Source organism: Mytilus galloprovincialis, chromosome 13 (assembly GCF_965363235.1).
Source record: "Mytilus galloprovincialis chromosome 13, xbMytGall1.hap1.1, whole genome shotgun sequence".
NCBI lineage: Eukaryota > Metazoa > Mollusca > Bivalvia > Mytilida > Mytilidae > Mytilus > Mytilus galloprovincialis.
This window is the reverse complement of record NC_134850.1, coordinates 9,031,624-9,175,802: the sequence shown is the minus strand read 5'-3', so window position 1 is coordinate 9,175,802 and position 144,179 is coordinate 9,031,624. Positions and strand designations below refer to the sequence as shown.

Here is a 144,179-nt window from a genome sequence, read left to right as displayed (position 1 = left end):
GTTGTAAGTCTATACCATAGACCTTCTGAAAATAATCGAATTTTGGGTGTAGCTCGTTTATTCTGTTGCCTAGCAACCACTAAAATGGCGGAGTTAAACTCATCAATTATGATTATTATACAGCTTAAATATATCTATATTTGAAATTGAACCTGTTTAGCATGTAGAGAACACTTGTACACTATTTAAATATTACATAATTAATTGCACATTTTTGCCAATTCACTGTTGTTTCTCCCTAGCAACATATCTGTGTCCATGGCAACCGCGATTTGTTTTCTATTTACAAGATTTAATTTTAAATATATTAAAACAGAAAGGCAATTTAAGATGTAAATTGTAAAAAGAAACAAACTTCAAGGTAAATATTAAGGGGGAAAGCAATATTGAAACACCAACAAACAAAACAAAACACCGGGTATTGCTGATATATACAGATTGTGCATCTGATGCTGGGTGGGGTCTCACTTATCAGCGACAAGAAGAATAAAATAAAGACAAGACACATTTAGCGCTTAGAAATCTTAATATTGATTATCTTAAATAAATAGATACAGACACATGCATTAAAGGGTGTTTTCAAAAGTCAGTGTATTTCCATGACAGTAGTTATGTTTCCGGAAGGAGTTGGGGTTGAAGGGAAACACTTCTATTTACACCTTTTTAAGCTTGAATAAGTGAAAAGTTAAGAAAACTGTCAGATATATATGATATAACTTTTTTTCCTACGCAATTTATGAAAAGGTATATATTTTTAAAATGTAAAACTGGGTAAGGTGACAAAACAGCGACACCCCCTATCAATTAAGTATTGAAGTACACCCCCTCCCAACCCCACCCCCTCTAGACTTAATTAAAGGATTGTCAGGGTTGACTTTTCCAAATTCATCTTATTTTTATTATCTATTTCAGTCGTCCAGACTTATAACTGTATCATTCTATAGAATTACAAAACTGGAACATGCTACTATATCAAATAAATCTGTATTCCTAGATTTTTTCTATATTCTTTATATTCATTATATATATATATTATTTGTTTTATTGTAGTTTTTGTCAATGTGACTGATTTACTCAGTTTCGCCTTCACTAATCTTAGCGTCGTATGACTTGGTCTTTGATCATCATGACAATATTCATTATATATTCGTCAAAATTATTGAAAACAAGAATGTGTCTTTAGTACATGGATGCCCAAATCGCAAGACTAACAATGGCCAGGAAATCCTAGGTTAGGACAGGCCCAAAAAATCGGCAGATTTAAACATGTTATTTTTGCGATCTCAAACCCCCTCTCCCTTTACCTCTAGGCAAAGTAGAAAAAAAAATCAAACACACAATACAAACAGTAACATTTACTTAAAAAAAGTCTTAGTCTGATGTCAGATTCAACTACCTTGACCAACCTTGATCACTGCTGGTGATCCAATGAATAAATCTGTTGTAGAGTTGTCACAGGCTCAGGCGTACTTATATAATAATAGATACACGTTTATACGGATATATGGATAGTCTACCTTATGCCGTTTCCGTTTTTTTACCATCAAATTTTATAGAACTTGTTCTCTATTACCCACAAAGACACATCCAATTGGAATATAGGTAGTTTCATTTTCGAAATAAATCTCGTGTTTCTCGCCAATTATGGAAATTTAAGTAAATTACATCCCCCCTCCCCCACTTTTTCGTTATATAAATCATGGATCTGACCCTAATACCAGAGAGAGAGAAGATTGCCCCATTCAAACAACAAATTTTGAATTTATAATTAGCAAAAACATCAGAAATGTACAGATTTTGTTATATTGAAGGTTGATCTAAAATTTCATACTTAAAAAAATTGTCCTCAAAGTTGTTATTGACTCCCTTACACATGAAGTCTATTGCTGTCGGATTTTTTTACAGAAATTTAACTAGATAAACTTACAGAAATATAATTAGGAATACACTTTACATTCATAAACAAAAAAAATAAGTTTCTATAGGTATAAGAATGTATAAACTAAACTTTGTCAGATGAAAAGGTCCAATTTGGACGGCAAATTTCAGCTTTTTATTGCTCCGCTTGGCTATGAAAAATATAAAAGAAACTATCGCACCAACCTTGCACCAAAAAGATTTTTTATCCAAAGTTTGATATGTATGTATTTGTCAAAATGTTAAAATTTCTAATTGGTGCAAGCATGGTGCGGTGGTAAAAATTTAGAAAAACCATCAAATTTGCGATATTTTTGCTTATTTTCCCAATTATGACGTCATTTGCACCTACCATTGTGACGTCATTGAACCTTTTTTAGTTAAATAAAAACATTTTTTTTAAATCATTTACTCATATTCTAATAATTTATGGAGAAAAATCTGCTCTGTTAGAATTTTTATTATCTTGTAAATCTGGGGCCATTTTAGGCCATTAAAGCCCCTACTCCTTTGTTTGTAAAATTTATCATGTGGCATTGAGCAAGAATGACTGTAAGCGCAGAAGTTTGTGTGTACAGTAATTATTACATCTATATTACTATTACTATATTACTATAATGTATGAATGATAATGCGGGTTAATCAGATATATTAGTGTGTAGGTGTGTGTGTGTGTGTGTGTGTCTTTGTCAATATATAGGTACTTCGACACGTGTACACTAAATATGTGGGTTTTGTTTACAAACTTAGACAGGTAAACTAAAGGTCATGACACGATACTTATCTAGGTCAAATCAATAACAAATTTAATAAAGATTGAAAGTGCAACTGTGAAAAATATATTTACACTCCAACTTACCTTTACGCAATATTATTCCAAGCTTTTAAAACCACATCGAAATTAATAATCCAAATTCACGAAACACTTCAAAAAATATTGTCCAAACACGAGGATAAGAAAAGTCGTGTGAGGTCACTTGACCGCAATTTATTTTTGATTAAATAATAAAAGAACCTAAAAAGTCATTCCGGATGAATGATCAAATTCCGTAAAACAATTATTGTGTAGATATTTTTTATATGAATATATCTGAAAATACTTTAAGTGATGTAGAAAAGACTATTTGTAACAAATATAATAATAGTTTAATGTGTGAATTAAAACAATGTAATTTATTAGTTAATTCTACTGAATATTACCCCTGGGTATTCAGTTGTAATCTAACAGGGAAACTTGATGAAATGCTGTACACCAAGTTTAATTGTTAAACAGCAATATGTGCAATAAAGAATCAATTAGAGTGTTAAAAAAAAAAAAAAAGAACTGAAAAAATAAAACAAAAATGCTCCTGGATTCCGCTTTCTATACCCAAATCCACACGACAAAATTATTTTGTGAAGAACCCGTGCAATTTGTAAAAATTTTGAATTTTCTCAGTTTATTCATGTCAAGATACTGTGCTTGTGGGTCCTGTAATTGTGCTGGTGGGTTCTGATACGGTGCTGGTGATTTTGGATAAAAAGTTGGTCATATTTGAAACAAATGTTACAAAATCAATAAAATTGGACAGATAATTGTATTCAATCGGATCTGTGACTCATATTTCACTGTTTGTGCATCCATTTGGCTGTTTAATTAGCATTTTCAAAAAATCGTTACTTATATTACATAAAGGCCAACAGTTTTCGTCCAATATCAGATGCAAATATATCTAATTCCAATGTAGAATAGTTTTATTTAAGATATTAAATGCCCTTGAATTGATGATTCTCTACATCACATGTTCACTTAAACGATTTTAAAAGGTGCTTGAAGTAAAGCGACATTTATAACGACAATAAAGGTTTGACTGGTTTATACCAGTAACATATACGAGGTAAGACGATTTAACTACTGTTCTTGTTATCTTAACAGTTTAACAATCTTTATTGATTGACTATGCTTAATCATATCAGTGTGACCTCACCTTTTGGTTCATAATATGGGACCACATCGTTACTCTGTCTAAAACAAAACTGTGCCGAATAAATACCAGACACAGTTTATGAACATTATAATTGAAATATCAATTATACAAAAACAATTATTTTAAAACTCTTTACTGATACTGTAAAACGATGATAATAGGTACAAGCTTAAAAAACTTCTTCCCGCTTAAATAAACTTAGAAAATTTAAATTCGTTTTAAACAAAAACACTTTACAAAAACAATATTTTTCTTATATAAGGCCGGTTCTTAAATAAACTGATGTAGTTTTGGATACATCTACATTGATTTTAGTTCACAAAATAGAAAGCGTTAAAATAGAGTCCACATTGATTGTGACTGGAAGAACACGGTTAACATCTATCAAATTACCTTATCACAGAATATTGAACTACAAAATAATACGCTCCTTCTCGCCTTCAAAAATAATTTAAAAAGTAACCATGAAGTTAAGCCTGTATTTTATCATTGTGGTTCCATGTCTGGTCAATATAGCATGCGAGAATAAGAATTAACTCTAGTAGACTCACCAATCACCTATATGGCAGAAACTTGATACAATCCCCGAGGTGTTTTTGTGGAGAACAGAACATCCTTTATTAAATGCTAAATATTCAATGTACCTCACCAAAGACACATTCATAGCCTACAGATTGCAATCAGAATTTCTACTTATGACTTACTTTTTTGCTCCGATACACTCAAAGTAGAACACAATATACTGATATTTTTAAAAGCTGTGCAAAACGTTCTATACGTAGCAATCGATTCACATCTACAATCAAATAATTTAAATTATTCACTCCTCCCCTATATAAAGAAATATTATTTCATTCTTTAATAACATTCTCATTTCTTTAAAAATACATTTCACTCCCTTCCTTTGCTAAATATGTTAACGTTTTTCCTATGAACCTTCTTTAGGTTATTGTAATCATTAATTGTATTTTGTTAAATATATATTCGTTTGCTATTCGGCATGTTTTCAAAGCTTGTAATTTTATTTTGCATTTAGGAAGACGGATTTATATAAGAACACTGCTCGTTTTTCCTAATAGACATTTGCACTAACTAGATCTATACCTAGGGTTACACTTTAGATCTACGATTATAGGTGACAAAAACAAGAGGTCATCTCAAAATACAAAAACAAACCAACAAAACAGATACAAAATAGCAAATGGTGTCTTCTAAAAAAAAAATGCAAGCAACACGTTAAAATTTCATGTGTCCGAAGCGCTCTTCTGGATTTACCATCAGGACAGCATAAAACCGAATATTTGAAGACATATACAATATTAGGTCAATGTCATAAAAATTTATACTTTTTTCTATGGGGCTGAGATACTGGGGAAGGGCTGTTCTAGGGGTTGCAGAAAAATGCTTTTGAATAGGGACATATGGTCGGACCCCTTCCCCTTTATCTTGGGTTGAAATCCCCCCTCTCATAATTCCATGAAAATAGTACCAGTTTCGAAACAGGGTTTAAAGCTCATGGGGATAATTATCGACACCGCGAAAAAAAAATTCGTCCATACTACATGATTCACAAGATCTGTATTATAATAATTGCATAAAAGGAAAACAACTTGGCACTCGTTTGTCTTTTTTTATTAATTTTTGTTGAAAACATGGATGGCAGTTTGAACTATTTGAGTACATCTATTTTTATATTTCAACTGAGTCTGGCGAACAGTCTAAAATATATTTATATATAAGTGTTTTTTCTCGAATAGCTGTATTTTTTTTTTTTTTAATTGAAACCAAAAACGTAGACAAAAGTGTTTGTCATATTCAGGTAAAATAAAAGATTTCAAAATTATACCGAATGGCAAGTGAAATTTCACGAAGAATAGAGAGCTCAAAAACACCCGTCCGCTGTATTTCCTCATCATTCTCTTTAAAACAACATGTTCCATGGTTGATTGCACCTGTCCTAACACACAGTATTGCTGATTTATTTCAGCAATTGTCCAAATCTAGCTACTGCAACGACAAATGCGATATCTTGTGTGTCTCATGTTAAATTTATTTTTAAAATAATGTTAGTTTATTCTGTCTTACTTTGTACAATGACAGCCTTTTCAACCTGAATAACACAGTATACAATAATTAATGTAAAACACATTGCTGCAAAAATAAAAAAAAATCGTTGTTCAACTACAGAAATAAACTCATCATAGATACCAGGACTAACAGTAGTCCGCACTGATGGTCACAATTGAAGCTATTGTCATAAAGACTTAGTAGAGAAAACAACACAAGCGACATAAGTATCTACTTTATACATTAAATGTAACTTAACAATGGTATTTGTACGTATGAAGCGTCAACTTCATGTTATTTATACCTTTCAAGCGTCATTGTAACATACATTGTACGTATGAAAGTGAAAATTATTAATTTGGATTGTCTTTCTTCTCCCAAAATCATTTTTAGACCGTTAAAAAGTTGAAAACTTATGTATTACGAACTTAATCACTGACTGCATACGTAAGAAGTTTAAGATGGCAAGTCGGTGATTGTTTTTACAGATATATATTATTTTTTGACAGTAAGCTAAAAAAAAATACGATTTTTATAGATAAAATGAAATTAACAGTATCTTTTAATTTAAGTTGACATATGTTATATATACATTTTTTACCAAATAAATTATTTAAGTTTTCGGTGAAGACGACATTTGTATTTTTACAGTTGCTACGTTAATGTGCAATGTTATTTGTCAACTGATGAACATTTATTTAGATTACTAAAGGATCTTTGTAGAGTCCCCTGTCAGTAATTCCAATCTTTTTAAATGCGTTGCAGCACATACTACATGAAATTGAACAAGCTTAGAAGTTTTTGCAAGGAAATAAATCAAGATTTTATAATTATAAGGAGTCAAAACAGATAAAAGAAAATGTAGCTGATGGTTGCAAAATTATTATTTTTTTTTGGCTTTCTGAAAGTTTATTCCCTTTCATGCAGAAAGAGCTAGAGCCATTACAACATATGCATTTGTAAATTTGCAGAAATTTCAGTCAAACACTGGTACACGATTTCATATTACATTCATTTGTTTATAGTCTAAGAGTAAAGCCATTTTCAATTAATATTTTATAGTGCGTCTTTTCAATTGTAATGTTATACTGCTGTATCAGTTTTAGGGTGCAGGTTGGCGCCTGTTAAAACGTTCAAACCCGCAGCATATATTATATGCACCTGTCCTAAGTCAGGAACAGTGCTTGTCGTTTGTTGGTATGTTTGATAAATGTTTCTCGTTTAAAATAATAATAAAAAAAAAAAGATGAGGTGTGATTGCCAATGAGACAAATCTTCACAGGAGACCAAATGACACAGAAATTAATAAAAATGGTCACAGTAGAGCCTTCATCAATGAGCAAAGCCCATGCCGTATAGTCAGCTATAGAAGGCCCCGAAATGACAAATGTAAAACGTTTTACAATTCAAACGAAAAAACTAACGTCCTAATTAATGTACACAAAAAAGTGAACGAGAAACAAATATGTAACACGGCACCAAACGACAACCACTGAATTACAGGCTCGAGACTTGGGACAGGCACATATGTACGTAATGTGGCGGAGTCCAAACCCTCCCCTAACCTGGAACAGTGGTTTTATAGTACATAAAAAAAAACGAACTGTAAAAATCATTTGAAAAAGGCTTATCTGTAGATATTCGGTCTCAACAATATTTCATGTACATTGTAGAAACCCGCAAATATATTTGCTCTTCTCTTTATTTCATAGCAACGTTATGTTACATATTTATATATGACTTTTAAAGCCAAGACGCAAATATATGCTGATTTAGTTTAAGTTTGGTTAAGTTAAATCGGTAATTAAACTAAATTTATTTGTGTGGGACTAGTGCCTAATTAGCTATAAAACATTTTGTTGATTGATATAGATCGTTAATCATCTAGTGTTAACTAGATATACAAGTCCCTGACCTGTGAAGTGGAGCTGTAGGAGACTTTATTATATTTGTTTGTCTGTCTGTCTTGGAGTCTTTTTTGTCTGTCTGTCTGGCGGTCTTGTTTGTCTTGTGTGTCTGGTGGTCTTCTCTGTATATTTGTCTGGTGGTCTTGTGTGTCTGTCTGTTTGGTGGTCTAGGCTAGTTGTCTTTTTATGTCTGTCTGTCTGTTTATCTGGTGTTCTTGTCTGTCTGTCTGTTTATCTTGTATGTCTGTCTGTCTGGTGGTCTTGTCTGTCTGTCTGTCTGTCTGTCTGGTGGTCTTTTCTGTCTGTCTGGTGGTCTTCTCTGTCTATCTGGTGTTCTGGTCTGGCTGTCTGTCTGTCTGGTTGTCTTGTCTGGCTTGCTGTCTGTCTGATTGTCTTGTCTGTCTGTGCCTGTTTGGTAGTCTTGATTGTGTGTCTGTCTAGTGGTCTTTTTTGCGTGTCTGTCTTGTGGTCTTGTTTGTGTGACTGTCTGGGGGTCATGTCTGTCGGTCCGTCTGTCTGATGGTCTTGTCGGTGTGGTGGTCCTATTTGTCTGTATATCTGTCTTTCTGGTGGTCTGATCTGTCTGTTTATCTGTCTTTCTGGTGGTCTATCTGGTGGTATCGTTTGGCTGGCAAATGTCCATGATAAAATCCAGATCAAGTTTGAATTTATTTGGGTCTTTGAGTTTGACCGAGTAATTCTCTTATATGCTGGATACTGTCCACGCTAGTCTGTGTCCACACTTGTTTCATTCAATATTTCGTATAAAGAAATTCTTTTCAAGATATATCTTCGTTATTTATATGTTCAACCTTACTGTGGATACTCGTTTAAAGAGATGTTTGGTAGAATATGGCAAGGAGATAGCAACTCAGATGTTCCATTATTTTTCTTTCTAATGTTAACATCATAGAAGGAACGAACCCTCTTTTTATGTGTTTAAATATTTGGTGCGGAGGGGCATTTTATTTCGTACAGACAATTTGATGAAGTATATATATGAAGCCAAAAAAAAATAAACTTTAAAAAAAATCCTTTGTTCAACCACGAAAGATGAATCGTCGATATCTTACAGTATTAACAATCAGATGGCTAACTATGAGGGGAAATAATGTTGATTTTAAGCAACTATTGGTTACCGTATGGCCTTCATTTTTAGCTTTAGTCCAGACCAAGGGCTCAATTTCAGATTGCCTTAATTATGTACTGACGACAATAAACAAACAAGAACTATCTTGATACAAGATATACGACACATTTATATGTTGGCGTGAAGTTTTGTATCTGAACCATAAACATTTATCTTTTGATTTTTTATAATTTCACACATATCTTGATTCTGACTTGACTATAAGGTATATCTGGAGGTTTTTTCCGGAGAAAAAAAACCCTTCAAAATACTAGTTATGATAACTATACGTCAAACACAACTTTAAACAAGTAATCCTGTGTTAGGATGCTAACACAAAAGTCACCAAAACGGACCCCAAATCATTGTTCTACTCCGTTTTGGTGACTTAATTAGAGATACAACCTATTTTGGTTTGAAACTCGTGGATTGACGGTCAACAAAGTGAGAGGATATTTGTATTTTGAGATTCTTTATTTCAATTATAATAGTTTAATGATAATATGCTTTGACTTAATAATTAACCCTTGGCATTTTAAACAAAGTACAACAGATGTATAGCAGTGTCTTCAGTTATTGAATCCTAAACTGGATATCAGCTCTTTATACATTCCTTTGCTTCCATTAATTACGATTATTTTTCGTAAGGTTTAATGGTCACTAATTTTAAGTTACCAGACTCACTATAAATACTAAAAAATCGAAACTGCTTTTTCAAGTTGAAGACGTGCATGTACGCTTAAAGATCGATTAATTCTGCACTGACAAAATCGCTATTTTGGAAAGGGAAAGGCAAGGGAATTAAAACGAGAAAGCAAACATGTGCGAACCAAACACACATATTATAAACAGCAACAAAGTCAAGCACTGAGTAGCATATGACCGAGCATAACTTATGGTTGTGGACAAACATTTTTACCGACTCAAAATGCTCTCCTAAGTTTAGAAAGTGATGCAACAGCAGTCGGTAAAAATCAATTTAAAAAGACAGTTGCAACAATTCACACTAAATAACTCGTAAGAAATAGTCTAAGCTGGGACAGAGATTAACGATCTGAGATATTAAAGCCCGGGATGACGAAGTATGAAAAACAAATGAAAGACAAAAACATTCCAAAAAAACCACGCCAGACCATAAAGCATAAAACAGTCCATTAATGGCATTGGGCTGTATCTGGTTTTTGATCGGTTTGTTTCTTATAAACAAAAAGACTTACACGTACAGTATCAAGATTGTTTTAATTGTACAATGTATTCATGATTCCCTAACTGAAAATAAACGTTTTCCCTATGTACAACAATGTTGTCTTAATTCAAATATCCTAATTAGATTAAGAAAAATATGAAGATAATGGCGAAATTATAGCTGAATGAATTTTGATATGGTTTTTTTTTTTGAAAAAGGGAGACAATTCAATCTCAAATACAGTCTTAATTGTGATTTCTTACGTATACTTTATGTATGACGTTAGTAAAGTCAGATATCGAGAATTCTCTAGTATGACATAAATACATCCCTAGTGTTACATTGTTTTGGATCGACGGTTTATTTTTACATTTTGAGAAAGCACAAGATTTAAATGATACCTGCAAGTGTAATTGTAATCCTAATCGTAGGTGTATGACAGTTTCCGCAAATGTCTTATAGTACCAGGGTTATAAGTTAATACGCTAGACGCGCGTTTCGTCTACATAATACTCATCAGTGACGCTCAAATCAAAACAGTAATTAAGCCAAACTAGTACAAAATTGAAGAGCATTCCAAAAAAAAGTTGTGCCAAGTTCGGCTTAGCTAATCTTTTCCCGGGATAAGAAAATCCTTAGTTTTTCGAAAAAAATAAAGTTTGTCAACAGGAAATTTATTAAATTTACCATATAATTGATTTTAATGTCAACACTAAATTGCGGACTACTGGGCTGGTGATACCCTCGGGGACGAAACGTCCAACAGCAGTGACATCGATCCAGTTATTATTTTTTTTTTATATTTCGTATCTATGTCTTTATTTTTGTAGCTATGATTACAGTAATTCAATTACTTCATTATTGAACAGTATCTATATGAATATATTACTAGTATACAAAAGTTATATTCTAAATGTGTACATTTTGTACATCCCTTTTGAGAAGAACACAAAATGAACTATTTAATATCATTTTTGATATGACTGTTAATGCTAGGTCTGCGCTAATGGAAAAATATTTGTATATCTCATTATTCAATAGAACAATAAAGAAAAAAAAACTAAATATGGATATTCATTTATAAGCTGGTTCCATTAAAAGACCAGCGGTAGAATGAAAAATTTTTTTTTTTAATGCACCCACCGAACAGAATGCTAAATTATATATCATTGAAAATTATTATTATATTGTTATTTTGGGAGGCGACTTTCCCGAAAAGATAAAATTATTAACTTTTATATTAATAATTCCGTAAGCATTAGAAGTCGGAATTTCTCATAGTTGAGTCAAAGGTCAACAATTTGAATATTACAAAATTTTGTCTTTACTGTCAATTTTGGGCTAAACTTAGGAACATAAAACATATTAAACAATCAGGGGACAATATTTCATTCAGCATATATGTTCGGAATACCATTTTTTTCTAAATACGTCATGTTTAACGTTAAAATTGACGTTTTTCGTTATATGATACATTTTGTTTATTTATGACATTTAGTTCCCATACAAGGATGACCTTGAACTTTGGTAATATTATTTTCTCCATAAAAATGTAGTCTAAACACGACTTGCTTCCATACAAAAGTTTATAAAGTCAGGTAAAGGTTAATTTCATTGATTTCAGTTTCAATGGTCATGAAGGTTATTTTAGTAAATTTTTGACCTTTTTTGGTAGACAAAAGCTGTCATTTATATTTTTGTTGTACAATCAAAATGAATTCATTTAAGGTTTATAAAATATGTTAGCATCATATCAACGTTTTTTGACGTTTTTTAACATTCGGAATGTCCCGATCGTCCTATCATAATAAACGGAAATAGCTTCAGTGTCAAAATAAACTAAATGTATATTAAATCAACAGAAAATGTGGACAAAAACTAACAGCAAAACAAGTTTATATATGAATTTGAATTAGTAAGACGTAAATAGGTCAGGTAATCAAGCATCATCATTATCATCATCATCTATATCTGTCAGATGTGTATTGATGTTTTTACAAAGGTCTGATACTTGACATTGACAAAGTTCAGTACAGGACAAATTATGTTCAAAACACACACAACTTTTACTGCAAACTGATTTTCCTTTGCATGTGCACACCAAATCTTGAAGAAAGTCAGATGACATTTGACCTTCAATCAAGACAGGTTCAAGACCACACTTTCCTTCTTTCCAACCAAACTGTAGAGGTGACCCAATGGCATACTTGGCGATATGTGCAGTCATCCAGATTTTGGTTTGGAAAGAAAACCTAATGACGTACTGTTTAAAAGATGCTTCACAAGGAGGGAGTCGGACCAAGCTAGAATCTTATCCTAACAATTGCAAGGCTTGATAAGCTTGTTATGTATCGCCTGACGCATTTAATGTTTCAACTAATTGTTTTGATCCAAATTTGTGATACAATTGTAATGCAAGACCAATTTGAAATGGAGTGATTACATTAGTACTCATTGAAACTATGCTTTCTGTAAGCGACATAAATTATCGCAATTTTTCTACGGTAGTATGATTTTGGTTTGTAACGGCCAGAAAAGACTTCTCATCTATTAACCAACAAATAAATCTGTTCAGGTTGGGGGGCATTGGTTGGGGGCATAACCATTGTTTAGATCAAGGCTATGTATATCACGCCTTTAAATATTGGCAGCGCTGTGTAAATAGTTATCAAAGGTACCAGGATTATAATTTAATACGCCAGACGCGCGTTTCGTCTACATAAGATTCATAAGTGACGCTCATATCAAAATATTTATAAAGCCAAACAAGTTCAAAGTTGAAGAGCATTGAGGGTCCAAAATTTCCAAAAAGTTGTGCCAAATACGGCTAAGGTTATCTATGCCAGGGATAAGAAAATCCTTAGTTTTTCGAAAAATTCAAAGTTTGGTAAACAGGAAATTTGTAAAAAAAAATGATCACATTATTGATATTCATGTTAACACCGAAATGTTGACAACTGGGCTGGTGATACCCTCGGGGACGAAACGTCCACCAGCAGTGGCATCGACCCAGTGGTGTAAATAGTCATCAAAGGTACCAGGATTATAATTTAGTACGCCAGACGCGCGTTTCATCTACATAAGACTCATCAGTGACGCTCATATCAAAAAATTTATAAAGCCAAACAAGTTCAAAGTTGAAGAGCATTGAGGGTCCAAAATTTCCAAAAAGTTGTGCCAAATATGGCTAAGGTTATCTATGCCTGGGATAAGAAAAGTCTTAGTTTTTCGAAAAATTCAAAGTTTGGTAAACAGGAAATGTGTAAAGATCTGTTCTTCACTTGTTGTATTTTTGGAATTTCCAATTTCCAAATCTAGCGGTGCTATTTTGAGTTCCGATTTTAGCTGACTTGCAGCTTTGATGGCGTCACCGATAGATATAGAGCTACTAAACATGATATTTGATTTACCATGGCCTTGTTGTGGTTGTATGACAATTGAATAATCGCTGTAATAATTTATTTACTTATTTTGCAATGTATATGTTGTGTATTTGTCGGCAATGTCCTGTGGAAGCAAGAAACGAAATTTCTCAAGCAACAGCCTTATGCTTTACCATCAGGTCTGAATTAATTTCTGATACCAACTTCACAAATGCAGTATCATGGTCAGAAGATTTTGCTTTTACTTTTTAGGGGGTTTTCAGTAGATATTTAGTTATACAGGCCGAATGATAGAGGGCATTTTTGGTAAAACTTTCATGTAAAACCGTTGACTAAATTTCATGATCCGACTTATTTCAAGCTGCCTCAAGTATATTCTTAATTCTATCTTCTGATTCCACTTTGTGCAATTTAGCATCTTTTTTGTTTGTTTTGTTCTTACAAAAAATACAGCAATACCACTCTGATCGAGTTGTGATTCTAGATGTGCTTGCAGCAGGTGAAAAAGTGCAAGCACCACCTATATTCTCTTCCGTTTCCATAAATTCTTGTTTATAACAAGATAGATTTTGCTTACTGGTGTAAGATTTACAACAAGATCTATGGTATTTAACATCAAAATTTTCCGAAAAAAAATTATTGATAGAAGACAACTCTTGTACAATCTTCAAATAGATCTCATCTTTCCGTAGTTTATTAGCTTCAATAAAACTAACTTTGCCCTTGTCAGTGAAAATATATAACTTTTCCGGGCTTTCAATCTGACAAATTATGCATTCTTGCCAATCTAAGGAAGTCTTTCCTCTCTTGGCACTTGTTGGGGTAAGTTTTAAAGGACTATCTAACTGTGACATTATCCGGAAAATTTTCACAACAGATCTGGAATAATTTTAAGCGATTACTTAACACAATATAAACAATGGTAAAAAACAATATATATTACCACTCTGGGTATTCACAATAACAAAAAACAATGAAATCAACAACAAAGCAAATATAAAACTGGTGTAAAGACAAATTTAAACCCTAAAACTAATTAAACAATTTCAATGTGAAATGCCCATTCGACATTTGGCTTGTACAGTGATAGAACTGAACGGAGTCAGGATTAAACAAAAATAAACGTCCCGGATCATAATTCCGGAATTATATAAATTATGTAACAGATTGTTGTGTCCTATTCAAATAAAAAATTTCTTGTAAATCGAATAAGAAATGTTACAAACGAAAGTTGTTTTGTAGAAAGTAAATTTCGAAATGTATATGTATGCCAAATAAACACAAATGAAGCGTTTTATAATTATCCTGTTATTAACGGAAACCGGTGAATATTGTGTTAACCACAACTACTGAAGTAAAACGGTTTTTAAAATACTGATGGTAAATATATTTAAAACAATAATTGACTATTTTTATTGTCAGTGATATATTCTTACATTATCATATTAAAAAAGAACCGTAATATTGTGATTCGTAATGATAATTAACATTTAGCATAACGCTCTAAAAAGCCATTTATATGGAAATTCGACCATACGATTTTCTTACAGCATGTTTAAAATATAAGTTTAATATGTTTTCTTTCATTTAAAAAAAATCCAGATGTGTGTTCTTTGGGTGCATTAAACTTCTTAACTAAGCGTCTTTTCAGATTTCGCACTATATGATATTAATAAAATACCATTTGCAAAATATTTATTTATCTCTTCTTTCAGAAAGTGAAAATGACCTCAGAAACAAATGTACCCTGTGGTCTGTGTAGGTTTGATAATCTCACAAAGGAAGCGAAAAGATGGTGTACGAATTGTAAGAAAGGGTTATGCGAAGATTGCGAAAAAGCTCACAAAAAAAAACGAAAAATCAAGAATTCATCAATTAATTTCAATAAAAGATTATAGCAAAATTGAAAGTATTTCAATCTCACAGGTCTGTGAACACCATGAGGAAAACCTGGAGTGGTTCTGTGAAACTCACGACGAAGTCCTTTGTATGGTGTGTGTCCCGTCAGAACATAAGGTTTGTTGTGGCGTTATATCAATTAGCGTTGCCACAGCAAAATCAAGACAATCAACTGCATTATTTGACCTAGAACAGGCGATTGAGGGAACTCTGCACGATGCGAAACAATGCATAATGAACAGCGAATCAGCTGCTGAGAACATTGACAAACAGGAATTGGCAATGAAAACTACTATACTTGAAACGAGAATAAAAATAAACAGTCAACTAGACAAAATGCAAGAAAAAATGCTACACGACCTCAAATCAACATCTCATACTTTTAAATTATAATACGCGAAATTCTGTCAGAAACTAGAATCAAAGAAAAAAATAATGACCAAACTGAGAGAACAAACACAACATACGAAACAATTTTATTTAGAAATACACGTGTTTCTAGGAACGCGTCAGGTTAATCAGCAGATTGTAAGCGAGATAGGATCTATCAAGAGTGAAGTTGGTGCTACCAAGGAGTTTGAATTAAAAGTAGCTTTTCATAGCCTTATAGAAAAATTAGCAGTCAAAGTTGAGGAATATGGGCAAATAAAGGTCACAGAATTCCCCCTCAAGTTTGTCCTCAGCGATCCCAAAAGTGATCAAGCTCAAATCACAACATCCGATATTGAAGTTCACCTAATCAATACGTTTCAAATTCAGAGGCAAAACAAATACGTATAACAGGTTGTGTCACGTTGCCTAATGGTCATTTATTGATTGCAATTTGCACAAATGAAATACTAGAGTACAGTCATAAAGGCGAACACATTCATGACATTCCAGTTTCAGGAAGACCGTTTGGTATCGCAGTGATAGATTCGAATCGTATTGCTATGACATACGCGGATATAAAATTCTTAGAAATATTGAATAGTAATAATTTCAACTCTGAAAATAAAATCAGTCTACAGAATTGTTGTTTTGGAATATCAGCCGAGGATGGGAAACTTTATGTAATAAGAGAAGAAGCTACAATAAAAGTTCAGGAACACAACTGGAAATACTGAAATCAGAATCGAATAAACCATATTACATCACAGCTAGTTCAAACAGGATAATTTACACAAATTGGGAGAAGAAAAGTGTACATTGTTGTAGTTTGAAAGGTAAAGAGCTATGGCAGTTCAAACATGAGACCATTGCACATCCTGGTGGTGTAGCAGTAGACAATTACAATAATGTCTACGTTGTAGGTTATTACTACGATAATTTAATAACAATAATACAACACGATGGTAAAGACAGAAAGACATTACTTACCAAATCGGATGGACTTGATTTGCCAATTACGCTGTACTTTTACAAAAAGAAAAGTTTCCTACTGATATGTAATTTAAGAGGAAAAGTAGCTTATACAAAATCTATAAAAAAAACCTGTTAAAACAATATTGAATATTGTATTAATTTAATACAAGAGATCTGTTGAACATTTTGTTCATAGAATGTTAAATAAAATTGAGAATGGAAATGGGGAATGTGCCAAAGAGACAACAACCCGACCATAGAAAAAAACAACAGCAGAAGGTCACCAACAGGTCTTCAATGTAGCGAGAAATTCCAGCACCCGGAGGCGTCCTTCAAGCTGGCACCTAAACAAATATATACTAGTTCAGTGATAATGAACGCCATACTAAATTCCAAATTGTACACAAGAAACTAAAATTAAAATAATACAAGACTAACAAAGGCCAGAGGCTCCTGACTTGGGACAGGCGCAAAAATGCGGCGGGGTTATGCAATTTTGTGAGATCTCAACCCTCCCCCTATACCTCTATCCAATGTAGAAAAGTAAACGCATGACAATACGCACATTAAAATTCAGTTCAAGAGAAGTCCGATTCTTATGTAAGAAGATGTAACCAAAGAAAATAAACAAAATGACAATAATACATAAATAACAACAGACTACTAGCAGTTAACTGACATGCCAGCTCCAGACTTCAATTAAATTGACTGAAAGATTATGATTTCATCATATGAACATCAGGCACAATCCTTCTCGTTAGGGGTTTAGTATCATACCATCATAACATATATGAGAATAACATAACCCGTGCGATGCCAACAACTGGTTTTTGAATAAATGTGTTTAGTTCCGATGCAAAGACCCTATATGTGAATCAATATTACCGCCAAAATATCCAATCTTTAACGACCTCACAACAGTATCGTAACTATCCTTCTTAATAAGCCTATTCAAAGTCTTGTTAGTTTTTGAGGTGAATACTGACACCTTTGTGCTTGATAAGGAATATTTCCATAAAAAATTGGATGTGAAATACCTGAACGAAAAAAAGTCTGCATGTTGAGCTATATTTACGAATGATGTCCTTATACCGATGATAAAATTTAGTAAATGTTTTGACTAGTTTGTGATATCGAAAACCCTGGTGTAATAATTGTTGAAATGTCTTACGGAAAACGCCTTACCAACCAAAATATAACTAATAGATTTATACTGACATATCGAATATGAACAAATGATAAGGGAAACAAAAGTTGTATATTTAAAGCTAGTAATTCAAGTTAGTTCAAAGCATCTCATTTTTTTCGATCAGTACCTGCAGATATTGGTCTATTTTGGATAACTGAAATTTTGAGCAGACATTAATATAAACATCAATCCACATATGACTAGTTACTGGTAGTCGTAAAATATGAAAGAGTTCGACACAAAAAATATGTCAGATGCTCTTTTTTCTGATAAATTATTGATACACACATAAATACAGTTATAGAACAAGTGAATACATGTAATGATTATTGGCGATTCAGAGCAATATACTGGAACATTGACCCCAATCTATTGTTGATGAATACAATACAATGTTAAACAGTATATGTCTGATGGTTATTTATTCTGTTGTTTTGCTTCCGTCTTCAACAGAGTGACGATTATAATGCGGCATGAAGCAACCAACAATCAATCAATTAACAGAGGGACAAATAATAGTACAGAAGACACAACATAGAAAACTAAAGACTAAGCAACACGAACCCCACCAAAAACCAGGAGTGATCTCGGGTATTCCGGAAGGATAAGCAAATCATGCTCCACATGTGGCACCCGTCGGGTTGCTTATGTTATTGCAAATCTGGTAAATAGTCTAATTATGTAGGTCACATTCGTGACATAGATGATTCATCCGTCTCCAATAGTCTTCCTACATCTGCATCTAAGAAAACTTTTACCAGTTTATATTCTGCATCTCGTACATAGTATACTAAAGCTCCGTCTCCTGTTCGTTCTCCAGTACAGACGAACGTCTACAATACACCATCAAATCCATCCTCTCAGAATTCATCTGATACGAGGTCGAGGGGTATGGGGTTGAAACGAAGTAGCACCAGCTGCGTTTAGTCCAAGATATCAACAACTCTCCTCAAACAACCGATTTGCAACACTTAACGACAAATCAGAAATTGAAATTAAAAGTGTTGTGCCACTTGAAGATCACACTCTCAGGGTGAACGAAAAGCTTTAGTTCTTCTATTTAGAAAAGACAAACACCATTCAAATGGAGTTGCCAACGTCTTAGAGTATGTACATTTACTAGTATTGCAGAGCTTTACATGCACTGTTTTTAAATTGAGGGACATAAACATAAATTCTTCAAATGTTTTAATAGAGACAACTGTACAAACGATGCACAAATTTGTTTTTGCATCTAAAGACATAATGAACCAGACATCACCAAGTTCTGTTAGTATATATCTTCATCATTTAAAACGAATAGAAGATCGGATGCGACAAAGGAAGGTGGAAGGCCAGAGGAGTGTTGGCAATACAAATACCTAACCTACCATCTCCCGTCACAGGAGTTAACAATCTGAATATATCTCAGCTTAGGACAGTATACTGAAGATGATATTATCAAAATGCTGGACTTTTTGATCGACAATACATTTGATGAGTTTGAAAGATTGATATTTTATTTTAAAGACAGACGGTATTCCAATCGGTACTTATTGTGCCCCTTGTTACCCCGATTTTGTTTTTTGTCCATGGATTTATGAGTTTTGAACAGCGGTATACTACTGTTGCCTTTATTTTACTAGCCGGTTTGTTTTGGTACTCGTATAAACCAAAAATTATTCAGAACCTTCTAAAAGACTAAAACAATCAGCACCTTGCAAAATTATTTAATTTAACTTTCAGATATATTGATGATGTCCTATCATTTCATAACCGATATGTCAGCCAATACTTACATCTCAACTATACCAGTGAACTTGAAATTAAGGATTATACTGATACTAGATGAATGACTTTAAACCTTGATATTTTCTTCTATATTTACACGATTTCACGCTAAAATCTATGACAAACGAGACGATATTGCAACAGGCCAAGTATGACAAATTTTAGGAGCCAGTGGATATTAAAGGTCATGGATCATGATTCAAGGCTACAGTAGAAGTTTTAAAGTGATCTTCTTCGTAGTCTTCTTTTATGTAGTTTTCAGTGAAGGAATAGGAGCTATTTTAAAGAAATCTTTTGTCTCTTATGCACACACATTCCTGATCTTTTTTTAATTACGTAATCTGTCTAGTAATAACAACTTTGATGAATATTTTCATATTATAGTCATGATGCTTAGTCAGTTGAAAGATCATAAAAACTATTGCCACTTGACCAAACCGGAACCATTACATTAACATTTACCCTATGTCTAACATTAACAAAAAACACAATCTTAACCCTTCAACACTAACACTACACTCAACGGTTAATGTGATATCCGTAACTGCAGTTACATATACTCAAAAATGGCAGACGATGTTTCTGGTCGATATTTCTGTTGTCAATTCTGTATTAATTATGCATTATTCGTTGTTTTTTCGTGTCTTTTGTTTACGTATTACTTAGTTTGAAATTGAAACCCATAGTTTTTTCTTCGTAGATCAACCGCTACATAGACAAATAATCAGTCCAAATAATCAGCGATGATATGGGTAAGTGTGTAAACTGATATCCGTAACTGTAGGTTGCATTTCTGTAAATATTGACAATGCAATTTCCCACAGGAACTTCTTTTACGGCTAAAACTGTACCACTTTTACTATGAAGTTTTAAAAAAAATCTTATCCTAGAATTGAAAGTTCATATGCACTACAATTTTTTTTGAAAGGTCAAAATATAGGGCTGTGCGGCATGACAATTGTAAGTTTTGTTGAGATATTTATGTATTTCTAGCTTGTATTTTGTATGCAGTGGTGACAAAAAAGCAGATTTAGGTGTTACGGCTTACTTTTGAGTCATCGACAGGACACAAACACCCCATAAATAATATTCAGGAAGGATCGATGAGTTTTAATGACTGCGAAGAGTAAATATAAGCTCTTCTTAACAATTAAACTTACATATATGCAAATTTTATGAATTAATGTTGTATTCAGGACTTAAAGTAAACTATGCATACTGTAAACTGTGAAATTATGCTGAGTCATTATATCTAAGGCCCAGGATTCTATCAATCTTCATGAAATATTTATAAAACTTCATATTTGAGTTCAGTTCTTTAAAATCTGTGAGATAAAGCAATTTTGGTTAAATTCTGAATGTTCTCTTTTTTTTCACCCTACATTTCGTCCATTTTGCAAATATACTTAAAGACTTTAGAAACGCAACACTAGGTTATTCTTTTTAATTCCCATGTTCAAATATTCAATTTTTAGTAAACAAACTTATGAACAGAAACAGAAAAAAAAAGGCCAGTTCGAAAGTTGAATTGATTACGTCATTTTCAATGTTTAAATATTGTGGTATATATTGAAACCCTGGTTTTCTCCTTACCAATAAACTTGTCACCGTCAAAAGCAATGACTGGCTGTAACAGAGGCCAAGATGATTGTCAGAAAGGTCAACCCATTCTGTTCGGCACGTTTTGGGTTCTGATTTGCACCATCTAATTTTGCTGTTGTTCCACCAATTTCAATGGGTTTTGGAAATTATGCAGTTAAAACTTTTAGACTTTAAATGTTTTTCTGCAGTCGTTTCTTTGGCAGTTAAGTTAATGGGAAATATTTATGGCATATATCTGTCTCAACAATTTGATTGGCAGTTTACGTTTCGACCGTAGACCTGTCTCGCAAATGACGTTGCGTAATCAAATTCTATAGACGTTGCATTGTAACTACATGTTGATCTGGTCATTGATGGTCTTAAACAAATCCCGTTTAACGGTATCATTGTTGGAAGGACAGTAAAACTAGTTTCAGATGTCAAATTGTCTGGTTGAAGCACGTTCATGTTTTCCTGTTTGCAGTATTCTAATGATCGAGTTTTTTATTCCTCAGTCTTGGCGATATGGAGATGCAATATTTTTTAACTGATTAAAGTGGGGCCAAGGATTGAAAGAACTGTGTCGCAAAGAAAACAAATGTAAAAATCTTTTATTGGTTCGAAATTTTGCTTTCTGAAATTTGTGCGATCTCCATAGTCCAGTAAGTTCAATAACCACAGGTACGTCAGATGTTGATTTATTCGAAAGAAAAAGAAGTATGATGAGCATGAATATTAGTTGTATTCGGATCAACCATGATTTGGTAAAAAAAACCTACAAAATGAGGATTGCGTTTTTAAAGTCAGTCAGTATACATTTATCATGCATATTCAGGATGAGAACAAATAAGCAATACATACGTCAACATTATTTGTATATTAAATTGTACATTAAAACGTACATGCATTTATACTGGAATGAAGGAAGAGAATGAATTCGCACATACCAAATATTGTTATCCTATTACTTATAATAAGAGGAAATTTAACATTACAAAAGTCTTTACTTTTTTTTCAAGTAGTCACTGAACCATGGAAATGAGGTCAAGGGCATTGGACATGTGACTGACGGAAACATTGTAACACGAGGCATCTATATACAAATTATGAAGCATCCAGGTCTTCAACCTTCTAAAATATAAAGCTTTTAAGAAGTTAGCTAACGCCGCCGCCGCAGAACAAAAGTTGCAGGCTCGACAAAAACCAATGAGACGCAATACAATTGTGTGTGTGTTCCGATTTTTATTTATGACTTATAAATCCATATAGAAGAGTTATTTCGAATAAAGAAACAAAATATGGAGGACATAGATGCATTTAAATCAAAATTTCCTGTAAACAAATTATATATAGTTTTAAAAAAATTGATGAAATACATTTTTAATTTTCTTTTTTCTTCTCTAACTAGCAGACAGTAAGTATCAAATACCGCAGCTGAGGAAGTTCAAAATAAATCATGATCTTTCCGTTATTTTGTTTTCAACGAAATTTGTTTCAGCAGTTAATACACAAAGTTATTTTTTAACAGGCATATCAGTCTGTATGGTGCTATACCATGTGTTATTTGTACTTGATTACCATCACCATTTTAATGTATTTCATCAAATAAAGAAATACACAATTAAGTTAGGCTGATAGTAAAGCAACCAAAAATAAATAGAAATTAACTTGAATGACTTACATGAGGGTACCCTCATTGCACCTACTTTGACACTTTTCGTTCACCTACGTTTATTTATGATCCAGACAAGTTTTTTTTATTAATTTTTTAGATGTATCCTTATATATAATATAATGATTTATTTGCAAAATATACACATACATGTCAAGCAAACACAAATATAAACATGCATAATACAAAACTACAAACATAATCATAAAAAAACATAGTTATAATGGTAATGTACCCTTTGATGGACATCGGCCTCAATTTCGCAATTCTAAAGATTGCTTTATAAAGGCACCAACTTCTGTCAAAGCTCAGATTCAGGATTTTAAAGTTATAGTAGCTGTAAAAGGGGTTGATAATTTGTATCAACAGGGTAAAAATTATTAACCTTAAGGTAGCAATACACAGTTTGGAGTTTGGTTTCGCATTTTGGACCCGGTCGATTTTTAAATATGAAAGTTATTGTGTATTAAAATTCATTTTTAGACAGCTGTTTACTAATTTAAAATTCAAAGATGGTTTATAAGAACATCAAGATTATATTTTACATGTTTAATTTACTGTTCGGCTCTCCGTATTTTCATAGCTAGACCGGTCATCGGTCAAGAAATTAACGTTATGTTTACAAACACTTTTTTCTACACGACGTTTTTAACGAAATTTTACCAAAATATGAGATGAAAGACATACAATTTTCATTGAATTTATTGAAAGATATATATGAATAATTTCAGAAAAAGTATTACTTTAAGCGATTGCAATTATACTTTTAGCCAAATTGTGGGAAAATATGTGACTTCCCTCCCTTTTTTGCAATATTTTATAACAAATAAATGCATATTGTTTCCATGGATACACCCAAAATAAATTATATTTTGCCATTTTACTGGATATAAAGTTTATGTAAATTTCTGATTCCATACATATGCATATACATGACACAAACAGTAAGCCTAATATTGAAAGAAAGCAGTAAAAAGGGGGTGGTAAAATTTATGAGGGCAAAGGAGTAGGTCCGGTAAGGACGGATTTTGGCCTCAAATTTCAGGTTCATCTGACAAAATATTTTGACGACTTTTTAAACACTTAAGTGTCTATTTCATTTGAATCAATTAATTTATGTGAACGATTTTAACTGATTTAATCATTAAAAACGATCAGATTCAAGCTCAAGTATGAAAAATCTACCAAGTATGCCGAAAAAATGCGGCCACTTTCGTTTTAAACGAAAACCGTCTAAAATTTAACTAAAATGCTCAAACTGTGAAGATTTCAGTAATTTAGCATGACTTAATGGTGCTAGTACCCGATATATGTGCATTATATTGTAAATAAAAAAGCCCATGTTTATGTAGCAGAAGCATTCTTGTGTCCAATAAATAACTTAAAGTTAACATTTTAACGATTTTGTAAAACTGCTATATTTTGGGGCCAAAAGGGGTCTTACTGAACCTTCTCCTTTTAATATCTTTTCCTAACTGTTTATAACTACCTTAAAAATAAGCAATCTCTTATAAAGTTGAGTTTTATTTACAATTTTAAAAAGATGGTATTCATCGTCAAGTTTATTACAAAGTTTAGTTAACCTTTGACTCTCGGTACATTTTAATATCTACCTATTTCAATTTCTAGGTTATGGTCACTAACCCTTAATTTTGGAATTCATTGTCTGGTTTTAAAATTTAATTCTTTCAATAAATAATTCTCAATTTTTATCTCAGATTTTATTCGACTGTATAAAAATAATTTTGAACTGGCTGTTAGTGACGAAAGTTTATTCAGGACTTTTTTTTAATTTTGTATAAACTTCATGAGGGTCGTAATTAGGATACCTCCATGACGAATAACGGATAAAATTCCTGCCAAATGATGTTAACGGTAATTTTTGGTGTATGACGATAAAAAGTACACTTTCTTTTACATGTTTTAGACGATAAAAAATGACTGGTTTTGACGAATCACGTTAAATATTTTCCAAAAACGACGGTTACGATAATTATTTGAGACATCAGACGATTCACGATAAAGATATTTCACATTACTACTCTCCTTCATGTGATACCTGTTTTAACTTCATCTTAAAGGAATGTACCTGTCCTAAGTCAGGAATCTGATGTACAGTAGTTGTCGTTTGTGTATGTAATTTATACGTGTTTCTCGTTTCTCGTTTTTTATATAGATTATACCGTTGTTTTTCCCGTTTGAATGGTTTACACCTAGTAATTTAGGGGCCCTTTATAGCATGTTGTTGGGTGTGAGCCAAGGCTCCGCGTTGAAGGCCGTACATTGACCTATAATGGTTAACTTTTATAAATTGTTATTTGGATGGAGAGTTGTCTTATTGGCAGTCATACCACATCTTCCTATATCTATACTTAATTTTATTGTATGAGTTATCATAATTTGCAAAATCTTCAGCCATTGGGTCTCTTTAAATCTATTTTGAGGAAATGTTTACCCACTATGAAAACCATTATTATGCAGTGACTTATTTGATTTAAAGGCTACTTTTAACAGAGGATTATATCATTAGTATAAAATCTACAAAAATATAAATTGACTTGTGCTTTAATAAATAAAGCCATCGAAATTTGCTCAGTTTGTTTTCACTGAAATAGAACATGCAGTTTTCCTAAGCCCTAGGACAGATTTAAAATATTTATTACGATTCATTTTATAGCAAGATTTGTCTTCTAAAGACAATGTATCACAAACAGATTATGTTATATACATTAAGTGTCACCAATTTAGTTTTTAATCCATATTCAATCCTAGAAAAATTAGCCTGAACCGACCTCCAGTCGATCAATGACTCTGTAATAAGGAGTCCCAAAAAGTGCATTCATGCTTAAATTCACATTTTTGTTCTTCATATATTTAGAACATATTGAAGATGCTTTTTATTCATATTTCAAGAAATGGATGATCGTAACATATTTTACTTACTCCTTTTTAACGATGACGTTTCCGTAGATATACCTTTTTCCAGTAAATGCGTCATCTGTTGATATAAACTGTGTTCGTTTTGAGAATATTTAAATAAATTTACCTATTTGAAAGATGTACATGTCAAAGAAAAAAAACATACAAACGTTTTAGTCAAGAAGAAAACTTGAAAGAATAACGATGCTCTTTATGTTAAAAAGATACAATTTAGGTTAGGTACTCCGTGCAAATTGGGTTATGTAACATTAATTTCAAAAACATATCAGATTCCAAATTAACTCATTGTCTGAAAGAAATATTTATGTTAATTTATGTTTCACGTCAAAAAGAAACCCTTTTTCGTCTGTATAATTACAAACAAAAAGAATATTTTCTTTTTTGTCAAAATAAATTCCGTAGGGCCTATTCAACCCATCTGATTTAGTTAGAAGTTCTCTATGATGTTTACCATCATCAGATATAACTATTACAGTATGTGTCTCCTCATTAGTCACAAACACATTCCCCTCATTATCTGTTGTCACACGAGTTAAATCTTGAAATTTATCATTTTTAAACTCCCACATTAGTTTACCATCTAAAGAGCAGCAGTATATTGATGTATCGTCTATACAGACCAACCTGTCTCTGTCTACTGTAATGTCGTGAATACGGCGTGAAGGTAACGGTATAGTACGTATTACTTTACCTGTCAGGTCCATCACATGTATTATACCCCCACCAACAACAACGTACAGGTTATTATCATTATATGATATTCCCCGGCAGTAACCACTGGTTTTGATTGTACTGGTGACAGAACGTGTAGATATATTTATTATCAGTATGGTAATGTCATATATACAGCCTACTGCTACAGTGTTACTATCTATCTCTGTTATATAATGTGGTGTATAGGACAGAGGAATGTGATGGATATCAGTACCGTCTGAATTACAAATAATAAGTCGGTTATCACAACAGTCGGTAAACACTAATGTATTGCCTGTTTTGATACAGCTAGTAATGGACTGACTTTCATTCTCAGACTTTTTAATATTTAACTGTTGACGTAAACTGACAGAAACAGGAAGGTTGTATTTGACAGGTGTTTGAGCCTGGGTGAATGATTCTTCTGTGCTTGTGTTTTCTAAAAGAGAAAAAAAAAACATAAAAAAATACCTGAAAACAATGGATTGAATGTTGTAATATAAAGGAGCAGAAATATAAATTCCAATACAAGCACAAATCATACAAACACAAAATTCAATATGGATTGGTAAACTATTGATAAAGTTATTAATACTGATACAAAATATCATAGGGGAGGAAACATCCGAACAGGTGCATATAACAATCAAATATATATATAACAAGTAAAGTGATTCAATTCAAGTATTCAACAATTTGAACTTATTTTTTCTTTGAGTATGACAGTTGTTATCCATTCGTTTGCTGTATTTGAGTTTTTAATTTTGAATTTTCCTCAGAGTTCAGTATTTTTCTAAGTTTACCTTTTTGTAACGTATCTCTTCATTAAGTACAGTATGAAAGTGCTAACTGGAAAGCAGCATTGGTATGATTTTTTGCGGATTGATTTCATTTTCATCGATTACTTATTATTTTTCTGTTTTATTTTTGCTTTTGCACATTATCCTGGACTTTGTGTTACATTCGGTTTAAGGGATAGTTATTTATTTTCAGCTCTTACCAGACTAAGATTTTCATTTTTAAAATCTGTACCGAATTCAAAGAGTGTGTTAATGAAAGAGTTTGAAAACAAAGGAGAATTGTGTTGAGTATATTCATGTCTAGGACAGACTTATGCACACGTTATTTGTTTGGTGCTATCTATCTATGTCATGTTGTCAATGATGTATAGGCTTATTTTATTCTTCTTGTCCTAAAGTGTTTGGTTTTAGGGTTACTTATAAATTTATCGTCTTTTCCGCTTCTTTTTCTCGGAAATCATAGAACTAACTAATAAAAAAAAACATTAGATAATGGAAAAACTTTGTCTCAATGAAAAGAGGAAACAAACAATATATATTGGATAGATTGAGTTATTGATTGTTGGTTGCTTAACGTCCAGTGACAAATATGTCATGCATGTTTAGGACGAAATCATTAGACAATGAACAAAATAAGAAGATCCCGTGAAAGAGGTCAACCGGCCAGATAAAGGTCGGGAAAACTGTAGGGTATATTGGGAAGTGGGCATGTAATTTGCCTTGAAACAGGCAACTTACGGGTTCAAAGGGTTGTTACAAGGATTTTTAACTTACAGACAACGTGGCACCTTTCTACACGTGGCATCGGATTTAGCATCCCCGTCCTGACCAGACTTGCCTGAACATTTCGCACAGTCAAACAGACGCCAACGTTAACACAAGTTGTATTGGAACTGGCAAAAATTACATTACTATACACCTTAGCACAGAAAAAAATCGGTTACGCTCAGTTATGGCACTAAGCACGCTTTTCAAGGGAGCATCCAATCACAGGATAAAGAAAAAAATTGGCACAGATATCAATATCTAGGTCTGAAAAGGGGGGGATTGTTGCAAGTAGTATACGGTAGATATGCGGGATGTATAGGTGTATATTATTGCATTGCATTGTGTACTGTACTTTGATCGTAAGCTTAATGTGCCATAGGCCAATAAATGGACCTATGCAATATCTGAAAAATGCCACAAGGCCAATATTTTGGCCGTCAATATTAATCATATCTTTAAATACGGCTTTATGTCTCTTAAAAATGTTGAAAATAAGTTGGTTTGATAACTACGACAGTTAAATTCAAATAATTTAACGGTTTTATTTCATATACTGTAAACAATATAGTTTGACGTTGACGTTTTTTTCGTCACTTTCACAACAACAACACTTTCACTGCGACCATACCACGAGTTATCCGATTGCAACACGATCTTGCCACGCTTTAACTGTGATTATAATACGTTCTTACCACGATTATACTACGTTCATACCGCGATCTTACTACGTTATAAGTAATAACGTTAACATCCTGTTCTATATCAATACAATTCCATTCATTCTATGTCTGATTTAAAATAAATAGATTTCTCAGAAACAATACAGTCATGCCGCCAAAATCTTCTAAAACACGCGAATGTGGTGGTAGGGGTTGATGTAGAGGCAGAGGGAGCTCTGATAGTAACGAATTCTGATCAAGCAGAGATTTCGGACCGACCAATCCAAACCTAAATTACAACCTTTTGCTGGTCAAATGACGATATGTAAGTGAACGATAGCAGAGATGACACAGATGCGTCAATAGATATTATATATGAAAATGTGGTATGAGTGCCAATGAGACAACTCTCCATCCAAGTAACAATTTATAAATGTTAACCATTATAGGCCAAGGAAACGGCCTTCAACACGGAGCCTTGGCTCACACCGAACAGTATAAGTTATATGGTTCGCTACTGACCCCATACGGATCCATAGAGGGTTAGTAAAATTCATAGGGGTGAGGCCGGAGGCCGAATCCCCTATACATTTTATTCACCCTCTATGGTCCGTAGGGGGTCAGTAGTTAAACGTATAACGAATTTATCGCACTCTGGACTTTTTATGCTGCGTTATGTTGAAAAATAAACAATGGAACACAACAACATCGATAGATGACGTCACCATTAACGCGTCATGAACCCCCTATGAAATCTACTAACCCCACACGGTCTCTTAGGGGGTCACCACGTGACGGCGTTAAACCAACCACAACGTGATATTTTACTCGCGGTGCGATAATAAGATATAAAGGGCCCCAAAAATTACTAGTGTGAAAACATTCAAACGGGAAAACCAACGGTCTAATCTATATATAAACGAGAAGCATGGTTGAACTGTAAGAGAAAATTGGCAAGAACTACATACAGACAAACAAAACCTGGAGATATATAATATATTTTATGTGAAAATGATAATGAGAATGATGGTCGTAGTATGAACGTAGTCAGGTCGTAAATAGGGCGTGATGAGGAAGGCAAGGGCGTGCTACAATCGTACTATGGTCTTGAACAGCGTGGTATAAACGTGGCATAGTCGTAGTGGAAGCGTAGTTCTTGGGTCGCTGTGAGAACGTGATGGTCGTTGTGAGGTCGTAATAACGTCGCTGTGAGATCGTAGTGCAGTCTCTCCGAATAGAATCACGCTTTCGCTACGCTCTCGCTACAATGGTACAGCGATCTTACTACGACCGTAGTGAGCTCTCACTACGCTTCTACTACGACCTGATTTACCCACGACCGCACCACGATTATTTTCAACATGTTCAAAGTTGGCCACGCTCATCACGATCTCAAAGACCTCACTACGACCGTGATACGACCTTACTGCGATCTACATGACACGATCGTACTACGATCATCAAACTTTGCATTTTTTACACAGATCGTAGTGCGATCGTGGCCTAGTGGGACTGCGGTATTAGAATACTGCCAAATCTTGACAATTGTAGTCATATATGAAACTTCAAATTTTAAAGAAAAAATGGTTATTTCTTATATGTGTTGGAAAATCCTTTATACTATCGAAATCCTCATATGTGTTCTATCAAATTATTATCTATATGTTATAAAATTAGGATACGAAAATTAGGGATTATCGGGCTAAAATTGAAAAAAAACGAGAGTAACAAACTACATCTCGTTAGAACTGTGGTCAATGCATATTGCAAACTGTGCATGGGGAAATCCGAGATGAACCAATGTAAACAAACGTACACTGCAATGAAAATAGTGAATACAAAATTTTGAAGGAATGAATTAAATCCATCAAATCATTTAACAATATGTTGAGGAAAAGAGTTTGATTTAACACATGGAAACGCATGGAAAATAAAAAAAAATATAATATCATAGCTCTATCAATTCATTTTTTTTTCATATGCTACACGTGCTATGTTTAATTTTAATCAATGCCACAATCCGGTAAACTTCGAAATGTTCGCTATTCTGGCATTTCTGTCTTCATGAAACTGATCACATATTATTGATAGAGTATATTGATTTTGTCATACTTTAACATAGAGTTAAATCATATCTTTGGCTATCCTATACATATCTGTAGAGTATAGATTTAACAGAAGCACTTTCCGTCAGCACGTGAATTTCTTAAAATCTTATCTAATGATTATTTCACCTCCCCCTATAACCAATCCCCATCTAAAAAATAAGCACAATATCCCGATGTTCAAAAGAACAAATGTAGTCAATGTACAACCGTTAGAAAAAAGAAGTGATAATTCTACAGGAAGTATCATAGTAAATATAACCAAAGGCATTATTAAAAGTTTTTCGGTATGTCAATATAATAAGTTATAATGAAGCGGGGTTTGCTTTTTTATTTTTTATTTTGTGTGTGTGTTTGGGGGAGGGTCGGGTGAGGGTGCGCGTATCGTGAATGTTAACTGTAAATATATGATAATGATCGTGTGTTGCTACTTTTTGTTTCCGACTGAACACAATAAAGGTTCGTTGAAGTCCAATTCTTATTTTGCTGCCGAAAAAAGGTCATACTATAAACATCTCAGAAATTTAATATTTCTTTTTGAATTCACATAAATCATTTATTTAAATGCCAACATATATTCGCATTTCTTTTTCATTTTTCTAATTGGAGAAGTGAGAAACCCCCTTTATATTTCAAAACATATTTATAGATAACCACGAATCTCGCTCAAATTAGGTAGAATAAAAAAAAAATTAAAAAAACATTTTCCAAAAAATCTTCAAAAATATTGACAAATTGTTTTCAATTTCATGAACATAAAATTAACGAACCTGAATGTTAACAGACAATTGAAAAATATATTGCGGTTTGCAAAATTATTTCCTCTGAATAGCTAAGACATTTTTTTTTGCGAACTTATCGATTAACTCGACTATTGATTGATTTCTTATTGTACATTGCATATTGAAGTATCTACAGCTTGATATTTCAAAACGTAAAGTTTCAGGCAGAAGCGACCCCCCCCCCTTATGACCCATCGGCAAAGTTTAAGACGATTATTGATACGTTGAACATGCGATTTAAATATCTGTATACACATTAAGATTGACCAGTCTTTGGTTGGAACACGTGCACGCTCTGTAATGACACAATATATACCGTCAAAAAGCCTCAAATTTGGCATTAAAGTTTGGATGCTGGTTGAATCTATTTCCGGTTATCTTATGTATACATAGAACTGTTTACAGAAGCCGTCGTTTTGGGAACCTCAAAGTAGTATGGTACATGTAGTTAAAAGTCTTCTTGCTAGTTGTTTATTTGATAAAGCTAGGGTATGACGTGTTTTGCGATAGTTTTTTTAGTATCACTAGCATTAAAAACTGCTTGCAAAACTATGGGAGGAGGCCCTCGGAATGATATATTCACAGCCTTCTACAAATATGAAAGGAAACCGTCAAAATGTGAAAGAAATTTATTGTTTAATCTTGTACAAACATTTATGATAGATTCGTACATTCTTTATAAAAAAAAAAACCTCAAACAAGCCTCGTCCTCTATCACAGTTTATTCATGAAGTAGTCAACAGAACACATAAGAGATCGATTCCCGGGTCAGTTAGAAAATCGGAAGTATATATAAGGGTAAAGTGAAAGATTGTGTCGAATGTTGTTATCGAAAAAACGATAGAAGGTACATTATAGATGTCTCCGCGGTGTACACAGTCTGTATTTCAACCGACATTTAGTTCTGTGCGACGAACAGTACCATTTTGACATTTACAAAAAATAAAGTTTGTCACATGTTATTTAGAATTTTATATCATTATTTAAAATAATGATTTCTTAAATATATAATAGTTATTAGTTGTCAACTGAGCCCCCCCCCCCTTAAACAAAGGCAATTTACTTTAATAACACTTTTTTAAAAACGTTAGATTTCCCGTGGAAGATTGTTCTAATTGGGCACTCTGGCTTTCCGCCAACAAAATAAAACTGACTGTATCAATAGAGTACAGAAAGAAGCGTTAAACACCAACAATTAATTAAAATGCAAGACAAAGAATACGTAGAAAGTAACTATGCAATGTCTTATAATCTTATCTTATCTTATAATGATGCAGGGAGCGATTTTATGGGGAATTCAAATCATTATGTTATTGATACATCTATATAAGTGAGTTTTATCAGCTGTTGCATGAGGCCAAAAAAATTATGTGTGTTTACTGTACCTCTACCTACTGTAATTTTTATTCCCTACCCTAAAGTTTTTTATGACATTTTAAATTAAGCACTGTTAAAGTCACAATGTTGCTCCCATAGACCCAATATAAAAAAAAATCCCTACCTACCCTGGGTTTTTTTTCAGCATGTGACAGTAACCACACATACTTTTTTGTTTGGCCTAATGTAATTATATATATCACTTGTGAAAATGAATGCCTCAATTAAAAAAAAGGTACATAACAAGAAATTAAAAATAAAACTACTAAAATAAGACAAGAAAGATCATAGTTCATAATCATCCCATTCTAGTAGAATTTGACATTTTTTTAATTGCAACCTGATTCTTCATAAATTTACTACGTGTATATCTTCTTTGTTTCCTTGTATATGGTTTTTATAAGCCATACAATCATGTGAAAAAAACGTAAGTATTCACATATAAGCACACGAACAAAAATTAAAAGTAGATATGGTAAATACATAAATGATGAAAAAAGAGATGTGGTAAATACGTCAATTATGAATAAAAGGATATGTGGTAAATACGTCAATGATGAATAATAGAAGATGCGGTTAACATGTCAATGATGAATAAAAGATGATATGGTAAATACATCAATGATGAAAAAAGGAGATGTGGTAAATACGTCAATTATGAATAATAGGAAATGTGGTAAATACGTCAATGATGAATAATAGAAGATGTGGTAAACATGTCAATAATGAATAAAAGGAGATGTGGTAAATACGTCAATGATGAAAAAAAGGAGATATGGTAAACATGTCAATGATGAATAAAAGATGATATGGTAAATACATCAATGATGAAAAAAGGAGATGTGGTAAATACGTCAATGATGAATAAAAGGAGATGCGATAAACATGTCAATGATGAATAAAAGGAGATGTGGTAAATACGTCAATGATGAATAAAAGGAGATGTTGTAAATACGTCAATGATGAATAATAGAAGATGATTTAAATGCCAACATATATTCGCATTTCTTTTTCATTTTTCTAATTGGACAAGTGAAAAATCCCCTTTATATTTCAAAACATATTTATAGATAACCAAGAAATTTCGCTCCAATTAGGTAGAATAAAAAAAAAAAAAAAAAAAAAAAACATTTACCAAAAATCTTCAAAAATATTGGCAAAATGTTTTTAATTTCATAAACATAAAATTAACGAACCTGAATGTTAACAGACAATTGAAAAATATATTGCGGTTTGCAAAATTATTTCCTCTGAATAGCTAAGACATTTTTTTCACGAACTTATCTATTAACTCGACTATTGATTGATTTTTTATTGTATATTGAAGTATCTACAGCATGATATTACAAAACGTAAAGTTTCAGGCAGAAACAATCCCACTTATGACCCATCGGCAAAGTTTAAGCCGATTAATGATACGTTGAACATGCGATTTAAATATCTGTATACACATTAAGATTGACCAGTCTTTGGTTGGAACACGTGCACGCTCTGTAATGACACAATGTATACTGTCAAAAAGCCTCAAATTTGGCATTAAAGTTTGGATGCTGGTTGGATCTATTTCCGGTTATCTTATACATAAAACTGTTTACAGAGGCCGTCGTTTTGGTTCTGTGTCAGATGGGGAACCTCAAAGTAGTATGGTACATGTAGTTAAAAGTCTTCTGACTGCTAGTTATTTATTTGATAATTAAAAGCTAAGGTATCACGGGTTTTGCGATAGTTTTTTTTAGTATCAGTAGCATGAAAAACTTCTTGCAAAAATATGGGAGGAGTCCATCGGAATGATATATTCACAGCCTTCTACAAATATGAAAGGAAAACCATCAAAATGTGGAAGTTTAATCTTTTTCAAACATTTATGATAGATTCGTACATTCTTTATAAAAAAAAAACCAAACAAGCCTCGTCCTCTATCACGCCAACAGTTTATTCATGAAGTAGTCAACAGAACACATAAGAGATCGCTTTCCGGGTCAGTTAGAAAATCGGAAGCAAGAACTTCGAAGAATAGCTAACGGCAAAGTGAAAGATTGTGTCGTATGTTCTTATCGGAAAAACGGTAGAAGGTACATTACAGATGTCTCCGTGGTGTACACAGTCTGTATTCCAACCGACATTTAGTTCTGTGCGACGAACAGTACCATTTTGACATTTACAAATAATAAAGATTGTCACATGTTATTTAGAATTTTATATCATTATTCAAAATAATGATTTTTAAAATATATAATAGTTACATGTATTAGTTGTCAACTGAGCCCCCCCCCCCCACCCCCCCCTAAACAAAGACAATTTTTTAAAAACGTTAGATTTCCCGTGGAAGATGGTTCTAATTGGGCACTCTGGCTTTACGCCAACAAAACACAAAACTGACCATCTCAATATAGTACAGAAAGAAGCGTTAAACACCAACAATTAATTAAAATGCAAGACGAAGAATACGTAGAAAGTAACTATGCAATGTCTTATAATCTTATCTTATCTTATAATGATGCAGGGAGCGATTTTACGGGGAATTGAAATCATTATGTTATTGATACATCTATATAAGTGAGTTTTATCAGCTGTTGCATGAGGCCAAAAAAAGTATGTGTGTTTACTGTACCTCTACCTACTGTAATTTTTATTCCCTACCCTAAAGTGTTTTATGACATTTTAAATTAAGCACTGTTAAAGTCACAATGTTGCTCCCATAGACTCAAAATAGAAAAAAAAATCCCTACCTACCCTGGTTTTTTTTTCAGCATGTGACAGTAACCACACATACTTTTTTGTTTGGCCTAATGTAATTATATATATCACTTGTGAAAATGAATGACTCAATTAAAAAAAGGTACATAACAAGAAATTAAAAATAAACTACTAAAATAAGACAAGAAAGATCATAGTTCATAATCATCCCATTCTAGTAGAATTTGACATTTGTTTGAATTGCAACCTGATTCTCCATAAATTTACTACGTGTATATCTTCTTTGTTTCCTTGTATATGGTTTTTATAAGCCATACAATCATGTGAAAAAAAACGTAAGTATTCACATATAAGCACACGAACAAAAATTAAAAGTAGATATGGTAAATACATCAATGATGAAAAAAAGAGATGTGGTAAATACGTCAATTATGAATAAAAGGATATGTGGTAAATACGTCAATATGAATAAAAGGAGATGTGGTAAATACGTCAATGATGAATAAAAGGGGGTGTGGTAAATACGCCAATGATGAATAAAAGGAGATGTGGTAAACACGTCAATGATGAATAAAAGGAGATGCGGTAAATACGTCAATGATGAAAAAAGGAGATATGGTAAACATGTCAATGATGAATAAAAGGAGATGTGGTAAATACGTCAATGATGAATAAAAGAAGATGTGGTAAACATGTCAATAATGAATAAAAGGAGATGTGGTAAATACGTCAATGATAAATAAAAGGAGATGTGGTAAATACGTCAATGATGAGAAAAAGGAGATGTAGTAAATACGTCAATGATGAATAAAAGAAGATGTGGTAAACATGTCAATGATGAATAAAAGGAGATGTGGTAAATACGTCAATGATGAATAAAAGAAGATGTGGTAAATACGTGAATAATGAATCAAAGGAGATGTGGTTAATACGTCTATGATGAATAAAAGGAGATGTGGTAAATACATCAATGATGAATAAAAGAAGATGTGGTAAATACGTCAATGATGAATCAAAGGAGATGTGGTAAATACGTCAATGATGAAAAAAAGGAGATGTGGTAAATACGTCAATGATGAAAAAAGAAGATATGGTAAACATGTCAATGATGAATAAAAGGAGATGTGGTAAATACGTCAATGATGAATAAAAGAAGATGTGGTAAACATGTCAATAATGAATAAAAGGAGATGTGGTAAATACGTCAATGATAAATAAAAGGAGATGTGGTAAATACGTCAATGATGAGAAAAAGGAGATGTGGTAAATACGTCAATTATGAATAAAAGGAGATGTGGTATATACGTCAATGATGACGTCAATGATGAATAAAAGGAGATGCGATAAACATGTCAATGATGAAAAAAGGAGATGTGGTAAATACGTCAATTATGAATAAAAGGAGATGTGGTAAATACGTCAATGATGACGTCAATGATGAATAAAAGGAGATGTGGTAAATACGTCAATGATGAATAAAAGGAGATGTGGTAAATACGTCAATGATGAATAAAAGGAGATGTGGTAAATACGTCAATGATGAATAAAAAAAGATGTGGTAAATACGTCAATGATGAATAAAAGGATATGTGGTAAATACATCAATGATGAATAAAAGAAGATGTGGTAAATACGTCAATGATGAATAAAAGGAGATGTGGTAAATACGTCAATGATGAATACAAGGAGATGTGGTAAATACGTCAATGATGAATAATAATGAATCAAAGGAGATGTGGTAAATACGTCAATGATGAATCAAAGGAGATGTGGTAAATACGTCAATGATGAATAAAAGAAGATGTGGTAAATACGTAAATGATGAATAAAAGGAGATGTGGTTAATACGTCAATGATGAATAAAAGGAGATGTGGTAAATACGTCAATGATGAATAAAAGAAGATGTGGTAAATACGTCAATGATGAATCAAAGAAGATGTGGTATATACGCCAATGATGAATAAAAGAAGATGTGGTAAATACATCAATGATGAATAAATGGAGATGTGGTAAAGAAGATGTGGTAAATACGTCAATGATGAATAAAAGAAAATGTGGTAAATACGTCAATGATGAAAAAAGGAGATATGGTAAATACGTCAATGATGAAAAAAGGAGATGTGGTAAATACGTCAATGATGAATAAAAGGAGATGTGGTAAAGACGTCAATAATGAATAAAAGGAGATGTGGTAAATACGTCAATGATGAAAAAAAAGAGATGTGGTAAATACGTCAATAAAAGGTCAATCAAATGGTTAGACACCTCTTCCATTATTCTGTCAAATATTTTTTGAAACATTCAACTTTTATTACTTACGGTACATTGTTTTGTTAGTTTACTGTTCGTTTTTTGCAATTTTATTTTTTCTTTTTCTTTTTTTGTTGCGAAAATCAACTAATTTTTATACTTCTTATGTTTATTGCTCCTCTCCTAAATATACTCAACCGCCACGGTGTGCAATGAATAAATCGTATGCGTCCTATGCGTGGAGAAAGAGTAGCAAACGCATTAGGAACCTCAACGTTGAATATTTGATATTATAATCTTCAAAATTTATGACGTCATCAACGACAAGATCTTAGTTTTAACCAGTATTTACTTTCAAATATTATATTGCTAAACAATAAAAGGGTTATTGCATGAATATTGGGGAATATTGTCCCTCGTAGAACTTGTATTGCACTCGCATGCTCTTGCAATATACAATTCTACTCGGGACAATATTCCCCAATATTCATGCAATAACCCTATATTATCGGTGACGTCGTAATATTGTTACGTTTATAACGTCTTGGCAATTTTGAAATTTGGTCTTGGCATTGAAAGGGTTAAAGATAGAACTACGTCTGCCATTATACGTTTCTATTCAATACAACATAAAGTATAAAAATAACGCGACGTCACAAAGATAGTGGCCGTACCGAAATTTTTTACAATAGGTACGCACCACCATTAGATTAGAAATGGGTGAATGTATTAGATGACTCTTATACGATTTTGTTTTGTTTTGTTTTGAAGATCCTTATGTTGCCTATTTTGAAGAGTCTAGATGCACAATACCCTCATGTTGTAGCTGTCAATATTTCATAGTGTTTTCCAAGTCGATCATCAGTCATGGCTGACTATTAAATGTTGTCTTATTTGAGTGCTGTCAGAAGGTGAAATAATAATAAATATGGTCTCTACGGAAAAAAGATATATCTTAAAAATCGTATGTTATTTGGTTACTTATCGATTAAGTGCAACCGCAATGATGATTGGGGTTATTACTTTTTGAACTCTTGTCTCGTTTTTGCTTATTTGCTTTGTCTTTATGCTATTTTTTTCCTTGTTGTCATATTTTGTTTTTGTTTATAGTAATCAAGATTATAACAAAATGTTGACTGATATACCCCTATTTTAGCTCACCTGGCACGAAGGGCCAAGTGAGCTATTCTCATCCCTAAACGTCCGTTGTCGTCGTCGTTAGCTTTTTTTTCCATTTGAACTCCGTTTAGAGAACTACTGTAGAGAATGGAACTAAATATGTTAAGAATGTTCCGTATGAAGTACTGACTTAGTTTTGTTACTTTGAAGTCATTCCATCATCCAAGATGGTCGTCATCAGGAGACTTAGTTTAACATAGGACCCTTAGGAAATGCATACAAATGACTTCTTTTAGAAAACTACAGAATGGAATAAAAGCAAACATGGCATAAATGTTCCTTATGTGGTGCCGATGCAGTGCTGCTTCTTTGTTGCCGGTTTACTGTTCAAGGTGGTCACCAGGATTTGTTTATAAAATAACGGGGTCAATATCGAACCAACTTTGGTCTAATTCATTATTTGGGTATCTGTTGTAATTTTTATCTATTAGTATTTTTACATGATTTCGAAAACCAAATTAGAGTCAGGTGAGCAACATAGGCTGAGCGCCTCTTATTGTCATTTATATCCTTTTATGGTTGTATTTTCTGTTCACACATTGTTGTCGATAAAATGGATTTATATGCAACTGTCAAACGAGTGAGATATTTATCTAGCTATAAGAAAAGGGTTAATCCATCATGTTCTATATATAAGAAAATATTGAACCTAGCCTGGTATATGATAGTTGTTTACCATTCGTTGGATGTGTTCGAGTTTTTGATTATTCCATTTGATGAGAGACTAGGATGCATGAGTACGATTTAATAAATATTATGATATAAAGATGTGGCATGATTGCAGAACAAATCAAATTTCAACTGATTCATGTCTGATATAACAACAGTAAATCAAATATAATGAACAGCAGCAAACTACAGACACATATAGATTGTGACTGGATTAAACAGATTCACTGGCGTCAAACTATCTTCCAACCCTGACAACGCTGTGTAACATACAATATACACGAGAAAAAAATGAAAATCAGTTAAAATGGACGAAACAAACACAAACACTAAAGGCACAAAATACATGTCTGAGAGTACTCGTACTTACCTGAAGCTAATTTAAAGCCAATCTAAACAATTTTAAACTCATGTTAAAATTAAGACTAAATATCTCTTTGACTGGACACATGTTAGATGTTACATGATTTTCTGTTGGCTATCGAACTTACCCTTAGATGTTACAGAGTGTTTTGATGGTTCTTTTATTTCTGAAATAGATAAATAAAAAAAGGCTTCGATTATATCATTTGAACAACAATTTAGTTCAATTAAAAGGTTCAGAGTTTTTTATTATTATCTTAAAATCCACCATTTCACAGTACTTGCACATTAAAAGTACTTTTATTTTTTTAATAATCAGCTTGCAAATGAATAGATGTAAAATAACCCTAGGGTCATTGGGGAATAGAAATTAGGTCACTAAATATCTTCCCTGCCAAAGTTGGACGCCCTCTTGGTTGTACAAGATGTACACGTACACAGTCACGTTTGGTCTGAATTGGACCGATAAATCGGAAGCCTCGTACAGAGAGAGTGCCAGACTCTGCACGTAAAGATTTAGAGGGGTTAGAAGGAGGTCTGTTACTTTTTGTCTCTTTCCAATTTACCCTCATTTTCAAGTGGAAGCCACAATTATACCAACCGTCATCCCGGTCGTTCCTTTTGTATTTATTGTTAATTTGCTCTCGTCCTTAATATGCATAAATATGCGTCACTTGCCGTAAAGCAATCAATCAATCGTCTTGAAAATGAATGAAATATTTGACAACGGTTTTAAGCAGACACCAATCAATTAATCTATGACTTATGAAATGCTTGTCATTAAGAACATATTTTCTCTGGTTTGTGAACTAAGAGCAATTGAATTTTGTAATTATGAGGAACTGTAATATTATAAAAACCGACACCATACCACGAGGTCTTTCGTTTTTGCAGTTATCTGGTCGGGAGCAGATTTTACAACTAACCTTTCGTACTAAGCTTGGACAAATTGTTCAAAAATCTTTTTCGCAGAGATTAGGTTTTGTCGCAAGGTTGCTTTGCAGGATGTGTCAATAAGCATCCACATCGAAACAAAATAGGGAGGTTGAATAAAAAGGTTTTTGTATGACCATGTCACGCTTCCTGTGGTTAATCTCTTACAATACCGCTTTACGAAAACCGTAGTTGGTCTATTGGAAAGCTTAACCTTTGACCACAGGTAATCTGTCGTCAAAATCTCAACACTCTCCGTACCAGTCCACACACTTTGATAATGGATTGATTGCTTGATTGTTGGAAACTTAACAAAAAAAGACACACATTTCATTTATGTGCAGGGCGAAAACAAATCAACAATAATTTGTGGGTTGACTTTTAAATCTGTTCTTAGTTTGTGCCACTGATCTATTAGCAAAAACTATAAACCAATCAATCTACGTCAATCCATCTTATTTTATTTGGTGAATCGTAGATCCAATTCATTTTTGTTACAATTGTGGTATCAGAAAAAGTCAATAAATAGTTATCAAAGGTATCGGAATTACAATTTAATACACAAGACGCGCGTTTCGTCTACACTAGACCCATCAGTGACGCTCAGATCAAAATAGTTGTAAAGCCGAACAAGTACAAAGTTGCAGAGAATTGAGGACCCAAAATTCGAAAGAGTTGTGCCAAATAAGTCTAATGTAATTTTTTCTAACAATGTAGCTTGTAAAGAAAGATTTGATACACTGTTCTTGCTATATTAAATGTTTATCAATTATCTTTGTCTCATGTAACGATGTCGGGCCATGAAAACTCGAAGTAGATTGGATTACAACTCGGCTGAGAACATAATAGGTAGGACCAACGCTTCGCAGTATAAAACGGGTTTTAAGAATTAAATTATACTATAAACATATATCATACTTTGTTTGATAAAAGAATTAAACCTGTTGTGCTTTTCGGCATTATGATATTTGAAATATGGGAGAACATATAGAAAAGAGAATCACACAAATAATAGCTATCAAAAGGTACCAGGTTTATAATTCAATACGCCAGACGCGCGTTTTTTCTACACAAGACTTTAAATCAGTAACGCTTAGTTAAAAAAAATATCGAAAGCAAAAACAAGTACAAAGTTGAAGAGCATTGAGAACCAAAACTTCCAAAAAGGGATGCCAAATACGGCCATGGTTTTCTGCCTAGGATAAGAACATCTTGAGTATTTAGAATATTTCATACTTTTGCAAACAGTAAATTCATAAAAATGACTATATAATAGATATACATGATAACACCGAAGTGGTAAATAACTACAGAATAAAAACGAATACATAAAGCAAACTAAATCAGCACATGAAGAGGCACAGCCGAGCTAGCCGAAGAGATCGACGCACAAAGCCACCTTAAATAATTCAATAATGACCGCCGAATCCAAAATGGTCACCAAAAGGCAATAGGCTTAGTCCTATATATTGGTATGATTTATCATTTAATGGTAAACGCACGAAACTTTGCACAGTGCTATTAATGACACTAGGATACATTTTTGGATAAGAAGCCATCTAAAAACAAATCCATAATGGACGCCAAATTCAAAATGGCCACCAGAAAAATATTGGTGTATTTCATCACCTCAGAGTTACAGCATAAAATCTTGCACAGTCCTTGTTATGATGCTAACACATAAATTTGGATTTGAAGACATCTGAAAAAGTTTACTTATGGCCGCCACATTCAAAATGGCCGCCAAAAATCAACAGTCCAATGTATTGGTGTACTTGGTCTTTTTATAGAAACAGCCTCAAACTTTGCAGTGTTAGTTATGAGGTTTTTGGATCCTTATACAAAAAAAAATACGAAATGGCCGCAAAATTAACAACCACTAGTCAAAGGCTAATTTCAATATATTTGTACAAGTGACCACTTAATTATAAAAGCATGACACTTTGCATAGTGTTAGTTATAATGCTTATTAACATCTCGTATATGACGTTATCTATTAAATCCATAAGAAGCGTCTGTACCAAAGCCATTGCTGTCTTTGGTCAGCATGATTCAGTCTGAAAGCATCTTTCGAGATAGTTCAATTTATCAGTCGAAATTAATAATAGGCCAGCTTCTAATGCTTAGTTGTACAAAGAAACAATCCAACCGTCACACGGAAGACCATGAATCCCCAGTGTGTGCTTGTTCGGGAATCATGATCCACTGTAAGACTAAAAAACGTGATCTAGTACAGAAATTTTTAAACAAGTACCTGTTCTCGACAGTGTTTGAAATTTATACTTAAAAAAATAAATGATGCTTGTCGTCGTGTTATTTCCAGAGGAAGGTATTGAAATTTATACTTAAAAAAATAAATGATGCTTGTCGTCGTGTTATTTCCAGAGGAAGGTATTATGTACATTATATTTCTACTGCAGAATGTTTTCGCTACATCTGTTGTAGACAACATTGACCACAATGCAAGTAGAATATCATCAACAGATTCATTTCATGGTAACTATATATATTTATCCCAACATACGTCAAAGGATGTTCAAGGAGGCTTTTTTGGCAAACACTTGACCAATCTAAAGCTATTTTAAAATGTTTTTTTGCAAAGAATTGAGCAAATCTTCCACCAACTGAAATGAGATACAGCGATCGATATATCTCATAGGTTCTTTAAAAAGAAAAGTGCAATTTAACAATACAAAAATTAAGACCAAAACTGTCGATATAATTTGCCCAAAAACTGGTCCTCGTGTGCAAAAAGCGTCAATTTTGACATTTTTCGTTCTTTTTCTCGAACAAGTCCGAAGGATGCTAATAGATGCAGTAAACTGTAGTTTATATGTAGAGTGGACCCTAGTGAACACATTCATCAGAACAGTTGTTAGGTCGGAGTGAAACTGATCTGAGTTCATCAGTGTAAAGAAGGTCATTTGCACCCAAAAAATTTTAAAATCCGATTTTTTTCGAATTTTGAACTTTAACTGAACTTGCAACCGGAAGTGATCGTTTCCTTATCGTATTTTGGTAATAAACACGATCAGTTGTTACATGCCTTCGAGTTAACAGTATTTGTCAAGGTGTCAGTCTTCACTACGTCGTGTTTCAGAATTCTAAGGTACGCCGATCCCTTAAAAAAACAATCTTGGCCGATTTCAATTTTTGAAGTTCGTATTTGAGCTCAAAATTAATATCAAAAGTGAGAAACATGATAATCAATAGTGTCAGATTGAGTAAACATGCATACATTTCGAATTAAATGGCATTACGATGATCACCAAATGTATGGAGCGCCATCTGTTACAAATAACGGTGGTCTGGGTACGGCCGTAACATACGGCCCCCGTATGGCAAGGGTTAAGTATCAACAAAATATTTTAATTGTTTCTAGCGTTTTGAGCAAACCAGCGTATCACAAGGCCTTGATAAGATCTGTCGGCCTCGAATAAGACAAAATACATCAAAATTGGAGACAAACTGAAGAAATGGTTTCTAACCTCAAGGATATTAACCCTTGGTATGCTGGATTTTTTTTTAAGAAATTGTCTCAATTTCGAGTATTTGTCAAAATATGCTAATTATATGCAAATAAGCTGTACCTTGATGTTGATGCATACTGATTGTATTGAATCTAAGATAAGGGATAACGGGGTGGGATGGGTGGGCGGGAAGTTACCCCAAAGTTAGTCATCACGTGCAAAAAGCGTTAATTTTGACGTTTTTTCGTCCTTTTTGTCGACCTGGAAGTCCGCAGGATGCTAATAGATGCATCCAATTTTAGTTTGCATGTAGAGTGTACGCCAGTGAACAGATCAGTTGTTAGGTCGGAGTGAAACTGATCTGGGTGCATCAGTCTACAGATAGTTAGCGGGTTAACAGTATTTGTCAAGGTTTCAATCCTTATAACTCCGTGTTTCAGACCTCGACAGTAAGCTCATCCCTTCAACAACCCAATTTTGTCCGATTTCAATTTTTGAAGTTCGTATTTGAGCTCAAACTGAATATTAAAAGTGAGAAACACGACAATCAATAGTGTCAGATTGGGGAAACATACATTCACTTCGAATTGAATGGCATTACGATGACCTCAAATGTATGGAACGCCATTGGTGCCAAATAACTGTGGTCTGGTTACGGCCGTAATATAACGGCCCCACATGGCAAGGGTTGAATATACGACGAATGAATATTTTCATTGAACTTGTCAAACTTGCCTCTTCCGAACGGTTAAATGAAAGGTTTATAAGGATATTAATTATTGATACGGGATAGATTGATAGTAATGTGCACTTAAGGGTTGCCATTACTAATGAATACTGTTAAAGATGGAAACAGTACTAGTTGGTATCGTTATCTTGTCTGTAGTAACAATATTTTTGTCGTATAATTAAAAAGAAGACTGTATGTTTGTCTCCCGCGTAACGCGTTATGGAAGACATGGAAATACCGGGCGGCTGTCCGTGTGACCTACCGGTCTTTTAGGCACTCTCACATGTACAAGTCTTGCCAGTTTTAATACAACTTTTACTTTACACGGACAGCAATATTTCGGACATATTCAGTGATTTTAAACGATCAATTTAAAACCAAAAGAGTAATGCCTCTTTGAAATATCAAAATCATTGAAAATAGCCTCATGCGCGCTCTCAAGGATACAATTCTTGCCAATTTTGATTTATCCAACTTATAATATATGTTTATATCAGCCATATCTCGGACAAGTTTTCTAATGGTGGACGATCGACTTATGATAGCTATTCTAATTCGTTTTAATAACACTCATTTTTAGTGTATGATTGATTGTTGGTTGCTGATTATTTTAAGCATATTGAATAACAGAACAAATTAACAATAAAAAAGGTAGGTCTACTAATTTGGCCGTTATTGCTAGAGGATGGTGCAATTTAGACTGACATTGGTAAATGAGGATAAAATCGATAAGAACATGAATTATCCTTTCATCAGGGCACTTAAGACCTCTCTAAGATTGTTTTGACAGTTCTAATCTAAAAAGAGCATTGCATTCTCTCTACACCACGACAGCATCGAATTTAACCATTCGGACCAGACACAGCTGCATATTTGTTCATCCCAAACCACTGAACGGACGCCCCACTTTGATTATTATGCGTTTATTTGATAAGGGATGTACTACCAGTATCTACAATTACCTCTCGTGACTATATTTCTTTCCCAAGTCATATTTTGGAGAGCATTTGTATATATAATGTCTTTGGATAGGTCGTTTTTTTTCAAAATCTGATTTGTATAGTAAAATGTTATAAAATAATAACGATATGGAAGAAAATTACTGGTCCGATTGTATAAATATTAACAGTACATTGTGTACTTACAATTAATAAAAATATACTGATAAACTAGTTACCAAGATTAATTGGCAGGAGTGTTGCAGTAATATTCTGATTTGTTCCGCTTCCGTTTGAATGCCTTAGGATGGCGTCACCTATTTTTATTAACTGCGCTTCCATTTTATCATCAGTTTCAAGCAACTGGACTTCTATGTCAAATTCTAGACAAACCTGTCCCCCTATGGATTTTGGTTTATTCCATTGTGTGCTATCTGTTAAGATAAAGAAAAAATGAATTTGACTTATGCAGTCAATTGTGTTTGAAACTATTTATGTGACGTCAGCTATTCATTGTTTAGTTTTTTTTATTCTAAAAAACTCAGTTCACTAGCACCAATTTCTACCGTCATATATTTTAGATACCTGCAGAGTGTTTAAATCTACCGATGGTGTCCTTTTTCCCGATTGTGATATTTAAACTGAATGTGGATTCGCATGGCAGGTGATACATGCAAAGAGAAAGACGCTTGACATATGGGTACAAACGGTTCCGTTCCATTGGAATGCCCTCCGTTTTTGTTTGTAACCTATATTTTTCTCTTCTTAATTGAATGCTATTTGAGCATGGATTAACTACTGTTGCTGAAATATATGTATATAAATATGTCTAGAATAATTAACTGATGTTTTGATTACAAAAGTTGAAAAAAATTAGTCGATTTTTTCTAAAAGAAATTATACTTCAGCATTTAATTCCGGTGGATGTATCAAGCAACCATAACCAATGCTTAAAATGCATATGTGTTCTCGTCCTAATGACTTCTATTATACACAATGTTCATTTCTTTTAAATCGCGGCTAAGACATTAATTCAATATAACTAACAAACCTTCTACAGGTAACACAACTATATCGATGGTCTCAGAAGTGACTATTGTAATGCGTGCCAAAATCTTTTCTAGAAATAAAGCCAGGGTTGTAAGTAATTTGTTATCTGTTTCCAACATTTCCAGAAGTATATCTACAATCAGAACTAAACTCCCTTTAGTGGCAACAATGAACTCAATTCCGATTAAGCCATTGTTAATTTCTTCTGTAAGTGAATTTAGTAATCCAATATTGCTGTCGACATCATTCTCCGTCTGGACGATGATCTGTACACGAACTTTTTGTCTTCCTACACAAATACAAAATAAATCTTATGATGCTGTATAAAGTGTACCATAACTGTGTTGGCAGTTTAATGACTCTGTATATTTGCAAACATTGGAAACAAACAGAATAAACTAGAAATAAAAGCACCTTCGTTGAATATAAGGCAGTACACTATTTTTGAATTGTTTAGTTTCACCATTTCCCTATTTCTTTTTAGGTGGGATGAAACACGATATAACTCTCTATATATAAAACATGTAAAACGTAAAATCACAAAAACACTGAACTCCGAGAAAAATTCAAAACAGAAAGTCCCTAATCAGATGGCAAAATCAAAAGCTCAAACACATCAAACGAATGGATTACATATTCCTGACTTAGTACAGGATATTTGTTATGTATATCAAATTAATAAATACTAACTGTTCAATCCTAAGAAATTGCAATGTTTTAATTCATCTTCTTGCACAAAGAGGATAATTACAATGCGTATTACTCGAAACATAAGTACATGTAACTAGGAAACATGAGTCCTCATTACTTTCCTTGGTTCCTTTATATTGTATGAACATTAATTTTTGTTGGGTTAAAATATCATGTTTTTTTTTATCAAAAAGTAAGTTGTTGGGGATTCATTTTCGTCGTTTTTAAATTGAGAAAATTTTATGTAAATGTCACTTTATAATTGAAAATACTCAATACAACTTATCTTAACTTTCGACGTTTAGACAAATCAATAGTGCATTTAATAGAGGTCGATCATTTAAAGACGTATCAACCGTATCATATACGTTGACGTATCCGCATCTGTAGATATACCAAAAAACAGTATATGATCCCGAGCTTTAATTTTATGTAATTTCAATAATGCAAATGGGCGACTGAATAATTTCTTATGCAGAAATTTACAAAACAATTAGGAAATATCGAGATTTTGTGAAATATGTAATCCGACTTTTAAAGATATTCCGGATGGTTGGAACAGTTTACATGCATGATAGGAGTGAATACAGTAAAATCGGTTGCCAGTTTGTGTATGAACTTGTTCTCACGTATAACAAAATTGTTAATTGACAAATAGAGTGATACTCAGTACATTCCTATTACCTTTTATGATAAAATCGCAAATGAACAATATTCAAAGTTCCTTACATGTATATAAGTAGTACATTTGATAGATATTTTGTTTTATTCATATAAGATCTTGAAATATTTTTTTAACTAGATTATCAAAGGATTGTGTACGATATTCGTGTACCTGCCTTAACTTTGGCTCCGTGTTAAGGGCATGTAAAAGTAGTTGATAGAACCCCTTATTTTTTTTCAAAACACCACTATCACAAATATTGAAAGTGTATGTTTGATTGTTTCGAAGATATTCCAATTAGTTTTTTTTAAATGAAGCCTGGTCTTATTAATTAGCTCGGGATCACATAATATTTTTGGATAAATCTGCAGATGCAGAAGCGTCAACGTATACGATACGGTTGATACGTTTGTAAATGACCGACATCTATTAGTGACAGTGAGTAGTAATTAAGTTTTGTGAACGTACATTTTTTATGCATTATGATTAACTGTAACACGAAGTTTCTCTTAAAGTGGATTAAAAGTTCTAAAATACACGAACCATCCTCTCCAGGATTATCTTCATCTGGTCGTGCAACTTCCGAGGATGATGAGATAGCAATCAAGATTAAAAGTTTTATTGATTCCCAAAAAGCTTCACCTTCTAGACCGGGGTAAAGGAATGAGGAGAATATGAATCAAATACCGAACATACGAAATTCGTAAGAAGATTTAGATACACCATCAACAGAGAATTGTATCTCAAATTAAAAAATTGCCTACCAATGTTGATATTGGGAGATACATGTCAACTTGATGACAGAGTAATAATGTTGGTAAAAATTACGTGCTGCTGGTGGTGTTTTAAATACGAAAATGGTTGTTGATGCCGCACGTGGTATAGTTGGAGCTGAAAATCGACCTCTGCTTGTTTAAAACGGAGGACATTTAGATAAAAGTCGAGATTATGCACTACTACTTATGAAGAGAATGAATCCTGTAAAAGGAAGGGAACAAAAACGGTCAGAAATTTACTGGAATATTTTGAAAACTCAAAAGCGGAATATCTGAAAAAGTCTATATATTTTTCCTACAAGTGAATAAATTCTACAAGAAAAGGGATCCATCCAAAGATTGTAGTATCGTTAGATGACAAAATAGAAATACGGGTGTGGCTGGAATGTCCCCGACAGGTTCGAATTCATTACTTTCATATCAGTTAATTTACAAGGTTATAATTGAGACATGTCATCCTTCATACACATTTCTCAAAGACTAGAATGTAACGCATTCTGAGAATCACTAGTCAACAAGTGTAACAATGATACAATACGCAAAAAATGATACAATACGCGAACAATGATACAATACGAAATCAATATTGATACCATACTTTGAAAAAGTTCGTAAAGAAATTGCACATTCCTTGGGTAGCAAAAAGTAAAATCACAAAAATACTAAACTCCGTGGAAAATTCAATCGGAAAGTCCATGATCACATGGCAAAAACAAATGACAAAACACATCAAATATAGAAAATGGTGGATTGAACTTGGTTTAATAGCGCTATACCTCTCTTTTTTACAACAGTCTTTTCAAATTTCGATAAGGCACATGCCATATTTTATGTCTTTAAGTTAAAACAAGAAAGAAAATGTCTTGCACTGCTTCATAAAAACCGTATTCGTACAGTTTTTTGTTTCTCCGTGTATAACAGAAGAAGTTCACTCGTGTGACTGTACCGTTAATAGGAAGTGAAAATAAAATTTCACCAGACATTAATTAATTGGTATTCCAATCACCAGGATGTAGTTGTCGATGTAACTGTCGATCTCCGGATTAGTGTAAATAAAATCAACGCCAGCAGTAGTGTCAACTTTCCTAACACGTCTATTAAAATCACATCAATATTTATGTATTTTAAAAAGTCAGATTTGGTACATCGACAGTTAAATTTTCGTTGGGGTTTTTATTTCGTGGATAATTCTTATCCATGAAATGAACGAAATTGAATTCCCAACTAAAATTTCTGCTTTTATAGTATGTGATTGCTCTATTTGATGAACTATATGTTTAAAAATCTGCATCACTCCTTGTAAAAATTATTTTGTAGGGTATTTATTACACTAGTTCTGTTTTTTCTATAAAATGTCTAAATTGCTCTAATATGTATTGCATAAAATGCAAATTACCTTCCAATTTTTCTTCCCTAAGCAAAGATCTAAGATTCGTCAACCATGTGTCAAAGTCGTCGCCCCAATAAAACTTAATTGGCCTCTTCTCAAATCTCACTGTAAAAAGAACGATATAACTAAGTTATAGAATATTGAAATAAAAGTGATGTAGATAATAACGATGTAATTGGACAATGCAAAAAACACGAAATATGTTATATACTCTATAATTAAAGCCTGTATATGACATGCTCTATTATTTAAACATGTAAGTTATATGCTATTTAATTACAACCGGTATAGTATATGCTCTATAATTAAAGCTTGTACGTTATTCTCAATTGTATCACAGTAATATTAGGTACAGACTTACATTTAATATTTTCAATCTCCATCATTGCATTTTCATATTTTGCCTGCATTGCTGTATCCATCCCACATGTTCTGTAATCAACTATCTCCTGTTCATAATTTGTCGGTTGGGAGAAATTCCGATCCATTCTATGACCAATGCTTCGAAACTCGTTGAAATATTCATTAAACTCATTTTTGCCAATTTTGGTGTCACTTCGGTGAGCAAGATTATTTCTGTAGCATCGAATACGTTCAACATCATCTCCTAAATTTATATCGGCTTTGTCTGGAAACGTGCCCCAGCCTTTTGTGGGTTGTGATATTAATTTTAACCGTCTTAATATTTGATAAATTGATGTAACATCTAACGAATCGTATGAATTTGAATACTGTAGCTCTTCAATGATTTTTTGTTGTTCGGGATAGAATCTTGTTAGAACAGGGACACACTTTTGATGCAAAAATTTTGCGACAGGCTCACATGTTCGTATAACATCTCGTAGAATTTTGGGGAAAATGTCGATGATAGGGATCGATAGTCTAGAATACCTTTCTCTCTTATCACTCTCAGTATCCGGTATAGATTCTGCCATTACAAAATTATACATATATTAGAAAATGTCAATTTTATCTGATTTTTTAATAAAATGAAACATACCAGTAAATCATACCTTTGATAATTAAGTTTGTGTGACATTCTTTTTTTGTAATGTTTTTTTTTTTTTTTTTTTTTTAAATATTTTAATGAATTCATTGGTCAAGATATACCATAGCACTAGCTACATCACGTACTATGTATATAATTAAATAAATGTGATACCAATGGTTGTTGTGCACCTTATGTCATTCGAATATAACCTGCATGTGATTACTTAGAGACGAAATCTACTTAAAAATCAAGTTTATGATGTGAAGAGGAAAACATATTAATGATACAATCTATGACCATAAAATTGTTGGCGTTATAGTTTTAATAAACTTAATTAGTTACAGTAGAACATTAACTTTGATAAAACCGAAACTTACCCTCAATTAGTTTTACGCTTTTGAGATCCTGAATGATGGAACTAGAATCTGTTTCAGATCTACACAAGCTGGTATATAAATTCCACAAATCGTCTTGTTCCAAATATGAATCGATTCTTGTTACCATACATTTAATTTCTTTCAACATCTTTTCGGAATATTGCGCAGTTACCTCTTCAGTGTTGATCTTAATTATTGAATGTGTTGCATTGATAAGCCTTTGTATATCATCTCCGATTTCTACTTCTGTATCATGGGGGACATTTCCCCATTTGCACTTCGGTTCGTCTAACATATTGAATTCAAATCTTAGTATTTTGTAGCTAATTTCAATCGTGAAATCATCTATGTTTGGAAGATTTTCCATTAAAACGACTTCATTTTTAGTAAAAACCAAGCGGAAATCGTTCTTCGAAAATCGCTTTTGTAATCCCTTTGGAGTTATGTAATCTTTTAAAATCATTTGCATAACTTTGGGAAACAATCTCAGGACCATGCATCCTAACTTTGCATGTCGTTCTTTAAATATATCTGACATTATGCTATTTTATCTTGTCTGGTCATCATTTATTTTTTACATACAAAACCTCGGCTGTAACACATGAATTGTGTCTTCTCATAGGGGTCCATCTACAAACAAAATATAATCGTTGCATTTTGTTTATTAATCATTAACACGCTACATAAACTCATTGTCCTAAATCACATTTTGCTTTGCCACATAAAAAAAGCAAAGTGGTATTAATTATAAAGGTTTGGTACACGAAAGTTATTCATACGTATCGACTCCTTTTCGGGAAGTTATGAAATCGATACAATCAAGGTCGTTTATTTTATTTGTATATAAAAAGCGCATACACATTTGACATTACTTTTGGGGCGATTACATTTACAATACAAACCAATACAAATAGAGTATTTATGTTTCACCGTTAATATTACAAAACACAACATAAAACATGAACATATAAATAACTGGATTTAAAAAAAAAAGAAGTCAATCAAAGATCAAGGTAATTCAGATGAATTCTCAAAATAATCAGCATCTTTTCCCGAAATTCATTGTATACCGACTAAAAACATGAAATGTCCAACATAAGAAATGTTTTTGAGTATAATAAAAAAAAAAGGTGGAGGACACTGCACGGAAAACAATACAACTGATACGCAATGAATTACTATTGTTACACTATAATAAGCTTGTGTTTTGATGAAGAGTAAAGAAGAAACAAGATGTTTATTTATCAATCTTTTCTTAAACGAAAGACTACATTTTTCTCGTTTAAACAATCCTATGTGAGTCTATCAGCTTTATTGTATCATATTTGTACTACGAACAGAAGTCAATGGAAAACTACTGAGTCAGTAAAATTGATTTAATTTAAATGTATACACATATCTTATTTCACCAGGTTGTTTACGTATGCTATATTGAAATTATCTATTGTAATTTTTAAAAGATCTTCACAACAATATTTTTTTATATTAGTGATTTTAAAACAAGTTCTTTGAAATAAACTACTATACCTAAGCAAATATAGGTATCACTATCTATATATTTTTTTGTAGAATATACCCGAAGGTTTGTTCCATTTTGAGAAGAATTGAGAAACTTTCGAGATAAAAACTAAAAATATAGGTATATCGTAGTTTCTATAAATTCTGAATCATTTATTTTCTTCTATTTTCCTTATATAAAAAAACTACTGAGCCATTTACATTGAAGTGGAAGGTATTAAAGATTTAATTATCCGAAGGAGTTTGTTTACCACCACACTGTAATTGAATGATATTTGTTTTTCATATACGGATCTTTAAATTTTGAAATTTCTACAATGAAATAAATATTCTAATGACTATAAAATATATTAATACTACATAATTAGTTCAATGTTTAAGTGGTATTAAAGTCTGCATTTTATTAAGAATCGGGAACGCAATTTATAAAAATATTTCAAACATGTGATTAACAGTAAAAAACAACGACGATAACTTCGATACAACAGAAACACAACATTAAAATGTTGATTTCTTTTTTATGCATAATAATCAGTATGCAATATATTTTTTTTTAAAATATGACTTTTTCATCTCCTCCTTGTCATTTTGGTGTCGATACACTCATATATATATATTTCCATAGGAGATTCCCGAATATTTTGTTCTCTCTTTCAAATATGCTGATGAAAGAATCAAGAGAAAATATAAAAAAGATATAGAAGGCCAAAAATTACAATTTCATAACATGCGGACAAGAGCACATAACTTCAAATCGCATTTTCACAGCATATTTCATATAAGGTTTGTACCAAATATTATTATAGCAGCATGATAAAAACACCTTATCACACACTAGCCTCTGATATTGGTCTGATTTAGGTAAGATATCCGCCATTTTTGACTTTACCGGAAGAGAGACATTTTTTTTCAAATGCCTTCCTATCTGAAATAAAAGAATAATAGCTGCGGAAGGTATGCTAAATTTCATGCTTGTAGCAAGATGTGCACAACTTTTCACAAAGCTGCCGTACTATTTGTGCAAACGTCTTAGTTTGGTTTTGGTAATATCTCTTTCGATAACGATTTTTGAGCTTAGATAGGCGGGTACTGTGGTTTTTGTCTATTTGACATATTTTTCATTTCCGGTCTCAATTTTTACATTAATGCACAAATTAAATATGTGTTGTACATAATTTTTTATCAGCGTTGTTAGGTCATGAGTTAAATATTTATATACTGTATATTTAAGTTCTTTCATTATTTATCAGATATAGGAATATGTGGTGTGAGTGCCAATGAGACAACTCTCCATCCAAATAACAATTTAAAAAAAGTAAAATATTCTAGGTCAATGTACGGCCTTCAACACGGAGCCTTGGGTCACACCGAACAACAAGCTATAAAGGGCCCCAAAATTACTAATTTTAAAACCATTCAAACGGGTAGACCAACGGTCTAATCTATATAAAAAAAAGAGAAACTAGAAGCACGTATAAATTACATAAACAAACGACAACTACTGTACATCAGATTCCTGACTTAGAACAGGTGCAAACATTTGCAGCGGGATTAAACGTTTTAATGGTACCAAACTCCCCCTTTTTCTGAAACAATAGCATAACACCACAACATAGAAAAACAAACGATAACATATCAATTGAAAGGCTTAACTCAATCACAAAACGTAAATTGTTTATAATAAGTTAAAAAACTAAATTCTTTACAAAAATAATTGTTTTGATTGACCTTGTATTGTACCTTTGTACCTTTATACCTTTATCTTCGGGTTGTACATAAGCCAAAGGCTTCTACTGACCCTTCATCTTGGATTGTCGTACATGTATATGATTTCTCATCTCATAGTAATATATTTATATATAATATATAAAACTTATCAAAAAATACTTATTTAGGTGTGCGCAGCTGAAACACTTAACACGAACATATGAATTTATATAGGTTCCAATTTTCGCCATTTAATGCACACTTAAAATTATTCAGAGTCTTTGCCGTCACCGTTAAATCTGACAGGTTATTCCACTGATCCACTACTCTAATTGAAAAAGTATTTAGTCTATGTGTGGTCTTACACTGTTTTTTAAAAAGTTTTAATGAGTGACCTCTAGTATTATTAGATGGTGCTAAAGTAAATAGGCTCATCCAGTCGATGTCATCTATACCATGCAACGCTTTGTAGAATTGTATCATATCATTCCTATCCCTATGATATTCCAAGGTTGGCAAACCTAATGAACGTAGCCTGTCTTCATAATTAAGATGAAAAATATTTTTTACCAGCTTTGTGGCCCTTCTTTGTACCGATTCCAATTTGCGGATGTCTTTTTTAAGATACGGTGACCAGAAACATGTCGCATATTCTAGCAGTGGACGCACTATTGATTTATAAATAGTAAGAAACATATCTTGATCCATGTAATCAAAATAATGATTAATAAGAGACAGCACTCTCTGGGCTTTGTTATAAATATCACTTATATGTTTTTCAAATTTCAAATTAGACTCGAAAGTTACTCCCAGATCCTTTTCTTCGTTTACTGTAGATAATGCAATAAAATTTCCGGATTCATCCAACATGGTATAACGATATTGCAGGTCATTGTCAGGATTAATATGCAATACTTTACATTTGGCAGCATTAAATTTTAATTTCCACATATCTGACCATTCACATAATCTGTTCAAATTTTCCTGTAACTTACATCGCTCATAATCTGACGAGACTTTAGAATAAACTTTACAATCATCAGCAAAAACTTTCACTATGCCCTCTACTACATCAGGAAGATCATTTATAAATATTAAGAAAAGAACTGGTCCTAAAACCCTTCCCTGAGGTACACCGCTCACCACGTCTGACCATGTTGATGTTGTATTATTTATACGCACACATTGCTTACGCCCAGATAGAAAACTTTTTATCCAATTCAAAATGCAGCCCTTTATTCCAAGTTTTTCAAGTTTCAAAAATAAACGGTATCAAACGCCTTGAAAAAATCAAGGAAAATCGAGTCCAGTGGAAAACCACTATCAATTAATTCTGACCACTCATCCAGAACTTCTAGGAGTTGAGTAACACATGATCTACCGGGACGGAAGCCATATTGACTACTAGTGAAAAGATTGTTCGTGAGAATGACTTTCATAATATTGTCTATAATAATGGATTCACATATCTTACATACCACTGATGTTAAGCTTACAGGTCTATAATTACCAGGTTTCAGTTTTTTCCCTTTCTTTTAAATATCGGTGATACTATGGCATTTTTCCAATCGTCTGGAACTTTACCCTTTATGATAGACTTGTTAAAAATTAGAAACAATGGATAACAAATTGCATTTCTAACTTCATATAAAACTTTCGGATGAAGACCATCAGGTCCTGCAGATTTATTTGTCTTTAATTTATTAAGTTTCTTGAACACATCTTCCTGGCAAATATAAATATCATTTAAAAAATTGTTCGACACTGAATTAGTATCATAATCTTTCAAGTCCTCTGTTTGAGTAAAAACACTAGTAAAAAACTGATTTAAAACTTCAACTTTGTCAGCAGTACTGTATGCTAAAGTACCATCCGGTTTCTCAATCGTGCCTATTCCTGATCTAGTCTTGAGTTTACTGTTCACATAATTCCAAAACGACTTAACATTAGTCTTTGATTCTAAGGCAACTTTTTGTTCAAAACTAAATCTAGCATTTTTAACAGCATTTGTACATTCATTGCGATCCTTCACATATTTAACATATGACAAATTATTTCTTGAATATTTATATTTTTTCCATGATTTACGTTTCTTGACAATTGCAGACTTAGTAGCTCTATCCATCCACAAAGGTGGGCTTATAAATTTACGGTCAGTTTTTTTCTTCGGAATAAATCTATCAATGTTATCGGACATAACAGAAGAGAAACATTTCCACATTTCATTAATGCTTTTATTATTTAGCAGAACATCCCAGTCAATGTTGTTTAGAGTCTCATTAAAAAGCTCATAGTTACCTCTAAAATATGAAAAACGATCGCCAGAAGTATTCTCATTATTCAAATAGCAAAAAAATAGTGGGAGATATTATGGACATAATTGTGCAAATCGTGATACAAGCGTGATATTTGGTATAAAGGTTAACTTAATGATACTTAGAAAAAATCTGCTGCTGGCCAGAAAAAAAAAACAATTTTTCAAGATGGCCACCACACATTTCGGAAATGGCGTCATTACAAATTGACAATAATACGTTAATCCTTTAAAAGGTGTGTTATATGTTAAATCTAATGTTAGATTTGATAAAAAGTAAATGACAGTTCCTGAATTACGACTAGATAATACAGTAATGAAACTAAAGGTGACTTCCGGTTTCAAAATGCCGGCAAAAGAGCCAAAAATTTCAATCTTTTTACTTACAAGCAACTTCACAAGGGATGTTAATCGTTGAAAGATGTGTTATAAGTATAATCCAATGAAAGTTATGATAAAACGTTAAAAAAAAGTTCCTAAGTGCGACAAAACAACACATTAATGAAGAAAAATAGTGACTTCAGGTTCCAAAATGGCGGCAAATACGTAGAAAATATTTTTATAATTTCCATCAACTTAACAAGTGATAACACTCTTTGTTAAGTTTAAATGCCCAGTTTGGTTAGAAAGACAGGTTGCTTATTTTATAATTATCTGATAATTGCCTCTACAACAACCCGTACAAGGACAGCCAGAACAGTAGCATCTAAATGTACCAACACAGCTGGATTTTCGCCTCCGCCTTTCAAAATTTCCTGCCACGAGGATGCAACGGCAGTCAAAGAAGTCCATTTTGGTTGCCAACTGTCATTGATTTTTTCTTTCATCCAACCCCAGTGTTCATGACTTGGAACATGTACCTGTCGAATACATGAATCAGGCAGAGCTCAAACAACTCCTCCTTGATATACTTCTCTTTTGATGTGCTCTGGAAAAGAACCTCTTGTAGGCGGAATTGCATCACAATGCCGCTGCTTCCTGGCAACCTTTTCCCTTTCTCATGACAATTCGACAAAGTGCCAAATCCACTAAATGCATGGACGAAAGAATGAGCAGCTATACAAGGACAAAACGCATTTGATATGTCACGTGCAGGAAGCCATCAAAAGTCGTTATTCCTTCCATAACCTATCCACAATTTGTTCTACCTAATTTTGCGATTGCTGCAACTCTTGATACTTTTACATCTTTGTTAGTACTACCTAAAATTACATTTTACAACACTTTTCATAATCATGTTGAACCTGGACAAACATTCGTGTATCTTCATCATGATTACAAGGGGATAGATAGGAAGTATCTTTATTGAAATTGCAAAAAATATTTTCACCATGAGTAACATACACATTTTTATTAGTCTCTTAAGAAGCAATTTTGTCAGCAAGAAACTTGAACAATTTCGTTTTGTTGTCATCTTCACAGAGAAAACTACTCCATTCCCTCGGTATTCTACCAGAACCAACACCTTTCCATCTGACACAAAAACCTTGCCTTTGTCTTGTCACAGACTTTAAATTATTCATTTAGTAAACATCAAAGACAATGTCTACTTTTGAATACTTATCGATGCAAGATTTTATATAAGGCAGTATGACATCATTAGCAGAATCATCAAATATTTTTGCCCAACTTTGTGACCTGGAATTAACCATTGCTGCATAACCAACGATAAATTCGTCCGAATTTGGATCAGCAAATTGCAGAATGTTTCAAGTATACCCATTTGTAGCGATTTAATACCACTATTTCAAGTAACATCCTGGGATACAGACAGAGGAGCAGTTTAGTTTTTATGGATAAAGAAATATTCCAAGTAAAACTGTCTACTGTGACAAGAAATGAAAAGTCTAGAAAAGATATCGCAATCACCTTTAAGGTTCTCTAGCTTTGATTTTGACAAAGACGTTTCCAGTTTCATTTTGCGGCCAAAAAAGGAAGTTGTTCTTTTTTATTTGGTTATAAAAAGCAGGTTCTCCTTCGTTTTGCATTTGCTTCAAAAGATCTTTGTATTGTTTGGACCAATTTCTTGGAGTTTTTTGTACATACCTTACCTGTTTCCGAATCAACAATTTCCTAACTAGAGTATTTTTTTACAAATCTGACGACTCTTCTAGAAATGAATTTCCAGACTCGTTCATCACTTTGCAAAGCTTTAAAAGCTGTTTAAAGAAATCTTTTTGTGTTGTTGTAGAGTCTTCATTATGTCGTTCGTCTGTTGTAGAAAGACCCAAACCACTAGGTCTTTCAAATTAATCTTCTAGTATCCCGACTCCTGGTTCAGCTACCATCCATTTGTCTAAAAGGGATCTTCCGTCGTTTAATCCTATTGCACCAACACCGCCCTTCACAATTGCATTATTCTTTTTTGTGCCTGATCAATTGTGTTACAAGAAAGAAAGGGAGATGGGTCGGTAATGATCGAGCATACTTTACACGATCAAGACCTAAAACAATACGCTATCATGCTTTATATGGACTGTTTGAGAAGTACGAAATCTCACTCATGAAATGAGCATAATACCAAAATCAGAAGAAGTTCTTAATTTATAATTGAACGCCAGGAATTAAACTGTTGTCGAGATGACCCTATTTCCTTACACTAGTCTTTTAAATCAATGAACGTCATAGAGTCATAACATAATTATATATTCTGAGTTTAGCTTTCATAATTTGAAATTAACAATTTTTAAGCAAAATACACGCAGTTGTCTGATGCGCCTGTCTAGTCCTAGGTACATTTGAACAAACATAAAAAGAATCTGCATTTTTGGTGTTGCAATATTGGCTTCAGTAACACAACATGTCTATCCCGTATCACGCAATATATCACCCAGAGTTTTATAACAAGTCATTTCAATGTGCAATCCACCAAACATGACAATACACTTATATTTTCCTTACAAATCAGGCCATTCCCAAAAGTAGCTGATATGCAGTTGCAATTGATGTTTCTCCGGGATTAACCACATTTTCGATGTATCCATCGATGACCTGAGAATTGCCTGGTAGTGCATTCAAATCTCTCTTGATGTCTATAAATATTTTGCACATGCGCATAAGTGTTAAACACATGTGTATCATAACCTTGAAAAATGTTATTAAACCAATTCATAATATCATTAGAAATCCAAAACACTAAATATATAGTAAATAGTTCAAATGTTTTGAAAGAATTTTATGCGCAAATGCTGGATATGTCAAATATTCATTTTTAATAAATATGTGATGTCAGGAAGGTAGCCACCAAACCTGGTAATTGGTTTTTACTAAAAGAAGTTCAAAGAAAAGTCTTCCAGAAAAATCAGTATTTTCAAACTAAAGAAAACAGCCATTTTAGAAAATGGCCGTGGCCATCTCGAAATATTTTTTTTTTAATGGCCAGCAGTTATTTCTTACAAAGTATATAATAATGATGCTTTGTGGTAATTTTCATGCTTGTATCATCATTTGCACAATTCCCTGGATTTTGCGTGCCAATATCTTCCACTAAAAATCGAAAGTTATCATGCAATGGTCACTCTTCCCAACTGGCGAATCCATTTGTATAGAGTCTTTGGCTATCATATTTTCTTCATTCGTAAAAAACAGGTCAAGTAAATTGGCATTTTTACCAGTACGAAAACGTGTCGGTGTACATATATGTTGGAAAAGGAAATTGTTTTGCATACACTCATAAAATTTAAAAGGATCTGTGTTAATACCACTTGATACTTCATTATCAACCCACTTTATTTCAGGGTAGTTAAAGTCTCCAATAATTTAATAATGGCTGTACTTTAGATTACGAGCATGACATATCAAATCATTCAATTTCTTATTATTACATGATGGGCTCCTATAAATACAGCCCAATAACAGTTTATCAGTTCCTTCTAATTTAACTTCACACCACACTGATTCATTAAAACCAGATTCTGATAAAATGTCTACTTTAAAAGCGGTCAAAGACTTATAAATATAAATAACTACACCTCTATCCTCCACTTTGTCCGGTAAATACTTTTCGTAATCAGCTAGATTCATATTAACCTTCGAAGTAAATTTCTTATCCTCCTTCACAGATTGGGTATCGGAAACACCCTGGGAAATATTTAACTCATTTGTATTGTCATTAACTGTCACTGTAACATAACTATTAACTGGAACAAAATTATCAACACTAACTGTTAGCATATTTACATTTGAAGTATCTGAATGATCTTTGTTATCATTATGTATCGGGGGCCCATGGAGGAATCCCCGATTTTGGCAATTCAACTATCTTTTCTCTACAAATGGCACAACTCCTATGTGGAAAATCCTTTTTCATTTGACCCAATTCAATACGTAGAGCATTATTAATTTCTCTCTGTTTTTTTGTGAGGTCTCTGCCTATGCCAATTTTTTTGTGAGCACCTATCTTGGTATCTTTCAACTTGTAAGCATTACGGAATAGATTGTTCCTAGAGGTATTATCCTTAACGACTAACCTAGTAAGTCTGAATTTCCAAGAGCCTTTCTTAGGCTTTGCACCTAAACGTGTAATCTCGTCAATAGCAATATTGTCAATCCCTAAAGAGTCACTATAATAAAATTCAGTATCTTTCATTTTAGAATCCCCCTCCTCAGTTTCAGGAATACCAAATATAATAACATTTGCTTCTCTTTTCTCTTCCTCTGACTTATCATCAATAATCTGACTTATTTGTTGTGACACCATCTTGGGCAAGTTTTCATTAAGTTGGGATAAATTTTTATCCACTGAATTGATTCTTTCATTACAATGTTTCAGACTATTTGCAAGACCAACAACTTCTGTTTCTATCTTATCTTGTCTTGAGTTCATTAAAGTCAACATCTTACAAATTTTCTGGGAGGCCCCTTTGCAACCCTTTGCAAACCCACTGGATACTATCATCTGATTTTTGTAAGAAGTCATAATCTGCGACAGGAACCCGTTCACACTTGATGTGGAACCATTTATCACAAATAGAACATGATAAGGCTCTGTCATTAGATACCACATCTTTATTACAGTTGTTACAAATATCTTTCACTTTGGGCGCCATTTTGGATGCTGAGCTTACCACGTGGAGATTGGTAAAAAGGCCACAACTCAATCAAAAATTAATATAATCGTTGGAAAATTGTTTTAAAACTTGTATCTAGATGTAAGGTCACTCGTGGCTGTGTATTATCTCAGAAAAATGCGAAAAACAGGGAAACTTTCACAAATTATAAGTCTCTATCTCGGAGCTTCAAAAAAAAGCAGCCATCTTCTAGCGCAAATGGAAGTTTTTAACGACCTTGACTGGCTATACAGCCCTTCCACGGTCGGTCAAATTACAAAAAAAAATGTAATGTATTGACAACACCCATTGTAATCATTAGTGAAAAATCACATCTGTAATTATTACTTTTTTTAGTTTCATCTGCATGATGTCTCTTCGCAATGTTCCGCTGCTTTCTTATTGACCTATATTCTATAACTTTGCATTTGTTCTTTTTTTAAAGAAAATATCTGCCCTTACAATGGTGTATAATATCCAAAGTTTGTAAATAGTTTTATTTTACTTACCCATACCAGAAGCTAGTCCATTCCCTCTTCTGTTGAATTTATTCACCTGCAAAATAAAGATACTAGATTGAATAATATCAAATAAGTATTGCAGTGAAAGAGATTCGAAAAATACCAAAGGGACATTTAAACTGACAGTGCCACGGATAAAAAAAGAAAAAGACATACAGACAAACAACAGTACACAACAAGAGTGCACACGCTGAAATGTCTCGCCATGTTTACTAATCATTGATATTATGTTGATAGTCCTAAATATAAAGCTATCTAGAGGACAACATATAATCTGCAACAACAGACAGGTGTCTATACAATATGTCAGTGACACAGTAACCCAATAACTCAAATAATTAAGACATCTAGAGGGCCACATATAGTCTTCAACAATAGACAGGTGTCTATACAATATGTCAGAGAGACAGCAACACAACGACACAAATAATTAAGATATCTAGAGGGCAACATATAGTATGCAACAACAGACAGGTGTCTATACAATATGTCAGTGACACAGTAACCCAATAACTCAAATAATTAAGACATCTAGAGGGCCACATATAGTCTTCAACAATAGACAGGTGTCTATAAAATATGTCAGTGAGACAGTAACCCAATGACTCAAATAATTAAGACATATAGAGGGCAACATATAGTCTTCAACAATAGACAAGAGTCTTTACAATATGTCAGTGAGACAGCAACCCGATGACACAAATTATTAAGACAAAGAAAGGACAACATATAGTCTACAACAATATACAGGTGTGTATACAATATGTCAGTGATACAGTAACCTAATGACTCAAATAATTAAGACACCTTGAGGGCAACATCTAGTCTTTAACAATAGACAGGTTTCTATACAATATGTCAATGAGACAGCAACCCAACGACACAAATAATTACAACATCTAGAGGGCAGCATATAGTCTTCAACAATAGACAAGAGTCTATACAATATGTCAGTCAGACAGCCACCCGATGACACAAATATTTAAGACAAAGAGAGGACAACATATAGTCTACAACAATATACAGGTGTCTATACAATATGTCAGTGAAACAGTAACCCAATGACTCAATATTTAAGACATCTAGAGGGCAACATATAGACTTCAACAATAGACAGGTGGCTATACAATATGTCAGTGAGACAGTAACCCAATAACTCAAATAATTAAGACATCTAGAGGACAACATATAGTCTTCAACAAGAGACATGTGTCTATACACTATGTCAGTGAGACAGCAACCAAACGAAATCAATAATTAATGTATTTAGAGAGCAACATATAGTCTTCAACAATACACAGGTGTTTATACAATATGTCAGTGTAACAGCAACCCAATGACATAAAGAACTAATGTATCTAGAGGAAAACATATAGTCTTCAACAATAGACAGGTATCTATACAATATTGCAGTGAGACAGCAACCCAACCACACAAATAATTAAAACATCTAGAGGACAACATATAGTCTTCAACAATAGACAGGTGTCTATACAATTTGTCAGTGAAACAGCAATTCAACGACACAAATAATTAAGATATCTAGAGGGCAACATATAGTCTTCAACAATAGGCAGGTGTCTATAAACATTGTCTGTGAAACAGCAACCCAACGACACAAATAATTAAGATATCTAAAGGGAACATATAGTCTTCAACAATAGACAGGTGTCTATACAACATGTCAATGAGACAGCAACCCAACGACAAAAATAAATAAGATATTAAGAGGACAACATATAGTCTACAAGAACAGACAGGTGTCTATACAATAAGTCAGTGAGACAGTAACCCAATGACTCAAATAATTAAGACATTTTGAGGGCAACATAAAGTCTTCAACAATAGACAGGTCGCTATACAATATGTCAATGAGACAGCAACCCAACTTCACAAATAATTACAATATCTAGAGGGCAACATATAGTCTTCAACAATAGACAAGAGTCTATACAATATGTGAGTGAGACAGCAACCCGATGACACAAATAATTAAGACACTTAGAGGGCAACATATAGTCTACAACAATAGACAGGTGTCTATACAATATGTCAGCGAGACAGCAACACAACGACACAAATAATAAAAACATCTAGAGGGCAACATATAGTCTTCAACAATAGACAGGTGTCTATACAATTTGTCAGTGAAACAGCAATTCAACGACACAAATAATTAAGATATCTAGAGGGCAACATATAGTCTTCAACAATAGGTAGGTGTCTATACACATTGTCTGTGAAACAGCAACCCAACGACACAAATAATTAAGATATCTAAAGGGAACATATAGTCTTCAACAATAGACAGGTGTCTATACAACATGTCAATGAGACAGCAACCCAACGACAAAAATAAATAAGATATTAAGAGGACAACATATAGTCTACAAGAACAGACAGGTGTCTATACAATAAGTCAGTGAGACAGTAACCCAATGACTCAAATAATTAAGACATTTTGAGGGCAACATAAAGTCTTCAACAATAGACAGGTCGCTATACAATATGTCAATGAGACAGCAACCCAACTTCACAAATAATTACAATATCTAGAGGGCAACATATAGTCTTCAACAATAGACAAGAGTCTATACAATATGTGAGTGAGACAGCAACCCGATGACACAAATAATTAAGACACTTAGAGGGCAACATATAGTCTACAACAATAGACAGGTGTCTATACAATATGTCAGCGAGACAGCAACACAACGACACAAATAATAAAAACATCTAGAGGGCAACATATAGTCTTCAACAATAGACAGGTGTCTATACAATTTGTCAGTGAAACAGCAATTCAACGACACAAATAATTAAGATATCTAGAGGGCAACATATAGTCTTCAACAATAGGCAGGTGTCTATACACATTGTCTGTGAAACAGCAACCCAACGACACAAATAATTAAGATATCTAAAGGGAACATATAGTCTTCAACAATAGACAGGTGTCTATACAATATGTCAGCGAGACAGCAACAAAACGACACAAATAATAAAAACATCTAGAGGGCAACATATAGTCTTCAACAATAGACAGGTGTCTATACAATATGTCAGTGAAATAGCAACCCAACGACACAAAAAATTAAGACATTTAGAGGGCAACATATAGTCTTCAACAATAGACAGATGTCTATACAATATGTCAATGAGACAGCAACCCAACGACACAAATAATTTCAACATTTAGAGGGCAACATATAGTCTTCAACAATGGACAGGTGTCTATACAATATGTCAGTGAGACAGTAACCCAATGACTCAAAAAATTAAGACATCTAGAGGGCAACATATAGTCTTCAACAATAGACAGGTGTTTATACAATATGTCAGTGAGACAGTAACTCAATGACTCAAATAATTAAGACAATTAGAGGGCATCATATAGTCTTCAACAATAGTCAAGAGTCTATACAATATGTCATTGAGACAGCAACCCGATGACACAAATAATTAAGACAAAGAGAGGACAACATATAGTCTACAACAATATACAGGTGTCTTTACAATATGTCAGTGAGACAGTAACCCAATGACTCAAATAATTAAGACATCTTGAGGGCAACATATAGTCTTCAACAATAGACAGGTCACTATACAATATGTCAGTGAAACAGCAACCCAACGACACAAATAATTAAGATATCTAGAGGGCAACATATAGTCTTCAACAATAGACAAGAGTCTATACAATATGTCATTGAGACAGCAACCCGATGACACAAATAATTAAGACATCTAGAGGACAACATATAGTCTTCAACAATAGACAGGTGTTTATACAATATGTCAGTGAGACAGTAACCCAATGACTCAAATAATTAAGACATTTAGAGGGCAACATATAGTCTTCAACAATGGACAGGTGTCTATACAATATGTCATTGAAAAAGTAACCCAACGACACAAATAATTAAAACATCTAGAGGACAACATTTAGTCTTCAACAATAGACAGGTGTCTAAAAAACATGTCAATGAGACAGCATCCCAACGACACAAATAATTAAGTTATCTAGAGGACAACATATAGTCTGCAACAACAGACAGGTGTCTATAAATTATGTCAGTGAGACAGTTACCCAATGACACAAATAGTTAAGACATCTAGAGGGAAACATATAGTCTTCAACAATAGACAAGAGTCTATACAATATGTCAGTGAGACAGCAACCCGATGACACAAATAATTAAGACAAAGAGAGGACAATATATAGTCTACAACAATAAACAGGTGTCTTTACAATATGTCAATGAGACAGTAACCCATTGACTCAAATAATTAAGACATCTTGAGGGCAACATATAGTCTTCAACAATAGACAGGTCACTATACAATATGTCAGTAAAACAGCAATTCAACGACACAAATAATTAAGATATCTAGAGGGCAACATATAGTCTTCAACAATAGGCAGGTGTCTATACACATTGTCTGTGAAACAGCAACCCAACGACACAAATAATTAAGATATCTAAAGGGAACATATAGTCTTCAACAATAGGCAGGTGTCTATACAATATGTCAGTGAGACAGCAACCCAACGACACAAATAATTAATATATCTACAGAGAAACATATAGTCTTTAACAATAAACAGGTGTCTATACAATATGTCATTGAAAAAGTAACCCAACGACACAAATAATTAAAACATCTAGAGGACACCATATAGTCTTCAACAATATACAGGTGTCTAAACAGCATGTCGATGAGACAGCAACCAAACGACAAAAATAATTAAGATATCTAGAGGACAACATATAGTCTGCAACAACAGACAGGTGTCTATACAATTTGTCAGTGAGACAGTAACCCAATGACTCAAATAATTAAAACATCTAGAGGAAAACATATAGTCTTCAACAATAAACAATAGTCTATACAATATGTCAGTGAGACAGCAACCCGATGACACAAATAATTAAGACAAAGAGAGGACAACATATAGTCTACAACAATAAACAGGTGTCTTTACAATATGTCAGTGAGACAGTAACCCAATGACTCAAATAATTAAGACATCTTGAGGGCAACATATAGTCTTCAACAATAGACAGTTGTCTATACAATATGTCAGGGAGACAACAACCCAATGACACAAATAATAAAGACATCTAGAGGGCAACATAGAGTCTTCAATAATAAACAGGGGTCTATACAATACGTCAGTGAGACAGCAACCTAATGACACAAATAATTAAGACATCTAGAGGGCAATATATAGTCTTCAACAATTGACAGTTGTCTTTACAATATGTCAGTGAGACAGTAATCCGATGACACAAATAATTAAGATATCTAGAGGGGAACATGGAGTCTTCAATAATTGACAGGTGTCTATACAATATGTCATTGAGACAGTAACCCAATGACTCAAATAATTAAGACATCTAGAGGGCAAAATATAGTCTTTAACAATAGACAGGTGTCTATACAATATGTCAGTGAGACAGTAACCCAATGACTCAATTAATTAAGACATCTAGAGGCCAACATATAGTCTTCAACAATAGACAGGTTTCTATACAATATGTCGTTAAGACAGTAACCCATTAACTCATATAATTAAGACATCTAGAGGGCAACATATAGTCTTCAACAATAGACAGGTGTTTATACAATATGTCAGTGAGACAGTTACACAATGACTCAAATAATTAAGACATCTAGAGTGCAACATATAGTCTTCTACAATAGGCAGGTGTCTATACACATTGTGAGTGAGACATCAACCCAACTACACAAATACTTAAGATATGTAGAGGGCAACATATATTCTTCATCAATAGAAAGGTGTCTATACAATATGTCAGTGAGACAACAACCAAACGACACAAATAATTAAGACATCTAGAGGGCAACATAGAGTCTTCAATAATAGACAGGTGTCTATACAATATGTCAGTGAGACAGCAACCCAATGACTCAAATAATTAAGACATCTAGATGGAAACATATGGTCTTCAACAATTGACAGTTGTCTATACAATATGTCAGTGAGACAGCAACCCAATGACAAAAATAGTTAAGACATCTTAAGAGCAACAACATATTCTCTTCCAACAATAGGCAGGTGTTTATACAAAATGTCAGTGAGACAGCAACCCTATGACATAAATAATTACAACATCTAGAGGCCAACATATACATTTTAGTCTTCAACAATAGACAGGTGTCTATACAATAGGTCAATGAGACATTTTTCACTCTGTTCGGTCCTGCCTTCTTTTTTTTTTGTTTATCCTGGCTTTTATTTTATCTAAATTGTAGTCCTGACTTTTTTTTGCAAGTGTATCATCCTGCCTATTTTTTTTACTCAAAACTCCTGTCCTGCCTTTTTTCGAATTTAATCCTAGCCCCTCCATAAAAATCAAATGGTAGCTCCCTAACCCAATGACAAAAATAGTTAAGACATCTAGAGAGCAACATATAGTCTTCAATAATAGACAGGTGTCTATACAATATGTCAGTGAGACAGCAACCCAATGACACAAATGATAACAACATCTAGAGGGCAACATATAGTCTTCTATAATATACAGGTGTCTATACAATATGTCAGTGAGACAGCTACCCAACGACACAAATAATTACAACATATAGAGTGCTACATATAGTCTTTAACAATAGACAAGTGTCTTTAAAATATGTCAGTGAGACAGCAACCCAATGACACAAATAATTAAGATATCTACAGGGCAACATATAGTCTTCAACAATAGACAGGTGTCTATACAATATGTCAGTGAGACAGCAACCCAACGACACAAATAATTAAGATATCTAGAGGACAACATATAGTCTGCAACAACAGACAGGTGTCTATACAATATGTCAGTGAGACAGTAACCCAATGACTCAAATAATTGAAACATCTAGAGGGAAACATATAGTCTTCAACAATAGACAAGAGTCTATACAATATGTCAGTGAGACAGCAACCCGATGACACAAATAATTAAGACAAAGAGAGGACAACATATAGTCTACAACAATAAACAGGTGTCTTTACAATATGTCAGTGAGACAGTAACCCAATGACTCAAATAATTAAGACATCTTGAGGGCAACATATAGTCTTCAACAATAGACAGTTGTCTATACAATATGTCAGGGAGACAACAACCGAATGACACAAATAATAAAGACATCTAGAGGGCAACATAGAGTCTTTAATAATAGACAGGTGTCTATACAATACGTCAGTGAGACAGCAACCTAATGACATAAATAATTAAGACAACCAAAGGGCAACATATAGTCTTCAACAATTGACAGTTGTCTTTACAATATGTCAGTGAGACAGTAATCCGATGACACAAATAATTAAGACATCTAGAGGGCAACATGGAGTGTTCAATAATTGACAGGTGTCTATACAATATGTCAGTGAGACAGTAACCCAATGACTCAAATAATTAAGACATCTAAAGGGCAACATAGAGTCTTTAACAATAGACAGGTGTCTATACAATATGTCAGTGAGACAGTAACCCAATGACTCAACTAATAAAGACATCTAGAGGACAACATATAGTCTTCAACAATAGACAGGTTTCTATACAATATGTCGTTGAGACAGTAACCCATTAACTCATATAATTAAGACATCTAGAGGGCAACATATAGTCTTCAACAATAGACAGGTGTTTATACAATATGTCAGTGAGACAGTTACACAATGACTCAAATAATTAAGACATCTAGAGTGCAACATATAGTCTTCTACAATAGGCAGGTGTCTCTACACATTGTCAGTGAGACATCAACCCAACTACACAAATAATTAAGATATATAGAGGGCAACATATATTCTTCAACAATAGAAAGGTGTCTATACAATATGTCAGTGAGACAACAACCAAACGACACAAATAATTAAGACATCTAGAGGGCAACATAGAGTCTTCAATAATAGACAGGTGTCTATACAATACGTCAGTGAGACAGCAACCTAATGGCACAAACAATTAAGACATCTAGAGGGCAACATATAGTCTTCAATAATAGACAGGTGTCTATACAATATGTAAGTGAGACAGTAACCCGATGACTCAAATAATTAAGACATCTAGATGGAAACATATAGTCTTCAACAATTGACAGTTGTCTATACAATATGTCAGTGAGACAGCAACCCAATGACAAAAATAGTTAAGACATCTAGGGAGCAACAACATATTCTCTTCCAACAATAGGCAGGTGTTTATACAAAATGTCAGTGAGACAGCAACCCTATGACATAAATAATTACAACATCTAGAGGCCAACATATACATTTTAGTCTTCAACAATAGACAGGTGTCTGAACAATATGTCAATGAGATATGTTTCACTCTGTTCGGTCCTGCCTTCTTTTTTTTTGTTTATCCTGGCTTTTATTTTATCTAAATTGTAGTCCTGACTTTTTTTTTTGCAAGTGTCTCATCCTGCCTATTTTTTTTACTCAAAAAACTCCTGTCCTGCCTTTTTTCAAATTTAATCCTAACCCCTACATAAATATCAAATGGTAGCTCCCTAACCCAATGACAAAAATAGTTAAAACATCTAGAGAGCAACATATAGTCTTCAATAATAGACATGTGTCTATACAATATGTCAGTGAGACAGCAACCCAATGACACAAATGATAACAACATCTAGAGGGCAACATATAGACTTCAACAATATACAGGTGTCTATACAATATGTCAGTGAGACAGCTACCCAACGACACAAATAATTACAACATCTAGAGGGCAACATATAGACTTCAACAATATACAAGTGTCTATACAATATGTCAGTGAGACAGCAACCCAATGACACAAATAATTACAACATCTAGAGGGCAACATATAGTCTTCTATAATAGACAGGTGTCTATACAATATGTCAGTGAGACAGCTACCCAACGACACAAATAATTACAACATATAGAGTGCTACATACAGTCTTTAACAATAGACAAGTGTCTACAAAATATGTCAGTGAGACAGCAACCCAATGACACAAATAGTTAAGACATTTAGAGAGCAACATATAGTCTTCAACAATAGACAGGTGTCTATACAATATGTCAGTGAGACACCAACCCAATGAAATAAATAATTACAACATCTAGAGGGCAACGTACAGTCTTCAACAATAAACAGGAGTCTATACAAGATGTCAGTGAGATAGCAACCCAATGACACAAATAATTAATGTATCTAGAGGGCAACATACAGTCTTCAACAATAGACAGGTGTCTATACAATATGTCAGTGAGACAGCAACCCAATGACACAAATAATTAATGTATCTAGAGGGCAACATACAGTCTTCAACAATAGACAGGTGTCTATACAATATGCCAGTAAGACACCAACACAATGACATAAATAATCAAGACATCTAGAGGGCAACATACAGTCTTCAACAATAGACAGGTGTCTATACAATATGTCAGTGAGATAGCAACCCAATGACATAAATAATTACAACATCTAGAGGGCAACATATAGTCTTCAACAATAGACAGGTGTCTATACAATATGTCAGTGAGACACCAACCAATTGACATAAATAATTAAGACATCTAAAGGGAACATACAATCTTCAACACTAGACAGGTGTCTATACAATATGTCAGTGAGACAGCAACCCAATGACATAAATAATTACAACATCTAGAGGGCAACATATAGTCTTCAACAATATACAGGTGTCTATACAATATGTCAGTGAGACACCAACCCAATGACATAATTAATTAAGACATCTAGAGGGCAACATATAGTCATTTAGTCTCTTGTGAAGAGTTGTCTCATTGGAAATCACACCACCTTTTCTTTTTTAAATCTACCTGAATTCATAAATATAAGTAAGTGAAACATAACAGTAGACATCGGTAAAGGATTAAAATATCTGCATGCAACAACTAAATCCAAGTATAGTGAGGAAACTAAGCAAAAAAAAAATAAAAAAAATGACAAAACTACATAATACAACTCTTTGCTTACATAAACTGCCAATTTTTTATAATAAGAGAGAAATTCAGATTACAAAAAAATCTATTTTGTTTCAAGTTTTCACTTAACCATGAAAGTGAGGTCAAGGGCAGTGGACATGTGACTGACGGAAACTGCTTAACATATGGCATATATGTAACACTCCCAAACGTGTCCTTTCCCCCAAACGTGTCCGATTCACCCAAACGTGTCTTTTCTCCCTAAACGTGTCCGAAATGTACAATATTTCCCAAACGTGTCCGATTTCATAACCCCCAAACGTGTCCGATAATTGTTATTCGCCAAAACGTGTCCAATATTTAACGGCAAAACGTTACACGTCTTTTAGCGCTTTTACATGTATCTCTTAAATAAAATCGCAGATAACGTTTACGGCAATTCTATGATGGGAGACACACGTGATGAAGATGTCATTTATCAGATTAAGTTAGTTCGATGTAGGTTTTTAATGATTATAATAATTGCAAAATTCATCTGTTATTATTAAGTAACTTTGACTGCAGTTGTTTATTGTCCAGTTGCAAGTATTTCATATTCGTTTAGAGCGAACATACACATAGTTCTGGAGTTGACTTTGTTAATTATTTTGTACTTATAAACTCCGATGATGCCTTTTATATTTATCCAAATATTGCATGGCGGGGTTTTAACAGTATTTTTTTTACTTTTGTCAATAGTTTGTGTGTATTTCAAAAGCCCATCAAATTATAAACTTGTTATCCGGGTTTTTAATAAATTTTAGGTTTCCACCATCACTAAAGACACACGATAAGAAACATAACGTCCAGTGCCAAATATTTCATGCATAAGTTTTATAGATTCTTTTTTTTATGAATATTACTGTTATGTGATCAACGCCGGTTTTAAATGCAAATTTATTTTGTAGTGTATAAATAAAGTTTAGAATGTTGATTACGTATTGTCCAGTTGCAAGTACTTTATGCATATTTAGAGCGCACAATAGTTTCGCAAGTTTTAATGTTTTTACAGTTGTACTGTACACATTAACTTTAAACTAAACTTTAAACTGATGATCGCGTATTGTCCAGTTGCAAGTACGTCATGCATATTTAGAGAGAACATACAAGTTTTAATGTTTTTTGCAGTTCTATTTAGAGAGAACATAGGCTACCTGTTTTTTTTTTTTTTTTTTTTTTTAGCCGAAATGACGCCCCCACTTTAAGCCAGTTTAAGTCTTCCGTTTTGAAAAAGTACTAACGTGCTTATGTATATTTTTAATGAAATGGTAAAATTAGTATACGTTAATGAAATAGCAATAACCAAATAACGCTTGATATGGACACGTTTTAGGGATTGGACACGTTTGGGGGTTAGTTGAGAAATGGACACGTTTGGGCGTTTATACAAATGACACGCTTTGGCGCAGTTTTCAACTAGACATGTTTGGGGGAATCGGACACGTTTGGGGGGAAGGACACGTTTCTGAGTGTTACATATATATACAACTTATGTAGCATATAGATCTTCCATTTTCACAAATATGCAGCTTTTTAGAAGTAAGCTTATTCCGACGTTTTCGCTTTTGACCTAGCCGGATCACTGCGACAAAATTCGTAGGCTTGACAAACATCTAAACACTTGAAGAGCTGTATAAAAAGTAGAGACAATATATTCTCTACAAGGCACAAAAGAGGGGCGAACTATACTAGAGGAACAGTCAAACTCATAGATAAAAAGTAAATTGACAATGCCATGGCTAAAATGAAAAATACAAACAGACAAATAATTGTATAAATGACACAACAAGTTATCTGTATCTTTTGACATTTTATAGCGGAATTGAAAAGTAGTAGATCTTGTACTTTTAAGCATTTTTGCAACATTCCACCCCCCCCCCCCACCCCCTCCGCCTTTTTCTCTCTCTTTATTATACATTTTCAAGATTGTCAATAATTACTTGCATTTTGTTTCCATTTTGTTTAATGGAGTAACAACACTACTTTTATACTCGTTACCCAATAAGGAGATTTGGTGTATTCGGAAAAGAGACAACATTTTCATAGAGTTCAAATGAAGTGGATTTAAACAACCGAAGACCACTGGAATGCCTTCACGATGTGAAAAATAAAGTCAGTTATAAATTAGACCCGGAGATGACAGAATGTGAAATCAAATATCAGAAATGTTTATAACAAAATAACAGACAACAACTTACAATCAATCTCCTGACTTAGAACAAGCATTTATAATGTGGCAGGGTCAAATGTGTACATGATAGCTCAACCCCCTAACCCAAGACACTTGTATTACAGCACACCTTAAACACAAACCGTAAGTTAGGAATAGCTGGACTCGTAAGACTCTAATAAAACACAAAAAAAAAAACCACAAAGACAAAAGACACAAGAACCATAATCTTACAACGTGAATCTAAAAACCGAAAATTTTAACTTGTGCAGAAATAATTGTTTACAATAATTATTGTTGTCATACACTGTATTTTCAAAATTTCACAACAATTACAGGAAATACTTAAATTTGACATAGATTTGTTTGATTTAAACAAAGAAAACCACGTGACATAAAAACAATCGATATCACACGATAGTCTGTACAAACGGAAATGTTTAATGAACGACAAAAATAGAAATCAATAATGATACGTAAAAGTCAAGTATTTAGTACATATGTATTAACTCAAACTTTTACCAAAGTCAATATATAACAGTTAAAAGTTCAATATGATATTTATCGAGTCAACTTTATGTCAGCGAAATTTAAATCATTTGTAGCTCTTGTCTTTATTAATCACTTTTGCTTTTTTAAGTAATTGTTTATCTAAAATAATTAAAGATGTGAGACAGAACACTGAAAATGGGTAAAATATGTCATTAAAGAAAAGCATGTTTAAGGAGTGAACTGACAATTTCGACCGGACACTTATAATTGTAGATCTTGTCCTGCTAATCATTGTTACTTATTTATGTTTCTATCTACTTATCATGTTTATTATATATGTTCGTTTTACCCACCATTTTGTTCTTAAAATGTCCTGTACCAAGTCAGGAAAATTGGAGTTGGTATCGTTAAGTTCGTTGTTCTGTGTGTAATAAAATTGCGAAAGAAAATGGGGAATGTGTCAAAGCGACAACAACCTGACCATAGAGCAGACAACAGCCGAATGCCACCAATGGGTCTTCAATGTAGCAAGAATTCCCGCACCCGTAGGTGTCCTTCAGCTGGCCCCTAAAAATATGTATACTAGAACAGTGATAATGGGCGTCATACTTAACTCCGAATTATACACAAGAAACTAAAATTAAAACCATACCAGACTAACAAAGACCAGAGGCTCCTGACTTGGGACAGGCGCAAAATTGCGGCGGGGTTAAACATGTTTATGAGATCTCAACTCTCCCCTTATAACTTAGGGCAATGTAGAAAAGTAAATGCATAACAATACGCACATTAAAATTCAGTTCAAGAGAAGTCCGAGTCCGATTGTAACTTTGTCGTTTGTGTTTTTGTTACACTTTAGTGTTTCGTTGTTTTCCTTTTATATTTGATGTGTTTCCCTTGGTTTAGTTTGTAACCCGGATGTGGTTTCTCTCAATCGATTTATGACTTTGGAACAGCGGCATACTACTGTTGCCTTTATTAGGCAAAAAAATCCCAACAAAATACTAATAATCTTCATTAAAGACAATTCTTGCACTGAACCATAAAGCCCACCACTCTAGTCTCTGTAAATATCTACAGGCCAATATAATCTGACTGATATTTTCATTAACCTCAGCTTCAGTCCTGTCAATGCCTGTAGATTCAAAAGTTTATCATGGAGACTATCAAGAGCATTATCTCCAATAAGGAGTGAAATACAATCTTGGCTGTTAAACTTATTTGTATATCTTGTCTTGACTGCTGATTATTTTCGCTTATTTAAGATTCTTTCTATCTATTAATTCTTTAAGAATAGAAAACATTGACAAACAAATAAGATTCTTTCTATCTATTAATTCTTTAAGAATAGAAAACATTGACAAACAAATTATTACAATCATTATTAAAGAGTAACAACTGTAAGATTTCCACAATGACAATATGTACATCTTCTCTAGCTGATCTATCTATCTATTATAATTTTATGTTGTTTTTTTTTTTATCTAAACTCAAATAAACTGATAAATTGTCATCAAAGACAATAACTGTAACAAAGGAGTCATCTGTCGATTTCTACCATTTGACACATTTGTAGATTTTTTGGCTTGAAACTAATACTTGTCATTCAAAGATTATCTCTAAATATATAAATATTATTATTTTCAAAATGATAGGCAAAAATGGAGAAAGAAAAAAATAATAAACCTAGTCCATTCTCCTTTTGATGTCAATACTCGTAAGGTAGATTTCATTATTCTCAACATTTTATCATGTGTCATATTTTCTCTATCAATCTATATGGTTTATAAATAATTAAAATAAAATAATGAATAAAAGTTTCAAGACTTTATTAAATTAGAATATGTATAGAATAGGACATCATTGTAAACTAAAAAAAATATGATTAAAGAAAAATGAATTAACAATAATAAATAGTACAGAAATGAAGGACACCCAGTGATGTAATCGTTTTATGAAAAAGAAATACAAAATTATGGAGTAGATTGTGAATGGTGATAAAACAGGAAAAGTACATTGTAACTCAAATTTTTTGTCAAACATTTTTGAAATACAAATTATGTATGACCTAAAAATAAGGTAATTAGTGTTAATTAACAATGGGTTTAACACCAAAGATGTTAGGTGAAGCCATGCAATAAATTCTTCACATAATTTGACAGTTTACACATCTAGCTGAACTTCCTGTTGAGTGTTCATGGAATAACGAATTCCCCTGTATTTCAAAGGCAGAAAAATGCCGAGATTTTCTGGATAAATTTGGCATGGCGGCTGCGAGACGACTAGAAAAAGATACCGCATCAATAAAAAAAAAAGGGCGGCGCTGCGCTCTGTTCAATATTTGTAGCTGACCCCTTCTCCACACGTCCGTACATTCCTCCGAAGATCCCTTCGTTTCAGGTTACAATTGATTGGTATCTTATAACGTTTATACTGCCACTACGATTTTAACTTGGTGGTGAATACGTCAGTCAGTGTTGATATCCTTTATACCAGTCTATTAAACAATTGATTTATAAGCGAAATAATACTGGTTTGTGCAAAGATTATATTCACTGTAAATTAGTCCTGCAAATGCACAAAGTTGCTTACAGTAACAGTTGCTAATCCGTGCTACACTTCAAAAGTTGTGTACTCCATATAGTGAAGGAAAGAATAAAGAAGAAGAAGGTATAGAGAAGTTTGTGAAGAACAGATCGAAACTATTATCTTTCTTACCTTGTTCCTTTTAGAGTTCATAAAATAAAGGTGTTCTTCAACATATGAGCTTAAAACATTGTTTTCTTAAATTAACAAATTATATATTGCACTAGTATCTAGTTGTTAACAACTGCCCTATATCATAAATAGGTTTAAAATAGCTTAAAACTTAGCAGGAAATTCAAGTTAAGTGGAGATTATTAATAAACAACATATTTTTTTCGCAGAACTAGGGTCAGTAGGGGGACTAATTATGTGATGTTCGTATCGTGGTAAGACCGTTGTCACCCAGGTATGTTTTTGTGTGTCATTGTAAGAAGGATTCTTCCCAATTCTTATAGTAAATACCTAAAAATATAGGCTTTCTAATGCTGTGCCGTGTTTGTCGTCTACTATCGGAAGATGTATATTTCAAGAGGGCGCTGCAGCAGTGCGCAAACTCCGACCTCAGCATCCGTTGTCATGAGGCCCATTGGTGTCCATAATATTTTTATATAAAATAAAGATTGTCCGCAGACACTATTTCATATTGAAATACTGTCTAAGACATTATCTAATTATGACATACAGTCCTTGTCCATGAAATTAAGTCACTGTCTTCTGGATAATATGTAACTGTGCTGTCAATAATACTGTGAAATTCTGTCCATGACAATATTTCACTGTAAAATATGCTGTCAATGAAAATGTTTCATAGCCTAATTATTACTGCCTTGGGTAATAATCAATCAAAAAATTGTGATCGTTTCTGGAATTGATTCAAAGTATACTGAATCGCTGCACAAATAAGAAAGGAAACGACAGGTTTCTCTAAAAATATATTCTGCAACCCAATTTTATGAAAAAAATGTTCTTGTTAAGCAGATGCCAAAAATGTATTCTGAATCCAGATTTCCCCCACACCTTAAGTATTAAGTAGTGATAAAAATTTATTGATAGCGTTGAACAACACCCAATATAAAAGTTCGCAAAATTTTTGCATGACTCAAGATATTAAACCATACCCTTCCCCACTCTTGCAAATTTGATGGTTTACTTCTTAGGTTTCGGGTTAGGGTTAGGGTTAGGCAGATTTGATTATTATTATCAATACTCAGTATCTATCATATTAAACACTTTAATGATATTATTATCAAAATAATTTCTATTAATGCTTATAACCTCCTTTTTGTGAGACAAAATTTCATGAAATATTGTCTGTAAATGGACAACACTTTATATTGACATTTATTCAGTTCTCTGGACAATATTCAATACAAGAATATTTGCTGTACATCTGCTCCTGCCTCTCGGACTGGGAGAACCCTGAACGTAGTGTAAAGATACAACCCTATGAAACTCTGTCTTTAAAAGGCGGGACTATATGGTTCCAACAATAGAATGACAACTGAGAACTGGCGAATTGAAGGGGAGAGAAAGAGCGCGAATGCCCCCTCTATTTTTTTTGGAAACAAATTAAAAAAAAAAGCATAAAACGCGTACAATCGTCCGAAATATATTTCGGCTCGCTACGCTCACCCATTTACATATCATTTTTATTCTTAAGTACTTCTTGTTTGGTATGAAAGTTGGATTTGTAGAGTATGGTTAATGATGCAAGATTAATTCTTTTTTATTTAAATGTTTGTCAGCTAATAAGGTCAAGCTTGGATTATAAATACACAACATTGATAGCTGTGATGATTTAGTCAGTGGTGGATCCAAGAAAGGTGGGTTTCGGGGTTGGGACCCCTTTTTTGGTTCCATGGTTTAAAATGGGGACATATGGATGGAACCACATCCGTTTATCCTCGGTTGGAACACCGCCCCTGTTAAGTGTATACCTGCAAGATCAGCCTCTTCTCTGGTTTGTTTTCGATTTAATATGGGTTTTTTTCTACGATAGAACCCAATCAACACATGTTTCCACTTTACGTGTAACTCATTTGGGAGGGTAACACCAATATAGTTTGTTTTGTCTGTTGATTGATGTATGTGATCGTGTACTGAACAGTGGTGGATCCTGGGCGTCTTGGGGTTAGAACCCCTCCTTATTTAGACGATCAATGCATTCGAATTGGGAAATATAGATGGACGCCCACCCCTTATCCTGGGTTTCTAACGACACCTCCTTTGTTTAGATGGCTGGATCAATCCCAATTTTATGTGGATGATTTCACATCTGTCTTAGTTGTATAACAAAAGTCACATGAACCATTCTTACTGCCACTGTTCCAATTAATGTAGATCTCATTGTAGGGTGTGACAGTCAGTAAGAGATGATATTGTTAGATACACAATAGGGTAAGTTGCAAGGAGTAAAAGTCTGGCATTTATCATGGGTTATGTAAATTAGGAAAAAAAAAACAAGGAGCAAGAACAACGCTTTGAGGAACGCCTAACAATATATGACGATTTGTTGATCTGTAAGATAACCTCCACCCATGCAGTCAGATGCTTTATTATTTATTCCCATTCGTTAGAATTTAAGATTAAAAATGGCTAAAATTTGTCATTAAAGAATATCATGATTAAGGAGTGAACTGACAATTTCGACCGGACACTTATAATTGTAGATTTTGTCCTGCTGATCATTGTTACTTATTTATGTTTATATCTACTTATCATGTTTATTATATATTTTCGTTTTACCCACATTTTTTTTTATTAAAATATCCTGTACCAAGCCAGGAAAATTGAAATTGTTATCTTATAGTTCGTTTCCCTGTGTGATAAATTGTCGTTTTTTTTTGTTGTTTTTCTCTTATAGTTGATGTGTTTTCCTTGGTTTAGATTGTAACCCGGATGTGTTTTCTCTCAATCGATTTATGACTTTCGAACAGTGATATACTACTGTTGCCTTTATTAGGCAAACAATCCCAACAAAATACTAATACTCTTCATTAAAGACAATTCTTGCACTGAACCATAAAACCCACCACCCGAGTCTCTGTACATATCTACAGACCAATATAATCTGACTGATATTTTCGTTAACCCCAGCTTCAGTCCTGTCAATGCCTGTAGATTCAAAAGTTTATCATGAAGACTGTAAAGAGCATTACCTCCAATAAGGAGTGACATACAATTTTGGCTGTTAGACTTATTTGTATATTTTCTCTTGCTGATCATTTTCACTTATTTGAGTTTCTTTCTAATTATTATTCTATTTTTTTTAGAAAAGGCAACATTCATAATCTTTCAGTCAATTTAATTGAAGTCTGGAGCTGGCATGTCAGTTAGTAGTCTGTTGTTATTTATGTATTATTGTCATTTTGTTTATTTTCTTTGGTTACATCTTCTGACATCAGACTCGGACTTCTCTTGAATTGAATTTTAATGTGCGTTTACTTTTCTACATTGGCTAGAGGTATAGGGGGAGGGTCGAGATCTCACAAAAATGTTTAACCCCACCGCATTTTTGCGCCTGTCCCAAGTTAGGAGTACAATTTGGAAATTAGTGTGGCGTTCATTATCACTGAACTAGTATATATTTGTTTAGGGGCCAGCTGAAGGACGCCTCCGGGTGTGGGAATTTCTCGTTATATTGAAGACCTGTTGGTGACCTTCTGCTGTTGTTTTTTTCTATGGTCGGGTTGTTGTCTCTTTGGCACATTCCCCATTTCCATTCTCAATTTTATTGACAAAAAAATAATAAAAAACATTACTAAAGAGTAACAACAACAAGATTTCCGCAATGACACTACATGTATGGACATCTTCTCTTGTTGATCTTTTTTACTCATTGATTTTCTATCTATCTATTGTAGCTTTATGGTAGTTTTATCTACACTCAAATACACTGATAACAATTGTCATCTAAAGCCAATAACTCTCGTAATGAGTCATCTGACGATATCTACTTTTTGAATTATTTGTAGATTTTTGTCTTGCAAATCATATTTGTTATTCAAGGATTATCTCTAACTTTCTAAATATAATTATTATCAAAATAATATGCAAACATGAAAAATAAAATGATAAGCTTGGTCTTTTAGGTGCTTAACTCATATAAAAAGTTGTATTACAGTTTTTATGTCAATAGTCGTAAGGTAGATCTCATCATTCTCAACATCATGTGTCAGATTTTCTCTATCTATAGTGGTTTTAATGATAATAAACAAAATTGAATATTACTCTTATTTTCTATTGATAGCCATATCAACCATGTGCGTTTGCAGGCGGAGTCATCGGGTGCATTTTCAAAAATACATTATAATATTGCGATAAAAGTTTCAAGACTTTGATAAAATTAGATTATGTGTAGAATAGAACATCATTGTAAACTTAAAAAAAATGAATAAAGAAAATTGAAATAACAATTTTATAAAGTGCAGAAATGAAGGACTCCTACCCCTTCTCCACACGTCCGTATTTTCCTCCAAGCACCCCTTCGTTTCAGGTTACAAATGATTGGACTCTCCCAACTTTTATACTGCCACTGCGATTTTAACTTGGAGATGGGTACGCCAGGCAGTGTTGGTGTCCTTTATACCAATATCGTTAATAATTGAGTTATTGGCGAAATTATACTGGTTTGTGCACCTATTATATTTGCTGTAAATTAGTCCTGCATATGCACATAGTTGCTTACAGTTAAAATTACCAATCCGTGCTACACTTCGAAGGTAGTGGTACTCCATATAATGAAGAAAATAATGAAGAAGAAGAAGGCATATAGAAGTTTGTGAATTAAAGATCAAAACAATTTTCTTTCTTAAGATAAAAGTTTCGATTTATATGTCAGTTTAAAAGAGTTTAAAACCTAGCAGGAAGTTCAAGTTAACTGGAGTTTATTGATAAATAAACAACACATCTTTTCGCAGAAATAGGGTCAGTAGGGGGAAATAATAATGTGATGTTCGTATCGTGGTAAGAACGTTGCTCCCTAGGTGTGTATGTGTGTTTCCCATTTTGAGAAAGGACTCTTCACAATCCTAATTATAAATACCTCAAGATATAGACGTTCTATGGTCTACTATCATGTCTATTTGAAGGGGGTGCTGCAGCAGTGCGCAAACTCCGACTTCAGCATCAGTTGTCATGAGGCCCACTGGTGTTCATTATAATTTCTTATAAAACAAATATTTCAAATTGATGTACTGTTTAAGACAATATTTTATTATGAAATACAGTCCGTGTCCATGAAATTAAGTCACTTTCTTCTTTATGTAACCGTAGCCTAAATAATTATTGTTACATTCGTAATTAAACAGGTCCTTATCCAACCATGCATTCCGGCATTTAGTCTCCAATGTAACAATAATATTTTTATTATTGTTACATTTCCATGTTACCGTAGCCAGTGCCTATTTTTTCCCTCGAAGACTAAACAAACTAGGGAAAAACGGGTAGCAGTTCCTGTTACTAGAAATGCAAGATTTACATTACAACCAAAAAAATATATATGGTCATGCGGCAACAATTTACTTAAAATGCAGTTAAATGCATTTAATGAAAAAGGCATATTTTTATTGGCTCCGACGTGCAGAAATGGAAAATATCTTCTATACTTTTTAAAATGTGAATATGATTTTTTGCATATTTTATATGCTTTCAAGTAAAAGTAATACAAATCCTGTATCATCAGAAGGCGTACAGGATTCTATTCTGAGGATCATCTTGGGGTAAAAAAAACTTGCCGGTAAAATGTAAATAAATAATTACGCTCTTATAACCTTTAGCAGAGAGAAAATCCAATCATTGCCATTTTTCGAATTATTTTTTTTAAATGTGATACACGAGACAAAGAACAATAGCTGACTCATCATGCTCATAGTCGCCATCTTGATTTTACGAAGAAATTTTTGAACATTTTTAATATATAGAAAATAGTTTTATGAAAGACCATTGTTTTGTTTAAACATTTTTTCAATATCACTGTTTTTAGATACAACCAACAGTACTAGTAGTCACAATATCCAAATATCGAGAAGGTCAAATAGAGAATTAGTTCCAACCAAAATGTATACAGTACCCAGCAACTGTAACCAAACTACCAGAAATTCTGTATTAAATGAGAAAAGAACTTTAAATAAAAATTAAAAAAGCTGCAAATAGAGATATTAATATTCAAGCAACTTTGAAAAGGGGGAATTTATTCATACAGTTTTCGTAAGCTGCATTGTTACAATTTAATACATGGTTCGACCAGTATTTTAGCTTAAACCAAAGTTTAAAAATGAACAGTAAATGAGAGGTTCGATTTATCAAAGAAATATCAAAGAGGTCAATTTCAGTTGCTGATGTTAATAATCCTTCAAAGCAACTGTACGTGTATAGGGTGAACATTTCTAATACAACATGTCGTATTGAAGTAAATGGGAAACAATCAATGTCATTTATAGATGAACTTTCTAAAATTTCCTCGCAGATGAGTAATGGTGTAGACTATGAACATCTCAATACAAAAATCAAAGAGCAATGTGAAACTTTGTTATCATCAATTAACAATGATCATAATTCATCAGTTGTGAATAATACAATGATTGATCCATCTAAAGCTGTTACAAGTTTTGGTAGTAATGATATTAAGAACCCTGAAGAATGTTTAAAATGTGACAGAAAATTCATATCAATTTTTCTATTGTTTGGTGTAGTAGAGGAAAATCATTGGATACATTATCACTGCCAGAAATTAAAAAGTGAAATGGTTAACATTTTAGAGAATAAATTAGACACAATCCATTATATATGTTCACTTTGTGACATCGACTCAATATATGATAAGCAAGTACTACCTGTTAACCCTCCTACTGAAACTCAATTATGTAAAAGTGACACATTTGGTTAACATGGTCAATGAAGAATCTTTTGTAGAAGGAAATGAAATAGAAACCGAAACTTTAGTAAAACAATATATAAAAATTTGCCTACTATTGACAAAAACTGTGATGAAGATCAAGTAATACCTTAAATAACTTTAGCTTAATCTCTTTTATTGGAGGAATTTCCCAGGACTGGTGCATTCCGTTTAGAATTATTAAACAGTGATGAACCAATATGTGAAGTTTGATATCAATCTTATCATGTGCAATTTTTAGGGAAAATAAAATAAAATGTGTCTAGGCGATGAAGCAACACATAGTCAAAATTCTGAAAATTAACATTTACATTTAAATAATGAAACGTTAGCAAAGAAGGTTACATCACCTCGTTTATTTCCAGTTTGTGTAGACAAAAGCATTTTTTATAAATCTAAAGAAATTCAAGATAAGGATAATAGAAATAGTGTGTTGAAACAAAAAGAATTACGTCAATTAGAAATAAAATTAAAGAAAAAAGAAGAAAGTTTGAAATTAAAAGAATTGTCAGTTAATGAAAAACTTAAAGAGAAAACCTAACTTCCCGATTATCTTCACTAAGTTGAACTTGAAGCCCGAAATACAGAGTTAGAACAAACCATAAAAACAAATAATAGGAAAATTAATATATTGGAAGAAAATCAAAATAACTTCTCCTTGCGTAATAAAAAGTCAGAATCTGGAAATTTGAATAGTCCTAGAGATAATAGTGATGAGCTACTAGTACAAGTAAGGAACAAAGTCACACAATTTATTGTGGACAGGATCGAAATGAAGTGGATAAATTAACTGACAATATTAGTGAAAATAATGATAAATCAAAGGATACACAAAATCTTTTAAATCAACAAAATGTTAATGGTAATTCAGAAATTTTGGACTTTAGGCAATTTGACTCTTCCAACTTCAAATAAAGGAACACAGAAAGGAATATGTCGTACAAAAAGATTAAAGTAAAGCAAAAGATGATAATTTAAAGAAAGCAAGAAGGACACTTTTTAGTCAATCCAATTTCTAAAAGCCAATGGAAAAGTGAAATAACTTACACATTTCAAAAATTCTGGACGGAGAAGATACTGAATCAAGCAAAACTTTATACCAGCTTACAATATTTGTCATTGGTATATACACCAGGACGCTGTCAACCTATTGCTAATATAAATAATATAAACACTATGAACTCAAGGGTCATTATTACAATTCCTACAAAATTGAAAACAGCTACTGGAGGTTACAATCTACAAACAGTTATAGCCAAGTTTATAAATAATATTGGAATATTTAATTAAGTCCTGTAGTTTTTTAGTATTTCTTTACAGATTACAGATTACAGTAAAGGAACGAAAGGTTTTTCTAAAAATATATTCTGATCTCCAATTTCATTCAAACAATGTTCTGGTCAGGCAGAGCCAACAATATATTCTGAATCCAGATTTTCTCCATACCTTACACATGTTACAGTGTTAAGTAGTGAAAAAAATAATTGTATTGATAGCATTGAACAACACCCCCAAAACAAAAGTTCGAAACTTGCGCGAAAATATTTGCATGACTCAGACATAAACCATACCTTCCCCCCCCTCTTTGAATTTAAATGGTTTGCTCCCTTAAGGGACGACCATTTGATATTCGGCGGGGGGGAGGGGGGCAGGAGGATTTGTTTTTGATCGGTTATTAATTTTTGCAAACTAAGCGGACAGATTATATTATTCATTTTCTGCACCATTGAAGCACGATTTTTCATTTTTATTAAAGCAAGAGACTGATAAATTCATTTTCACAACAATATGTCACGCAATCTATGCTGAAATGTCTTTATATACAAAATATTTATCATGTTTTATACTTCTTTCAAAACAAGATAAAATTCATACTATTAATTTATCATATGAAATATTGTCTGTATATGGACAAAACTGCAAATGGAATTTTATTGATCTTTTCTGTACATTTCTTAAAAGAGATGGACAAAATTTCATGACACAAAAATATTTGATTTACATCTGCTCCACCCTTTCTAACTGGGAGACCCACTTAATGTAGGATACAGATACAACCATGCGCACATATGTCCTAAAAAAGCGGGACTGTTTAATTCCGACAAAGGAATGACAACTGAGAAGGCCACACTTGAGAGTCCACATCATTTAAATCCGGCAAACATGAGTTGAGAAGTCGGGGGTTAGGGGTTGAAAAAGCACGTATGCCATCCCCTTTTTTTTTGGGGGGGGGAGAGGGGGATAAAGTCGCAAAATATGTTTCGCTGGGCTACGCTCTGCACTATTACTCTTTTTTTTCAATTGATGGTACTAAGTACTACTTGTTTAATTTTGTAGAGTAGGGTTACGGATGCAGGATTTCTTCTGTGTAGTAATGTTTGCCAACTAAAATGTTCAAGTTTGCTTGTAGTCGTTAAATTTCCCTTTCACTTAATTATGGTGAATAGCTGATCTCTGTTACATATTTGATTCCTGGTGGATAGTTGATCTCTGCTGAATGTGTGGTTTATGGTGGATCAGTGGTTTCTGGTGGATATTTGATCTCAGGTGGATTTTATTTTTGGTGGATTGATTTTTATTTTTGGTGGATATACTTTATCGGGTGGATATTTGATCTTTAAACAATCTTTGATGGATAGTTGGTTTCTGGTAGATAGTGGATAACTAATAGATAGTTGGTCATTCGGATGGATAGTTGGTCTCTGGTGGATAGTTGATAATATTGTTGAAAGCCGTACGTTGACCTATAGTCGTTAATATTTCGTTCCATTGATCTGTGTTGGATAGTTTATCTCTGGTGGATCATTGGTCTCTTGTTGATCCATGGTCTTTGATGGATATTTGGTTTCTGGTTAATCAGTGGTCTCTGCTGGATCAATGGTGTATGGTAGATCAATTGTCTCTGGTGAATAATATTTTATTTCTAAACGATCTCTAATGGATATTTGATATCTAGTGAATAGTTGATCTCTGGTGATTGTTGGTCTCTGGTGGAAATTTAGTCTCTGAAGATAGTTGGTCCCTGGTGATAGTTAGTCTCTAATGGATAATTGATCTCTCAACGATTTCTGTTGGATAGTTGGTCACTTGTGGTCATTGATCTCTGGTTGATGGTTGATCTCCGATATATAGTTGGTCTATGGTGAAAAGTTGGTGTCAGGTGAGTAGTTGGTCTCTGGCGGTTATTTGATAACTGAACGATCTCAAATCTCTGGTGGATAGTTGATATCTGGTAGATATTTGATCTCTGAATAATCCCTGGTGGATAGTTGATCCCTGTTGGATCAGTGATTACTGATAGATAGTTTGTCTCTGGTGGATAGTTGTTCTCTGAAAGATAGTTGGTGTTTGGTGAATAGTTAGTCCCTGGTGGATAGTTGATCTCTGAACGATCCCTGGTGGATCAGTTATTTCTGATAGATAGTTGGTCACTGGTGGATAATTTGTCTCTAGTAGATTTCGGTAGATAGTTGATCTATGGTGGATATTTGATCTCTGAACGATACCTAGTTGTTCTCTGATAGATAGTTGGTGTCGGGTAAATAGTTAACCTCTGGTTGATAGTTGATCTCTGGTCGATAGTTTGTCTTATTGGTGATCAAAGCACAGCTTCTTATTATTATATTTATGTTTTTATTTTACCTATTACAGACACAAGAATATAATATATACCTTTATAGTGTTATTATATAGTTATCTTAACGAAATATCATTGATACTGTATCAAAGGTCCTTGAAAACTGGATTGCAAGTAAGGCATTTGCGGATAGACAACCAGATGTAAATTTATAATTAAAAGCTATGCCGGTAACTACAAAAGTCTCGAAATTGTTATTGAATTTCGTTGGTAGAGGGTTTCTGCCCAAAATCTGAAAAGAGAAACTGGATCATTTTTTTTCAAAAATAAGAATTTTTCACCTCCCCCTTGTCATTTTGATTTCGATACACTTATATATATATTTCCATAGGAAAAAAAATGTTATTCTAAAGAAAATGGTAGCTTTACTTTTTAACAAATAGTACATGATTATTTTACATAAAACAACGACATGACCGAATACCCCGATGTGTATTACACCGAAATCGCCCGATAAGTAAATTCAAAAGTCTGAACAAGTCCATACCTTTGTCATGCATTCCCTTCTATGCTTGTGCAATATGAAGAAACAAAAGGTGAAGACAACTGAAAAATTATACAATTTATAAAACATTTGTGAAAGGTACGAAAAAAAATATGTATTGAAATAAATCAGCTTCAATATAGTTTGATATAGAAGAAGCCAATATGGCAAAAAATAAAATAACGAAAGGCATGATAGCTATTTCTATTGAGATATCCATATTTGGTATCTTTTTATTCATAATACATGTTATATGGACCACCTTTTAGCTCATCCTAATTTCAAGAATAGATAATAAAATCGAGAAGTATCAATCAAATAACAAAAACAAACCAATATAACCGATGGGTCTTCAACGAGGCAAGATAATACCCCTAAACAAAAACAAAACAAAGAAAAAAAAACCAAACCAAGTTAACCAATAGGTCTTCAACTAAGCATGTTAATACCGAATACTGAGGCGTGCTTCAGCCTACCCTTGAAAATACGTATTTTTGTTTTTTTTATTTTTAATAGATATTGTTATCTGAATTTATAAAAGCAAAAAATGAAATTCAACTAGTTTGCACGAACAACTGAAAACAACACTTTATACATTTTTCAGTCTACATCACGGTAAACTAAACCACAATTATGTGTGTGTGCCTAAATTCATTTACAACTCGTTGCTAAAGATCTGGAGAAATCAAAATTGCCATCTGATGAGTTGAATTAACGATATTGACATTTTTACTGGGTGCGAATTTCCATAACAGCATAAACAGGTGATGCATAAATACGGTTAAGTGTCATATGCATATGCACCCGGTCTCGAACTTTTTGGTTTTTAATTTTTCCTTGATGTCCATTTCGGAGCCCCGCTAGGGACATGCAAAGAAAAAAAAATATATTGTGCGCACAACTTAATTATAGTGTGTGCACAAAATTATATATTGTGCGCACAATATATTTAAGTTGTGCGCACAACATATTTAAGTTGTGCGCACAATATATAAATTGTGCGCACAATATATTATTTTGTGCGCACAATTTATTTATATTGTGCGCACAATATATTTTTTTTTCTTTGCATGTCCCTAGCGGGGCTCCGTAGTACTACATTTCCACTAGGAAATGATAAGACTTGAAAAATACTTTTCAAGTAGGTACATGTACTTGTAAGGCTTTATATAGTTATACAAAGATGTGGTATGACTGCCAATGAGACAACACTCTATTCAAGTCATAATTTATAAAAGTAAACCATCAAAGGTCAAATTACGGTTTTCAAGACGTAGCCTTGGCTCTCACCGAACAGCAAGCTTTAGAGGGCTCATAAAAAATACTGGTGTTTAGCCATTTAAACAAGAAAACCAACGGTCTTATTCATATAAAAAAACGACAAACGCTTATGAACCACATCAACATACGATAACTACTCATTCATCTTTATCTGAAACAATAGTGTAACTTCACAATAAAAAAAGACATACTATAAAATATCAATTGAAATAGCTTAATTCAATCAAAAAAAGTGGAAACACAAATGAACATACACTGAACGTATACGTTTGATCAATGATAAAAGGCAAACACACAATTAATCAAAGTAAGGGAGTACTATTTTGATCTGAGCGTCACTAATGAGTTTTTTGGAGACTGAACGCGAGTTTTGCATATTAAATAATAAGCCTATTTCTTTGATAACTATTTGATGACTTCTGCCTCTTAAGATTTTGGTATTTACTATATAATTTTCAAATGGCGTAATTTGCCGAATGAACATCGGTAACTTTTTAAATTAAATCCTCAAACGTTCTAGGTCTATGAACTAATTTCATATAACACGATGCTGTCAAATATACAGCAAATTGCATGTTTCTGCATGAAAATACCATTTTTTTTGGCTTTAAAGTCTAAAGCTTAACAACATAGACACGGTTTGGCAGCTGCCTGCCAATACAAACCCCGTACATATCCACAAGTATAAACCAGTATTGTTCTTTAGAATTCAGTTTAAACGGTGTCTTGTTGTTTGAAATTTTATTGATTGTGACATTTTCACTAATTGGGAATTGGAATGACGGGTGTTACATGTATAACAGGAGCCGTTTTTTCCTTTTATAGTTACCTCTTTCTATCGATTTTCGAGGTTTAAAAATGTCTGTAAACTATGTCGCTTTATCTATTTTGAATAAAGGTAACACTTAACAAATGAACGATTCTTTAAACCTCCAAAGAGTGTTGCGCTCTCTTTACACGAGACATCGGATTTAATGTACCGAAATAACTTTACGTGGCCGCAGATTTGTACATCCCGCACTGCAAAACTGACGAAATACTTCGACAACGGGTTGAGTGTTGGTCGGGGGAATGTCCAACATCAAGCTTGATCCATTTTTTGTAATTTTAAAATTTGTATAAAAATAAGAATCGTCGGAAAAATCAGTAACGAATTATCGCCGAATAATTCCCCTATATTTTCTGGATTAACATAGTGAATTGATGATTTGAGGTACATATGCTAATGAAGTATTTTGACTTACCCTTGCTGTATCATCAATGATAACACGTATTGGTCTCGTGATGTAGTTTTAAATATAATCTAATCATCAATAACTGAATTTCGTTTGATGATTGACATAATATTATGTAACGAAATTTAACTAAAATGCTCAATGATATAATATTAAAGACAATACAAAGAGACTATTGTTTATGCGCACCAACTAACGCAACTTCGTAGTGACATATAAGCTCTATGGCGTTGTTTTAAGTCACGAAAAAAAACATCAAATTATAACGTCCTATTGCACGTATTTCACGAATTTCAACATGGTGTACGCTTTAAATAATGTCTTTCAAGACAAATTGAGTCATGCGTCGCGCTGATATCTAGTGGAAATTAAACACGAATGGACACAAATGAAACTAAACCATTAGCCAACTATACATACAGTCCCTGGATGGTGTAAACTTCCCTCTTACACCATACACCATTACACCATACACCATTACACCATACACCATTACACCATACACCATTACACCATACACAATTACACCATACACCATTACACCATACACCATTACACCATTACACCATACACCATTACACCATACACCATACACTTTGTACCATTACACATTACACGTTACACCTTTACACCATACACCTTATACATTAAACCATACAGCATTCCTCATTCTATCTACATGATCCGAAATTACCCATACTGCAATTAAATTTCAAATATTAAGATTATTGTTATTGTTTATGTTTAACATTCGAAAAAAATGAATTAAAAGAACTTCATTTTCAACCAATGAAATGTCGTACACCGTCATTCACAACATTCCCGATCGGATGTTAAACAATCACACCATTCCTCAAACACCATTACACCATTCCCCTTACACCATACATTATAGCACCATACACCTTTCACCATTGCAGCATATGCCATACACCATTACACCATACACGTCTTTTGGGAAGTTTAAACCATCCAAGGGCTGTATGTTATGATTTGTCACCATAATGTAAAAAAACTATTATCCCCTGTTGACAAAGGGGCGGTGGGAATAAAATTTCGAGCAGGTTAAGTTAATTTGAAAGATATATGTGCATTCTGCTTACATTAATAAAAATCACGGAGTAAAATTCTATTTACAGCACTTAAAGAACCATAATAAAATCCATAAAACCGTATTACAATGAAGTATTTTATATGCTACACATCTGATATGTAAAAAAAGAAGATGTGGTATGGTTGCAAATGAGACGAATCCCCACAGGAGATCTAGACCAAATGAAACAGAAATTTACAACTATATGTTACCTTACGGCCTTCAATAATGATTAAAGCCCATACCGCATAGTCCGCTATATAAGGCCCCGAAATGTCAAAAGTCTCGCTCGCTCCTTTTGGATTATGCAATGCTTTTGGGGTTTTAATTTCTATCTGATTTACATGTTCCTTAAGATATTTGATCTGTGTTTTGTTTTTCTCTGATGTTTTGAAATGGCTTATTTTGTAGTAATAACATCAGTTACCCTCTTTATATTAAATCTGCAAACGTTTAGATTTGATGACATGTCTTTAAAAAAGATGCTGTCAAAATGGTAGACTGATGGCTGTCAGATTAACAACAAACCGTGTTTATATACAGGAAAATGATATTTGCAAATCTGGACCTTAAAAAAGATCAAGTAAACAAAGCAAAAGAAATGTTTGTAGGGTTCTGAAATTGATCTAAGTATCATGTTTTTCCTTCTTTAAGGATGTAAACAAAATAACGATAAAAACTTAAATTGAACATGACCGTTATGTTAACACAGGAAACAATATAGCTTAATATATATAACGATTTCGTAAAGGTATTGTACAGACACTGTCAGGCGACCGCCGTACATCACTGAATTAATATCTGTTATTTCCTTGGAGATAAACAAAACAAACCAAAAAAAAAAACAGGGACTTGTCTGTAACTTTTTTTTTCCATTGATCAAGGACGATAACTCCTGAATGATAAGAGTAAAACTACCCACTTTTAAGCTTGATTCCTTATTTGTCATCATATAAATTTTGAATGGATAATGATTGATTAGAAACGGATTTAACACCAGTCGCATTACTAACAATCAATAATAAATAATCGTCGGAAATCCCAATTTAATTTGATGGATTGATCATACCTTAATAATTATCAAAGTTTACAGGCTAATAATTTGATACACCAGACGCGTTTGTTTTCTGCATAATACTCTCAGTGACGCTCAGCTCAAAATATTTAAAAAACCAAACAAGTAAGAAAACAAGGTTGAAGAGTATTGATGATTCAAAATTCCAAAAGGTTGCGTCAAATACGGCTGAGGTAATATATGCCTGGGATAAGATAATTCTTAGTTTTTCCTTTAAAAATGCCCTGTACCAAGTCAGGAATATGGTCATTGTTATATTATAGTTCGTTTCTGTGTGTATTACATTATAACGTTGTGTCGTTTGTTTTCTCTTATTTTTGAGTGTAAATTCACATTGCGATAAGACGTGTCACGGTACTTGTCTATCCCAAATTCATGTATTTGGTTTTGATGTTATATATATATGTTATATTTGTTATTCTCGTGGGATTTTGTCTATATGTGTTACATTTTAGTGTTATGTCGTTGTTCTCCTCTTATATTTAATGCGTTTCCCTCGGTTTTAGTTTGTTATCCCGATTTTGTTTTTTGTCCATGGATTTATGAGTTTTGAACAGCGGTATACTACTGTTGCCTTTATTTAGTATTTCGAATAACTCATACTTTTGTAAACAGTAACTTTATAAAAATGACCATACAATTGAAATGCATGTCAACACCAAAATGCTGACTAGTGGGTTAGTGATTACCTCGGGGACGAAACGTTCACCATGTGTGGCGTCGACCCAGTGGTGTAAATAGTTATCAATGCTACTAGGCTTATAATTTGATACGTCAGACGCACGTTATGTCTACAAAAGACTCACCAGTGATGCTCAGATCAAAATAGTTAGAAAGCCAAACATATACAAAGTTGAAGAGCATTGATGACTTTATCGAACATACTCTTGCAACTAGCATGACTAGATGTTAAATCAAAAGAGGACTGATCACATACGAACTGAAATGTCACGTAAAGACTCAATTCTTGAAATAAATGTGAAGGATTTAATAGAAATTGAAATCGATTTTGAATTTAACAAGATATGGAATCATAGGACACAATAAACGTTAGGTCAACTATCGCTGGCTTTCAGAGTTATGAGGCTGATGGATCTCAATGTAGTGTATTTATTCTGTTTCTTAAACTCATTTATTTTAGATCCTCAATGCTCTTCAACTTTTTACTTGTTTGGCTTAATAAATATTTTGATATGAGTGTCTCTCATGAGTCTTATGTAGACGAAACGCTCGTCTGGCGTATTAAATTATAATCCAGGTACCTTAAAAAACTATATACAACTGGTCTCTGTAATTTATTCAAACAATACAAAATGTAGAATCGGAGAGATGAATTTAAAATCTGGACATGAAACCCTAGATTGAGTTGCCTTCTTGTTAGCAGCAACCGTATATTATAGACACGCAATGACTAGAATATCGCTTTTTCTTCAATGTACAATTCCACAGAAAAATAAATATCAGCAAAGCCGAATCTCAGTTTATTTATTTTCTATTTTTTGCGGCCAATCGAAAATGTTCGCCATTTTGAAAACAAAATATTGTTAGGTCCAGTTAAAATCTTGATTACTAATAAAATTAAAACTGAGAATGGAAATGGGGAAATTTAAAAGAGACAGCAACCCAATCATAAAGCAAACAACAACCAAAGGCCACCAATTGGTCTGCAACGTTATATTATATTTTACTTGTTCTTAAAAGATTTTGGTAGCTTTTTATGCAATGCTGTTTAACTTTTACTAATTTGTCGCAACCTTGAAAATGACCGCCATATTGAATGACTCAAAGTGTGTCCATATTTTAAATTGATGATCAGACATAAGTTTACAAGAGAGCAAAGTTTCATTCTTTTATCATCAATCCCACATTTCCTCGTAATATATGCACGTATAAGCTGAATTAATATAACGCATATTGATATAGAATTTGTATTGATTAAGTATTTACATTTGTCATCTAATCTTCTAAAATTGAATTTGTATAATGTTCAGTATTATATTTTGTTATGCAGTTTACACTTGAAATGATAAAATCTGACATCACTGTTAGAATGTTATAATACCTCATGCCAAAAAATTCTCCACGCCTTCAAAATGGCATATTTTGTTTTATGGTCCACCTGTAGACATTCTATTTCATACAAAGATATATTGCTGCTCGATAAAAATTCAAATAGAAAATAACACTTCTAAGAGTCAAAAGAAGTTCCGTCCGTTTAGCCATTGTTCCCAGCTATATATATAGTAAATAACACAAATGTCTGTTCTACATCGCTATGCTCGTCCGAACATATATTATTTCTCATTCTATATAAAGAAACAACAAAGACTAATATGGCAGGAGGTACACACCAAACAGTTTTAATATAACATTTTTTCAAATATTTCGAATATTAAAGCCCATACATCATGCGTCATTATATTATCTATATAATCATCTCAACTGTTCATACTAATATCTACAAAAAGGACAATACAAAGATTTAGGATTTATACAAAGCATAATATTACAATCTAATGTAGTGAAGTTGTCGAACAAGTTTTGTGTGTGAAATCTCGATAAAATGAAAAGGACGCAATACAGTATATAAAGTCCGAAAACCGAATTACTCAGTATTCCGCAACAGAAATAGGAAGAAATCTCAAAACGAAAAGAAATACAATTAAAAACCAATTGTTCAGAGAACAATTGTAGGTCTTTCCACTAGAAAAGATCTTTTTTGATATTGAAATATTAAAAATCAGTTTAAAATGTTAGTTCCTATGGCTGTATGATGTATTTATATGAATTTAAAGCAAAGGTCAAAATCTAGAACGTCATATTAACCTATGACCTTGACCTCAATTTCAAGTTCACAAACCAAGGACCTTAAATCAAAAGACCCAAGGTCTTTAATATGTTTGGTTTATTAGTAATATCACTTTACGCGTAATTCTAAATGTAAGATGGGCAAAAACTCCTATTTATTGTCTGCGCACCCTTTCAATCAAAATATACAAGTAAGAACATGTCGCAACTAACAATTTATGAAAAATTATTTGTCGATATGTCATAAGGTATTTGAAAATAAATGAAAATAAGCCAAAATCAAAATTTAGAATATGACCTTGACCTTTGACCTTGACCTCATTTTTATTATTTTCGACCAAGGACCCCAAATCTAAAGACCCTATGTCTTTATCACTTATGGTTTACCATTTAGAAATGCATATCACTTAATTTAAGGGAAAAGGGGGAATAACTCTCATATGGAGTCTCCGTAAAGCTTCGGTCCAAACGAATATCCTAATCCTGAAGATGTAACGAGCAATTTGGTAAAATAAATTTGTCGTAATCTTTAACGGTTGCGAAGGAGTAGTGGCCACAAGAAAAACAGTGTTTGGGGAGATAACTCTTACAACGTAAAGTATTTTGTTACACAGTTGTAAATTTTTAAAGCGTATAAACTATACGATACCATATTCCAAATATCTAAGCGACATCTTTTGAAACATCAATAATACGCAAGAAAAAAAATTAGGCGGAAGAAAAAAAAAAAAAAAAAAATAATAATAATAATCAGAACAAATTCAATAGGTCTTTCCACGGAAAGGTGGAAAGACCTAATTATTTTTTACCTCGCTTTGCTCGTCCGAACATTAATTATTTCTCATTCTACACAAAGAAACAACAAAGACTAATATGACAGGAGGTACACACCAAACAGTTCGACAAAACATAGGAAATATGTGTAGATTAGTATAAATAAACTATAGAAATAGTAATTTACAAAATTAATTTAAATTAAAAACCAATTGTTCAGAGAACAATTGAAGGTCTTTCCACTAGTAAAGATCTATTTTGATATTGAAATATGAAAAATCAGTTTAAAATGTTAGTTCCTATGGCTTTATGATGTATTTATATGAATTTAAAGCAAAGGTCAAAATCTAGAACGTCCTTTTAACCTATGACCTTGACCTCAATTTCAAGGTCACAAACCAAGGATCTTAAATCATAAGACCCTATGTCTTTAATATGTTTGGTTAATGAGTAATACCACTTTACGCGTAATTCTAAATGTAAGATGGACAAAAACTCCCATTTATTGTATGCGCACCCTCCTAACCAAAATATACAAGTAAGGACATGTCGCAACTAACAATTTTGGAAAAAATATTTGTCGATATGTCATACGATATTTAAAAATAAGTGAAAATAAGCCAAAATCAAATTTTAGAATATGACCTTGACCTTTGACCTTGACCTTATTTTCATTTTTTTGGACTAAGGATCTCAAATCAAGAGACCCTAGGTCTCTATCACTTATGGTTTACCAGTTAGAAACGCATATTACCTATATCAAATACATAAGGGGGAATAACTCTCATATGGAGTCTCTGGATAGCTTCGGTCAAAATTAAAATCCTAATCCTGAAGATGTAACGAGCAATTTGGTAAAATAATTTTGTCGTAATCTTTTACGGTTGCGAAGGAGTAGTGGCCACAAGAAAAACAGTGTTTGGGGAGATAACTCTTACAATGTAAAGTATTTAGTTACGCCGTTGTCAGTATTTAAAGCGTATAAACTATATGATATCATATTCCAAATATCTAAGCGACATCTTTTGAAACATCAATATTACGCAAGAAAAAAATTAGGCGGAAGAAAAAAAAAAAAAAATAATAATAATTAAAAACCAATTGTTCAGAGAACAATTGAAGGTCTTTCCACTAGTAAAGATCTATTTTGATATGGAAATATGAAAAATTAGTTTAAAATATTAGTTCCTATGGCTTTATGATGTAATAATATCAATTTAAAGCAAAGGTCAAAATCTAGAACGTCCTATTAACCTATGACCTTGACCTCAATTTCAAGGTCACAAACCAAGGATCTTAAATCAAAAGACCCTAGGTCTTTAATATGTTTGGTTAAAGAGTAATATCACTTTACGGGTAAACCTAAATATAAGATGGGCAAAAACTCCCTTTTATTAACTGCGCACCCTTTCAACCAAAATATACAAGTAAGGACATGTTGCAACTAACAATTTATGAAAAATTATTTGTCGATATGTCATACGGTATTTGAAAATCAGTGAAAATAAGCAAAAATCAAAATTTAGAACATGACCTTGACCTTTGACCTTGACCTTATTTTCACTCTTTTGGACCAAGGACCTCAAATCTGAAGACCCTAGGTCTCTATCATTTATGGTTTACCAGTTAGAAATGCATATTACTTGTATCATTTACATAAGGGGAAATAACTCTCATATGGAGTCTCTGGAAAGCTTCGGTCCAAAAGAATTGCCTAATCCTGAAGATGTAATGAGCAATTTGGTAAAATAAATTTGTCGTAATCTTTAACGGTTGCGAACGAGTAGTGGCCACAAGAAAAACAGTATTTGGGGAGATAACTCTTACAGCGTAAAGTATTTTGTTACGCGGTTGTAAATTTTTAAAGCGTATAAACTATACGATATCATATTCCAAATATCTAAGCGACATCTTTTGAAACATCAATACTACGCAAGAAAAAAATTAGGCGGAAGAAAAAAAAAATTAATAATAATCAGAACAAAACCTATAGGTCTTTCCACGGAAAGGTGGAAAGACCTAATTAAAAACCAATTGTTCAGAGAACAATTGTAGGTCTTTCCACTAGTAAAGATCTATTTTGATATTGAAATATAAAAATCAGTTTAAAATGTTAGCTCCTATGGCTTTATGATGTATTTATATGAATTTAAAGCAAAGGTCAAAATCTAGAACGTCATATTAACCTATGACCTTGACCTCAATTTCAAGGTCACAAACCAAGGACCTTAAATCAAAACACCCTAGGCCTTTTATATGTTTGGTTAATGAGTAATACCACTTTACACGTAATTGTAAATGCAAGATGGACAAAAACTCCCATTTATTGTCTGCGCACCCTTTCAACCAAAATAAACAAGTAAGACCATGTCGCAACTAACAATTTATGAAAAATTATTTGTCGATATGTCATAAGGAATTTGAAAATAAATGAAAATAAGCCAAAATCAAAATTTAGAATATGACCTTGACCTTTGACCTTGACCTCATTTTTATTTTTTTGGACCAAGGACCTCAAATCTAAGGACCCTTTGTCTTTATCACTGATGGTTTACCAGTTAGAAACGCATATCACTTAATTAAATGGAAAAGGGGGAATAACTCTCATAGGGAGTCTCCGTAAAGCTTAGGTCCAAATGAATATCCTAATCATTAAGATGTAATGAGCAATTTGGTAAAATAAATTTGTCGTACTTTTTTACGGTTGCGAAGGAGTAGTGGCCACAAGAAAAACAGTGTTTGGGGAGATAACTCTTACAACGTAAAGTATTTTGTTACGCTGTTGTAAATTTTTAAAGCGTATAAACTATACGATATCATGTTTCAAATATCAAAGCGACATCTTTTGAAACATCAATATTACGCAAGAAGAAAAATTAGGCGGAAGAAAAAAAAAAAAAAAAAAAATAATAATAATAATCAGAAGAAATCCAATAGGTCTTTCCACGGAAAGGTGGAAAGACCTAATAATCAGAACAAAACCTATAGGTCTTTCCACGGAAAGGTGGAAAGACCTAATTATTGGTAACATATAACCTTTTATATAAATTTTACTAATATTTTGACTATTTTATTTATTGTGTCTGTTTAGTTAACGCATTAATGTAAACATAACGGAATTTGATGAGACTGTCCTTAAAAGAGGGAAGAAAGATACCAAAGAGACAGTCAAACTCATAAATCTAAAACAAACTGACAACGCCATGGCTAAAAATAAAAAAGACAAACAGAAAAACAATAGTACACACGACACAACATAGAAAACTAAAGAATAAACAACACGAACCTCATTAAAGTGAGAGGGTTAGCGCTATAAAACCAGGTTTAATCCACTATTTTCTACATTTGAAAATGCCTGTACCATGTCAGGAATATGACAGTTCTTGTCCATTCGTTTTTGATTCGTTTTGTTATTTTATTTTGCAATGTGATTATGGACTTTCCGAATTGATTTTCCTCTAAGTTCAGTATTTTTGTGATTTTACTTTTTTCTTTTATGTAACCGTCTTTTGAAAGATCTGACTTCATCGACCGTGTGTTTTTAATAATCTTTTTGGTATTCTATTATGAGCTGCCTGGGTCACGCCTCCACTCCTCAAACTATGAAGTTCAAATTTACTTTTATCAAAACCTGCTTGACACAAAGCATATAAAAGTAGCTCTCTTGCTTTGGTTTGATACCTCACTCAATAGGATAATTCAAAAAATAGTTTTAAAGTACTGTCTTTCATTACACTTGATTTTTACCTGAAATTGAAATTATTTATAAGGTTATGGTGCTCTAAACATTTTATTGGTTGAAAACTTGATTTCTGAAGTTTTGATTTTAAAACGTGGTTTCAGGGATTGTTTTGATAACAAAACCTTAGTCGAAGGTTGAAAACGAGTGCATCCGCACGAATTGGGATCGAACTAACACCCACAGTGTTGACTGGCTAGTGATTACAGATTGAAGTAACTACTTAGACCAATCGGCCACCGAGACCCTCTAATGAAGTATGTCAACGTTTCTAATCAAATTCAAATGTTTTGGGGTTTCATGAAATAATACTTACCAATAACTATTTCATAAAAAAAAGCATAATCTTTTGGATAAGATAAGAAGATGTGGTATGATTGCACATGATACTATACATCGGCGATCAGTGTGTTAATTTCAGGATATATGTCGTAGAAATAATTAATTTTTAGAGAAACTTGAAGATGTTCCTGCCTCTTTCGTCTACACATCTTCATGAGTGTTTTTAACGTCTTAACTCCTGACTTCATCAAAAACTTTGAGTTTTGTTTTCAGTATTACTTTCTTTAGAATATTATGTTAAGTGTTAAAAAGTTCACAGTGTACGATTCTGAAAGTGACAAACAATGCCATTTCACAAGCTATGCATATTTGCTTTACATACTGTATAAATCTGATACGGAATCTTCTATAGTAGTTTTAATCCATTTGAGTTTTTAATGTACCGGTAATCAGCATGTAAATGTGAAATGCTATATTCATAACGTCCACTTTTATTTATGAATTAAAAGTGTGCCACTTATTATCTAATTAAAAGCTTTTTTATGCCCCATTTATGGACATTATGTTTTCTGGTCTGCGCGTCCGTCTGTTCGTTCGTCCGTTTATCCGTGCGTTCGTCCATCTGTCCGTCCATTCGTCTATCTATCAAGCTTCAGTTTAAAGTTTTTGGTCGATGTAGTTTTTGATGAAGTTGAGGTTCAATCAACTTGAAACTTAGTACACATGTACCCTATGATATGATCTCTCTAATTTTATGGCAAAATTGCAGATTTTTTCCCATTTTCACGGTCCACTGAACATAGCAAATGATTGTGCGGATGGGGCATCTGTGTACTGGGGACATATTCTTGTTTATTTCACCTATCAACTTGTTAATGTTTATACTTACTAATTATTATGTGACAATCTGATTCGTATTTATTGCATTTTTGTCGAATAAACCGACCAATTCCTTGATAGCTATCGTTTATTTAATACGAAAAATTGAGAGTGAAAATGGGGAATGTGTCAAAAAGACAACAACACGACCAAAGAGCAGACAACAATTGAAGTCCACCAATGGGTCTTCAATATAGCGATAAAATCCCGCACCCTGAGGAATCTTGCAGCAGGCCCCTTAACAAATAGGTATACTAGTTCAGTAATAACGGACGTCATAATAAACTCCGAATTATACACAAGAAACGAAAATTAAAAATCATACAACACTCACAAAGGCCAGAGGCTCCTGACTTTAGACAGGCGCAAAGGTGCTGCGGGGTTAAACATGTTTTTTTTAGATCTCAACCCTGTTTTTGGTAACAGCATATGATTTAGTATTTACTTCATCAAAATATAATAATGAAACCAAAATCCTACTTCGGTTTACAAACAAAAACATTATTTAACCGTTGCTAGGCACTATTTTGGTTGCTAATCTTTTTATCAGCATGATATACAATAGACTTACTTTCATTTCTTGCTGCTACAGTTATTCTTGCATATATTAGAAACATATCTGACATGATTTCACTCTAATTTGTACAATAAAAAATCAAAAGGTTGAGGAAAGATATATTTCTGATATCGTAGATTTTTGAACTAGATTAATTAAATTCTTAAAATTGACAGAAATACACCAAACTAAATAACAACCTATGATTCAGTAAGATCAATATATTGCAAAGATAGTTGTAGAGGTTGATGAAAATCTAAGATGCTTTGAAAAAGTTATGCACAAAATTAAAGTGTACTACCTTTATTTTGTCAAAACTGCAAATCCGAACTTTTTTTACCTAGATTAAATTATTTCTTAAATTTGACAGCAATACACTAAACTTCATAACAAACTGGGATTCTGTAAGATTAATACATCACCAAGGTAGCTGTATAGTTTGAAGAAAATCCAAGTTGATTTGAAAAAGTTATTAAAAATTAAAGTGTACTATCTCTATTTTGTTCGAACTGCAAATTCTAGCTTTTTTGACATAGATTAATTTAATTCTTAAATTTGACAGCAATACAACAAAAAACTAATGACCTGGAATTCAGTAAGCTTAATATATATTAAAGATAGCTGCATAGTTTGATGAAAATCCAAGTTGATTTGAAAAAGTAATTAAAAAAATTAAAATGTACTTTCTCGATTTTGTTCGAACTGCAAATTCTAGCTTTTTTTACCTAGATTAATTTAATTCTTAAATTTGACAGAAATACAACAAAAAACAAAATAACCTGGGATTCAGTAAGATTAATACATCACCAAGGTAGCTGTATAGTTTGAAGAAAATCCAAGTTGATTTGAAAAAGTTATTAAAAATTAAAGTGTACTATCTCTATTTTGTTCGAACTGCAAATTCTAGCTTTTTTTACCTAGATTAATTTAATTCTTAAATTTGACAGAAATACAACAAAAAAACAAAATAACCTGGGATTCAGTAAGCTTAATATATATCTAAGATAGCTGCATAGTTTGATGACAATCCAAGATGATTTGAAAAAGTTATTAAAAAAAAATAAAGTGTACTATCTCTTTTTTGTCCGAATAGCAAATCCTAGCTTTTTTATACCAAGATTACCTTAATTCTTAAATTTTGCAGCAAAACAACAAAAAAACTGAATGACATGAGATTCAGTAAGCTTAATATATTTCTAAGATAGCAGCATAGTTTGATGAAAATCCAAGTTGATTTGAAAAAGTTATAAAAAAAAAATTAAAGATGCCTATCTGAATTTATATAATAATTTTTATTTTTACCTATTGTAAAACTAAATTCTTTCATTTCACAGCAATAAATCAAACTACCTAATAAGCTTGAATTTTGTAAGATCAATATTTAATTTAGTTAGATGGGCTGATTTACACCAGTCAAAACTAAATTTGAAGGCCAAGAGTAGTCGTCACAGGTCGAGACTAGTTGAGACTAGTCGAGACAGGTCGAGACTAGTTAAGACAGGTCGAGACTAGTTGAGACTGAGTCGAGACAGGTCGAGACAGGTCGAGACTAGTCAAGACAGGTCGAGACAGGTCGAGACTAGTTAAGACAGGTCGAGACAGGTCGAGCCTTGGTCAAGACCATTTCAGACTACACAAAGATCATCAAGTACTGAATCAGACTAATTAAGTGAAGTCGAGGCCTAGTCGAGTACAGTTAAGTACAGTTAAGTACAGTCGAGACAATATCGAGTCTAGTCGAGTAAAATAGGAGCTCGATTTTACGCGTCGAGCACAAAAACTAGTCAATTCAGACTCTGAGCAGTTTGTAGTGTCTCACGAATGATTATTAGGATATCTTAACGAATCACGGTAAAAAATTTTGCACCTCACGGTAAAGATCATTAAAACTCTCAGGTGATATCTGTTTCAATTTCACCTTTAAGGAATATATAATTTTGTTGTATTCTGTATCATTATTTTCAAAATCTTCACCATTTAATACGGTCTCTTTAAATATATTTGGAGAAAATATATACACACTATGAAAACCATCATTATGCAGTGACGTATTTAATTTAAAGGCTTCTTTTAACAAATCAAATAACAAATACTTTTATTGCCATAGACAAAAACTGATCTGTGACAAACATAACACACATACAAAAATAAACAGAGGATTCATATCATTAGTATACAATTTACAAAAATATAGCTTAACTTGTGGTTTAATGTTGAAAGCCATAGAAAATTTGCCCAGTTCTGTTTTCGCTAAAATATAACATGCAGTTTTTCAAAGCCCTAGGAAAAATTTGTAGTATTTATTATGAATCATTTCATAGCAAGATGTATCTTCTAAAGACAAAGTATCACAAATTGAACCATGTTATATAGTTTCACCAATTTAATTTTTAATCCATATTGAATTAGCATGAACCGAACACCTAACGATCCATTACTCTGTAATGAGGAGTCCTAAAAGTGCATCCATGCTTAAATTCACATTTTTCTTTTCTTCATATATTTAGAAGATCTCTTAGAACATTATTAAGATGCTGTTTATTCATATTTAAAGAAATGGATGATCGTTATACATATTATACTTTCTCCTTTTTAACGATGACGTATCCTTTTCCCAGTAAATACTTCATCTGTTGATATATATATTGTACTGTGAACATTTTGTGAATATTTAAATAAATTGACTTACTTGAAAGATGTGCATAATATCAAATAAAAAAATACAAACGTTTTAGTCAAGAAGAAAACTTGCAAGAATAAGGATGCTCTTTTTGTTAAAAAGATGCATTTTCGATACTCCGTGCAATTCAGGTTATGTAACATTAATATCACAAACAGATCAGAGTCCGAATGAACTCATTGTCTGAGAGAAATATTTATGTTTATTTATCTTTTACGTCAAAAAGAAACACACTTCCGTTATCATGATTACAAACAAGCAGAATATTTTCTTTTTTTGTCTAAAAAGATTCCATGGGGCCCGTCACCTGTATTATTATCATACCAATAACAACGTACAGGTTATTACCATTATATGATATTCCGCGACATTTACCACTGGTGTTGGTTTTACTGGTGACAGAACGTGTAGATATATTTATTATAAGTATGGTTTTTTCATTACTACAGGATACTGCTACAGTGTTACTATCTATCTCTGTCATATAATATGGTGTATAGAACAGAGGAATTTGATGGATATCAGTACCGTCTACATTACAAATAGTAAGTCGGTTATTATGGTCGGTAAACACTAATGTATTGCCTGTTTTGACACAGCTAGAAATGAACAGATGTTCATAATCTGACTTTTTTATATTTAACTGTTGACGTAAACTAACAGAAACAGGAAGGTTGTAATTTAGGTTGGATTGTTCGGTCCGACATCTCTGCTTGGTCATGATTCGCTACTATCAGAGCTTCCTCTGTCCCTACATCAACCCTTACCACCACGCCGACGTGTTCAAACGACAAAATCATTCAATCGCGTAGTGGAATTAACTATTTGTGGATTCTTATAAATTCTTTATATAACATTTGGACTAGTATAAATCTCTGTCTATTTCTGAAGTTTATTCTTACATACTTTTGATTTTTTAACCCTGTATGCTAACATTGCCTATGTAAATTTAAAAAAAAATTGTATGCACAATGAACGACAAATTTATGTGACGTATAAAATTTAAAGACGTCAGACACTCAAATCAATGAATGTGTTCGTAGATAGTAGATGTTTTCTGTGTTCTATTAAATTGTTCCCTTTAAAATTGTTATACGATGATGACTGATGTACCCATATTTTGACTATTTTATTTATTGTGTCTGTTTATTTAACGCATCAATGTAAATATAACGGAATTTGATGAGACTGTCATTAAAGTGAGAGGGTTAGCGCTATAAAACCTGGTTTAATTTATCATTTTCTACATTTGAAAATGCCTGTACCAAGTCAGGAATATGATAGTTCTTGTCCATTCGTTTTTGATGCGTTTTATTATTTGATTTTGCCATGTGATTATGGACTTTCCGAATTGATTTTCCTCTAAGTTCAGTATTTTTGTGATTTTACTTTCTAGTAGATTTTGGAGGCATGACTGTATTGTTTCCGAGAAATATACGTCTTCATCAGACATAGAAGGAATGGAAATTGGAACTGTATTGATATGGAACACGATGCTGACGGTATTACTTAGAACGTAGTAAGATAGCGGTATGAACGTTGAATAATCGTGGTAAGCACGTGTTGTAATCGCAGTAGAAGCGTGGTAGAAGCGTGGTAAGATCGTGTTGCAATCGGATAACTCTTGGTATTGTCGTAGTTATAACGTGATGAGCATAGAAAGATCTTGATCAGAGTAGTGAGATCGCAGAATAAGCGCGGTGTGAACGTGGTATTATTGTAGTGGGATCGTTGTAGAAGCGTAACGAGGACGTAGTAGCATCGTAAAAGCAAATATAATTTACATTTTCATGCCGCTCATACCGCGACCTCACCCCGATCTGAATTTATTTTAGATCACGGTGAGCGTGGTGCGATCGTGGTCTAGTGGGACTGGGGCTTAACAAAAGGCATCAGGTTTATAATTCAATACGACAGAAACACGTCTCGTCCACAAAAAACTCACCCGTGACGCCCAGATATACAAGTTCGAAAGTCAAAAATAGTACAAAGTTGTACAGCACTGAGGATCAAAAGTTCAAAAAGGTTGTACCGAATACGGCTTGGGTTTTCTGCTTGGGATAAGTACATCCTTATTATTTAGAACAATTTATGCTATTGCAAATAGTCAATGTTATCAAATGAATATAAAAGATATACATGATAAAACTGAAGTATTAGCTAATTACAGAAAACAAAACCCGGATACATTACTAGTAACGTCACATACGAAGTGGTATACCTAGCTTATGTGTTTAATCTGCTTATTATAACCACCATGCTTTTAGTGCTTTATGGTTGTGTTGTAAAATCTATTGCATGTGTATTATGTGTGGTATTATTATAACTGTCTTTTATGTCGGTTGAAAGCTTATTAAAGCTTATGTTGTCTCTGTTTGTATACTTTGCCGATTCTAGATAAAGCTTATTTATTTACTCAGTATTTATTATTAAGAATGAAACAATATTTGTAAGTGGAACACTTTTAAATAAATCATACATTACAAAAGGTACCAGGTTTAAAATTTAAAAAAAATGGTTGGTTGAACCTGGTTTTATTGCATACCAAACCTCCCGCTTTTATGGCAATGTTAATTATAACACTGAATGACGGGACTACAATACAAATAAATGGGATAACATATAGGACATAGAAACACACGAATAATAGCTAACAAAAGGTACCAGGTTAAAAAATTAATATCCCAGACGTGCGTTTCGTTCACACAAGACTAACCAGTGACGCTCAAATGAAAAAAGTTCGAAAGCCAAAACAAGTACTAAGTTGAAGAACATCGAGGACCAAAAGTTCCAAAAAGTTGTGCCTAATTCGGCTAAGGTTTTCTGCGTGGGATAAAACTATCCTTATAATTAAGAATAATTCATACTTTTGCAGACGGTATTTTTTTTATAAAATGACTATATAATAGATATACATGATAAAACCGAATAGAAATGATGATCAACTACATAATACAAACAGATACATCAGGCAGCAACAATTTGATTTTCGATGGGGGGACAGGGGGGGATGCTATGGATTTTTTAGGGGAAACAGTTTGTTTCCAGTTTTTGGAGAAAAACATACCTTTTTTTTATGACCAAAAGAAAAACAATTGTTTATTTCAGCTGTCACTATATGTTATGCTTAAATTGAAAGGAAAAATTGTTTTCCACTTATCGCCAAAAAAATAGATTAGTTTTCACCGAAGGCGAATGAAAAAAAAAGACTGTCCGCGAAAAAAAATCCTTAGCCCCCATCATCCAACCAAAAATCAAATGGTTGCTGCCTAAAACAACCTAAAATAGCACATAAAAATTAACAGCCGAGTAAACCAAAGCGATAAACGCACAAAGTGATCACATTTGAATATTTTAAAATTTCAAAAAAACAGGATAGAATTAGGATGAAATTCAAGATCAGGTTTGTAATACTGATGTAACATTTATTAATGACAATGACAATTACAATACTAATTTACATCAAATTGTGGTAGTAATTATATAATTAATTGTATTATCTAGCTATGTCGGTGTTTCTTCTAAATCAAACTGTAATCCAAATAAATCATATAAATTTAGTTGACCGGAACTAAAATGTAGTAAATGAACTGGATATTTAATTATCTGTACAATAACACACGAATACAACAAAAAAATTAAATAAACAATTACAAACGATAAGACATTTGACAAAATCCGAAGAGAATAACAAATATAACATCAAAACTAAATACACGAATTTATGATAGAAAAGTACGGTGACACGTCTTATAGCAATGCGAATTCACACTCAGCAAAACAATCAAAATCGGAAATACGTCCCGTTCGGTAATTAAAAGATCAGAGGACGTAATGACAAACCAGGAACTAACACGTAAAAATGTCCTTAGTTAGTTCGGACAAAGACTTATCGTATGGATCGGCCAATTCGTGATGGTGTCCCTAAAATTAAGTAGTGTCATTTTTAATCTGTCCTCCTTATAAATTTGTTGGAGCAGTTTCTGCGTTAGGAGCACACTCCTGTATATGAAGTCCGTATAGTGTGAACATTCGCGAGCATAGCGTATCAACTAAGATATGTATTTACGTTATAGTAAAAAAAATGTTAATGATATGAACCTTTCAAGTCTTATGGAAATCTTTCGCACAGTACTATAGATCTAACAAAAAAAGCTAAAAAAGTTATCTTTGCGATGAAGTCATATACTAGTCCATTGAATAACATACCAGTTAAAGTTGCAAATAATCTCTTTGTTTCATTAGTTAAACTTATAGCTTTATATAATTCAGAAGTTACATTTTTAGACTCCTATATGTTTTAGAGTGACAAAAAAACTCTGGTAATCAATTGGAACCCTTTTATTTCATGATAAAACACCTATTGAAAATTTACACCTATAGTTTTGTAAATATACACTTGGTATAAGAAACACTTCTTCAAATTTAGGTGCAAGAGCTGATCTGGGGAGACTTCCTCGGGAACTTGATATTAAATTTCAATCTATATTGTATCTTATTAGATTATATTCTGATGAAATTAATCCTCTCTTAAGAATCCTTTATTTTGTCTCAAAACTTAGACTCGGCAGGAATTTATTCTTGGTTCTCATATGTAAAACATATAGTAAAAGAAACTTGTATGGATTTGGACACTTTGAAAACATATTCCTCCTAAAAATTACTAAAAATATAGAACAAATGAAATTAAAATTGAAGCATTTTTATGAAAATCTAGTAAATGATAAACTATCAGATATAAAGGATAACAGCAAACTCACTAGGATCTGCTTACCCTTCCAGGGCACCTGAGATCACCCCTAGTTTTTGGTGGGGTTTGTGTTGTTTATTCTTTAGTTTTCTATGTTGTGTCGTGTGAACTATTGTTTTTCTGTTTGTCTTTTTCATTTTTAGCCATGGCGTTGTCAGTTTGTTTTTTGATTTATGAGTTTGACTGTCCCTTTGGTATCTTTCGTCCCTCTTTTATAAACATGTAAAAAAAAATAATACAGAAGAAAAATATTCAACTTGCTCAAAACTTGAATTCCGAAAACTGATAACATAATTTAGATTAAGTGACCATGATTTATTAATTGAAAAGGGAAGATACCTTAAAATACCAAGAGAAGAAAGATTATGCAAAAACTGTAAACAAATTTCAAAGATGAAATTCATTTATTTTTATATTGTAATAGAAACCATGATAATAGAAAAGTTTATTTTGATTTTTTGATAAATGAGAATATCCACTTTATAAATTTAAGTGACATAGATACAATAACATATATACTCAACCCAATTGCACACATTCAGGTAAATAAGCTTTGATCCTTTTTGAACAGTATATTAAACTGAGGACAAGGGACTCTTTAAATATAAACTTTGTTGTGTATATTAATGATCTTGTTGTTTTTTTATTTTTATTTTTTTGTTATGTTGTGTCACATACTATAAATATGTAGTTTTTATGGCAATAAATATTTGAATTGAATTGAATTGACTATATTATAGGACTCATGTTTTTCAAACATATTATGTTGGTCATTGATATTATGATAATTTCAATAAACTTCACGTTAGGCAATTTGTCAAATATATTGATCACATTATATTGAGTTGTCCCAACGATACACTTATCGGTGTCCTCAATTATACGAATTTACCGACATTCATATAGACAACATGACCCGACTTTGAAAAATTCTTGTGACAAAACTACTTAAGGAATACGTTAAAAAGTTGGATACCTAGAAGCTACAATATAAAGGTTTGATATATATTTTTTCAAACAAAAAGAAAAATATGCAGTCAAGATTGGCAGTATTTTATATACCCTATGTGGAACAAATAATTGGTCAACAACAGCATATTTGGCAACTAAAAAATCAGATATCAACAAATTCAGCTTTAAGATATACTTCACTAATAGTGGTTGATTAAAAGTTATATTATGGTTTTGTGTCTTAACAGATATTCATCTCTATGCATATCGAATTTGATGTGTAAATTGTCTTTTTTTTTTTTTTTTTATCTCTTTCATAAGAAGAGTCACATTTATATTGTGCTAGTATCACTGGAAATCCCACTGATCGACCTTCATTGTAAAATAAGTAACAGAAAGAAGAAATTTGCTCAAAACGATGTAAATGTGGATTTGGTGCAGAAAAAATAGCACCACTAATGCAGGTGGACTGAAAGATGCTGTCAAACACCAGTTCTGTGGTACTGGCATGAAAATGCAGATTTTGTGTTATCAAAACTTGATTTTACAAAAATTTTGGAAATTATTTATAACTTATGTCGCTCACTTGTAGAAAGCTCTGACTCTTTTGCCTAGCTTAAGATATAAGTTTTTTTTTTCCTTTTTGGTTAATAGCTTCTCATATTTTTGATAAGTTTTGGATTTTAAAATATTTGACCTTGAACATCACTGAAGAGATATTGATTGTCCAAATGCTTATCTGGTGCTGAAACATTGGTACTGTTTATTTTATTATTTATGGTAACACAACCTGTAGGAATAAAACTAACAAGGACTATTTAAGACCTACCTGCTGAGATTTTCACAGGACCATAACTTTTAAACTATTGTACTTGCCTATGATCGACGTCGTATGATCAGTGAAGTCGCTTTGGGCGGAAATACTTTCTTGTATAATAAGGTTTATGAACCCTTCTGTAGCCATGTGAATTACAAACTTTTGAAACTGCAAAAGTATCAAATCAGCAAAGACAGTGAATAATAAAGATGTGTCATTTAGTACATATAGCAAGGGTAAACTTCGTGCAAAGCCTTATAATGGAGAGTTGTTTTGCAAAAAAGGGGGCTTTGGAGACAAATAAATCAAAGAAAACTCACACACTTTATTACAGATAGTTTCGTCATAAATTTTAAACAAAGATTACTCAATTGTTTTTCCATGATGTGCTAGCGTTCATTGTTAACAAAAAGTTATAAGCAACCCTTAAATTCCAAATAAAACTCTTGCTGAGTCACTTAAGTCGAGCGCACCCAAGAAGGTTTACTTGATTTGTTTTTTATTTCTTTTAATCAAGATTTAAATGCATTAAATAAAGATTATCATATGGATTTTTCAATATCGCATCCGTATCAACCCGAGACACCAATATAATCCCAAGAGCTCTGCACGAGGGATTATATTGGTTGAGGGTTGATATGGTGTGTGATTTTGAAAAAAAAACGTATCATATACACTTTATTATATACATATACCTCAGGTAGATATTTTTTTATGTAACATGACGTCATACAGATAAGGAGGTTCAAAATGACGTCATACAGATTAGGAATTTGAAAGCCTTTGCAACAGTGACTGCAATCCATGACGTGACGTCATACAGATTAGAGGTGTGATAAAGCTTTTGAAACCGTGCTGATATCGATATATTCTTGTGTAAAGGGTAGGAAAGTCAACTGACTGAATATTATTGCAAGATTAAGAGTCTTAAGTTATATGTACTGTAACAGATCTTTAAGGTGGTATGGGAGTCTAAAATAAACACGATAGAATTTGTCCGTAACTTTGTTAAAACGTAGTATCTATTGATATATGTTCAAAAAATATAATAAAAATGATAGGTCACCGTGCGTTTTTCTCAAGCTACAACTTATGAAAAAATGACACAATTTGTATGGATTATACAGGAAAAAACACCATTGTGTGATTAAAAATTAAACTAAATGATAGAATTGTAATATGAGTTACGCAAGATAGCTTTCAGACAATGCTTTATCAAAGAAAAAGATAGGGTCACCATACGTTTTTTTTCCTGCTAAAATACAAAATAAGAAAATTCCATGCAGATTCCTTTAGAAAATGCAGTTTTGGAGTCACCATCCCTTAAAATGCCAATTAAATAAGTTATATTCTTATAAATTGGATCTTCAAAATGAAAATTCACATTCAATATCTGCATTCCTGCATCAAATCTTGCTAACTTGATAGAAAATATGGACTTTAGGTTCTCTGTTTTTTTACAATCCAAGATGGCGAAAGATGGCGAAAGACACCCACACTGGTCTGTTATTTTTAAACTGTTAATACTGCAAATCATAGATAAGTGTTCCGTGAAAATTGAATTGTTTTCGAAAATCTAATTTTTTCATAATTCTTTTATGTAATAAACTTTATTCAAATAAATTCGAATCTTCTCTCAACTGATCACCCGTATGGCTAAAGGTATTAATTCCAAAGGTATTGTGAGGGTGTGAGGTGACACGTTCAGGTATTTAAGCGATTTCCTGTCGGGCTTGCAAGTTCATGCATCGTTTCACTTCTAAGGGTATTGATCAGTGTACACTGCCGATAGCTTATAACTTTCCATTTTGAACTATTAGGTGTATAATATACATCTCTGTCTTGCGTGTCCGAAAGTGATATAATATACTAGTCATTACTAAACTCATACGCTTGTTTATAAATAACAGTTCTGATGTAAAGAATTTTATTTATGAAAATATAAATAATACACAAAAAAAACAACAGATTTGATGAAATAAAAATCTATATACCTACTTTTTCCAAGGGTAAATTTGGTAAAATGTAATATAATTATACTCGTTGTCAACAGTGAAGGACAGATTGGAACATACCAGAAATATTGATTTTAAAAAATGTACGCACTTGTCGTTCATTCGTTTATACGCCTGGATAATAAGTTACGGAACTATAGCGCAAATTGAAATATATACATGTATACATTGAACATAAGAAAGAAACATACATTTTGTGTAAATTGGGGTAAAAGTATTGTAAATAGATTAGTCCACATATGCCAACAGTATGTAATAGACTATTGTATACCAAAAGAAAAAGAAGAAGTAGTGAAAGAAGAAGAAGAAGAAGAAGAAGAAGAAGAAGAGAGCCAATTTGATTTAAATACAGGTCGATATATAACTTGCTTTGGCTCATCGAAGTTATGGACATAGTATAATCACAGATTTTATATATCAATTAGATTGTTCTCGAATAAAGGAAGAAATTCGTCATCATCACAATTTTTCCGACATGCATGCTAGATATATGCCACTAGGCGTACACTAATAACCCCCAAGGGATGTGAATATTTTCCAGGAAAACTATAGAGTATCAAAATTTCGGGATTTATTTTCTTTCTTGATATTCAATGATAGCAAAATAAAGAATAAACTGCTTGTCCGTTTTAGGGGTATTCTTGTCAGTTAAAATAGACTTAAAATTACATTCAAAAATAGGAAAAGATGACATTAAATTTGTTCTGGTTTTTTTTAAACATCGTTGGTCAAATAGCTAAAGTATTATACGTTGTGAGACGAAGACTTTTTTAATAAGGACATTCCCAATTATGCATAAATTTTATTGATGTTTTTCACACTTGAAAAGAATATCTGTTCGTACTTTCGATTCCATCCCAAGAAGATCTTTCAATTTCCTGTCAATTTTTTAAAACATCTTTTTTTTCAAATAGCTGAAGTATTCATGCGTTGTGAGATTTAAAATATTTTGATGAGAACATTTATTCCTAAATAGGCAATTAAATAAAGATCGCTTTGGATGGACTAAATTATAAAATTGCAATTGTTAACGATCTGTTTGAAATATTTTAGGTTGCCGATTCTAATTTAAAATAGTGCAATTTTTGGTTCATACACTCGTGTTTAGCAGGCTATTTTTATTGATAATAAATTTATTCAATTTAAATAATTCAGTATGTTATCGTTACAAAAGTAACCAGAAGTCATAAATCATTTAAAAGTGATCTTATGCAAAATATAAAAATATACAACAGCTATCCAGTTATTATTCCCGTTAATTAATTTTTATTTTTTTTTACATTTCTGTGTCTAAAACAATGACTGACTCCCGTTTACCATTCCGATACGAAATGTTGTTCACACCTAAAATGCTAGTTAACCGTGACGCCTAGATTTCACTGAATGAAGATCAAAAGATTAGAATTACATATCTTTTAATTACATTGAGTTTAACTACGCATTCCACAAAACAATACACATTTTATTTCCATCGTACAAGCAAGTGGAAATTTTTGCTGGAATGAAGCAAAAAGGTCAGAATACAAATACACTATCAATCATTTCAGTTTCATATGTATGTTTAAAGTATTTGTAGAAAAAAAACCATAAAAATGTTCTATTGTATGATTCACTTTTATTATTAAAGTTCGTTTAAAAAATTCACACGATCTAATTTTAAAAGTTGCACTTAAGTTATCACTTACTTTTCGTTGGTTAATAGCTACAACAAAATTCATCGATGCGTTTTAAATTGCTTTATTAGATGGTTAACGAACAAGACTTAAATGAAATTAATTTTACTCCCGGCATGCAAAAAGTCTTAAACTACGTCACAAAAGTCAGGAAGTTTCAAGAAATACAATTAATAATTCCCAATTTTCTTCTTTATTAGTTTTCATATCAAAATAAAACTTGGTGAATATGTTTTTTATGGTATTATGAACATAATAAGATGAAAAGTGAAAAATCGCGAATTATCCCTTTAAGTATCTACATTTGATTAAAGCGGCCCGTAAAAGTCACAATAACTTTTTGAAGCCTAGTTTTCATATATAGCTGATAAGATTGGAATAAATAACAGAGAAAGAGCAAGGACTTTTTGTAACACGCTTTGTTCCCTAGAGTTAAACCATTGTGGTGACGTCAGGCTATTTATTTACAGTGGATTCTTTTTCTAAAATTAACGCTTCCTAAATCTGTCGCTGAAATGGGAGCACCATATAGCATATTAATCTATTGTAATAAAAATTCATAATATCTAATAAAATTTGTAGATTTAGCTAACAAGGTCCTTATATTTGGATAAAGTAACATTTGTTATAGTGGAAAGTTGTTTTATCGTTAAATTAGCTACAATTAAAAAATGCTTGCTAGTCTCTCTCTGTGATTACCTTTAGATAACTCTGGTTCATTTCCCAATCAATCTATCATGAAGGGAAGATAAATAATACGAAATTCAGTCATAGTCTTTTTCAAAAATGATGAACGGTTCTTTATATTGGTATGTAATCATTTTAAACGTTTCAAATTTATGAAATTATATTCGTACATTAATGTTTTTGATACACCAATAACAAAAACTGAAATATATTGAATTGATACATAATGTAACTATTCAAATTTATATCAGAAACCTAAACTTAATTATAAAATAATGAACCTGTTAAAGAGAGACAATACTCGCATAACTTTTTCGAATTGGCACATAATACAACGGAATGTCACTCTTGCATACAAATGGCACATCAATATAATTAATTAACTGTGCAATCGCGCTCCACCTTCAATGATGATTCTAAATTATAATTATAAGCCAAAAGTTGTTAATCTATAGATAGTAAAGACTAATGAAATCTAACCCACTGTTTAAATATTTCTTTGCATATTTTTAAAACTTCCTCAGTAAAATGCTTGAGCCACTTGACTTACATAGCTCATAATTAACGTTTTACACAATATTTAAATAAATTAGCTAAAGATTATTCGCTTCTCAAAGTGTAAGACGCAATAAAAATCGTATGCTTGTACCATCTTACCCAAAAACAGATTTAATTAAGTTCTGAACATTTCGACATTTCTTCGTTAAAACCGGTTTTAAACAAATCACAAGTACGGGTTAAGATCCGACTAAATACCCATATCCAGATATCGTCAGGTAAATTTGCTACACCATATTAGATTCTTTTGTTTCCTTTGTGTGCCTAATTTCATTAAGTTTGAATTGACTATTTAACTGATTTTCTGTTCACTAATGGAATTGTTTTAAAAACTTACCTTTAATTTTTGTGATTTCTATATGCCTTCACTGGGATTCGAACCCGTCCATGTATTCTGATACGTGTTACTGGCATCAACATATCAACGAAACCTCTGGGCTAACAATCGGTTACGATTTAAATGTGTACTTTAAATATATAAATGAATATATGATATACATCGGTACAACAGACACACAGGGCTTCTACCTTTATATATACATAATAGGCAAACGAAGTAAGTGGTTACCACGAGGTTTCATGGTTTAGATAAATGAGTTAAAGGTACGGACTTGTATTTTTAGGTTCGAATCCCTGAATACTCTTTGTTGTCCATATTCTTTTCCAGTTTTTGTTCTTGATTTGTATGTTATTGTTGATAATTTGTGTAATAAAAGCGAGTTTGGTCGTTAATTTTTGAATTATTGTTGGCTTTTCCACATGTTTGAAGCAAAAATGATTACATTCTCATGATTTGTCCATTTTTGTTTTATAAATTAATACAATATGATTCTATCTGTTTTACTACATAATTTTACAACTGTTAATTCGTACATTCCTATGCAAGAAAATCGTGATGTGCCTAGAATTAGGCTATTTTTTAGAAATTTCGGAAACATACTTATTATATGCACTATATATATATGTTCTTTGTCGGGGTGTATTCCCTTTGACACATTCTCCACTAAGTCTTCCATTTTCAATTTTGATAGAAATAAGTTCGATTATAACTTATTTTGTAAAACAGACAATATTTAGATGCCTGATAGTATGAAGATATTTAAGGAAAAAAAGGGTTGTGTTAAAGTACATTTGTATTTTTGTTTTAACCATTTAATTGTGATATTTAATTTATTGTAATGAATCGTTAGACACGACTACATGGTTATTTAAACTCACATACAATACGTTCTAATTAAGAATAGGCGTTAATTTTTTAAAGACATTAACACAATAGTTTAAGTTATAGCCCTACGGGCTCATGGTTTCTTTTTCAAGAATCAACGCTTATCGATTGTATCTATATCATCTATCATACATAGTTGTGTGTGGTGAACATATTGATAAAAGTCTACCTTTCATGAATGCGTCAGTACAAATGCGTTCCAAAATTTAAGAATGCAACCATTTGAGATTTTCAAGGAAGACAGTTTCTTTATTTATAATAATGATTCGCATGTGTGATGCTTGACTTAGTTTCTGTCACGTTGCGTCTTGATAGTGTCATTATCAGATATAGACCTTATTCTTTCTAAGAAAAAAATGTAGGCCATGCAGTCTGTCCACAATGGTAAAAATACAAGCATGAAAATATTTTCAGTAAGAAATTTGTTTACTTACCAATAGTGTTAAAATTGATATTTAATGTTTGTGTTTTGAAAATAATTTATTATAATAACTAGTCAATAAGAATGTTTAAGGCTTGTATTTTTCATTTTTTTTTTATTATTTATTTTTTGTCTTCCTAATGATTCACATTTATTGAAATGCACTCTGTGGGTCCTTTAATTTGGAATAACATATATTTGCTTTTGTTTAATAGTTATGTTCATCCGACATTATTTGACCGATTTAAAATATCGCGCCTTTACTTTTTATCCATATCGAGTCAACTTATCCATGACGATAAACGTTACACACAAACCGAAGACGGTGTGTTGGGATAAAAATGTGCAGTAATAATTAATCTCAGCAAGGTTAGTTTTTCTTGATGTCTATAATATTATGGCACTTTAACAACTTTCGGTGTCATTTTAAAATGAATTTCTTAGAAACTGATATTAATTAAGATTGAAATTAAGGTAGAAAAATAAAAATAAGGTCGTAGATAGACAATATTGTTTTTCATTTTAAGACAAGTAAATAAAAAACATATGAAAAAACTAAAATATGGTACAATTGGACAGGGTTTCGCATTAAATAGACCTTTTTACAACGCTTATATTAAAGAGAAATAACAAAAGTTCTCACAGAACGTATGAAAGCTAGTTTGTATAAAGACAATTAAAGTTTCTTCAATCAACCGAGATGTCAGTTATTTAGTCAGCAACCAATCGTCAAAAATTCTTTAAAAATTAAAAAACAAGACTTCTAAACAGCATGCGTCCGAAGCACTTTTCTTGATTAACATTTATCTAAACTGCCAAAGTCGAATATTAGAGGAAAAAATACTAGTATACATACTTGTTTAGGGGCCAGCTGAAGCACGCCTCCGGGTGCGGGAGTTGTTCGCTGCATTGAAGACTAATTGGTTGCCTTTGATTGTTGTCTGCTCTATAGTTGGATTGTTGTCTCTTTGACACATTCCCCATTTCCATTCTCAATATTATAAGAACAGAACAGAAACAATAGCCAAATCCATTCAGTATAACTTTGCTTGAGGGAGTCAAAATCATACTTCTTATACATTTCTAAATACTAGTACATGTATTTAAAAACACCGTTTCAAAAGGTATTTAAATGTTGACAGTTCTTTTAATCTTCTTAGCTATTAGATATTGAGAAAAAAATAAGTTGTTTTTTAAAACAAAACATTACGCCATAAATAAGGGCAAACCTATTCTCTACACATAGATCATTCTCATGTATAACAGTTTGTTTTCTGTTATCAATTATCCATCTAAAAACTATTAATAAACATTGTTTATGTCTCCTCAACAGTAACACTACTAACAGCTCAGAATCTGAAAAGATCATATTTTGTACAGATTTTGCTTGACAAGACACGACATAATATCGACATTCCTTAACTGTACTTAAATGTACTTAGGTCTCAATTTTACTTAATACATCTGATTAAGTACTTGTTAATTTTGGTATTGTCTGAATATGGTCTCGACTAAGTTGTGAACAGTCTCTACGTGACATGAAAACGCATGAAGACGTCGAATATCGGTTGTTAGATTTGAAAAAGTCCTAAGTCCATCCATGAACATTTAAAAAAAAGTGTAGCGATGTGTACTGACTAAGACAGTGAAAGATGAAATCACTGACTTCTGTTTAGGATGTCAACCCTTTTGTCTGTTTTACGGACACTATTATATGGAGATAAAGTAAAAGCTTACATATAAGCGAAATGAGACATCGAAATAAGACAAAACGGCAAAATTTTCTATCGAACAACATAGATAATGATTGCTGATTTTTCACTTTTTCTGTACAAAAACTACAATACACATGAAGATAGAAATGTGGGTATGTTTACCTTTCACCGGATTCCTGTGTAGGTTTGATTTTATTAGACCTTATTGATATCTTAACAGTTTATTTAACACACTGTATTGATTGAATATGCTTAATAATATCAGTGTGACCTCACCTTTTGGTTCATTATATGGGACCACATCGTTACTCTGTCTAACACAAAACTGTGCCGAATAAATACCAGACACAGTTTATGAACATCATGATTGAAATATTAATCATACACAACCAATTATTTTAAAACTCAATTACTGATACTGTTAAACAGTGGTAATTGGCACAAGCATATCGATATGATGGTAAACAACTTATTCCCGCTTAAATAAACTTAGACAATTTAAATTCGTTTTAAACAAAAAGACTTTAGAAAAAAAATGTTTTTCTTATATAAGGCCGGTTCTTGAATATGCTGATGTAATTTTGGATACATCTACATTGATTTTAGTTCACAAAATAGAAAACGCCCTAATAAAGGCTACAATGATTGTGACTGAAGGAACACGGTTAACATCTATTAATTTATCTAATAAGAAAACGGGATGGGGAAAATATAGGATAGACGAGAGGCCAACAGACTTACAAATTTGTACAATATTACTCCATCATATCTTACTCATATTTCACCTGAACGATTCCAAAATATACATGAATATAATTCGGGTAATCCGAATGATTTTCAACCTATTGCAGCTAGAACAACATTCTACTCTAACTGTCTTCTCAAATCAGCCTTTAAATACTGGAACTCACAGATTATTCAGCTAAAATATAATCCGCTCCTTTTCGCCTTCAAAAATAATTTAAAAAGTAACCGTGAAATCAACCCTGTATTTTATCATTGTGGTTCCATGCCTGGTGAAATATAGCATGCGAGAATAAGAATGAACTGTGGTGGAATCACCAAACACCTATATGGCAGAAAATTGATACAATCCCCGAGGTGTTTTTGTGGAGAACTTAAAACAACAGAACACTATTTATTAAATGCAAAATATTCAATGTATCTCGTCAAAGACACATTCATAGCCTACAGACTGCAATCAGAATTTCCACTTATGTCTAACATTTTGGCTCCGATTACTCACTATAGAACACAATATACTGATATTCAAAGCTGTGCAAAAATTTCTTATACGTAGCCATCGATTCACATCCACAATCAAATAATTTAAATTATTCACCCCTCCCCTAGATAAAGAAATATTATTTCACTCTGTAAAAAAATTCTAATTTCTTTAAAAACACATTTCACTCCCTTCCTTTTCTAAATATGTTTTCCTATGAAATTTCTTTATGTTATTGTAATCATTAATTGTATTTTGTTTAATACATATTCGTTTGCTACTCGGCATGTTTTCAAAGCTTGTAATTTTATTTTGAATTTAGGGAGACGGATTTATAAAAGAGCACTACTCTTTTTCCTTACAGTTAACACAGGTACCAGGATTATAATTATAAATTAATACGCTAGACGCGCATTTCGTCTACATAATACTCATCAGTGACACTAAGATCAAAACAGTAATTAAGCCAAACTAGTACAAAAAGAGGGACGAAAGATACCAAAGGGACAGCCAAACTCATAAATCTAAAACAAACTGACAACACCATGGCTAAAAATGAAAAAGACAAACAGAAAACAATAGTACACATGACACGACATAGAAAACTAAAGAATAAACAACACGAACCCCACCAAAAACTAGGGGTGATCTCAGGTGCTCCAGAAGGGTAAGCAGATCCTGCTCCACATGCGGCACCCGTCGTGTTGCTTATGTGATAACAAATCTGGTAAATAGTCTAATTCGGTAGGTCACATTCAGGAAAGTTGAAGGGCATCGAATACTCAAATATTTAATTATCAAACAGTATCTGTATGAATATATTAAACAAAAGTTATATTCTATATGTGTACATTGTGTATGTGTCTCACTCAAGTCATGATCATGTAGATCAGTTGTCGCATTCGTTTTTCATGAATTGTGTTGTTATAAATCATAAAAATGAAGATGTGGTATGATTGCCAATGAGACAACCGTCCACAAGAGACCAAAATGACACATAAATGGACAACTATAGGCCTTCAACAACGAGCAAAGCCCATACCGCATAGTCAGCTATAACAGGTTAATCAGGCTGTTACAGTACATTTGTTCTTATTTAAATAAACTATGCACTAATGTTTTCAGACGGATGATTGGTTTCAATGAGTAATTATCTGTACTCACTTTGTTAATGACCTTCAATACCACAAGATTTACATACTAAGTCTTTATAACAATAGTTTAAATAGTGACCACCAGAAAACGTATGGTCCGCAATTTCTGTGTAAAATATTTTTTTAAAATAAAGTATTTATCCTATTAGATATAAAGCATTTTTTTAAACTCATATAGACATAGTACAAATGGTCTTTAATACGTTAAACTCCTATATAGATATAAGAAAACTTGGTGTGAGTGCCATTGCGACAACTCTCGAGCTACACCCTAGTCACAATTTACAAAAGTAAACCATTTAAGGCCAAAGTACGGTCTTCAACACAGAGCCTTGGCTCACACCGAACAGCAAGCTACAAAAGACCCCCAAAACTAATGCTACAAAACCATTCAAACGAGCAAACCAACGGTATAATCTTTACAAAAAGAACGAGAAACGAGAAATACTTATGAATCACATCAACAAATAACAACTGCTGAACATTAGATTCCTCACTTAGGATAGGTGCAAACAGATGCAGCGGGTTTAAACGTTTATATGCAACAAACGTTCACCCATTTCTGAAACAATAGTGTAACATAATAACATAGAAAGATTAACTATAAAATATCAATTGAAATGGTTTAAACTTATCATAAGACATATTTACACAAATAAACATACACTGAACATTGAACACAAATCCGCCTTTTACAAAAATATTATACATTTGAAATGAAAATAATTTTGTTGTTAGGTATGTAGTTTAAATAGAGAAAGGAAAGATTTTTACAAAATAAATAGTGTTGATGTTCATAATACGGAGAGGTGAAAATTTATAGCAATACCAAACGAATGTAAGACAGAAAGTCACAGGACAAAAAGTTAGACAAAATGTCACAATTCAGTTTTTATATTATTTCTTTGGACAAGAAAAAAGAATAATTTTGAAATATGATTTATGTTTTTTTCTTGAAGTATTATGTATAAAGCAACTTTGTAATTAAAAGGAGTAGGTCCGGTCAGGACCGATTTTGGCCTCAAATTTCAGGTTCATCTGACGAAAGATTTTGACCACTTTTTAAACACTTAAGTGTCTATTTTATTTGAATTAATTAGTTTATGTGAAAGATTTTAACAGATTTAGTCATTAAAAACGATCCGATTCAAGCTCAAATATGAAAAATCTACCTAATATGCCGAAAAATGTCACTTTTCAGATGGTTTTTGGTAAAAATGAAAGTGGCCGCATCCGTGTTCATCCTCAACCTTTATTTATGTGATGTATTATCATAAAATACAACTTACTTTTCAATATTAAGGATGAACACGAATGCGGCCACTTTCGTTTTAAACGAAAACCGTCTAAAATTTAATTAAAATGCTAGAATTATGAGGATTTCAGTAATTTAGCATGACTTAATGGTGCTAGTTCGGGATATATGTGCATTGTATTGTCAAAAACAGCCCATATTTATGTAGCAGAAGCATTCTACTGTCCAATAAATAACTAAAGGTTTACATTTTAACAATTTTGTAAAACTGCTATATTTTGGGGCCAAAAAGGGGTCTTACTGAACCTACTCCTTTATTCCGAAAATATCAATAATAATCGAATAATTGTTATGAAAACAAAATGTCAAAGTGGCTTGGTACTTAAATGGCTTCATGGTGCCAACCAAATGCATACTTTGCATGATTAAAGTTTAATAAATGTTCATTTATCAAGGCTTACATGTATGAACAATTTACGAAACTTTAAAATGAATATATGTAATAAAAAACACATTTTAAGATCTTTCTCTTATTTATTTAAACATTTGTCAACAAATTATTTGTGACTTTCTGTCCTGAGACTTTTTGACCTATCAATTTGTTACTTTATGTACTGTGACTTTCTGTCCGTTTAACATACAAAACAACCCTTACTAACCAAATCACATGACTTGTGAATGCCAAACAATAAATGTATCGACATGCAGAATGATAGTTTACATCTTTATAGATAAAAATGAACGTTGGTGTGTCTTTATACATCCCTTTTGACAAGAATACAAAATGATTTATTTTAATATCAGTTTTGTTATGGCTGTTAATGCTAGGTCTGCGCTACAAAGAAATATTTGTATATCTCATTATTCAATGGAGCAATTAAGAAAAAAAAAACTAAATATGGAGATTTACATCTTATAAGCAGTGTCCATTAAGATATTAAAAAAAAAATACCATATGCAAACTATATTTATCACTATTTTCAGAAAATTCAAATGGCCTCAGAAACACATGTACCCTGTGGTTTGTGTAGGTATGATAATATCACAAAGGAAGCGAAAAGATGGTGTACGAATTGTGAGGAAGGGTTATGCGAAGATTGCGAAAAAGCTCACAAGAAAACCGAAAAATCAAGAAATCATCAAGTAATTTTAATACAAGATTATCGCAAGATTGAAAATATTTCAATCTCACAGGTCTGTGAACACCATGGGGAAAACCTGGAGTGGTTCTGTGAAACTCACGACGAAGTCCTCTGTATGGTGTGTGTCCCATCAGAGCACAAGGCATGTTCTGATGTTATATCAATTAGTGTTGCCTCAGCAAACGCAAAACAATCAACTGCATTATCTGACCTAGAACGGACGATTGAGGGAACTCTGCACGATGTGAAACAATGCATTATGAATCGCAAATCAGCTGCTGAGAACATTGACAAACAGGAATTGGCAATCAAAACTACTATACTTGAAACGAGAACAAAAATAAACAGCCAACTAGACAAAATGCAAGAAAATATGCTGAACGACCTCAGATTAACTTCTCATACCTGTAAATCAAAATACGCGAAATTCTGTCAGAAACTAGAATCAGAGAAAAAAATACTTACCAAACTGAGACAACAAACAAAACATATGAAACAATTTTATTCAGACATACAAGTGTTTCTAGGAACGCGCAAGGTTAATCGGCAGATTGTAAGCGAGATAGGATCTATCAAGAGTGAAGTTGGTGCTACCACGGATTATGAATTAAAAATGGCTATTCATAGCCTAATCGAAAAATTAGAAGTCGAAGTTAAGGACTTTGGGAAAATAAAAGTCTCAGAATTCCCCCTCAAGTTTGCCTTCAGCAATCCCAAAAGTGATCAAGCTCAAATCCCAACATCACGAAACGTATCCGATATGAAACTTCAACTAATCAATACGTTTCAAATTCAGAGGAAAAACAAAATACGTATAACAGGTTGTGTCACGTTGCCTAATGGTAATTTATTGATTGCAAATGGCACAAATGAAATAATAGAGTACAGCGATAAAGGCGAACACATTCGGGATATTCCAGTCTCTGGGAGGCCATTTGATATTACAGTGATAAATTCTAATCGTATTGGGGTGACATACGGGGACTTGAAATATTTAGAAATAATGAATAGTAATAATTTCAACTCTGAAAATAAAATCAGTTTACATAATTGTTGTTTTGGATTATCAGCAGAAAATGGGAAACTTTACGTAATAAGCGATGACGCTACAATAAAAGTTCTGGATCTATCAGGAGCACAACTGGAAATATTGAAAATAGAATCAAATAAACCATATTACATCACAGCTAGTTCAAACAGGATAATTTACACAAATTGGGAGAAGAAAAGTGTACATTGTTGTAGTTTGAAAGGTAAAGAGCTATGGCAATTCAAACATGAGACCATTGCACATCCTGGCGGTGTAGCAGTAGACAATTACAATAATGTCTACGTTGTAGGTTATTATTACGATAATCTATCAATAATTCGACACGATGGTAAAGACAGTAAGGTATTACTGACCAAATCGGATGGACTTGATTTGCCAATTACGCTGTACTTTGACAAAAAGAAAAATGCCCTTCTGATATGTAATTTAAGATGAAAAGTAGCTTTATACAAAATCTAAAAAAAAACTGTTGACACAATATTGATCCCGGCATTCTTATACATTCGAGCTTCCACAATTTGTATTTTTTTACAATAAATGTACAGATCTCTTGTATTAATTTTATACAAGAGATCTGTTGTACATTTTGTTCATAAAATGTTTAATGAATTGTTTCAATGTCTTATGGTATACGCCTTACCAATCAAAATATAACTACTGGATTTATACTGACATAAAGGTTTATCGAAAATGATAAGGGAAAAAAGGTTGTACATTTAAAGCTTGTAATTCAAGTTAGTGCAACGCATCCATTTTTATCGATCAGTACTTGCAGGTATTGGTCTATTTTGGATAACAGAAATTTTGAGCAGACATTAATATAAACATCCTTTCCCCACATGATTAATTACTGGTAGTCGTAAAAATATGAAAGAGTTCGAGACTCTTTTATTTCAGATGCTCTTTTTTCTGATAAATTATTTATACACATATAAATAAAGTTATAGAACAAGTGGATACATGAATATGTCTGATGGTTATTTATTCTGTTGTTTTGCTTCCGTCTTTAACACAGACAAACGATCAAAAAATAGTACAGAAGACAAAACATAGAAAACTAAAAACTAAGCAACACGAACCACACCAAAAACTTGGGGTGATCTCAGGTGCTCCGGAAGGGTAAGCAGATCATGTTCCACATGGGGCACCCGTCGTGTTGCTTATGTTATTGCAAGTCTGGTAAATATTTTATTAAGTAGGTCACATTCGTGAAAAGGGAAAGGGTATTGTAGGTACGACATAAGGAACATATCTGATATCATCTGTGTGAAAATGTTATTCCATAACGGTCAACCAACTCGTAATGGCGTCTGTAATATTTACGAAGAGGTGATTTCAACTTCAACATTTGACACTCTTGGTTTAATAGCTTTCCTGTGAGTAACAATCCTCTATCAAGGAAATTATGATAGGAAATACAAGCCCGGGAATATCGATTCAATTGGGAGATATATACTCCATATGTAGGCGCTGCTGGAATAATGCTACATAGAAATGGAAACTTCAGTATTTGAAAGCTGAAATCATCTCTTTTGTCGTAAAGTTTTGTTTTAACCAACCCTCGTTGTCAATTTCTAGATGTAAGTCAAGATATGAGGTAGTATCTTTTATCTCCATTTCGATAGGATAGATTCGTTCACCAAATTTTGTATTATTTAGTTAGAGAACAACATCTATATAGCGGAACGTAAAGTTAAAGGATATTGCTAACTTCTTATCTTTCTTCCTAATAATTTCCTGTATGAAGTCAGTCTCATAATCATAAAGAAACAAGTCGAAAAAAAGAGGGGCACACTTATTTCCCATTGTAATTCCGACAATCTGTAGAAAAACACGTACTTCAAACGTAACAAATATGTTGTCAATCAAACATCTTGATAGTGTCAGTTTCAGAGAATTTTTAGTTTGAATCGGAGTGATTTATACCTCCCCAAGACAATATACCTATCTACGGTCGCGATTCTTTTTAATGAAACAAAATAATTCCAACTATTTCAATTTTTCTTTTAGTTTGGAATGGGAAATACTTATGTAAAGTGTAGAAAAGTCATTGATTTAATACTATTGCAAGATGAGAGAGTCTTAGATTGTATGTACTCTAGAAGATCTTTAGATTTTTTAAGTATCCACATCTGATTCACGCCACCTCTAGAAAAGGCAGTTTCACAATAACTTTGGAGACCGGTTTTGATTGTTGATAAAACAGAAGTAAATAATTTAGAAAGAGGTTTCGTGTAGCACTTGGAAGACCCAGCAATATACCGTTTTGTGTAAGGACACTTATGAAGTTCAGCTATCTAATACATTGATCCAGTTCTTCATCTTTGGTTGAAATTCCAAAGGAACATAGGATAGACGTATGATTATCAAGGATTTTCTCTTTTGTAAGTGTCGTGAGGGTATATGTTGAGTTTCGAAGTGAATTGTCAATACCTAATTCATTAATCAAGCAGTTTGTGTAATGATATTTACACACGCAAACGATATTGTTTGGGACTTCATCTGCGGGGACAACAACATATTTGTCATGGAGGAAAGACAAGTGTTTTGCAACATTTGGGTCTTTAAAAATTGACGTAGCATGAGTATTGATAGACCCATTAAGTTTCCTAATTCGGATTTGTATTAATGACCTCACAGCCTTATTCATTCGGAAAGAGTATCTACGTCTTTTTTCTCGCGTTTAGCTAATTGCATAATCCTCGACTGAATCCATCAGTATTTTGAAGTTGTATTTCCAATTGATGGATTTAGGCTAACGATATATTTCGGACCTTTGGATAACAAATTTCGTAAACAAGTGTAAAAGAGGGACGAAAGATACCAAAGGGACAGTCAAACTCATAAATCTAAAACAAACTGACAACGCCATGGCTAAAAATAAAAAAGACAAACAGAAAAACAATAGTACACACGACACAACATAGAAAACTAAAGAATAAACAACACGAACCCCACCAAAAACTAGGGGTGATCTCAGGTGCTCCGGAAGGGTAAGCAGATCCTGCTCCACATGTGGCACCCGTCGTTTTGCTTAAGTGATTACAAGTCCGGTAAATAGTCTAATTCGGTAGGTCATATTCATGAAAGGGAAGGGGATTGTAGTTACGACGTAAGGAACATATCCGATATCATTTGTGAAACGGTTATTCCATAACGGTCAACCAACTCGTGATGGCGTCCGTAAAACTTACGAAGGGATGATTTCAACTTCACCGTTTGGAACTCTTGGTTTAATAGCTTCCTTGTGAGCAGCAAACCTCTATCAAGAAAATCATGATAGGAAATGCAAGCACGGGAATATCGTATCAATTGGGAGATATATACCCCGTATGCAGGTGCTGCTGGAATGTTGCTACTTAGAAATGGAAAGTTCACAATTGGAAAGCTGAAATCATCTCTTTTGTCGTAAAGTTTTGTTTTCAACCGACCCTCATTGTCAATTTCTAGATGTAAGTCAAGATATGAAGCCGACTTAACTGTATCTGTAGTATCCTTTATCTCTAGTTCGATTGGAAAGATGCGTTCCACATAGTCACCAAATTTTGAATTGTTTAGTGAAAGAACATCATCTATATAGCGGAAAGTAGAGTTAAAGGATATTGCTAACTTCTTATCTTTCTTCCTAAGAAGTTCCTGCATGAAGTCAGCCTCATAATGATAAAGAAACAAGTCGGCGAGTAGAGGGGCACAGTTTGTCTTTGTAATTGACATTGTTTATGTCTCCGGTAATAACTGTCCAATCGGATTATATGTGAATTGAGACCTAGCACAGGTGCAATCAGGAGGTTTATACTTAAAGTCGTCAAAATTGAGATCCTGTAAAACGTGTTTGTACTTGAAATTTCATTTACAATTGGATTGGTATAGGTATAAGAAATTATTGGTACAGACAGATCTTTAAAACAAGGAGGTATTTTAGACTGAACTAATTATAATGAAGGATAGTGTCAAAGTTGACGCCATCGAGACCTGAATGCTCTTCAACTTTGTACTTGTTTGGCTTTATAATATTTTGATATGAGCGTCACTGATGAGTCTTATTTTGACGAAACGCGCGTCTGACGTACTAAATTATAATCCTGGTACCTTTGATAACTGTTATTGTCAAAGGAAAGTTTAAGAAATGATAGCTGTAAGTTTGTATTGGTTTGAGTGAGGGTTTGTAACAGTGGTTTTTAAACATAAATTGAACATATAATGACGTTTTCAAAGGGGTAACGAATAAAGTTTCGTGCGAATGTGATGAATACCTTACGGCTTTTGTACAAATGGCAGCAAGTCATTAATAGAGACATCATGCAAAGTAGGTGATGTATAATGACGATGGCCATGACTGAATCATCGTCGAAGGGTAGAGTTGAAAATATTCATCTCATTCACCAAGCTACAGGAAGGACTAGACACAATACCTACCCATCAGTTTTGCCATTGCAACCATATGGTGTCGCAGTTCAGTCCAGTAGTCCTCTTTTTGTCTACGAAGAGGCGTTGCAAGTTGATGATTGTTATCCTTGTGGTATATCTTTTCGATAATACGAAATGTCATAGAAACGATGGAATGATCAGGATGATTAAAATGCTGGTACAGAATGTCGATTGCATTGAGGTTAATATATGATTTATGACCGCACATACGTTTGCGTAGCCTTCCTTTGGTTTCACCGACGTAAACCAATCCCCAAAGGTTACACTCTAATCCGTAGACGACAATTATCAATTTACAATTCAGATCATCGTAACTTCGGGTAAAATATGATTGCTTTGTTAAATTGATAGTGAATTCAGCATCTGGTATTAAAATTTCACAAGTTTTGCAGCCTTTGGTGTCACATTTCGAAATGCGAAAGTGTTGTTCAGAGTCATCAAAATCTAAATTATCTTTAAGGATATTAAAAATGGCTATATATGTGTAAAATTGCTATTGTCACTAGTATGATGATCTGAATGAGTCATGTTAGAGATATTTGTCATGTCCAGTGATGAGGGGATAGCTGCCGTATCAGAATAAGGATTACTGTTATTCCTTAGAAATGCACGTCCCTCATGAACAGCCTATAGTGCAGAGATTGTCGTTGGTTATGTCTGCAATAATTGATTTTTTTTATTATTGTTTTACATAGAATTGGCCATTAGAGATTCTCGTTCGAATAGTTTTAAATGATGTTACTGTGGGATCTTCCTCGTTTTTGAATGGAGTTAACGTATAAGAAAAAGATTTATATTAAAAGAATCTATGTTTTTTTATAAGCAGTTGCCTTATTGCTGCCATGAACAAGTTACTGACCGATTGATAGTCAACAACCCGTGAGAAAAAACGCAGTTTTGTCTTACACTTTATACTGTTTTGTAGTTTCAAGCTAGAGTTGATATGTATATGTCTTTGTTGTTGATCTAAATTTCAAAATTATATCAATTCAGTTGATCGTTAGTCACAATCTGTTATGAAACAATGAGTGTTGATTTTTCTTCAAAATGAAAAACTAATATTTATCCTCGTTATATAGGTTTTCGTGGTATTAGGAATGTATTGTGACGTTGCAATTTTGACGAATTCATATAACGTACGAAAACATATTATCTGACCATATGTAATACGCTATTTGTTAGTGTCATACCTAGAGCGGTGATTGGTGGTGCTGTTTCGTATTGTATTACTAATTTTTTTTCACTTGACTGGGCGGAGTTTAAGAATTTCGCTCATTTAAGACCAGTCCGTCGATAGACATCTATAGACAGATGTTTTTGAATAAGCTCATTAATGAAGTGTCCAGTTATTCGCCCCGATACACTCAGTTCATTTGTATATGCAGTTGGTGACACTGATTAGTGATTAAAATTCAATTAGTTTTATAACGGCTATCATCCTCATAACCCTATCTTCAAATATATCAGTTGAAATAACATTGGTAATGCATATCATTTTAAATCTATCTTCATCTCAAAGTCACAGTGAGGCCTTCAACACGGAGCAAAATATTTCCGACCTTATTGCAAGTTTAAGATGACCCCTAGAGGTCATTTCCGTGAACATGAAACACAAAGAAGACAAAAATGATAAAAATAATTATAAAAGAATAAAAATTAAAAAAAGCCATTAAACATTCATACTGACTAGCTATTTCTTTAATAAAAAATTCCAATTATCAAGTTCACAATCTACCGCCTATATTAACAAATATGTGTCATGTGCACTATCAACAGTAGATATACAGATAGAACATGAACACATTTTCCAGTAAAAAATGCAGAAGATATACTTATTAAACGTCTTATAATATGTATTTGATGTGTGCTTGTGTGTGTTCATTTTTTATTAAAGAAATAGCTAGTTTTTATAAACTTCAAAAATGTCAAGTAAAGTAAGATCTACCATTAACTCAGTGTCAATTGACCCCTTCTAGCGGTTACTGACCTTAAAACATATTTTTTTTATTATTTCTTTTTCTCCAGTTGTGCACTATCAACAATAAATAAAATGCAAAATATACAGATAGATCATAAAAACATTTTTTATTTAAGAATTGAATGCTCTTTTTTGTAAATTTATTGGGGTGTAAAAGCGTTGACCGAAGTACATTTTGTATGAAGCGCGGAATCGCTTCATACTAAAGATGTGCGCACGGTCAACGCTTTTACAACCCTTTTTACAACCCTATAAAGTTACAAAAAAAAAACATTCAATACTTATAATTACATATTGACCTATAGGATCATGAAAACACGCCTTTTATCAAGTTTTTATTTCATTTACCTGTGCACTTTATTGTGGGACCTCGTGTCGTCATAAATGAAAAGTTGCATTGTGTAATGCAATTGATTAAGGAATATCACTAGATTGCTAGTTAGCCAATCAGAATAACGTATTATAATGAAATATACATCTACATCTAATGTAATTATAAAGAAATGCATCTACTTATGAAACGTATCATAATGTGTATTTGGTGTGCGTGTAGGTGTGTGTGTGTGTGTTTATTATTTTTTATTAAAGAAATAGCTAGTCAGTAGGAATGTTTTGGGCTTGTTTTTTTCTTTTTTATTATTCCATCATAGTTATTATTATCATTTTTGTCTTCCTTATGATTCATATTTACCGAAATGACCTCTGTTGGGCTTTAATTTATATTACAATATATTTATAATTGTATTATTAAATGTTTTCTCTCGACAATATTTAATCGTTTGAAATATCGCGCTTTCGAATTTTATTCATATCGAGATAACTTCTCTATGACAATAAAAAAAACAAACAAAATGAAGAACACATAAACAAAATAGCTGATATCAAATTGCAGGTAAACTAGTATTGTGTAGACCTTTAAATGTTTAATAAGTCTTTTCTCAGCTTTCTTATAGCTGATAATAAACACAAATGTTATTAAATTAAATACTAAATAAGAAAAACTCAACAGAGTGTAAAATTGTGTGATGTTATCACCTCTCGTTTCAAAAATAAGCCACAGGAATTTATCGTTCCCAAATTCATTATACAACGTAAGTATTTGTAGACGTACTAACACATATTGCACCGATGTAAACTCGCTGATGACAGTTTGATGATTGTGATTACAAAGATATCATGCAACTTGATGTCCTGGTACGGTGCACCTAGGTCTTGCTAATATGCTCTTCTTTTTACAATCTCTCTATAAAGCACAAATTATACTTACTAGTAATAAAATTACAAATAAATCAAACACAATGAAAAATTCAAAAAGGAAAGTCCCTTTTCAAATGGCAAAACCAAAAGCTCAAACACACACTAAACTAATACTAAAACAACTGTCATAGTTCTGACTTCGTAAAGGCATTTCTTTATGTATCAAATGGTGGATTTAACCTGGTTTCAGAAAAATAAAGGCATCATGTGTTAACATTCAAATTACAATCATTACATGAAAAGAAAAAACAAAAACATATAAAACATTGAACAAACAACACAACACCACGAATGATCTGTTTTTGTTTGTAGCTGTATATACCTTTATTCTCAAGTGCCGCATATCCTCAGTTCCATGGACTGTTTATGAAAAAACATACTTTTTCACATGTTGGCTTGTAGTCGGATTTAATTTCTGTTTTATTTTATGTCCAACCACATCTTCCGATTTCGATTTTCGATTCTTTAAAAAAAAGATGACTAAAACGATTAGATGGTGTTTTATCTTACAAAGTCTATCCAAATAATTTTTGCAAATAATCCCGCTTAGGCCGGTGCTATGTGCCATTTTAAATTTTCAGTGAGGTCAGATATTTTTGCTCCGTGTTGACTAGCCTAGCTCTCACCCCATATGACATTTACTGACCCCATATATACCGATTAGGCCACTAGCACACTATGTAACTAATAATATCAACATGAGATATAATTATTTTCTTCATTTAACAGTTTTGAAATTTTCTTATAAAAATTTATGCTTCATCGGTGGGTGCAAGACCATCGAATCAACCGTGCAAAATACACTATGTTTATGTATATATACTGGTCATATGGATAATAATACAAAACATCTAGATACTAAAAAAACACAATTCTTCATCTTTAAGGGAGGGGGAATTCCAGTAAGTCACTAGACATTTTAGGTCCCTTCATAGCTTGCTGTTCGGTGTAACCCAATACTCTGTGTTGAAGGCCGTGCTTTGACTAATATATTTTTTAATTTTTACGCATTGTAACTTGGATAGAGAATTATCTCATTGGCATTCATACCACATCGTCTTTTGTATATACACCAAATACATGTATTCATTTGACACAAACGTTAGTAAAAAGGGTGAGTAAGACAATAACAATCAAAACCAAGGAGTAAACAAACACTCACAAATCCAAAGGACATTTACATCAACCGTAATAAATAATAGTTAAGAAACAACACGAACTCCACTAAAAACCGGGAGTGAAATCAGGTGCTCCGGAAGGGTAAGCACCGTATACGGCACTCGTCGTGTTATTTCTTTGTTCAGTTCGGTAATGATGGAAGGTTGTAATGACTGAGGAAGAATATCAGATATGATTTCTGACACACTTTTGTCATAATGGCCAATCAGCTCATGATGGCGACCGTAAAAATTCTTTAGTGATGACCTTAATTTGATTGATTCATAGCCCTGTCTTAGCAACTTTTGAGAAAGCAGTATACTCGTTCAACAAAATCAACGTACTCTGAGCTAGCTCTAAAGTAACGTATCAATTGAGACACATAGACTCCATTTACTGGTGCCGCTGGAATGTTGCTACACAGAAATGGAAAGTTTACTATAGGAAAATTAAAGTCATCGCGTTTTTCATACAAATTTTGGTATTCAACCTACCATCAGTAGTCATTTCGAGAAAAAGGTCTACATATGAAGCAGATTTATCTGTGTCGGTAAGTTCACTTGGATATATTAAATGTAAGTAATCACTTATTAATAACCTATTATTATTAAGAGACAGTACATCATCAATATACCGACAGGGGAAATTAAAAGACTGGGCTAATTTCTTTTCTTCTTTCTATACAAGTCCTTGGATAAATTCTGCTTCGTAATAATATAAAAACAAATCTGCAGGTAGAGGAGCACAATTGGTACCCATCGGGATTCCAAGGTTTTAGTTTCCTTGATCTAAGAACAATCAGTAAAAAGAAAGTAAAAAGGGTAACATTATAGCCAGTTTTGAGTCAAAACAAGGTAACCTAGCTCAGAATGATTCAAAATAACAACATATTTATAAATCCTTTCAGATAGTTCAAATGGCTTTAGACGAACGTGTATTCTGTGGTCCGTGTATGTATGAAGACGTGACGAAGGACGCAAAGAGATGGTGCTCGAATTGTAAAGAAGGATTATGTGAAGATTGCGAAACTGTTCACAGAAAAAGCAAAATATCAAGAAAACATAAAGTGATTTTAATAGAGGATTATCGCAAAATTGCAAATATTTCGATCTTGCAAGTCTGTGAGCATCATGGAGAAAACCTGGAGTGTTTCTGTAAAACTCACGATGAAGTCCTCTGTATGGTGTGTGTCCCGTCAGAACACAAGGCATGTTCTGATGTCGTTCCGATTAATGTTGCTTCAATAAATGCAAGACAATCAACTGCATTATTTGACCTAGAGGAGGCGATTGATGGAACTCTGCACAACGTGAAACAATGTATAATGAATCGCGAATCGGCTACAAAAGAAATCGAAAACAGGAATTGTCAATCAAAACAACGATACGTGAAACGAGAACAAAAATAAATGGCCATCTGGACAGTCTGCAGGAAAAATTGCTATACGAACTGAAATCTACATCCCGCACTTGTAAATCAAAACATACGAAATTCCTGCAAAAGCTAAAATCAACAGAAGAAATGCTTACTAAACTAAGAGAGCAAACATTTTATATGAAACAATTTTCGTCTGATATTGAAGTCTTTCTCGGAACGCGTCAGGGAAATCAGAGGATTGTTAGCGAGGTGGAATCTATCAAGAGTGAAATAAGTGCTACCAAGGATTATGAATTAAAGGTTGCTATTCATAGCCTAATCGAAAAAATATCAATTGAGGCGAAAGACTTTGGGCAAATAAAGGTCTCTGAAAGCACAGCAAACGTAAATTATAGAGATAAAAAAATCAATCGAGCTCAAATTGGGATCAACGTTCCAAAATCCAAAAACATATCCGACGTGAAACTTCAGCTGATTAAAACATTTCAAATTCAGCGGAAATATGAAATAGATATTTCAGGATGTGTCATATTGACAAATGGTCATTTATTGATTGCAAATAATACACACGAAAAGCAGTTGGTACTGTACAGTGATACCGGTGAACATATCCGTGACATTCCAGTTTGCGCGAGGCCGTTTGATATCACAGTGATAGACTCTAATCGAATTATTGTGACATACACGGACACGAAATTCATAGAAATGATTGACAGCAATTCTTTCAACGTTGAAAAGAGAATAAAATTGAAGAACAGTTGTTTTGGAATATCCATAGAGGATGGGAGACTTTATCTAACACGTGGAAATGCAATACATATCCTTGATCTATCAGGAACACAACTGGACACATTGAAAGTAAAATCTGATAGTGCACTTTATATCACAACTAGCAGAGATAGAATATTTTATACAGATTGCACCAATAACAGTGTGCATTGCTGTAGTTTGCTAGGAGAAGATGTTTGGCAGTTCACAAATGAACTGCTTGCATGTCCTTACGATGTAGCAGTAGACCTGTACAATAACGTCTACGTTGTAGGTTATAATTCCAATAATTTAACAATAATACAGCAGGACGGAAAAGACAGTAGGACACTTTTGACCGACTCTAATGGACTTGATTCGCCATCTGCTGTGTACTATAGTAAAGAGAAAAGAACATTACTTATATGTAATGAAAACGGAAAGGTTGCATTGTACAAAACTCGGTACAAAGTCGTTTAAAATATCTTAAACCATATTGATTTTTGTATTTTAAACAATTCCTACTTGCGTACAACGATTTGTCGTTATTTCACTTAAATTGAAGATATCGCTTTTACACCCAGCTTTTATTGGAAGCTTTTTTTATATATATAAGCCTTAATAAGAAGGTTCATGCATTCCGGCAATCGGCATTGGCGGAAGATATATTCGAATGTTAGAAGATGAATGTTTTGTCATTCTACGATATCGTATGCAAGTCTGTAAAGCAATTGAAAAAAAAAGATGCAATGTGTTGTACAATCAGACAGTAGTACTTCATGATATATTAACTCGAACGATAATTGTATAAAAGAGTACATGAACATGATCGAATTTAAGTTATGCTTGATATTTTTATAAAGAAAACTAAAGTACATTTAATGCAAATAAAATGACTATTTAGATATAATCACGTAGGAACACAATGATAAAAAACATCAAGATGTCATCATACAGTTTTGAATAAATGATAAGTCTATGTATCGTCCCGAATCTAAAAAACATTGATGAATTTATCAGAGTGTAACAAAGACCTGTTTTATCGACACGTCCACATTTTCAAAATGACAAAACGATTGAAATACACATAAAGAAAATTGTGTGTAATTTTTTTTCAGTTATCAATTATTATGTTTCTAATTATTTATAACTACGACATAGTGAGGTCGTTATTACGACAGGCTATGTCGTCATTACGAAATAAAATATGTTTTTGAATGGCCCTTATCAGCTTCCGTCAAAATATTTTGTTCATAAAAAAATAAAAAAAAAACTTTAAACTAAAAACGTTCGCACACAGTTTAAGTTATTAAACATTGGAAAAGTTATCAAGTAGAAAAGAACGTTCATGTTTAACGAGGTATTTTGTTACGATCTTATCTAAACTATTACCTAAGTCTGGAGAATACAAGTAACCCAGATCACCTACCATGAACTGTGATAAGGGTGGCAACTATGAAAAACAGATATTCATTTTTAAACTCTCGAAACATGCTTGTATGTCAGTACTTGTTTTTTTTTCTGATAGCCGAGAATGAAGGACAACCTAACATAACGTGAAAAATATTCTCAATCGCATTTGAGGAACGCAACTGACACTCATTATTTGTTGTCTGATTCATTCGTTGAAACGTTCCATTTATAGGCAGACAATTTGTTCTTGCCAATTTTTTTAGCCTTGTTAAACGAAAGTCGTCATCATTTGATAGATACGGCTGCTTACGATTAACAACCACAAAGGATTGGTACAAGTTTTGGGCTACTCTTTTCTAAAATATTAGATAGTTGAGTATTAGTCGTTTCGTTACCATACAATTTATTATTAAAGATGTCAGACATAGAACGACATTGGTAACCTGAATGATAGAATTCCACATTTAAAAAACTTAAAAGATACAAAATAAGAAGCGAAGATACAAAACATATTTAGGAAAACTAAAGACTGAGCAGCAAGAACACAACCAAAAGGTCAGGAGCCAGGAAATGTTAGCAGATCCGGTTCTGTGGAATGGCCAGTAGATCATGCTCGACATTTGGATCTACCAATGGATCAATAAAAACATTGCCATGGAAAGACAAAGTGTGTTTTTTGAAAATTAAAAAGAAACAAAAAACGACAAAAAAACACAGAAAGAACATGGTACCAAATAAAAACCGAAAATCAACAAAACGATCTACAAAAAGCTTAAACAACTAAAATTAAAAAAAGAATAACGAACAATATAAAATCCCGAGGATCATCTCAATTGGTATGGAAATGTTGGCAGATCCAACTCCACATGGTAACCCGGGGATCATCTCAATTGGTCTGGGAAAGGCGGCAGATATAGCTCCACATGGTAACCCGAGGATAACATGGATAATGTCATGTACTCTGGAAAATGAGGCAGATTCAGCTCCACATGGTAACCAAAGGATAACATGGATAATCCCAGATGCAGCAATCTCAAAGTAAAATTAAGTACTGCGATTGAAATCTTTTTTGGGAAATCGTGTTTGATTGCTGTATAATTGTCTCCCAATAAGTCTTTTTTCATGTTTTACTCATGTAAAGTTAATTCTGTTCTAGTTATTAAATAATTGAAATAATATTTACGATGGAGTAGATATATGATAAACATTCATTGACTTTTTTTTACACCAGGGCCATAACACAATATTCTTTAATCTGTACACTATGGCAATGACATAATATTCCCCAATCTGTACAATACATTTGACTCTTTCACGAGTGTAAATCAACTGCTTGAGGTTGATCTTTCAAACAAACAATAGTTCAAAGGAAATAAACAGAATTTGATGTAAAGTCCATGAATTAAATAAAGAAATTGATGGTGTTAATTGAAAGTATTTATATTTTATAACTTTTATTTAAATGTTTTGCAATCAAATGTTGAAAAAAGGTAAATGACTTTGAGTATCATTTCTGAGGCAGATGTATTTCAAAAGCAAAAAGGAATGATAGAAGAAGACCCATGTTTATAAAACTTAAAAGATACAAAATAAGAAGCGAAGATACAAAATAAGAAGCGAAGATACAAATCATATTAAAGAAAACTGAAGACTGAGCAACAAGAACACAACCAAAAGGTCAGGAGCCCGGAAAGGTTAGCAGATCCGGTTCTGTGGAAGGGCCAGTAGATCATGCTCGACATTTGGATCTACCAATGGATCAATTAAAACATTGCCATGGAAAAACATTTTTTTGGGGGGTGAGTGGGGAGGGAGGGGGGTAATAATAAAAAAAGAAACAACATGGGACAACACAATTTGGTGATTATGTTGAACGCATCTATCACATCGAGCTAGAGATAAAGGATACAACAGATACAGTTAAGTCGGCCTCATATCTTGACTTACATCTAGAAATTGACAATGAGGGTCGGTTGAAAACAAAACTTTACGACAAAAGAGACGATGTCAATCGTCCAATTGTGAATTTTCCATTTCTAAGTAGCAACAGTCCAGCAGCACCTGCATACGGTGTATATATCTCCGAATTAATACGATATTCCCGTGCACGCATTTCCAACATGATTTTCATGAAAGAGGGTTGCTGCTCACAAGGAAGCTATTAAAGCAAGAGTTCCAAATGGTGAAGTTAAAATCTTCACTTCGTAAATTTAACGGACGCCATCACGAGTTGGTTGACTGTTATGGAATAACTGTTTCACAAATGATATGGGATATGTTCCTTGTGTCGTAACTACAATCCCCTTCCCTTTCGTGGATGTGACCTACCGAATTAGACTATTTCCCGGATTTGTAATCACATAAGTTACACGACGAGTGCCACACGTGGAGCAGATTTTTCTCACCCTTCCGGAGCACCTGCGATCACCCCCAGTTTTAAGTTAGATTCCTGTTGCTTATTCTTTAGTTTTCAATGTTGTGTCATGTGTACTATTGTCGTCTTTTTGTCTTTTTCATTTTTAGCCATGGCGTTGTCAGTTTATTTTCAATTTGACTGTCCCTCTTGTATCTTTTGCCCCTCTCTTGTATTTACACCATCCGGACTATTTTAAATATTTACATAGTCACATGCAGTTAGATCAGATAGATGGGTCTGTGGATCTGTCTGGATCTCCCTAGTGGCTAAATGATTCATCTGTCTCCCACATCTGCATCTACAGAAGAAAACGTATACTAGTTTGTATTCTGTATCTCGTACGTAGTATACCGAAGCTCCGTCTCTTGTTCGTTCTCCAGTACAGACGAACGTCCGCAATACACGATCAAATCCATCCCCTCAGAATTCATCTGATACGAGGTCGCGGGGAATGGGGTTGATACAGCTGCGTTTAGTCCAGAATATAAATAACTGTCCTCAAATCAACACTTTACGACTATGGAAATGGAAATTAAAAGTGTTGTGCCCCACAAAATTCACAATTTTAGGATTAGCGAAATGCATTCGTCCTTCTATTACAAAATGAAAAATAAAATTGAATTGCCAACGTCTTAAAGTATTGCAGAGCTTTACACGAGCTGTTTTTAAATTGTCGGACAAACAAATGAATACTTCTAATGTTTTAATAGAGAGACCTGTACAAATGGTGCACAAATTTGTTTTAGCATCTAAAGACATAATGGACCAGACATCACCAAATATTGTTAGTATATATCTTCATTATTTAAAACGAATAGAAGATCGGATACGACAAAGGAAGGTGGAAGGCAAAGAGGGGTCTTGTCAAAACAAATACCCAGCATATCATCTCCCATCACAAGAGTGAACAATCTGAATATATCTCAACTTATATCGACAATATACTGAAGATGGTATTATCAAAATGCTGGACTTTTGATGAGATTGGAGGATTATTATTTTAACATTAAATTACATTGAATTAAGTAATGTATCTACTACTACCCTTGGAAACACTTTAGGAAGATCAGAGTACCAACATTCTAAAAATAACAAATAAGTTCGATCCATTTGTATAGACAGTCGAAAAATCTGAATTATTTGCCCTGCTTTCAGCATAATGTTAATAAAAATAAAAAGATGTTTTTCGTTTTCAGTTCTATTGTATTTACGGAGATCATAAAGACTATTGCCACTTGACCAAACCGGAACATTTACCCTATGTCTAACATTATCAAAAAACACAATCTTAACCCTTCAACACTAACACTACACTCAACGGTTAATGTGATATCCGTAACTGCAGTTACATATACTCAAAGATGGCAGACGATGTTTCTGGTCGATATTTCTGTTGTCAATTCTGTATTAATTATGCATTATTCGTTGCTTTTTCGTGTCTTTTGTTAACGTATTACTTAGATATAGGAAGATGTGGTGTGAGTGCCAATGAGACAACTCTCCATACAAATAACAATTTAAAAAGTAAACCATTATAGGTTAAAGTACGGCCTTCAACACGGAGCCTTAGCTCACACCGAACAACAAGCTATAAAGGGCCCCAAAATTACTAGTGTAAAACCATTCAAACGGGAAAACCAACGGTCTAATCTATATAAACAAAACGAGAAACGAGAAACACGTATATATTACATAAACAAACGACAGCTACTGTACATCAGATTCCTGACTTAGGACAGGTGCAAACATTTGCAGCGGGATTAAACGTTAGTTTGAAATTGAAACCCATAGTTTTTTCTTCGTAGATCAACCGCTACATAGACAAATAATCAGTCCAAATAATCAGCGATGATATGGGTAAGTGTGTAAACTGATATCCGTAACTGTAGGTTGCATTTCTGTAAATATTGACAATGCAATTTCCCATAAGAACTTTTTTTACGGCTAAAACTGTACCACTTTTACTATGAAGTTTAAAAAAAAATCTTATCCTAGAATTGAAAGTTCATCTGCACTTCAATTTTTTTGAAAGGTCAAAATATAAGGCTGTGCGGCATGACAATTGTTAGTTTTTTTGAGATATTTATGTATTTCTAGCTTGTATTTTGTATGCAGTGGTGACTAAAAAGCAGATTTAGGTGTTACGGCTTACTTTTGAGTTATCGACAGGACACAAACACCCAATAAATAATATTCAGGAAGGATCGATGAGTTTTAATGACTGCGAAGAGTAAATATAAGCTCTTCTTAACAATTAAACTTACATATATGCAAATTTTATGAATTAATTTTGTATTCAGGACTTAAAGTAAACTATGCATACTGTAAACTGTAAAATTATGCTGAGTCATTATATCTTAGGCCCAGGATGCTATTAATCTTCATGAAATATTTATAAAACTTCATATTTGAGTTGAGTTCTTTAAAATCTGTTAGATAAAGCAAATTTGGTTAAATTCTGAATGTTCTCTTTTTTTCACCCTACATTTCGTCCATTTTGCAAACATACTGAAAGACTTTAGAAACGCAACACTAGATTATTCTTTTTAATTCCCATGTTCAAATATGCAATTTTTAGTAAACAAACTTATGAACAGAAACAGAAAAAAATGCCAGTTCGAAAGTTGAATTGATTACGTCATTTTCAATGTTTAAATATTGTGGTATATACTGAAACCCTGGTTTCCTCCTTACCAATGAACTTGTC

At 32.9% G+C, this 144,179-nt stretch overlaps 1 protein-coding gene and 2 long non-coding RNA genes across 6 annotated transcripts in view; 1 reads left to right on the top strand and 2 right to left on the bottom strand.

Moving 5' to 3' along the window:
- The window catches only part of LOC143056325 (uncharacterized), a 7,351-nt gene extending 4,109 nt beyond the window's left edge, over positions 1 to 3,242 (bottom strand). Inside the window, exon 1 of the long non-coding RNA XR_012972298.1 lies at positions 2,777 to 3,242. This is a non-coding gene — a long non-coding RNA (uncharacterized LOC143056325). The remainder of the gene's footprint in view (positions 1 to 2,776) is intronic.
- Positions 3,243 to 25,653: 22,411 nt separating this feature from the next.
- Positions 25,654 to 79,162, bottom strand: LOC143057051 (uncharacterized). Of its 3 annotated transcripts, none has more exons than XM_076230277.1 (9): positions 79,104 to 79,162; positions 63,400 to 63,445; positions 52,304 to 52,933; positions 51,297 to 51,863; positions 50,942 to 51,040; positions 47,417 to 47,704; positions 46,605 to 46,799; positions 40,423 to 40,461; positions 25,654 to 27,083 (listed from the first exon to the last, which is right to left on the bottom strand). In XM_076230277.1, the coding sequence occupies exons 3-9, from the start codon at positions 52,839 to 52,841 to the stop codon at positions 26,254 to 26,256; spliced, it is 2,556 nt and encodes an 851-aa protein (XP_076086392.1). In that variant the 5' UTR covers positions 52,842 to 52,933; positions 63,400 to 63,445; positions 79,104 to 79,162; the 3' UTR covers positions 25,654 to 26,253. The 3 variants fall into 3 exon arrangements, with proteins under 3 accessions (XP_076086392.1, XP_076086393.1, XP_076086394.1); XM_076230278.1 differs by lacking the exon at positions 79,104 to 79,162 and adding an exon at positions 78,774 to 78,913; XM_076230279.1 differs by lacking the exon at positions 40,423 to 40,461.
- Positions 79,163 to 119,449: 40,287 nt separating this feature from the next.
- Positions 119,450 to 127,312, top strand: LOC143057893 (uncharacterized). 2 transcript variants are annotated; one of them, XR_012972849.1, is made up of 3 exons: positions 119,450 to 119,525; positions 122,419 to 122,469; positions 125,490 to 127,312. It is a non-coding gene; the product is annotated as an uncharacterized LOC143057893 (long non-coding RNA). The 2 variants fall into 2 exon arrangements; XR_012972850.1 differs by lacking the exon at positions 122,419 to 122,469 and having other exon boundaries at positions 119,461 to 119,525.
- Positions 127,313 to 144,179: the final 16,867 nt, after the last annotated feature.

Bases quoted from the DNA above. Each gene is read 5' to 3' on its own strand.
- LOC143057051 (XM_076230277.1), bottom strand. From the start codon at position 52,841: ATGTCAGATATATTTAAAGAACGACATGCAAAGTTAGGATGCATGGTC. The intron at 51,864-52,303 runs GTAAGTTTCGGT...TTGTAATGGCAG, and splicing joins AAGCGTAAAACTAATTGAGG to AATCTATACCGGATACTGAG. The intron at 47,705-50,941 runs GTAATTTGCATT...GTATTTGTGTAG, and splicing joins TAGGGAAGAAAAATTGGAAG to GAAGACAAAAAGTTCGTGTA.